The sequence below is a fragment of the Plectrocnemia conspersa genome, unplaced genomic scaffold, assembly GCF_051122295.1.
Source record: "Plectrocnemia conspersa isolate PC_06_02 unplaced genomic scaffold, ASM5112229v1 ptg000002l, whole genome shotgun sequence".
NCBI lineage: Eukaryota > Metazoa > Arthropoda > Insecta > Trichoptera > Polycentropodidae > Plectrocnemia > Plectrocnemia conspersa.
Genome location: NW_028277166.1, coordinates 8,930,048 through 9,074,226, shown reverse-complemented (window position 1 = coordinate 9,074,226; position 144,179 = coordinate 8,930,048). Strand labels below are relative to the sequence as shown.

The 144,179-nt window shown below is 30.6% G+C and overlaps 4 long non-coding RNA genes across 6 annotated transcripts; 2 read left to right on the top strand and 2 right to left on the bottom strand.

Moving 5' to 3' along the window:
- Positions 1 to 30,788: 30,788 nt before the first annotated feature.
- Positions 30,789 to 84,389, top strand: LOC148237548 (uncharacterized). Its single transcript, XR_015812661.1, has 2 exons — positions 30,789 to 30,820; positions 83,233 to 84,389. It is a non-coding gene; the product is annotated as an uncharacterized LOC148237548 (long non-coding RNA).
- LOC148237546 (uncharacterized) lies at positions 35,574 to 141,127 on the bottom strand. Of its 3 annotated transcripts, none has more exons than XR_015812660.1 (4): positions 137,224 to 141,127; positions 126,527 to 126,569; positions 116,253 to 116,322; positions 35,574 to 36,370 (listed from the first exon to the last, which is right to left on the bottom strand). It is a non-coding gene; the product is annotated as an uncharacterized LOC148237546 (long non-coding RNA). The 3 variants fall into 3 exon arrangements; XR_015812659.1 differs by lacking the exon at positions 35,574 to 36,370 and having other exon boundaries at positions 114,655 to 116,322; positions 137,224 to 137,797; positions 137,915 to 141,127; XR_015812658.1 differs by lacking the exon at positions 35,574 to 36,370 and having other exon boundaries at positions 114,655 to 116,322.
- Positions 59,395 to 66,223, bottom strand: LOC148237549 (uncharacterized). Its single transcript, XR_015812663.1, has 3 exons — positions 64,219 to 66,223; positions 63,043 to 63,942; positions 59,395 to 62,925 (listed from the first exon to the last, which is right to left on the bottom strand). It is a non-coding gene; the product is annotated as an uncharacterized LOC148237549 (long non-coding RNA).
- On the top strand, positions 116,235 to 126,412 carry LOC148237547 (uncharacterized). The gene is made up of 2 exons (XR_015812662.1): positions 116,235 to 122,770; positions 122,882 to 126,412. It is a non-coding gene; the product is annotated as an uncharacterized LOC148237547 (long non-coding RNA).
- Positions 141,128 to 144,179: the final 3,052 nt, after the last annotated feature.

Here is a 144,179-nt window from a genome sequence, read left to right as displayed (position 1 = left end):
AACTTTTCCTTGCCAAAAGCATTTAACGCAGAAACGTGTCATTGAAAATTATTGACAGCTTTTATTTTTTGCCAAGATAAAGAATAATATTGGAAATTTTCCTATGCTAAGAAAAAATATTCAGATTATAATTTCGATAGAGGAAATTGCTAGACGCTCATATAAAAATGAGTCAATGATCATTTATAGCTTTCAGAATTTCTGTTAATACTTGATCTGTGAAGGTTTCAAATACTTGCACAATTCATTATAATTTAAATGTCATTTTAATGAGCATTTTTAACAAATAAATAGAGAAACCAACACGTCTGGAAATTATAGTCTCAGACTAATTGTGTTAATAATTCCTAATATTTCATAGACCATTTATTAGGACATTCGTCCCGAAGCGTTATTCACTCGTAACTATCCTAAGTACCAAAAAACTACTCTTTATGTAAAAAGGATGGGCTATAGATAATGCGTTTTACTTTGTTTCCGATCACTTGAAAAATAAATACATTTCGTAGATGTATTCAAGAAGATATGCAATGGATCCACCAACATCCTCATCTGCGATTCGCCAAAACTGTGTCGAACCAGCAGTATTAAATATGTCTTAGTCACAATATCACAAGGATACAATTATCTTTGATAGATAAACGTGTATCAGGAAAAATATCGTGATTAGCAGCTATTTAGATATTTTAAATAAATCAAATTTATATTTAGGAAAGATATCTTTATAAATACAATTTTTACTGTTCAGCGTATTATCGATCTAATCGATTTTGATATTCAAACTATAATATTTATTGTGTCGAGCCGAGAAAGCCCACACAAAAGCGGTCACTTTGTCATCCGAGGCAAACTAATGAACCGATTTAGTATACAGCATAACCACGGACTTAGTTTTGGGCGATAAAGGGCCAAATATGTACTGGCGGTGATTAATAATATTTTTTTATATTATCGTTTATTAGGCTTCTCGGCTCTCCACAGGTGAAAACAATTTATTTTTATAATGGTGCCTGGCCGCAATAAACAGTTTAATTTTAGTTCCATGAATGCGCGACGCGTTTGATATTTTTAACCATCGCACGCTCACACACATACGCATAGTCCGACATTAAATACTAATTATTAAGGTTCGATCTGTTAAATCTGGAGCTTAATGTCCCCGACAAGTTTTACCGGTTTTCGGTGCCCACAAAAGTGTACGGTGTGTGTAGAATGCGTACGAAAGATACTCGTTCGATTGGAGGTATTTTGACGAGATCGCTTTCATTCAATTTGGATACGATGGTTATTTTTAATTGAATTTGTACCTTTTCCAAATCAAATAATTTGCATTTTAAGCATATATCGTTGCTTTTATAAAATACAACAATATTATGTAAATATAAAACTATAATTTTTATTGAATAGAAACATTGTGAATTTCAGTTATATTATAGAACTTCTGTATATACATATGTATTTTATATTAATTTTCCACGAGTTTTACGCTATTATTGAAATAAAACCCTATAATGTCAGATATCAGGCGGAATGCTGCTCTCTAAGAGCTGTGAGTTGATACTTTATTTTATTTTATTTTTTAATAATTTGATTATAAACTTTCACATTGTCAATATTTATTACAACGAATTAAAAATCTAGGGTAATAATGGAATATTCAAGGCATGTTTAGACATTCCGAATCTTCATATGTGATAAAATATTATTGTATAAAATATATAAAAAAAACATATATGAATTAAAAGCTCAAATATTAAATTGCTTTTGTGAGAATCTTAGTTTTGCCGAAACAGCCACAGTTCAAGCCATTATAATTTGGACAGATCACTTTATTTCAATTTTAATTTACATTATACATACATGGAACTCAATTTTGGGTGAATTATTCAGGAACACAGACCCTCGACGACACGCCATCTAGAGGCTGTTGTTGATAGGATGCGTTCTGGTGTCATCGTTCTCAGGAGAGCGATTTAGCACATTCTTTTAAGCAACTCCTCAATGAAGGCTTTAAAAAAGTAAATCAAAATCATTTCGGTGAATGGCATTGTGGAGGCTCTCTCCAGAAAATTCCTAAAATGAGACTGAGTCTTCAGTGGGGGTGATCGGTCGAAGAATGATCTGCTATGAAGCCTGCGGTGGCTGTATGACAAGCCGAGGGTTTATATAAATTTTAATACGAAGACCTAAGATCAAATTTCCGACGTGGATATTATTTATTAATTTATTAATTGCTATCCCTAGCACATGGAGAAAGAAGGAAATATTTCGGAAGCACACAGAAACGTCTGATAAGCCATTATGATAAGTATTATTATAATTGTTCGCTTTAAAATGGTTCTGTGAAATATCGTTATTGCCTTCAAATGATAGTTTATTTACTGTAATTTATAAAAAGAATATAGTAAAATATAGAGAAAATACTTAGAGTACGCTCGGGATAAGGATGCCGGTTTGTTATTGTGTGCGTGTACATGTATATGAGAGGGAGAAGCGATGTAGCGTGTACTTCGTTGTTTCGCTTTCTCTTTTAAGGACAGTCGCTGATTCGTCAACGCTGGTATTCGTCATTAAAGTGCAGTGTGGCACAGAAGTTCGATCTTCTCTAGTGATTTATTTTAAATAATTTTGTGTTAATATAAGTTTAACCCAAATATGCCCACTGTCCCATGGGGTAGGTCACTAAACTCGTACCACTGTTTTTATTTATAAATGAAATTTTAAGAGAACATGTTGTAAATTAAATTTTAAGAGAACAAAATTTCTTGGGCATATCTGAGTTAATTGATATCAAGGCTTCAAATATACACTGTAAGTTATTCGTTCTCTTATCCGTGGATTAAAATAGTTTAATTATTTCTCCATTAATCCGTACGTTGTTGGTTTTTTTTATACTATTCTCTGTAAGGCTTAAAAAAGTTATTCTTATCGTTGCGCCAGTGATAATTTTTTAATTTATTCAATGGATTTTAATGATTTAATTGAGTCGTCGAGCCATTAAACAATCTGCGAATAATTTCTTTCCCCATTTTATATCTTTTTGCTTTTGAAGAATAGCTAAAGACTTCATTATTTTTTTGACTAGTGAAAGATTTTGAATTTTGCAAATATTTAATTAATGACATCAATGTCTGGTTTCTTCGATTATATAATATATTTTTAATTGTCCGTTGAAATTTCCAACTTAGCTCAGATGTATGTATGTTAAATAAACATATATTTTCTTTTAAAATAAAAAAATTAAATATTCTGAGCGAAATTGTTTTGAGCCACACAGTTCACGCACACAATAACAAACCGGAATGCTTATCCCGAGCGTACTCTACGTTATTATGAATATTAATGATGTATTTTGTGTTATTCAAATTTTAATTTGTTACTTTATGAAACTCACTTGGGTCACAATTAAAAAATGTTGAGAAGCACTGTGTTATCCCCTACGCATTTATTATAAAATAAATAAAACATAAAAATGATTTTCAATACTTAATAATTTAAATAGTAAATTAAAATAATAATTCAATTTAAATTCGAATATTAGTAATAAATATTTCAATAGAGAAGCAATTTTATCCGTTTAGGAATATTCAACTTTTTCTATTTTGTTGTGCAAATGAATTATAGGCATATTTTTATGACGTATAGCATCTTAATCAGTAATTTATACACTTGCTTACATTAATAATGTGAAGATTGTTATTAATTCATATAAAGATTATCATCATATTCTTTAAACAACGGTGATTAATGCGATGCATCCATAAACGCCAATGATTCACTTCGCAGTAGGTGTTGCTGTATATGATTCATATGCACCTTGATAAATTTTAATTAGTTTTGATTATAATTCTAAATTCTTTACAAGTCTTCATTAATCGTCGCGTAGCACATAACCTATCCAGCACATTTATATACTGAATAAATCATCACGCCCGCTCGTATATTAGTAGCCAGTGGTACTTACACGCAGCATCTTGGTCGTCGTTACCGGTTCGTTAAAAAGGAATAACCTGAATTATTGGCTTAAATGAGATCTTCACCGGTCCTGTCCAAAGACCGACAACAATGCAACTGCTTGTACGCCCGGCACGTTGGTAATTAATGGACATTCCCCCTTACTTAGTTAAAGCTCTGTTATTTTTATTGTTCTCCGACTCGAGACTCGGCTCGGATTGGTGCTGAGAAAAAACGTCATGCTCCTCAAATGGACTCACTTTTCTCGTCTATCAGCATTTTATAACAATAAAATATGTAGAGAAACGCACACAATAGGACTTGTAATATTAAAGGGAAATAGCAAAAGATATGGCTCTCTTTTGATTAAGATATTTTAGATTTTGTACACAAAAAAATATGTGTGATTCATAATAAGATCATCGACGTTTATTTCTTATTGTTTTTACAGAAAAATAATATTATCTAAGAAGACTTTCCTTCTCGTTAGCATGTAACAAACAGCATTTGATGTATTTAAAACGCTAGATTACATACAGTAATCTTAATTATCTAGGTTCTTTTGACCTGGACTGAAAATTTACTATTTGGCAACACTGAGCAATAAAGAAAACACGACTAAAAATCAATATTATGAGTAGATATTTTAATAATTTTTAATGCCTAATTAAAATATTTCGCATAAAATATGATTTCAAAAAATATGGCGGTGGCTAATTTTCTATATTTATTTGTAACATAGAAAGGGAATATTGTCTTCCTCTTTATCATAGTCCAAAAAATCTAACTGTATATTTGATTAAGTACACCATTTTATATGTATTTCTTTTAATATACCTATTGAATTAGAATTTGTAATACACAGTGTGCCGTGAAATATATGAATAAATATCTATTTTTTTACAAGCTAGTTAATAACGATCTAAAATTTGCTTCAATTTAATTTGGACACTCAATCAATCTAGTCTGCCTTATATGCGCCATGTACACGCATAAATTATACCATACAGATGCGTATCCATTTTTTTCCATACCCGCATATTTAAGGGGCAAGTCATTAATTGCTGTTCTAATTTAATTCGGTGAAAATTTACGACATGAGTGAGATGATCTTTGGGCATTTTTGTTACGGGCAACAACCGAACTGACTAGTAACCGGTGGACATCGACAGATCTCTGTACATACATTGTACGGTGGTAAAAAAAATATTGCCTACAAAAACCTATAATCATCCGATACTTATCTTAAACTGGTTCACTTTTTTCACGTTATTATTTTACACTCGATCGCCGTAACGATAATTCGAGAGCTTAAACGGAAGATTGCGTCCAATATCGGCGCAATAACGTCAGATTTAGATTTTTTAGTTAGGATGTGGTCGTTTTATGGATATTTTTTGAGTGATATAATAATAAAAAAAAGCTATATTTTTACGGAAACAGTCTAAATAACTAAGATGTGAGTCTTCTTTTATGAGTCACGTGTAATTTTATTGCAAGTTGCATCATAATTAAAAACAACATAAACTACAGCAATTCAAGATAGGAAACCATATTTTTTCACTATGAAATATAAATATAAAAAATGCTGACTTTATCCATTAGATTTAGAATATGGATCCTAGTTAATGTTTGTTTTACAAAAATCATCAAATTTGATGATTAGTAAATCATTATTTTATTTTTGAACCACAGATTAAAATATTTATAAATTTAAAAATGCAAAAGTTTTGCCGTTTTTTTATAATGCTAAAAAATATCCTTTTCTCTGAATTGATAAATAACATCTGTTTTTAAACTCTTCTGTATATTTTATAAAGAACAGTTCTATGCTACTTTTTGCTTAGTTATGGCTTAGCACACGAGTAGAGAGCTAAAAGATTTTTTATAAATGTCTAGCAATAAAGTGAATTAACGACACTGTTTACTTTATAAATTCTGTAAAATTAATTCTGCGACTGTGGCAACTAAAAACATTTGCGACGTATACAAGAAATATGCCACTAAAATTTACTAATACTATGGTGGTTTAAATATATTTGATCCGGAGATTTTTTTACTGTTTAATAGATGACTGATGTCAAAGCATGCAAATTATTTCGCTATGAAGTTTTTACTTCTCCCAATTTGTCAATTAATTAAACCTTTTTATATATCGACTGGTAAATGTAGATTAAATACAACAATGTGACACAAAAAAATATATTGAGCTATACCTGGGCAAGTCCCATTAACCACTCCGAAAGCAGAAATCCACGCAAAAAAGTAATGCTTTGTGTGTGGTAGAATTATAAGGGTATTGTGTATTGTGAACTTTTGGAACGCAGCCACACAATTACAGAGCAATTAAAAAGATTAAAAATGTTAACCTCAATTGATAAACAGAAAAAGGGTAGTTTTTCACTATGATAATGCATGCCCTACTTTGGCGATGATGACCCAACACAAGCTAAAATAATTAAATTTAGATGTTTTTATGCATCCACCATACTCTCCAGACCTTGCTACTTCTGATAATAATTTGTTCAGGGCATTTAAAAGTTTTTTAGATAATAAAAAAGACAGGTAAAATCAGCTTTGAATTTATTTAGTACATCGAAGTCAAAGAAATTGTATTTTAATGGCATAAATAAGCTTTTTTTAACTAATAGATAATATTTATTAGTTTAATTGTAATAATAAATTTGAAAAAAAAATATTTTGTATGAAAAATACTTTTGCATTAACCCATAGATTTTATTTTTAATATTTTAATTTGCAAAGCTTGATATTTCAAAAGCTAAAGAGAAAAAATATTATTTTAAGAGCTTGATTTATCTGTAAATTCAGATCTTCCTTATTTTATTGTGTATATAATATAAAGATGAATTATCTATTCCTTGGAAATCTTCAGATCTAAATATTCATCATATTGTATTGCAATTTCAATTTATTTAATTAAAGGAAATTTTAAGAGAATATCTTTTGTATATAACAATTTTTTTAAGAAGTTTAAGTTTTCTAAGTCCAATAATTTTATCAATTTTTTTTTAAAGTAAAACACATTTATACAAGTGAAAATGTTAACTAAGTAATTCAAAAATTTTCAGTGCAATTACGATACTTTTCCTATTTTTCTATCTATATTTTATGAAAAATAAACTGCACGATTAATTATTTATTTATTTATTAAAATTATAACCATCGTGACCTGACAGGCAAACCTAATGCGTCACGATAGTCAAAAGTACTAATACATCATAATACATACAAATATAAACAAGACAAAACAACAGACACAAATCACCTCAACAGGTGTGCATTGTCCCATACGAATTGAACCAAAACTCCATAAGTGCAAGAGAAAATGTCAATATTACTATGGACAGAATTGAGCAGATAAATGGCCTTGGCCAGAGAAGAGTTGGCAAGTGCTCCAGTTCTACACTTAACAGGCAAGAATAGTGGACGCGACCGAGAACTATATCCACCTTCAGGAGCCCACATTTGAAGCTGCTCGAGCACTGAAGGATTGTCTACGATGCCCTTGAGCAATTTCCAGAAGTGTTTAATTACATAAACACTTCTGCGAGTCGACAAAGAAACGTATCCCAGGGCTCCCAAAATAAAAGCACTGGGAAACAAGAACGGATAATACCCGTATTCCTTCAAGTATAAATATCGAAGAAATTTACGTTGTACTTTTTCCAGCTTCAATTCATTACATTGATTCATTACGCCTGGGATCCAAATGATGGAGCTAGTTTCTAGTATGCTGTGGACTAGAGTATCATAAAGAGTGCGCAATACTAAAGTATTCCTGAAGTAACGCGCATTTCTCAAGATAAAACCGAGCATTTTTAAGGATTTGCTATGAGTCTCTGCAATGTGCTGGCTAAATTTCCAACGTTCTTCGAAAGTCACTCCTAAATCCTTAGTTGAAGAAAAACTTTCCAGAAAATATCCGCCTAGGTGGTATGAATATTTTGCCGGCGTTAACGACCTTGAAAATGGAATCAGAAATCGAATGCATTTTCTTGTAAATTTTCAAGTCATCTGCATATAATCAAAAATCTGAATGCTCTATTGCTGTTTCTATGTCATTATTGAACAATAAAAACAACAATGGACCCAAATTGGATCCTTGGGGTACTCCAGTAGGGGTCTTATATCGTTCTGAAAAAGAGTTATTATACTTGACGAATTGATATCTATTGGTTAATTAACTTAATTTAACACAATTAATACAAATGGCAGTATTCAAAACTACAGATTTTTAGTTATGATGTGCCATTTTTTTGTCATTGATACATCAAGAGTTATCGGCATATCTCATGATGTATTAATGCTATAAAATATTGCATAATTTGAGATTTGCTTTTAAATGCTTTAAATGTAGCATTATTATCATGCTTCTCTATAATTGTCATAGAAAGCGACCTTCAGGTTTTAAAATAGAATTATAAATTAATAAACGATTAATAATATATTTTTTAATTTATCTTCAGTTTAAATTGTACGTTGATTTTTATTAAATAAATATTTATATATATTATACAAGATTAAAAATAGAGGAAAATATATACATATATTAAAATTAAGTACAAAATTTTATAGTTTAGAAAAAAATAATTGAATATGTACATTAAATAGTATTAAAAAAAAACATAAAATAAATTTATAAAATAAAATAAAAAATACCTAAAATTATTAAGCTTAAGATAAATTTTAACTTTTGAGTTAAGCTAAATAAATAAATTTAAAACTGTCAAGCAAGATGTATAGACATTTTATATTTATATTTAAATACTCTTATAGGAATATCTAGATATTATGTTCCTAAAATTGTAAGCAACAATTTTAGCAACAAGTTGAAAAACTATTTTCTACACAAATCTCGACTTAAACTCGAATAAAGATTCACACTAGGCAGTAAGATATATATGTACGTATGTAACTTAAGATTCTAGAAGATTACACACCACATTCCACGACACATCAATTCGATTCCAAATCTGCCATTACAGCGACATACCACATTCGTTAACTGTCGATAGTTCAACATCAGTTAAGGCAATTAGCTTTAAAACCGCTGCGTAATTAAATCATACCGTGTGTTTGAACGACTCTGGGCCGACCCAGATCGATTGTAAATCTATAGGTAATATTTTTTACTAAGCAATAAAGAAATAGTTACAATTCGTAAATGTCAAGTTTAACGATTTACTGTCAGCCACTGCATTCCACAATGGTGAGGACGACCCAAGCAATTTATATCGATTACTTAATCGGAGTGTCACTTTAGAAGTATTGTAACCGTTAAAAAAATGAGTTACGATTATCGAAATACAATATAATTTTTTGAATGCGTATTTTTTTCATTCATGTGCCACTCGGTCTTAGATGTAATATTTCATAACCGGTTGATAATGGATAACATTGACCGTTAGATTTTCATGGCGAATATGGTCATTGGAATTTCATTGTCAAAGAAATGCTTTGGTCCGCCACTGGGTTTTATTAATACGATCATAAATCAAGAACAATGTAATATAATACAATGTATTCTCAGAAATATATTTCTTTGTTAATTATTACGTTTACGTCCCTGTCATTGGAATTTCTAATGATGACCAATCGACGCTTTTCCCTAATCAGTACGTTTCAATCATTTTGTAACGTATGACGAGGAGTTCTAAGATTGATTTAATTAACTACCAGTTTTTAACGCAATAGTGATAGATGGATTCAATTTGTGTTTAATTTGTGTAGAGTAAAATTCTCTGAATCGAGAAACTTATTTATTTATTTATTTTAATTTTTATAGTAATGTGATACTGGAAACAAATTGACTAACGAAAAAATATATAATTACAATATACTCTCGATTACGATATTTGATATTTGAAAATTATTGAGAGATTTTCAAAAGCAAACAAGAATCACATATTTGATTTTATGGTAAGCTAATTAAGGAATTTGACATACAGCTTGTTTGTGGTATCATTAAATGGAAAAATAAATCAGATAAATGTAAAAATTGTAATTGTAGGCTATAAGTTGTTTATGCAAGCAATTAACGCGACGGTAAATTGTTAGCGATTAAATGCTGGCAGTAAATTGCTGGTGTTAAATTTTCCCGACCTCAGGCATATTTGTAAGATGTGGGAAACAGTGTAAAATTTCGCAAATATTTATGCTTAGTTTTACTCAGTTTTTTTCTTATTTATTATATAAACTCTACATTATATTTTTCCTATTTGTTATATTGTAGTCCTAAGAAGAAGTTTCTGTCAATATTATTTAAATAATAATCTCTCTTGCATCATTAGTTACAATAACTATATTTTCTTATTGTTATGATAATAGTAAATTATTATAAAAATAAAAAATTTTAGATTTCTAATCGAATATTTAGATTAGGTCTAATCGAAATACACGTGCGTACTTATTATATTCATAAACAGCGGTGTTGAAATGTCAACGGTAGTGTGCATTTATTGCACATTTATTTTCAATGAATGTCTTCAAGGGAATGCTATTGTTCAAAGCGAAAAAAATCTATTCGGTAGCAATGCGACATAAATTAAACATCTATAATTCAATACTCACCATCAGAGTTGGTATTCGATGCATTATTCATAATATGAAGATTGACGGAAGACATGACTGCCTTCGTGCAATATAATACAGGGCCGAACTATTAAATTATTTAGGGAAACATATTTTACCATTAGCCCATAAAATATATGAAACTACAGCTTAAACTATATGTAATTATTTTAAATTAATTTTATTGGTATGTGTGTTCGTTGAGCATTCATAAATAAGATTTTTTGTAAAACACGTTGACACATACTGCGTTGAATATGTTTGACTATTTTTTATTTTCTTGGTTATTGCCATTCAAATTATACTGTTTTAAACTCCTGAAGATACACTTATATCTTTTTTAAATTAATTTTTCAGAAATATTTTCGTAACCCTTAAATATGCATTATATGTGTAAAACATCATTTAGTTTAAATCACGTGTTATAATTCAATAAATTCAATGCCAAAAGTCTGTTCCAAAATATATATGTTATAACTTAATAATGTAATATAAATATAAAAACAATCAAGGTTTTTTGTATAATTTATTTAAAACCTATATTACATATGCATACATATATTATAGCTGCAACCATTTAGCCTTAATTATAGCTGTGATCATTTATTGTATATAATTAATCAATGACTTACAAATAGATAGTTACAAATTTATTCAATATATCTACATTTTTCCACCGCTTAATTTAAGATTTTTAGTGGGATGGGCAATCTTGTACTTTCACAACTATTTTCCTATTAGACTTATAGTCTGACTACTGTGCAAACCAACAAAATATTTTTCTTAAATTCACTAAACATATTTTAGAACTCACGTCTGAAATAATTGCTGCTATTGCGGGTTTGAAATCAATATTTAATACTAAAAGCGCAGTATTAAAATTAAATATTATTTTATTATAGCAGCTAATAAAACGCTTGCTTGGTGTGGAGTAACCGAATTTCAAGTCATTCAATATAAAAGGATAACAATTATATAAAACAAATCTTTTTGTACTATATTTAAAGAAATTAATAGTAGATTTTTAATACCATAAAATAATAAACACTAATATTTAAAAAAATGTTATAAAAATATCACACCCATGAATTTCCAGAATCAGAGACTATGACAAAAAAGTATAAATTTTAATTATAACATATCATGATTTAGAGAAATGAATTTATTGATCTGTAACTCTTAAACTTAGACATATATATTTAAATTATTTTTTAAACTTTCCTTCTCACTTTGTAAAAGGTTTTAGTAATTTTTTTTAAATATCTTATTGAAACTATTAATTTTATTTTAAATTATAAACTAAATATAATATAAATTAATACCTTTTATTTAATTTTAAAGTATGTATTACATTTATTGGTTTCATTCTAAATATTCAAATACTAAATATATTCGCTATTTTTTTAAGCTATTCGTAAAATATTCTGTAAAAAATTTCATTAACGCCAAACTCAAAAAAAAAACTCTTTTTTATTGCCGAAATTACTTATACCTAGTATTAACAAGTTGATATTGTGCAACTGTGAACAATTGCTTTTTTATATTATTATTATTATTTTAAATACTAAGGGCAGTATTTTAGCAGCAGCTATAAATTAAACTATTCCTTGAATTGATTAAAAATTTGAAACACTTTTTTAAATTAAAATAAATAGTTTTGATTTTTTTACAGTTTTTATAACATATAATTATGTATTTATAAACCTGTATTCGTTATTCTTACTATATTTTTGATTCTACAACTTATAACACAACCTAACGAATCTGATATTTAAATGATTAAAAAGAATGAGCTATTATTCTATTGTATTTTTAAGTTCATAATAAACATTAATAAACAAATTATCTTCAACTTTTTCGGATTTTAAGACCGAATAGTATCACTTTGCACCTTTTGTTAATAGTTTATTTAATTTACCACATATACATAAATATAAATACTTTACCACACACCCTTAAAATGTTGATGAAAACAATGGCATTAGATTTATGGGTAAAGATATTGTCTTCGACGTATCTTAGTTATGTAAGTTTAACGGCTGCGGTAAAAGTGATTATGTGTGGTTATTGTGCAATACTGGTTGTCCAGCACAATTTATTTTTCGATTTATATTACCACGTCACGTCACGTCACGCCACTCCAATGGTGCGTCCCCGCCTTAAGTTTTGTGTATCACAATTAGTCAATAGAAACCAGTTAATTTTTATTTAGATATTATAAGAAATTATGTCAATATTTCCTTGGTGAATTTAATTGAGTCATTTACTGAAATCCGTGTCACGTAACTTAATTATTGTTCCATTATTATTATATCACGCGTTGAACTCTAAAATTACTTTTCATTTTTTCCTGAACGCCAAACTTAATGATATCATCGCGTTAGTTGTAAATATAATACGAAGTTACATATTGCGTTTTGTAAAATGACCCACATCCGGTCTAACCCTTTGAACGATAAACACGATCACTTTTGTCGTTTGCCCTTTTTTACCTTGTTAGCGCTTCACGAATCACTATCATTATTAAATAACCTGCGCACTCATCATTATAAATATATATTGTATTTTATATTAGTTAAATCGCTTGATGAGTAATATTTAATAATTAATAATAAAATCATGAAATGTATGTTTTTTTATTAAGTTGGAATTATTCTTGTTCCTCAAAATGCGCCTCAAAGAATTATGTTTGTCTAGAAACCGATCCATGTTCAAGCGTTATGCGAGAAAAACGACAAATGTCCGCGACGTGACGTTTTTTAAACGACAAGGTACTTCAAATGGTACACACAAATTATACCATTAAATAAACTAAAGCGCTGTATAATGGAGTACTATGATTACGTAGTCTAAATGCTTAAATCACGTTCAAGTAAATACAGAAGACAGCCATTGGATCTAAAAGAAAAATATGTCCTGGTTCAGGAACATTTGTTAATAGACCGACCAAAGCGCAAATATACAGAAAATTGATCAAAGAGGTCTGTAGATATTAAAAGATAGCTTTTTGCTATATATTTCGCACCTTCCACATTATTTACCTTGCCTTAAAGAGATTTTTTTCTGCATTTTTTCAACCATGTAAAAAAAATCATATTCACATTTACTTAATAATTTAATATTTTTATTTATGCGTCATTTCACTATCTATTTTTGACTGTAAAATATGTAGTACTCTTGTCAAATTATAATACACACAGTGGTCAGATATTAAAATCAGATATATTATTTCAATAATATTAATCAAATGTACTAATTATATATACTATACATGTTACTAGCTACAATTTGATAAAAATCAAGAATAGATAGTATAACGTTGGTAGATAAATTTTAAGGAAAAATACTAAAAAAATATTTTACAATTTAAACGAAAGAAAAAAACAAGAAATGAAGTGGTAATTTGAGTACATTGCGCTGAAGATTTGGAACCATTGATATGTTGTCTTTAGCCTCTAAAGCAATATGTGCTTTGGCGTTTTGTGCTTATATTTAAATTTCAGTTTGTTTTTATCGTAGTCACCGATACACGAGATTAGTGGGTTAGTGTGGTTTCGTATGTTAGTGTTATTTAATTGTTGGTATTTGGAGAATAATATACATTTTTTAAGATTAATATAAAAAGGTGTATTATATATTATTTTTATAACTTGTATATTAGAAAAAATACTATTGCTGGTGTTAATCCATCCTTTCTCTACTACTACTAACGGTTAAGTTATGTTACTTCCAATCGTTTTAAAATTAACGATTTTTCTTTTTCAACGTTCTTGTAGTAATTTTTCAAATAACATAAGAGACGACGACCCCTTGTTGGGTTTACGAGCCAAAGTTGAAAAACAACTTTTTTTCAAAGGTGCGTATTGGATTTAAATTTGTGTCCGTATTAAATTACAGCGTTTTGGTCTATGGTTCGTTGCGTTAACATACACACACACACACATTTCTCTACATTACATAATCACGTATGATAAATTCACCAAATTCCAAAATGTGAGTATCGTTGAAATGCGAGGCGAATCTCAGCATGGTTATAAACCTGTTTTGTACTTGAATAAGATAATATTTTGATGTCTAAAAGTCTTTTCTGTAATTTTTTCGTCGATATGCGAGACTTGATATGGTATTAGAAATGTCAACCAAAAATATGACATTCTACACCCATTCATGTATTAATAAGCAATAAATTAAATTGAAAAATGTTAATTTAATTCGACTACTACGACGATCACAAAAAAAGCCATTGAAAATGTATTATCACATTATTTTATTACTCATTTGCACATATTCTAAATTATATATAAAATACAGTATCAAATTTATTTTTTAATATTGTAATATAGATTTTCATTTATTAAACTGATACGTATTAAAAAAGTACTTTACGAATGCTCGTAGAAAATTGCGAGCAGCTATTGAAGTTCGGTGATTCATTTGAATTAAGTTCGTCATATGTTTTAAATTATATATGCAATATTTTTCATTAATTGGTTATAATAATGACCGAAAAAATAATGTACATTCATTTAAAGTAGAACTGAATTTGTGCTGTATATTATATATTGTTGAATGCTGATACATGCTTGCGAATTTTATGAAAAAATTTAAGGATTTAAGAGTTCTATTAACTTTTTTTTTTATTTTTTTTGTAATATAACAAACAAACAGATAATTTTTTTATTTAAGTTACCGACATTTATGACTAATTATACATATTTTGTGTTTCAAATAATAATACATTTTTGAACAATCTTCCTTACATTCAGGTACTTCTAAAAATACTTTATACTTTAATCCTTCATTGTACTATCTACGAGTATTAATAAAAATAAATTAGACGACTGTGTCCAGTTTATTCACCTTCACTTTGATTAATTTACTGTATTGTCGAAAAAATATTTTTTAAAATACGGAAATCATCGTTTTGGGTCGACTACTTCTGGATATCTCTCAATTTTTTATACCAGTGGCCAGAGCACCACTCGTCAATTTATTCCTAGAATATTACTGATTATTTTTTGTAAGTTACGATTTTCCGAAGGAACCTTACTTATGAGAAAAAAGTGCATATTAAATTGAAAAACAGATTTGTTTATATAATTTTATAATAATTAATGCACATTTAATATTTATTTTAGTATATCTCAATAATTTTTATTTTTGTTGGATATATCTCTCGCACACTTATATTTATTTATTTATTCAAATTAACTTCCGTTGTAACCTGAAGTTTTTCCATCAAAGACAGTTTTACTGCTCCATCGATGAAGTGGGTACCTTCCGTTCCAGAATATAAGAAGCACCCCCCCAATCATTTGGCTCTCTGGATTTCGCACAGTTACCAGGATATATTTATTGTTGTGTTTTTCGCTTCCATGAAAACATATGCTATGTGTAAATATATTTTATATGTCTAGTTTTAACTCTTCCTCAAATCAAAACAATCAAGTTTTGTGTCGATTGGCCAGTTTCATGCTAGTTAAACCCAATTCTTTGGTCAATAGCGGTTTTTCAGCAGGTGTACGACTGCATACACCGTCTTTTTTAAGCCACATCTAAAGGTAGTTCACATGTTGTAAATATTCACTGGTAGCACGTTTTTAGTAAGTGTAGGTTTTAGTTTTGACTAACTTGAAAACTGTAAAACCTAAATTAAATTTTGGCATTATAAATTTATAAATATTTTTATCACAAAAACTGGCGGTCTATTGGCTATATAAAGCAAAAACAATGTATTTGAGTGATACAAAGTTTCAAAAAATCTAAACAAGGATTATGGATATTAAATGTCTATGTTCTTTAGAAATTATGCTACTTTTATTCTGAGGCTTAACGTTTATTTTTTATTGTAGTGATTAACAAATAACTTAGGATATTTGTTTGACTTTGATCAATGTTATTAAAAGTATAGAGACGCATGTCAAATAGAACTGCGTGAATAGTTTGCAATTATTTTATTTATATATTTTTTTATTAAATCTTCCATTGTAACCTGACAGGCCCAATGCGTTACAACGGGGTAAATCTGTACCAACTGAGTAAGTCAATCAGATATAATAAATACTTACAAATAAGTATTAACCACCAGACTGAAAGTCTGGGAATCCGTGACATCTATATTAATAATTATAAATAATTATGTGTAATATAATATAATTTATAAGCGATAGATGTCACTGCAGCTGGGTTCGGTTTTTTAATAATAGCGTTTTTTGTATATTTAAATGTTAAAATTACCATAAATTAAATTTTAGCTTTAAATGTTTATATAAATATTAAAGAATACGTAAATACCGCATAATATATTTTTATATTGCTATCATCATGATATATGATGGAATATTTCTTCTCAAATGCAACAATTGTCATCGAATGCTCTCAAAAAATGCTATATAACCTTCATTATTTAAAAAAACACCTGTTAGTATTTCATCCTGGATTGGCAAACGAAGACACCGATTTCTTTAAGCAACAGGAATCTATTTTAACTAGGAATAATTTAAATATAAGTGAATCTCATATGATTAAACTATCATATATTCTTTCGAACAGAAAACTCTTTTATTTTACATTGAACATTAATTAATCGATTTATTGAAAGCAAGTCGATTATTTGCCCTTTAGAGTATGCCTAGGATTGACACAAAGGTTAAGAAATCCAATTACAACCCCAGTATTTGTAATTTGTTGTGGCAAAAAATAAGTCGAGCACTAAACCCCCCTCAAGTTGTGTATGTGTATAAAAACGAATACCGAGATTCTAATTAACTTAACTCTAAGAGAAGTTGATGAATATTGACAGGCGGAGAAGATCAAGTAAGCAATCGCTTTTTTCTTCTCATTATCCTGATCTTTCTTGACAACAGGAATTCAGAGTTGAACCTGCTTCGAAAACCACTATTTTTTTCGAATGTAGTTTAAAAATAAGCACCCTTGACATAACATTTTTGTGGACATATGGTATTTAACTTCATATTTATTTTCAGGGTATTTATATTTAGCAGACGACTGCAGTAGTAATTTATTCAATTTAATGAATGATAGTCATATTGTTTTTACAAATTATTTGAATGATCGACGGATGAGGTCCCGCCGTTCGTTACGCTCCAGCCATGGTCACCAGAGAAATAATGTTGCTCTGGCCGTTGTCACGTCAGTGCTGCTAGAGTGTCGCATAGTTTATGTCCAAATAAATCGGCACTCCAGATGCAAAACTGTTTTTACTGATTTTTGGGATATTATGATTGCGGTTTAAAATAATAAACCGTAAATAACTCAAAATTTATGAACGTTAGCTGAAAACTAGAATCATTGCTAAAATAATCATTGTTAAGAGAGCCTCTTTATTATTATTAATTTTATGGAATATGCTAAAATATGCGATCTTAATCTTCGATTGAGTTATTCTCTGATATCTAAACATAATCATTGCATAAATTTTGAATATCACTAGAAAAATATAACCCGCCTCTTAGTTACGGAGCCAATAAATTTAAGGGGACGTAGCCCTAGATTATTTATTCAATTTTAATTACAATTTTGACTATGGACGATTACGGCGTGACGTTTCTCGCGATGAATGTGTGCAGGTGATAATGTCTCAAGGCTCTGTGGCTGCGTGCGGCGAATGGTTCGGGAGTTCCAGGAGTGATTTTCTGGTCTGTTGGTAAGGGCGCGTGGCTGCTTCCTCTGGATGGCTGCTGGTAGATCTTGGCTCTCTGGTGACGTCTCTTGTCTCGTGCCTCAGCCGTCTCGTATCTCGGACCGTCTGCCTTGGGCCGTCTGCCCTCTCCTCGTCGGATTCCGGGCTTATATCCTTAAGAGGGATGCACGCTAACTGGTCAATCACGATTGTGCATCGATCTCCTAGCCAATCGCTGCAGTGGCTTCTTAGAATTCGAGAAATCGGATGTGTTTTAGAAAGCCAGTTTTGTGATTGGCTCCAGACTTTCGAATTCTTCGGAAAGGGTTTGCATTGTGGTGATTGATTGCGTCCATACCATTTTGTCACAAAAGGGATTCTCTTATCGACCCGTGTTGTGTGGTCAAAAGAAATCCTTCTTGTGCCATGATGTTTGTCTCAACGTTTTTGGTCACGGTCATTAACAATGAGACAATCGCCCTTCTAAATGTGCCTATATGTGTGGTCGCCACAAAATTGTTAGGCATATTTTCAATTAACAAATTGTGTGGGAATGTAATTTTTTGAGCTCTGTCGATAATAAAAATATTTCGCCTCTCAAAAACAAGCTACATCATGGTTATTAAATACTCAGTATAAAACTAATCAAAAATTATTTCTTAATAATCTTCACTAGTTAAAAATCATTGAAATAATGAAAGATTATTATATTATATTATCTGAAGTTAAATAAAAATTCGAAAAATTCATAGCTCTGACTATAAAATACCCACCATGAAAACAACGTATGTTTCCATTGCAAAACAATCTATTACTTCACAAATTTTACATGCGTGAAATGAGTTTCATGGGATTTCTCGCGTCTGTTAGCTTTAACCGCGCTAACTCGCCCGTTTAACGTCTCTCCCACAATAATAGACGTTTAGTGCGTGCGGTTTAAAAATTTTAAAATTCACAATCTGTAACGGCCGTAAAGCCTTCATTCATCGGCTCTAACGTCGATTTTTTTATACTCGCCCGGCTTTAGAGAGAGAAGAGAGCTAATCTAATTATACATTATACATGAGGGTCCGTCCTCTCTTCGTTTTATTATGTCGACAATTCGAAAGACAAATTTATGTGAATTTGTACGTTTACGGCCGAAACGTGCGTATGCGATTAGCACATGTGGAAAACACATTTATTTTTATTGTCGTCCGAAGAAAAGACAACCGCACTTTTATGATGTGAATCCCGTGGATGTGTCGTATATAGAGGCGAAAGGGTCACATGTTTATTGGGCGTGTAATGACCGTTCGAAAACGAGTATGCCGTGTACATGTTTAATACTAATATACTGTGAAATAATGTAAGAATGCGACACTATAATAAAATACGTTGAAATTAAATTGCTTTCATGTTGATACTAAATTAAATGTGACGCTGCGCTTGAATGTTTAAAGCTTGAATACATTGTGGTATGTATCAATTTTATTTGGTCAGTAAATAGTGAATAAATATATATAAAACATAAACATTTTTTAACGTAATGACTAGAGCAGGAGTCTCAAACATTTTATAAATGGACGGATCAAAAATGTTTAATCAAAAATCTTTCAAGTTTTCTGTTTTAATGTCTTGAAAGATCTATCATAGACGTCGTGTATGTAGAGAGAACCTCCACTTGCTCTCCAAAGTGATTCCGAGATCTAGTCAAAATGTTCTCACTGAGATCGTAGGAATAAACTGATGGCGAACGGAATCGAGAAAATGACACAGTATGGCACTTTCTGACATTAAAGGGCAGACAGCATATATTAAATTTTAAATCATTTGAAACTTGAATTTGTAACTGCCGTATTTATGTAATTAATAAATAGCATAAAGAGCAGAGAGCTCAGGTTGGACCCTTGAAGAACTCCCGAAGAGCTGAAATATTCTTTCGACAATCGGCCGCCATAGGTTACCAACTGTCTACGATCGCAATAACCGAGTTAAATCATCTGAGCAACCGAGATTCGATAATTTTTTTAAAATAACCCATGACAAATCTTGTCGAAAGTCTTCTCAAAATCAATATATTCAACGTCTACTTGAACTCCCGCATCGAGAGATTTTGTCACCGTTTTGATTAAAAGACAGAAGGTTAGTAACAGTGGAATGGGCAGGACGAATCTATGAATAATTATTTCAAACAATTTAGCAGGAGCTGACAACACTGCGACTGGTCTATAGTTCTTTATATACAATTTTTCACCCTTTTTATATGAATAGGGGTAACTTTTGTGCATCTCCATAGTCTTGAGAATTATGTAGAAACGAAGAATACGAAGAGCAGAGAGACTGACTTCGCAACTCTTTAAAATTAAATCAGAAATTAAATCAGGCTCAGAATAATGCATTAAATTATCTGTTATATTACAATTTATGACTATTTTTTTTATTGTGTATTTTTTATCTTACTTGTAACATATTTTTTTATATTGTAATAATAGTAAGTATTTTTTTACCACAAAGAGGAATTGGTGTAACCTGTTTTGATGGTCCTAATTAAATTTAAATAAATAAATTGCCTTAATATCAGTATTATATATAATTAAAATATGCCATTTTATTTACATAAATATTAGCAATAAAAAATATATTGATAATCGAAGAGAATCAACTATTTAATTATTTTCCACTTTTCAACGTTTAAAAATATTATGAATTACTTACCTAGTAAATAACTATACATATATTTAAGTATTGCTATATTTACTTAGACACGCATGATATAATTGCATCCCCATAATTATAAAATGTACATACCATCAATTAAAATGGCAGAGATAAGTGATTCAAATATTATAAGTTTCACATTAAAATTGTATATTATTTTTCTATGGTTTATGATTTTCAATACGTATTTTAGTAGCTTACTTAATTATAAATTGGTTACTAGCTTGTAATTAAGATAATCAAATTCAATCTATATAAGGTGAACGGCCATATATTATATATTTTTTGCTAAATAGATAATTTAAACGACCTTTATGGTACGAATCTTGAAAATATCTCAATAACGAGCTGTAAGATTTGACGTATGAATTATATAATAGTTATCGATGCGATTTCAATCATATTTTTTTAGTTGACAGTGTGTGTTCTTAGCGAGGGATATATCCCGATGTTTGATTGATTGACAGACAATTTAATGCAATATTACAAACGATAATAAAGAATGTAAAAACGTTGTCTCTCACGCGCACATCGATAGCACTCGGAACGTATGTAGTGTCCCTTTGACGAAGTGACATAACTCGAAAAGAAGAATGCCTCGATAAACACATCAGACGATATTTAAAGATTTCTATTGAGTTCTAGGAAGAGTTCGATTTTAATTGGCTGACTGATTCGGTGAAAGGAGTGCGATTAATCAATTATCGGTGACAGTTTTTTTCACACAAATGTGCACAAATACATAAAAAATATACTCCTCTATTAATAAACTTCTTTATAATATACATATGTCAATCGCTAGATAAATATATAATATATTATTTCATATGAAGTGACTGATTTTTTTGATAAGATATAAAACTACAATTTTATAAATTAAAATATGTTTCAAATACAAAACTGTTTTTTTACCAATGATTTAACAGTAAATGAATCCTTGCTTATTAAAAATTTTATTTTTAGAGGTTAGAAAGTCGTTCAAGTCTTTTATAATAACATATTAATATTGAAGTTCGTATTTTTTAGAAATCTGAACGTTTGAAAGGGTGATTATCTGCAATATATGGGATGAGGCAAAACTTGCAATCATAATTCGTTATATTTTAAGTATGCATATGCTTGCATTACATTCTCTGTAAGTTGGCCAAGGTTGGCCAAGGACGGACAATATAGGGGTTACTTCGGTCGAGTTCGGTTCTGTCCGTAAAGTGGAGGTAAAGTGGTGGTAATTCAGTCGACTTGGCCAGCTTCGAGCGCTTCCGAACATTGTCAGCATTATTTTCCGAGTCAAAGGGACCGAAGTCAGAGCTGCTCCTTTGAGTGCGAGCGGTGAGATACTTCTCCTTTCTCTCTCTCGCGTGTTATGTGACGAGAGTGAGAGAGATAATGATATGGTGTTTCGCAAACTGAGATAGAACGAGTAACTCGGTTCAATTTCAGTATGCGCGTATGCGTCCTATGGTTAACACGCATGTCGAGCGCTGCATCGTGGTTACGTGGTCAAGTTATAATACCGCATGCTTATCGGGGACTTCAACAGACTCTTACTGACATCTTTGAATATTTTAAGGCACCAAAAGGGATTAATTATATTTTTGATAGTATATTCTTCTAACAGATATCGTTATTATATTTTTTTTCATATAAAATTAAATAATTAAAAAATAATTAGTGGTACTTGATTTTGTTAATAAAATGGTTTCGAATTTCCTTATGTGTTTTCCTAGATCGGTTTATATAAATGTCACACCATAACGAATTCTTATTTAGAATCGATGGTGACAAATTCTAAGATAATCACAGATGTGGTGTTCGTATTCTGAAGTATTATTTTTATGCCTTATGGCATTTTGCAAAAGCCGACAAAGATTTTGCGTAAATTGAATATTTACGACCGAAAAGTTTTCACTGATATTGTATTGGTGAGTGCCCACACAAACTGTTATAATTATCAGTAGCGTAATTTTAATAATATGATAATTAAAAAATTGCGATTATTTGGCACATTTTTCGATAACGCGCAAATATGCCGCCGTCCGGACGGCATATGAAATTTGCGACAGTGTGGTCGCTTACTCGAAGTTGTAAGTCTCGGCCGACTTCAGTTGTTACTTTGGTTCGGACAACTTCCAAAGAGTGTAGTGCAGACATAAACGATTAGAATGGTTGGATATTTTTGTAGTTAAGTTAGCATGATCTTATCTTGTTTATTTTGTAGTAGTTAGAGTTGCGAAATGCATGTAACGCACGCCCTTATCTCTCACACACTCTCGTCACTTAACATGCAAGCGAGCGAGAAGGAATGTATCTCACGTACGCTCCTGATGAATACCTGTTAATCACCAGACTAAAAGTCTGTAAATTGGTGACATCAATATAATAAATTATTTTGTGTAATATAATTCAAAACCAATAGATGTCACATTGTAGCTGGGGCTGGTTTTTATTAAAAGCGATTTTTTTAAATAAAAATTGCAGTCTGCTACCGGCTCTGGAACTCAGGGCCTCTGATTTTACAGTCTATACTTTTTGAACTACGCTATTTCAACCTTACAATTTGAATTTCATTATTGTTAAATACTTTTTTACTTTTATGCCAACAATCTAATATGCAATTAAAAATTACGCGTCACACATAAAATTGACTATAACAAAAAAATATAAATGTAAATAAAAATCAAATACCATGCGTGATACGCAGCTATTTTTTAATTATTAATGTCTTATTAAATTATTTTTAAATTAAACCAGTTAAGAATATAAGCACACAATTGCGCAATTATGTCATATATATGTATGTATATAAAGCATGTAATGATAAAATATTGTATAGTGTAATTTTAATATCAAGTAGCAAACTATGTAATATTTCATCTAATGTTTGTTCTCAGCGCGGACGATACAAAAAGATAAAATTTTCGATCATTAGCACTTTTTCCAATGCACTTTTGGTGATGCAACAGCCGCTTGGCAACACCGTTATAAGTGAATTCCTGAGTAATTGCTTCTTCGGCCAGAGAATGAATGCATCGTTCGACGATGTTTGCGCACAAAACACCAGTAGCCAATTGTTTACTTTCGGCCAAAAGGAAGTTGTCATCTCAGTCACGATTTGCATAAAACGACTCGTGTGTTTGTTCCGATAACGAGAGTCCTTTTAACCGGGTTTTTATCTTTGTGTTTGAACAACTAATGACAGTCGACGATTGACAAACATTGTGATTTTTGAGCAAACACCGCCCGAGGTGCAATTCGACATTTGTTGGTGTTTAATAAATACAGACATACGCACGCATATTCTCCATTGTCGAATTCCTAAATTTTACCATAATGGAATCATAAACTAGACAAAAAACATACGACGAATCTAATACATATATTATACCAATGCACATGTAAATATGTGTTCTGTTAAATATACAACTACAGAATCTATGAGCCGGCACGATAGATCAAGAGTATCCAGTCATTGATTATTGTATTAATTACACATGAGCTCCGACTGCTTTCGAATGATAAGAAATATAGGAAAATAAACATAAAGTAGTATTAGCGCTTTAATTCACTAAATTATGTATAACAGTCCATCTAGGTACTGTCTCTGGCTTTTTAGAGATCTTTCTCGATGTCGGTTGAATATTTTTCATCTATTGCAACTATTTTGATATATTTATTATTTTTTAAAGGGCTCGTGAAAACCATAACTAATAAATTTTTCAATGTACATATATTAATATATAGTATTTACATATATAAATTCATACTTAAATATGTACAAGGTATGACTCAAAAAAAATAGTGACAATTTAAATTTTTAATAAAAAGTATTTATTTAATATAAATATTTAAGAAAAATATTTTCTAAAAAAAATTTATCTCATAGACAAACTTGCATAGTAAAAAAGTTTCTTTGAGGTCTATCATTATTCATAAGTGAAAAATAGATGACAACTTCAAGTGCACGCCCAACCAATTTTCTTTAAAGTGCAATATGCAGATATACGTTAGATATATATTTAGAGAAGTTAGAAATGATACTATATTTTTTTATGTTGAAATAGTGAAAGTTATAAACCGTCAAAATCAATAATTTATCAATCGTTATCATTTACGTATGTATAGAAATAATAATTTGAAGAAGTCTGTGGGCTGCGAGTGTCGTATTAACAATAAAGTAGTTGGAATGTATATGACAACTTTGCTTGGCACAAGCAGACCAATGAAATACCGTTGTGAAACATGAGATAAGCATCAAAGTGACTCTGTTAAATGAAACGAAGTATATATTATAGACCATGGTCTGATCTTCCATCCGACCAATCTCCAATAATCGTCACAATAGACAGTAAAGTTATAGAAAAACAGAAAACCACAACTTTTTATTATATTTTTTAGCAATTTGTGAAATTCACTTTTTTTTAGTCTTAAACTCACTAAGCGATTTTGCCTTTATCTCCTCTATGCTTGTAAAACTTTTTCCTTTTAATTTCTACTCGCAATCGCAAGAAGCCATATTTGGTGAATATGTATATATTGTTTGTTGCTTTAACTTCTAAAGACTTGTCGTATACTATTCTTTAATAATAGTCAATCAAGTTAAGCATTAAAACCTTTTTACGAGCTTCGTGCATACCGACTTAAAGGCAAAATCTCAACCGTTTATTACTATTTATATATTGTCCAGCGTCCTCGAATAGACTCGTATGGTTTTAAATTTACATAAAAAGCTCGATACAGCGTCACGTCTCCGTGGGGACATGAAAGTCTCGAACGGAAGGTCCTTCTAAGGCTTTAGCGCATTTGAAATTCGATCACGTACCCATCGTCAAGTGCTCGATGCTCACCGGCCTATCTAGCTGCCATCTTGACACAAGACCGAAGAATGTCCCTGAAAAAAGTACAGGACTAATTTGGTGCCTTACCCATACGACGTTGGTCGTACATGGGTGCTTTAATATCCGCCATTCACCATTTCTTGCATATAAGATAAAAAATGCATCGTATCACCAGTATCATTATGTCTTATATAGATTAAGCCTTATCTATTGACGTGTATCTATTATATGTGACGCTTACATTGATTTATGTATATGCACCAGCTTAAACAGATACATTGTTTTATAAAATTAGCTGAACAAATCGCATTATAAATGCATCTGGCAAATGGCATAAAATTGCATTAACGTGTTTTCTGCAAATGTCAAGGATTCGATTGATATCCATTATGCAAATTGTTCTAATTATATTATAAAAATATACATAATAAATAGTGTATTGAATACACAATTAATAGTATTACTTATATAATAAAGATATTAGATTTTTATAATTTTTTTCAAAGTCAGATTCTGATCAAAGCATATTAAAATATGATTAAAAGCAACATAAAATATGATTAAAAAACAATGTATGAACGACAACTAGTTTAACCAACAATTTACTTATTTAAATCGAAAAAATTGATGCTTCCTAGTAATCTTACTGTGCTACTGATATTTCTTGTATTTAGCAATTTTTTAGAGTAATATTACAATAAATATATACCTAACGCTCGTACAAGTAAATTAATTAATTGATCACACTACTTAAAATTCATTGAGCATAACCTTAGATGACGCGTCGCTGAGGATCTGCGCCCCTTAATAATGTGTTTCGTATATTTATATGTTTAATTTTTAACTTAGTAAATGATTTTTTGTTTAACTATAAAATCGACTTGATTTCCAATATGATATATTATTTTTTGTATTCACTATTCATTGGTAAAAGTAAAGAAAATGTTTTTCTAAGACGCATTAACCATTTTCTTTCTCTTCAGGCCTCTTCTTTAAATAATCTCTTTCTTTAAATAAATATAAAATACGTGGTTTACTGAATAATGAAGCTAGTACAATAATCTTTAATAATTAATAAAAAATATTTTTTAAATAATTCGTAAACTTGTTTTAAAAAAATAATCATCAAAGGACGCACAGGTGAGTCGCTGACGTTAACGATTAAATAATGCAAATGATAATAATTAGTATAGAACCAAAAAATTGACTATTTTGTTTGTTTTTCTATGTGGTTTTTATGAAGTTGTAAATGTTACCTTATATTCTCAATGTTCAGCATTTTATCAATATTATAAAAATTAGTTATATATGTGCTAGTAATACTGCTATTTTTATTATAAAAGGAAATATTATTAAATCGGTCAGGCGTTCCATTTCTAAAAAGTTTTGACTCTTAACTCAGTTTATTTGACCTTTTTAATAAAACAAATTAATAAAACTAAAAAAATATCTATTGCAAAATAAAACGAATACCTAATATTATTTTAATTTGGTATTTTTGTATTATTCAATATAAACAAAAATGCTTAAAAAAATAATAAATATCAATTAGTTCATTTATTTTTCTACATTGTCGATAGAGTAAAGAATATCATATGATATAGAGCGGCCTATTAGAAAAATTTAGCGTGTTTTAAAATATTATTTGCCTCGTCTCTAGATCATTCACCCCGAACAAATGATCGGTGGTGCCCATCTCCGCACATTCGACAAACTTATTAAAATATGGCTTCCTGTTCGATATTATCACTTAAAAACAGTGCAAAACAGCAGAGGAATTGCAATTTATCATTTCACAGGTTACATTTTGCAATTATTTGTGTTATTTTCAATTTTTTTATTAAAAGTGACGCGTGTAAAGCACGTCAATCTACACGTTCCATTCTTCGAGCTTATATTTAATTTATTTTTAAATTAAATATAAATAATAAAAATAATATATTTCATTATTAAATGTTTTTGTCACATATAAGAGTTAGTAATATTATACGCGTTTTTTAGATTTCCTTTAGAACCAAAATTGCAGAAAATATGGCTTGAACATATTTTACGTCCTTCATGGAAGTGTCATCTGTTCGGACCATTTTAACCCAGATTCCTCTTTTATCATAAACGATTAAAACCCAACTCAGTCCCTTTACAAAACCAACCATCATCACCACTCCCAATAACGTCAATTTCGAAAACTGATGCTTACAATTCTCCTATAAAAAAAAAAATTATTACGAAAATTAAATCGTGTTAGGTAAATTTAAAAAAAATGTGAAAAAATAATACACGCACTAAAGCAAAAACTAAGAAACCAAGAAATAGTTAATTTGGAAAATATATTTAAGTCAATAACAGACAAAGTGAGAAAAACGGCTTGTCACTATTAGCAAATTTTGATTCTGATTCAAAAGGGTTGTTAACTTTTCTAAAGAGAAAAAATAATTCAAACGTAGCCAAGTATTCAGCCCGAATTCGATTGTTCGCATTAGCTTAAAGTTTTTATTCTTTCAAAGCTTATAAATATCTTAAATGGTATCAGAACTTGAAAGGGTTTACGTTTGAAGCATTTGAAGCATTAAGAATAAAATCTCAATCGACATATTATAAACTAGTTTGCAATTTAGTTATAGATCGCGAGACTAGCAGTCGAGATTAAAACTTGGCATGATTTTGGCCTATATCGCCGTCTCTATTATATATATATTCTTTACTCTATGGTTGATACCAATAACAATACTTATGAATGATTCTTGACATATAACATTACAACATAAAAAACATTTTTAATTATTATCGCCACTCAATAAAAATCCTGCTATTTAAATACCGAGATGTTATATTAGTTATTGACTTTCCAAAATCATATTTATAAGTTCATTTTATCATTTTATAATTTACAGTAAAGCAAAGAGATATTTAATTGTAAATATTTAGAAAGCGCTGCAATGTATAAATTTTGTTTTCACTAGAATATATGATATTTAAACAAGTTATAAAATATATATTAGCCGAAATCTGAAGGTGTTAATGTACCTATGAATCCGATACTTTCTCTTCTCGTTTTTATTATCACTAGCTATCGTAAATACATAGCAGAGTTTAACTTATTTTCTATTTTTTATTATACGAATTACTATTAAATTAAATTGCAAATGTTTATCATTATTTTACTAAAGTCGTTCGATTGATAAAAATATATTATCTTAGATTACATTTTATCATAATATACACACATGCATACATCACACGTACACCGTTTGAAACGTGAAGTAAACGCTCCATTGTGAATAACCAGTAAAATTTACGAACACAATACAAGTTATGATAATACTTCCGAGAACTGAGTCGACAATATCAAATTGAATTTTTCGAATGAGTGCAACGCACTCTCTGGTATTATTATTAATATATTATGTAAATCTTACACTTCTTCAATCTCATAAAGATCTCTTCTGGCATCCTACGTTTATATTACGGACCAAAATAATTTATTAACAATTTAATAGAATTTCTTTTTTAACTGAAAATCGACAAGTAAATTATAATACAAATAAAAAAACAACTATAAAGCCGAGAGTAAGCAATCAGCATAAGTTGGACCAACTTTTGTTTTATTCTCAATCAGAACATAGCACCAATAATATACATATTTATATTCACGCGGTCTGTTTCAAAACTTTTCAGACTTTTGTTATTTTATATATTTAGCAGCTCATTTATTCAGTATGTTGTATTTGAGAATATCACTCTTTTATATATTATTTTTTAATGGTACTTCTCTTACATTGTTCGCAGCTAATCAATATCACTTTGACGCGTTAACTTGCAAGTTTGGTAACTTTTTGAACAGCCCATGTATAATATATACATATGTACAGGCAATATAGTGTCATATTTTTAGTGATTGAGATTGACAGGGCACAATCTTATCGTGACTGTGCTATTTCTGGTATGATAATCGCGTTGTCTCATATTGAAACGTGGTATCCGTCATCGCATTACGAAGAGACCAACCAGTGTTAACAATGAGTGCTGTTTTGCATATGTGTTTGTGTGTACATATGGAGATGGGTTCCATGCGGGGTCCAATACAATTTTATGGTCGTGGAGACAATTTTATGGCGATTTATGGTCCCATTAAGTAGCTTTCAGTGTTCATCTCGCATGTAGGCGCGGTTGGTCATCTAGGATATTGTTGCTTCTGAAACGCGTAAATTTTCCGGTTCATTAATTAATCAGATAATTCATAAATTATGAGAAAAGTTCGTGTGTACAACAAAAATATAGAACCCTAAAACAACATTCTTAAAACATTTTATATGCATTTAAACATAATATATCTTTCACTCTAAAAGATAATTTTGGTTATGCTAGTATGTTATTTTTAATAATTTAAAAATAAAATCAAGTAGCCGATTACATTTGACAGGTTATAAAACGCGAGTTAGATCTGAAAATCACTCGACGACAAACCAAGTTTTTCCATTTTATTTCAGCAATAAATCATTTCACATCAAAAAGATCAGAATCAACGTTTTTAAAATCAAAACCTGCTGGGGTTGCATTAACGGCGAACTGGTGATGCGAGTTTTATTATCTTTTTTCTATCTCTCTATGAGTATTTAAATTCAGAATAAGCAACGACATAAAACTATAAGCAACCAAAATATATCATTAATTGAAATTTTTACGACGGCAATAAAAGATACCGCTTAAACGTTACAAACAAAAATATATAGATAGTACTTAAAGTAAATTCATGTAAATCGTATATAATTTATGTATATCCGATGTATCAGTTGCACACAAAAGCAGCTATACATATATGTGGTTAGATAAAAAATTACTCATTTTACTAAAAATGTAATATAATGTATAATTTTAACAAGTAGATATTTTATTTTATTTAATATGTAAATAATCATACTTTTGTACGAAGTAATATGTTTGTATTGTTCTCTCGTTTATCTTAGATAATGTATGTATTTATAGTATGTAACAAAATTCTGCAATTGAGTAGAATTATGCTTTACGCTCCTGTAATAAATATTCCACTTCAATACAATATTTTTGCTATTTATTGTTTTTACCAATTTTTGACAATATAGTTAACGAAGACATTTATATTTTAATGTGTTTTTTTCTTCACACTCTGTTTTTTTTAAACTTAGCCCTTTGAGGAGTATCGCCGTACATGTACGGCGGTCGATCATTCACTGTTTTGAGGTACCCCAAATTATATATTTACATATTATATAATTGTTATAGGTTTACATATATAGCTGAATAACTAAAAAACATTATAACTATATTATATATTTTTTAATTAAAATTTTTGTGAATGAATGATTAACATAATAAAAAATATTTTATATTAATTTTATAAAAAATATTTAAATCCTCTGTATTAATTTAAAAAAAATCGACAAAAGCCGAATAATATTTAATAAATATGTAAAATAAATTAACAAAATTTAACAATAGCGGGTACTTGATGAAACTCGGTATTTAGGGGGTCAGACGATTGACCGTATGGTTTGAAGTAATTTGTAGGAATTCTGACGAACAAAGGACATTCCCTTATTTATATAATTATGCTAATTAGATGTAAGAAAAGGGGTGTCCGTCGTCTTAGTTTAAAAATAGACTTGCTAGATCAAAACTCGTATGAGGGGTCGTTGATCTTACGAAAACAAAGAGTTATAATATATAACAATATATAACAATAGAAAGTGTTAAAATAAATTATTAAGAAATACTTACACAAAAAAGTAGTAAAAGAAATCAAAGCAATAAAACTAATAGAATCACTGATTTTTTATTATTATTTACTATAAATACAATATTAAATAATAATAAATATATAACAATATAAATAATTATGGAAATATACGTAAAATTAACTCACTCCTAGATGAATACTAACAAATTATCTCACTACTCAATGGTTTAAAAAATAATTAATATTTATGTGGGGACCCATAAAGTTGGCACACTGGAGTTGTACTGGCAACACCGCGATGAAGCAGCGAATCGGCTAGCGATTTCAGTGATGAATGTTTGCCATTCTTTCTCGTTGGAAATGGACCTCTGTAGCATTGACAATGCTAGGTAAATCTTGAAGCGTTTGAGGACTTCTGTGTGGCATAGGTTCGTACCTCTTATAGTTAATTTTCATTATAGAAAAAATAAACTATTTCAGCATTATGTAGGTTTTAATCACTTCCACAATTTCTTATAATTTATAGGTCACTTTAAAGACCATTTGAACAAACAAAAATAAAGATAAATCCGTTCCGAAAGTGGCGCCTCACACAGTATAATTACAACAATAGAAGAAAGATCTCGTGACGGCAATAATTTTAAATATTGCACGGAATACTTAATAGCACATCCTTTAAAAAAATATTCTTTGTTTGAAAAGGGTTCTACCTGTGCACAATACTAGTGTTCTTCAACTCTATGGTTACGATCGCTGGAGTGACCATCTGGATTGTATTCAAGAAGTGATGCAATTGGTTCGCCAACATCTGTATCTGCGATTAGACAGAGTTGTTTCAAAGCAAAATTATAAAAGATGTGTCACAGAGAAAGAGAGACAGCAGCAGAATCGATCCAGGAAACTACGTAAACACGGGTTACATGTCAGCAAATCATCACGAGAATACATTATGATGAACCCAGCTGCTCCACTGAAATCACAGCCGGCAATAATACTAATAAAACTCATTAGATTTATGATGAACTTTAAAGAGCTTTGACTTTGGCAAAAATCGATATTATGTTTAACATAGGTTATATACTTAATGCTCCCAGAACAACAGATTCTCCCCTATTTATAACATTGTGTTAATTAAGATATTGAAATCAAGAAGACGGCATTGTCTTATATTCTTGTCTAAAATAACCATGTAACGTTTGTTGCTACGCAACACTAGCGAGCAATGACTTTTATATTTAACCCACATATATAACAATTTTTGTTGAATAGATTTAGATATAATATGCAACCCTTTTGAACCTGAAATGATACGGAAACAAAACTACTCTCAGATTTCATTGATATATTTTTTTTGCGATATATATTATATAAACATAAAACTATTATATTTAAAATCTCAGATTCTTCTCTAGTAACCAAATTGCTTACCTGGTATATAATCAAGAATTTATATGGCAATTCTTTCGATTTTCGCAGATGATTTTTATGTATCGAGATGAGTTATTATAAATTAGATTCACTTCAAAGTCTCTTTGTAATGGGACAAGGAAAAAAAAATTACTTTTGCACCCCTCATATTATAATATAGTTTGACTGTACTTTTGCCTATTGAGACGAAATTATTTAAATCGCGCCCGGTTCGTGTGTAACATTTATTTGCTTTCGGTAATGTGTGGGGAACGGCCATTTCCTTACAAATGTCTACCGTTAAGTCGATCGGTATCACAATTTCACCGGTTGCTAGATGCTTGTCTAAAGAGTATTTTCGTGTTTGATTTTATACACGAAGAAAAAGATTAACGAACGCGTAACAGTAGTGGCAAACGTGAGCTGCATTTACGACCACTCTACCTGCATAAGAAAAGTAAACTGTTTTTATTTACCTCATTCATACACGTTTTGCTAAAAAAAACGGAATAATTCTAAATAGAATACCAACGAGGATAAACAAGAATTTAGACACAGTTGCTTCTATGTTAGGCGATTAGCGATCGATAACTTTTATTGAAATAACTGATATAAATATGTATATATTTAGAACTATTGTACAAATACTATATATTATTTTATATCATACATAGCTTTAGTGGTCAAGTCTTCGATGAGGTCATTAGCAACCAAAGCCATGGTATTTTGATTTAACCAAACGGAGACAGGAAACTGATAAAGATCTGGTATTCGTTAACCTCAAGCGAATGTTATCGTATATAGATAGCGAAAGGCGAAAACGATCGCGTAATACCCGCTTATAAGATTAATTTTAACAAAGATTACTTATGTTATTATACGCAAAATTTCTTGGAAAAAAAATAATTATAACAATAATAGATTATACTTTATGTTAAGCGACAAAACCGGTGTTCAATAAACATTCGTGTACTGATGACATTTCTATTTATTTGATGGAATTTCATTATAAATTCAAATTAAAAACCGGTAACCAATACACAGGTATACTATTAATACTGGCATGTCATTATAATAAGTTAATTTAACTATTTTAATTATAGTTTTATTTAAATATTTAATTTTAGAATATGAGAATTAGGTATTTACAGATACTCAATAAAACATATTATAAAAGTCAATGAACTATATGCAAAAATTAAAACATAAAAATATATCCTTTATAGTCATTGGAATGTCCTAAATATTTTTAAAACCATGCTGATTGAATTTTTTTCCACATTGCCAATAAAAAATATTTTTTCCTCTTGTACTTGATGTCACTTTTACACTACATTTGTAGGTTTTTATTTAGTAGTGTATAAAGATTTAATTGTGAATAACTTTAACATGTAAGGTATTATGTTGATATAGTTTTGAAAGTATAAAAAAATAAAAGATTAAAGGCATTTAATTTCTTTAAAATCTGAGAAAATATGTGTTTTTCGTTTTTGTATATATCATTTTAATACGCGATTTATTTAGGTTTAAATTATAAAACTTAATATTTAATATCCCATCTGTACAGATTTCGAAAATTTAATTAACTTTTGGTGACTCAAAATGATGGCCTTGCTTAACCAAATCTGACGATCGAAGTGAAAAGGCGTTTTTTCTTCCGTATATTTTTTCCATGGCCGTGGGTGATTTGGATGCTACTGGAATCTCATTCTGATTTTATATGACTGTTGGTGCATTAAAATGAAAAATAAGTAGTGATGAGTCAGAAGTAGTATGACAAGTCGTGAGTGTCGTGAGTGTAACGTTATCTTTTTACGGTGGAGTTTGGGCTTATATTATGTCAAAAAACTGAGAGATTTTTTTTAAATACATAATGTACATATATGGTTGGAATAGTGTAGTCCGTAACGTCTCAGATTAGTATCTCTGAAGTTACAGTTATTTATTTTAATAAATCTTTCATTGTACCTGACAGGCCCAATGCGTTACAATGGAGTAATTCTGTACCAACTGAATAGGTCAATCAGATATAATGAATACCACTAGACTTTGTTATATAATTTATAATCAATAGATGTCACTGCAGCTGGGACCAATTTTTTTTAATAATAGCGCATTTTTTAAAATAAAAATTTGAGTGCCGCTGCCGGATCTCGAACCCGCAACCTCAGAGTTATTAGTTTGAGTCGATACGTACTACGCTATTCCGTCCTTAATATATAGTGTAATCATTTTTGTTCTAAGGACATTAATATAACGTATTCCCAACTATTATACATAGTCAAGCAGGATTTATCAGGACGTATCCACAGTCGCAACCAATAATAACGTGCCACTCAAGTTATCAATAAATCTAGGGGCTGAAAAGAGTTACTGCGAATTTGAACTGGAAGTTGACAATAGTCGCTGAGTCTTACATTGAAAATTTTATACCCTAATAAAATTATAGTGATAACCAACTCACCGTTACTTTACTACAATATTTTACATTTATTTATAATGCATTGATGAATATCGAGGTACATAAGTTTTATTGGAAAATAAATTGGCATAGTAGTTTTTCTTTGCTCAAAAACCGGATTTTTTAATAAATTCTGTGGGAAAAGATCGTTTTTTTATTTATGAGCACAGTTTTAATTCAATTATTAAATAGTATAATAATTATTAATGAAATACAATCATTAGAAAATATTTTTCTGTCATATTTCATTCAACCACTGCTCTATTTTCGCCCAAAATATACTCTTTATTACATAATAATCTACCCTAAATATTATTGATCAGTATTGTACTCGAAAATAAATCAGAGAAATACTAACCAAACAGACATTAAACATATTATTTTAGCTGGTTTAACCTAAACGAATATATATTGTAGTAATATTTGTTTTCTATAATTGCATATATCATGCAAATAAAATATTATCTGTTACAATGTTTATTTTAAAGATACTTATTCAGATACTTATTATTCTATAAAGTGTCTACAAAATAAATATAACATTATTTTTTTAACGTTAAAATTGTTCGATGTCAACGCCGAACATGTGCTCATCGCTGTCGAGAATCGAGAGACGAAAAAAATGTATATGCATATGAAAGAATAAAATGACGAAATAAAAAGTAAAAAAAAACACACAAATACATGTGCATGTAGTGAAAAGCCTTTGAAAAGCGATGCACACACGTGAGGCACAAAAAACTCACAGGGTGCCCACATGACGTATGCAAAATGCATATAAAACAATAAAACCAAGGGCAGGGCGCACAAAGGGTTAGCTAGGGTTGCCCGGGGGACTTCAATAATGTAAAGTAATAATTGTTTTTTAACTAAACAATGGAGAGTTCTAAAACAATGGCCGTCGAACGCCGTCTGCTGTCTGCGCGGGCCTCTCCAACCCCCAGATGCATTGTCTCAGCATCGCGTCGTTTCAGGGTTGAAGCTCAGGAAGGGTTGAAACAATCCGCTGGCTGCAATCAAACGGCGTTGACATAATAATATGATGACGACGATTGGCGAGCAAAATTCTGAAAACAAAAAATCAAGAATTAATTGGACTGATGAGACGTGCGATTATTTACACTTTTTGTTCTAGTGAATTTTTATTTTTAAATTCACAAAAGGTTAAGTAAAGGCATATTAAATTATTAAAACCACTTATATCTTAATTGACTCGGAAAGCATATGATATCGTTCTTTATTCACAGTATTATAGAAATAATATATACAAATTATATAACATAAATAAAACATATAAGTATGAAATATGTTATTATATATTTTTAAAGCTTTAATCTGTAACAGAATCACCAACTTTTATTATTCTTAAATTTATGTTATAAGGCGTTACGTAAAGAAGAACTCAGAATCTTTTCTTATCAAAATGATCCTAGATGCAACACGCTGCTAAATATGTGAACTGTAGAAATCACTCAACTGGAGTACCGCAGGGATGTATTATAAGCTCCTTGAATCTGACTTAATAATGATAGCTGAATGTTATGAATTAGTAAACTTATTAAGGGTTGTCATTTCTTAAGACAATGCGCAAAAATTTCTGGTAAATAGTTTGATTAATATGTTTTTGAGAATTTATTCAAATAATCACTATTTTTTTACATGAAAAACTTGTATTTAATTTCATGGTTGGTTAATTACACATTTTTATAATTAGTATTTTAAATTTTTAAGACTAACATAATCTTCATTAAGCTTTAATTCATTGATATTTCGTCTTAGTCTTTTCACATTTTCTTAGCATCCAGGAATTTAAAATCTTTTTCTGGGTTAAATAAAGTATTTTTTTTTAGTTTAACCATTAAACGTAGAATGATTGAGTACCTTGGACACATGATTCGAGGTCCAAAATTTGATAATGATGAGAAAGTATTGAGTAATATATCCCTATAGACGGGAATAACCACTGAAGAAATGTTTCGTGCAGCCAAGGGCCGGCAGGGATAACTAATCAAGAAGGTAGTTGCTAACGTCTGGAATCGGACATGACACCAGAATGAGAAAAAATAGCTGCGACGTCGATGCAGCAGAGTGCCCTAGAGAGTTGCGATCGTGTCCCTTGTTCTTGTAAAACAAAAAATGATAATGAATTGAAGCAATTTATGTTGGATGGTGCGCAACAATATTTTTTTAATATTGCTGTATATATTTAGATTCCATCATGGCGCATTGGGGAAACCTTTCAAGGCAAACTTGAATAAATAAGTATGTTCATGTTTTTATTTAAGACTAAAATTATTTGGTTCACATCAAAAAATTATATTTTTAGCTTATCTATACATAACTATCATATTCATTATTTTAAATTCATAAAAGTATCGGTTTCGGTTTTAGTCTAAACTGAAACACAATATTCGGTTTGATCTCGCTTTTAGATAAAAATAAAAAAAATTTGGTGAATCCTAATTTCAACAGTTATTCGATCTTTGTATTGTTTGTTGTAGTATATTTTTAAATTTCCAAAAAATAATAAAGTAAAACAATAATAAACGAAATAGTTTTTATTAAACCATGATAATTAAAACTATAATTATATAGTGTTATTTATGTTTTACAGTAACTAATTTATTTAGTTCTCAAAACAATGAGCTTGTTAAAATTTAATTGAAACATAAAACATAAATAAGTTACTCTCAGTAGTATTACAAAATAATATTTGCATAAAAAATACATTATGTATTATAAATACATATTACATAAACTTGGATTTAATTTATCGAAATCTAAATATAATTTATAGTTATGTTTTATTATTTAATGTATCGAATATATTTGTTAGCATACATATGCATTTTTTTTTATCAAAAAAGTAATTTTGTCTTGGAAAAAATAATATGAGTCAATAGTGATAATACTATTTATTTGTAATGACGTCAAACATGTTTAAAATAATTTATTGAAAGGCGATAAAACATAAATGATTACTTAACAATGTAATCATGCCTCTATTGAAACCACTATTATAAGCGATAATAATAAAATTATAAACAATTTATCCTGCCGATAAAAATAAATGCATATAAATAAACATTATTATATAAAAATTATATGCTCAATAATTGGAACCCAATCCAATGATTGAGCGCAACATTCAATGCCATTTTTTATAATAATTTAACCAATGCAGTGCGATTGTATAATATAAATTTGACCCTTGCTCGACTCAGTTCCTATTTTTTTCTCAGCATACAAAAACTTAAAAAAAGTTCACATTTGCATATGGACCCCCGCGAACTATAGTTTTTTTATAACGCTCTAGCGTTAATTAATAAAAAATGAAGCTGCAGCAGTATAGCTTATAGCTGCATTGAAATGAATTAAAAAATATATGAAAAAATGGCAGATGTAGTGCTAATTTTTTTGCGGCAAATCTCAACGGATGACAATAATGAGTGAACAAAAAGTTACACATGAAAATAATTTGCATATGCTATAAAGGGTTATTTTATTATCCAGTTTACATTTTTTTTCGCTTATTTTATTAAATCTGCAAATGATATGGTATAACTGTAATTAAATAATAATTTAGTTATGGAAAATCAATTATTGTATTTTTGTAAAAAAATCAGTAAATGACGTTTGAAGGTTAATTATTATGTAATATTATATTTTTCTTTATAGCACTAAGTTGCTTGTTACTAGGCAGAGAAAGAATGGGAGAGGCTAGGCGCTGGTGACTCAGAATGACTAAACATTGAAGCGACCTTGTCTCACTCATTTGATGATTAGAGCAGGGCATTTTAACTATTTAATATAATTTTTATTTTTAAACACGGTTATAAAAATATACCGTATCGAATGCTGATTCAAAAACATGTATTTATTACTATTTTTGTATTTGATGAAATCGCCGTTGCTATTTTATATATTGTGAAGATCGATAAAACTCAGCAATCTCTTATCAGCTTCCTTATTTATTTGTTGCGTAAGGGTTGCGGGAACAGTACACCATCGATCGACAATAAGAATTGTTTAGTAACATTTACTCTGTTGCAAAATTTGACCTTCGAAAGATATCCATTAAGCATTTTAGAGGCGTGTACATATTTTGTTGATCAAATAAACAACAATTGGCTGAATGGTCGCTGTATGATTATGATTCATCAGAGAGCTTTCCGAACCAATAATACTTAAGTCTCTAAGAAATGAATAGCAGAGAGGAACAGACATCGAGAGACATCGGCAGGCAGCAAAAGGAACGTGCGAGAGGAACATAGACAAACTATGGACACACGTCGACTACGAGACCTCAGAGGACCATCCACTGGACATCATCCCTCCGCCAGCTTCTCCATCAGCGCTCGGAGAAAAACAGTAGTTTGTTGCAATACATATATAATACAAATTATTACAAATTTCTGGCGTATTTTTGGCTACGAAATCACACCTCTTATTTTTTTGTTTAACCGCTTGTTTATTTCATTAGAAAATGTCTGTTCACGCGTTTTTGCGTGATAGTGAAACTTTGCGGTCAATCCGTTCAAGCGTTTTCGAAGATTGTAATAATGTAACTATAGTTTATAAATATGTTGTGTGAATATAATTAAGATTTAAACTATTTATCAAGAATTTTTTAATAATTTTGTTAGCTTAAAAAAAATCCACATTTTGTAAAAATAGAAATAGATACATTAAAAGTTTCGCGAAAATAGTGGATCGTTATGAAATATTTATATTTTTTTTGTAAATTGATAGTTTTTAATAAGTAAAGAGGTGCGTTCAACTGTGCAGCGAAAAGTTTTTGATTTTATTTAAATAAACCTTGATGTTTATCAATGTTTTTGCATATTTGACTTATATTATAAAATTTAATAAAGTGGCTAGAAAATGTATATTACCAGAAAAAATAAAAATACAATAATAAATCCTCTATATTAAGTCAAATATATAATACCAGAAAATGTTAAACATGTTAACTGCATTTTTAATAGAGGTTAAATAAAAGTTGATTTTCCGTTCATACAAATTTGTGCAAAAAATTAATATTTATTATGAATCGTTTGTACGTAGCTCTGCATTAACTCTTGAAGATTCAAAGTAATAATCAAAACTGAAAGTCTGATTTTTATGGTATTGGTCTAACAGTCTAGGGACTATAATGGTGCTGAATTTTCATGTATTAGGTGAAATGGTATGTGATTTTTTAACAGCGGTGTTTAACAATAAGCATGATTAGGGCGGTATAGAAATCACTTTTTATTTTACAATACTTTTTGCGAAAGAGTGGTTGTTGGGTTAGCTATGAGAGAGATTAACCGCTGCAGAAAATTTATTTACAGTTTAAATAAATACATGCTAAGATATTATAAACGCAAAATAAAAGCAACAACCAATCGAAAGCAAGTCAATCTCCGCGTCACAGTGTTGCCAAAGAACCGCGTTGCTCCAAGGTAGCCAATTTAAATCAGTCCTCATCGACTGTTCTAGCGCTGCAAAATCACAACGGTGAATAAAAAAAATTCCTTCTTTATTTGAATCGTCACAATTTAAAGCGATGTTTGTCCCCGAAGGGGAAATTTTAGAACCATATCGCTAGTGTATTGTCTCTGGTGGTCCATTCAAATACCGTTGTTTTTATGCACATTCGAATCAACGAATAATCTGTATGATGACTATTTGATTACAACGCAACGAATTATGTCTATTCAGAACACAACAGTCGATCATTTGACCGCGGTTGGCGTCTAGGCCACCTCTGCTATTTACGTATCGTTCAATTAGATGTTTGCTCTTGAACTTGTGATAATATTAAATAATGAAGAGCGTTGAATAATTGTACTTATTTAAACGATTATTCTTTCTATATTCTCTCAGCATTCATTAGTGTAAATTTCACGCGTTTATTGCACATTAATAAATAATAAAAAGTAAAATTTACGACCCGCGAAAAAGTTGAGTTGAGATTGTATTCGCGATTAGATCATCACCCAACTCATCCACGCCGCCATAATGACTCGGACTGAATGCATTTTCATGAGTGCATTCTACACACATACACACACATATCTGCGATGACAAAGGATCGCATTCGAATGCACCAGATGTAGTGGTAAAGTAGGCATGTTTGCATGTAGGCTCAAGTAGGCAGGCAGGCTAAGCAGATAGCATCTCAGATTCGATCGGTGGTGGTTCATATGCAAAACTGGCGAAGTATACATACACACACATACATACACTTATTACCATAATATTCCGTGAGAATGCTCCCCCATACGAATGTGTGTTTTCTTATGCCAATTCGCCGATTGATTATTGAAATGGTGCGATTCACAAACAAAATTATACACCGATTCTCCCCCTTTGTGCATAATTTAGTTTAGAGTTTGCCTTTTTCATTTGGATGGATTTTTATTACATATAAAGGTGCTACGTATTTCTCACGGTGTGTTGAAATTCTGATTTTTTAAGGTTGGATTATGCAGATTTGTATGATGTGATTTGGCACATGGATATTTTATTGAACCAATAGTTTTGTACTATTTTTTTAATATGTGCTTTGAAGTGACACAGAAGAAACAAATGTTATAAATTTATGAGTCTCGGTGAAGCTCAAGCTAATTTTATATCGTTGTTCACTATTTGTACTCAATGTCAAAGATCAATACGAGTTGCGTATTTTAAAGTAAAATTATATTTTCACTGACGTTTTAGTGAGATTATATCCGATTCATTTTCTCCGGAGAAACATATTTCTATTAGCGACAATATATTTTAACTGATTGCGAAGCGCCCATTTTCTGTGTTAACTTTGAATTCACCAAACCCATTTACCCTAATCAAAGTTATAAAAATAACCATAGTCTTTGAACTCTAATTAAGGTAATTTGTTAAGGTTGTATTTGGGTTTGGTTAAATTTATTTACATTATTGTAGTATTTTGTCGAACGATGTGACATCAATGTAAATCTCTGATCATGTACCAGATAAACCTTTTGTAAATAAGTACAGTTTTACTGATACTGAGTAATGCACTTTTAAATCAATTGTTTAATTGCTTTTACTTGTGAAAATATAACTTCACATAAATAATAAGTAACAAAATATTATGTAAAAAATAATAAAGCAATAATTGTATAATTTAGTAAATTTAAATCAGTATCATTAGATGAAATTCATAACATAATATGTAAATTTAAAAAAGGAACTAGTACTGATGAACTAGATATAAATATAATTAAAGAAACATGGGAAATAATAGGAACTAAATTAAATTATTTAATAAATAAAGCACTCTCCTTAGGAGAAATGCCTGAAAATTTAAAGATTGCTACTATTGTACCTATACCTAAAATAAAAAATAGTAAAAAAGTTGAAGAAATGAGACCAATCAACATGCTACCGTGTATAGAAAAAATAATAGAAGAAGTAGTAATCAAACAATTAAAGGAATTTATTACTTCTCAAAACATAATATGTGAACAACAATCGGGATTCAGAGAAAAACATTCCACTGAAACTGCATTACAAGTAGTGATAAATGATTGGTTGTTGGCTAAGGATACAAACAAAATCATTGGAGCAGTTTCCTTGGATTTCAAGAGAGCCTTCGAAACAATAGACAGAAAAATAATGTTAAAGAAATTGGAGAATATAGGTATAAGTGATATAGTTTTAAGATGGTTTAATAATTGCTTACATAAAAGAAAACAGAAATTTAAAATAAATTATGTATATTCTGAAGAGAAATTAGTGTCATATGGAGAACCATAAGGGTCTAAATTGGGACCATTGTTATTTGTATTGTATATAAATGATATAGTTAATAACGTGAAAAAGTGTAAAATTTATCTATTTGCGGATGACACATTAATGTATTGCATAAGTGATAATATTAAAGAAATTGTAAATAATTTAAATAATGAATTAAGTATATTACAAATATGGTTAAAGAATAATGTACTTAAATTAAATGAGAATAAAACTAAATGTATGTTTATTAATTATAAAAATGTGCTAGATAATAATATCAAAATAGTAATAAATAACTCTAGTATAGAAATAGTGGATAGTATAAAATATTTAGGAGTAATTGTTGATACAAAATTAAATTTTAAAGAACATTGTAATTACATATTAAAAAAAATTAGTAGAAAAATAGGTTTATTATCTAGAATAAGCAATATATTAAGTATAAATGCAAAAAAAAATTACAATAGTATAATATTGCCCCATTTTAATTATTGTGCAACAATATTAAATATGTTAAATAAATTAGACAAACAAATGTAGCAAAAATTACAAAATAGGGCAATGAGAGTAATCTTAAATAACAATAGATTAACTAGTTGTAAAAGTATGATTGATAGATTAGAATGGTTGAATGTTCAAGAAATATTGAGTATGAATGTTTTAGTATTTATATATAAGTTAGAAAATAATATGTTACCAGAATATTTTAATAAGTATTTAATAAGAAATAGAGATGTACATAAATATAATACTAGAAATAGAGAAAATTTAAAGATAGATAAGTATAAGAAAACGAGTACGGCTAGGGGAGTTATGTACGGAGGTTTTGATTTGTATAATAGTGTTCCAAGAATAATCCGAAAAAGCAAAAATATAATGGGTTTCCTAAATGGAAATAAAAAACACCTTCGTACATATAGAAATAAATTATAATATTAAGTCTTATTAGTTTATATTTTTATTTTCTGTTGTGTATTTTTTATATATTTTTTATATATGTTTATATACTTAAAGTTGTTTGATGTAAAGATTAGCTATTAAGCTAAATAAATTATTAAATAAATAAATAAATGCGGATAGACGGAAATAAATTTGTTTCATAAATGGCTATATTACAACACGTCCAGAAGTAATAACACCCCTTCGAGTTGTTCCCAGAGCAAGTTTAATATCGCAAAGTGGCAATATAGGGCAAAGACTTTTAACCCAATTACAAACCAAACGTTGCTATGGCACCCAGCGTGCGAATATGTGCATGTGAATATGATTTTGCATACGAGCTGGGCTGCTGGAGGTGTTTTCGAGTGTCAGAATTGCCACTCGAGAAATTGCTTTACAAGTTCTGCATTTTGAACGTTCAATGGCATGCAAATAAATTCTAGATCCAATTTGAACAATTGTCGTTCGTTGCCAAGTTATACACAATAACAATAACCGCTCTGGCTACAATGCTAGCGTGCAATACCCGTGTGGACCCTATGTTGTATTTATTTTTTTACAAATAAGGTTTATATACGAGGGGAATGGAAAAGAAAGTTAATATAAATATCAGACGCCTTGCTTACTTAGTTCGATATTACTTACTTTTTTTGTAAATGTTTATTTATCATTATCTACATAGTAATGAAAGCTCGAAAACCAATTATAGTTTTAGAGTAGTATAGATTAGGATTTAATTAAATCTCGATTTTTCAACGGATACGATAATAGGTTAAAGTTATTATTTATTATAACAATTATACATTGCCTTTACAAAAAAATGACAAAGCATCGTTTCGGCCCCAATGATCTGAATATTAAATATGATCACATATTGATAAATCATAATAACTTAAAAATGCAACTACTGTAGGTAATTGTCAAGTATGCAGATTTTAAGATAGGATTTCTTTTCTGTTACCCCATGTTCTCAAATGCACGGTTAATGTTTAGGGAGCATTCGAGTTAGCGTATGCAAATCGGTCACGATTGATTGGACCCACTCGGAGGTGATATTAAAAATTCGTGGGTATTTCTCGCATTGAAAGGAATTCTGGGATCGTGAGAAGGTATCCGCGAGGGTTGAACGAGTGCATATATTAAATTAATTCACCTCTCAATTTGCCTAAAACGCTACTTCTGATCGGTCCAACAATAATTGTGAACTTTCTCATTGCATATGCTGTTATAGTAAAATCTTAGTCGAGAACGAAAGACGTGTGTACAAGTAAACTTTGATGTTTCAAATAAGTTGAACAAACATCTAAGCGGTCAAAGTCAAAAGGAAACCACAAATATAGTTTGTTTTTTTTGGTACGACTTGTGTGTGTGGACCATCACCTAAAGCGTTATGTATTAACGGTTTTTTGCTTGTGTTCTTCTTCGACTGGAAAAATAAACTAAAATTAACATATATGAATAACAGTAGAATGTGTAAAATATAATATATAAATATATATAATTTAGATAATTGAGATGCAATAAACGAAACACTATGAGAGTATATTTATGAACCAAAAACTCATGAATTGGTAAATTTAAAAATGTATATAAAAAAGAGCTATTCAAGCTCATAAATCATATTTTTATATTTTTTAATAATCAATAAATACATCGGAATTATTAATAAAAATGTTGAAATAATATAAATATTTTTTTCATTCCCAAAAAAATGATTTCCAAAAGCAATTTACTGATTTTTTTAAATTGTTGATGTGAATATTTTTGAAACATAGGCAACCTATCTCTTTCTAAAACTTATCATTAGTTTGCTTTTTCAAAATAAATCCGTTATTTTTCTGATACTAACAACTACTGATTTTTTTAAAAGTTGTGTACCTGAGAATACTGTTTATTTTGAACAATCAATGTATTGTTTATAGTTTATTTAATTTTTTGGTCCTGCTTTAAAAAACAAGTTTAAATGCAATAAACGTGATTTCTCAGATCCTTGTTGTAATTTTGAAAAAATAATATGGTTATGTCAGTTTAAAAAATATTTAGGAGCACAATTTTATTCAGCAGGATTTTTGTGGTAAATGCACATATATCAACAATTGTTAATTAAAAAAAAAAAAAAAAGGAACAATTCAAGCACATAAATCATATTTTTATATAATTTTTAGATCAATAAATATCTATGAATTATTACAAAAAATGTTTAAATAAATTTTTTTTTTCACAACGTAAGAACATAAAAGATTTGGTTTTCCTAGACATATTTTCTGCATAGTGATATTGTTTATAAAATGAAATATTAGTTAAAAATTAATAAAATAAATGTCATTGATTTAGAGACTTTAGTTCTGGTGTCTCACTACTTACTTAATAGTTGTTGATTGTCTTTAAATCGGCTTACGACTGTGATGTTAAATCGGAAGATTTTCGTTATTAGAAAATCTCTAAAAATAGACTGAGAATTCATGCAATGTAAGGTATTGATGATACTACTTTATTCCCAGTATTCAGATGCATATGTTATAAAAATTTCATCTCAAGAAAATTTTATAACTCCATTATCACTGAAAGTAACACTGTGAAGTAAAATCTATTAATAATAATTAATTTAAACTACAGTTTTTACCTTTCTTATGATTTACAATAAATATCAAGTACTTCTGCCTATATTAAATATTTTATCCAAATGTAAAATTAAGCTCAGCTTTATATGTACAGTAAAAAAATTTTTATAAATAAATTCTGATAACTAATAACTTGACCATATTAACATTTTTTATGAAATGTTTAAGAATATTAAATAAAAGTAATAGGTATCGATTGTATTTATACACGTTTCTTGATTTGTGTGGTAATTTAGGGATGTAGCCTAATTATTGCTATATCGACAAAAAATATAGCACTCCACTGACTGTTATTTGCGAATCGAGTATAGGCAATTGGAGGATAATCACTATACAATTTAAACGCCTACTATGAATGCCTAGATTGAATATGTGTTTATATTTAATTTATTTTTTAACTGAAAATTATTATTTTATTTTTAAATATTTTTCCAGTAAATTTCCTATATATATATATATAATTTATAAAACTATTTAAGCTTTATTTTATAGTTATTTAATGGAACGTCTAAAGTTATTCGTCTAGGTGTCTAGGAAATACGGTATTATTTTTTATAAAAAACAGGTATCGTTTTTTTATTGCCCACCTGTATAGTGTGCTTATATATTTCTGGTATGAGAATTCGTCGTAAAAGCGCAGCAAATTCCAAGAACCATGACGCAATTGTGGATTTGGTGGCTCATAGTCAACATTGCCGTCTCATCTTGAATAATTACACAACGATTAATACAAGCGATAGAAAAAAATCACATCTACTTACATCTCTGAGAATTGAACGTCGATTTCTGCGTGAAAGGCACCATCATTCTCAGTATCGAAGTGGAACAGTTCAAGTGCTTGTATAGAAGTAAGCTTTATACAATTTGCGCGCTTATAATAATATTTTATTAAATGGCATTCTAGACGTTGACGAAGATGGAGAATCATGAGAAAACGCTAAACGGTCAGAGTGAAATGTGTAATATTTATTAAATATAAGTATGTACGTGTTACAATAGTAGATAAATATTTAAAACATGCGCGAACTGATCTTTTTTATTGCATAATAGTTATTGAGAGACCAATAGAATTAATATTATAAATACCAAAATATTATTCGTATATTTTTATTTCAGAATAACGTCAATTATCCAGAAGTATATTATTTAAAGATATTTTAGTTATCTTTCGGATCTCTGATCGTCACATACAAAATGCACCTATTGGGTTGTAAAGACTATTTTGTTTATTGTGCTTTTAACGCGTATTAAGACAATTAAACTGTTTTTTTTAGGTGGATGAAACATTTCATTTGTTATGTATCAAAATTTTATTAAAATTATTTACTAATTATACATTGTTTATGATCTATAGAAATAATAAAAGATTACAGTATTTAATTTTATACAGTATTTAAAATATGAGCAACGTAATATTTAAACGGTTTAGTCGTATTTATAAGAAATTCGAGTTGAGTTACATTAACTTATTTATTTCTTTTTACATGCTCTTGAGTTCTGGCGTATTTTCTTACGTTGTTAACCCTTTATGTTTCTATTTATAAATGTCTTAGTACGCTTGTTTGTTTTGTTTTGTACAGCAGAAGTTTGTTAAATATAAATATATAAATAAAACAACGGGCTTTAAGGATTTCGTATATTGTATTATAATACATTAAATTGTATTAGGTTAGATTTAAATAATGATACATTGACCTAGTTGCTAGTTCAACAACGAAGAACTGGTTAAAAATATTTGAAATAGATTAGTATGACAAGATGTTTTCGATGATTGTTCCTCTCACCCATTCGAGAGCGTCTTTCAGGCGCCCACAAAAAGGGGGTCGCGGAAACGTGAGAAAACAGCAAAACGCCTTGCGCAAACAACGATTTTTTTTCTCTCTTCGATATTTATTTATATATTTATTTTTACGCAACGCATTACTGAAAGCAAGCACATTGCAGAGAGTCAGTCGCCCGTGGCTCGAAGTGATAAGTCACACATTAGCCGATAGTAGGCGGCGTTAGAACACGTTCGCCCACGTAACAATGGCCCGACCGGCTCACGGAACGTGTCATTCGTTAAAATTTAACTACAAATTTTACGTGTTTAAACTACCACTTAAAACCGGCGAGGCGAGGGGCGGGGCGGGGTGGGGTGTTGGGGCGGATGCTTTGCGCGCCGACCTCATCTCGCGGACGACGGCGCCATTATTTTTCCTATTAGCGCTAGATCGCGAATCTGCAATCGAGGTGGGCGCCTCTCTAATTCGCGAATATTCGATAACACCTTAACGCTGGTGATTTCATAGCTCCTAGTTCCTTCATTGGTTCTATTTTTTTTACAAGAAACGCCAAACACCATTTTTAAGTTTGCTATTATAAGTCAATTTTATATTAATCAGTTTAACTCAATAATATATAAATATAGCGTTTGTGTCAAAATGACTTTGAATTGCTACTTGATACTCTACTGATGATTATGACTATTTTTTAACATGCAACATTGAATACGAGTATTTATTTCAAGGGCGAATCTGATGATATTGGGGCATATAACTCAAACGTCGAAAACCCTTGATTAAACTGACTAATCTATACGTTAAATTATGCCAGTAAACAAATACAATATTAATTTAATCATATCTGACAAAAAGTAATATGATTTGATATTTACAATATGAATATGTATGTGGATTTAAAAATTAAGAGCATATATAAATTTTAGTTAATTAAGGTATTAAAAAAATAGTAATATGACAGTAAATAAACATTTTGTCATTAAAAAAAAAACTATGAATTTTTTATTGACAATCTCGTTAAAATCATTAAAATATTATTTGTAATAAGCTTGTTTAAATAACTGTATAATATTTAAGCTGATATTTTTGTACGTTATTTCGCACTTTGCTGATATGTGGGGAGCATCTATATATGCCATAAGTTATTTACATATTATTTCAATAAATTAATGTATTTCTCAACCTTAAATTATACAAAAAAAATATTACAAGACGCAAAAGTTTATGACAACTTTAGTTGTCCAATACATACTGGCGATTTTCTTGATGATATCTATAGGTGTCACTCGCGGTTAAAGGGTTAAGTTAAGATTCAGTAACATTTATTCTGAAGTCTTTATAAATATCAAGAAGTTTCTACATACACAAAACTCTTTATGAAAGTGGTCGCCGATCGATGGTCATCAGAGAATTTTTAATGTATATACTATTTGTGTGTTAAAATGTTTAAATATATTCCTAGTCATTTTTTTCAATTTTTAATTAGCATGTTATTTGAAAGCCTATACTAATATTTGGTGTAAGTGATGCAATTAATAAGTCAAGTAATTCTTCCAGCTGCAAAATAATTTAAAGTTCAAAGATCTCTGATTACAAATTTGATAATTAATTATTATTATTTTTTTTAATAATTGTGTGGTCCACTATGTCTATCAATGTAAACAGCAAATTCAAAGCATACTAGTTTATAAAGCTGTTATAAAAATTGTAGGAACAAAACATTAGATGGAATTGATTAAAAACATCACAATAGTCATTTGAATTATTTGCGAGTGTTATTACCATTTTATTCGCTGAATAGTGAGTTAACAATACACCTCTCTTAGGCTGATCATGTGTATAAAATCGGATACACAGCGACCAAAATAACTATTGTTTGAGACATGCTTCTACACAACACATCAAAAACTTTCACTTCAGATTCTTAATTTGCCACACGGGTTTCCTTGAACTCGAACTAAGAGAACCTGCCGATCATTAAGAGACGAAATCGAAAGAGCAGCCGCTTCCCTTTTCACGTCAGCTCGGCGCCCAGAATTCAGATATAAGAAAATTTTGCGAATACATTAACATAATTATACAACTTTAAACCAAAATAAACTATTGTATCAAAAAAAATATTTTTGACACATAACTGCAAAAATATCAATAATAAAATAAAATAAAAATATTTTGTGTTTTTCATAATCAATGCATTTTTTATTTTTAAATTAAAATATAGTCATAAAATTATTAATCTATAAATGCGTGGAGTGGAAAAATAAATATTATTTTGTATTTAGAATGTTACTTCGTAATAGTCCGCGAGATACTACATTTTTTTAAGGACCGAAAGTTTTGGCGACAGTTGCTCTATAATATAATATAATATAATAAAGAATTTTTATAGCTTATATGTACTATATCGATTTTATTAAATGCTTACGATATTCATCTATGAAATTATCTAGAAAATCTAGAAAAACCTGTGATTTTCGATCGCAATTATAATTATATAATAATCAATAATATCATCTATCTCTCACATTCGATATAATTTAAAAAAACTCCTGTGTCGATATAGGGTTTAAACCCAGGTCTTTCGGGACTTAGTCACCACTGGTTTATCTTACTGGGACATATTTATTTATATTATGTTAGTGTTGTGACGTAACAGATTACCCCAATGCGTCACAATGGTCAAAAACAATACGTAGCATATATAACAATGCAGCACCCTTCAGTAGTTTGCAGAAATGCAAAGCAACATACAACTTTAACTGCCGTATTTATGTCAAAAATAAATAACGTGCCCAGGTTCGCCCTTATGTAATTTTAAGTGGAAAATGAAGACAATGTTTATCAGAAAATTAATTTTCTTTTAACGATATGTTTTTTGAAATATTATTTTTATATAAATAAGTAATTGAGCTGTTTAATTATTATGTATTATAACATAATTATAAGACTATGTATAACATCCTGCCTTTTTGCAGTGTTTGTATTGAAATAAGTACTATAATGAAATAAGGTAAAATATAATATTATAATAGGCTTACGTAGTTCAAATGCCAGTATTCAAAGGGCCTTACCTTATATCACTGTCACGCCACTAAATGGTCAATATCACGAAGCTTCATCTCAGCAATAAAATGGCACACTTGATGTACAATAGCATAGTACAATATATTCGGCCCTACGACACTGCAAACAGGCCCTGCGAATCTCGATAAGGCAATTGTTGAATGACCATATTCAGGTAACACTATCGGTTCGGTGATCTTCATCCGGGTGCGAACCCGGTTCTTTGGAACCTGTTGAACATTGGTACGATTCAATAGCAACGCGGCTCTGAACGGGTTGATAGCACGTACGCATTTTTTTCGAAAGAAAAAAAAAACTCATGTATTTCATGTTTACATTACACATTTGCAAATAAACCTGTGCTGGTTTTTAACGCTTCCCACACTTGAAAATTCACTATACGTAGTAAGTACATTCACTTACATCACGTGTGTATTATGTATATGCGTGTATAATGTGTGTATGATACGATAAAAAGTACAGCGCAGATTTACCTAGTGATTTAGAAGTAGTGTATGCATTATTATATAATATGTACATTAATATTTAAAAAATAAAAAATAAATAATAATACATACATTCATATAAAAAAAAAATAAGCGTAGTGGTTAAAAAACTGATAACAAGATATTGATATGAAATATGGCAAATGAAGATGGTAATGTCTTGGCGGGTTTGATAGACAAGTCCTGAGAATAATCTTAAAGGCTTTAATTAATTAATATGTATAAAAGTTTCTCTTATAGCATTCCATAGTTCAAAAGCTGGACTAGAAAATATATGTAGTTGGAATGGATAATAATCAATTGCCTAAGACATTACTAAAACGGAAAACGCGTTCTTTTATAATCTAATAAATATCTGAAAGTCGGAGCATTCAGAAAAAATGTATGTATGATATTAATACATATACATCGAGTTATACTATATTTATAAAAAAAGAAAAAGTTTTCTATTCAATGATATTATTAAAATAATGCAATGTAAAAATATGCACTAAAATAGGGACTACATAAAATATTTTCGCTTACACTTTTGGACCAACTCGTGTATATGTATATTATATTATACATATGTGTGAATACTCACAATATCCACGATCATACCCAATCCACACAAATCCCCGACCGAATGCGTTCAATTGATACACCCCCTCGAAATTTCACACATGATCAGAGCTCCGGTAGTTCGGATTGCAGCGTCCAATGATTTCGTTTCAGCCCTGAATGGGGGTGGCAACCACCCCCATGAAAACCAATACTGTCTCGATATGTACGCACGTCGAATCGAATCGAATCGACATCATCCCTTATCGATAGCGGCCCACCTACAAATGGCATATACGTAGAGCGCTCGAAACGAACCGGGGGGTCGAGCATATGTGAGGGGTGAAAAGTGTTCAAGGTGACTCTTTGCACCCCATTTGACTGCGGTGCACGGTGCTACCATTTTATGGTGATGTATCGTCACTCTTTCTAATTCTCGCATATGTAATCACATCCAAAATAAGTCTTATTTCTGACGAGATATAGATATTTTTCGGTAGAATGTTGAAGTATGTTCCTCTTAGGAGCATTTGGATACAATACACTGATGCATCGTTTAAAAAATTACACTGATTGCTTATTATTTATTTAGATAATAGCTAATTGGATTTATTTATTTTGTTTAGTTAATAGCAAATTGCATAACACTACTCTCTAGGTCATTAAGAGTGCGGGTTTCAGTGTTAGATGATTTTCTGTCATCGCGATTATTACAAAAGTTGCCAAAAACACTAAACGCGCTGCTTAGTTTACGCCGTAAGTGATGAACTTCGACGAAGAAATATTGGATAGGTAGTTCTTAAAATATTGCTGAGGGTTTCGCACAATATTTTCGTGCAAAAATACTTTAGTCTTCAGTACTGATCAGCAAGGAAAATGAGCGCTCGGATCCTTAATACGGATTTGAGAAGTTAAAGAAGTAAAGGAGCGTTCTTCTAGACCTGATTTGGTTTCTGATTTAATTTTGAAGGGTTACGAAGTTAGTCTCGCTGCTCCTCTAAAATTTATTTTTGAACTTATTCTCAAGAAGTCATCGTTTTTCCTGATCTTTAAAAATGCACTAAATTCTCCCCTATCCATAAAAAAGGTGACAAATTGTGTAAGCTGAGTCATATTTTAAGCAATCGTAGACAGTTTGTAACCTATGGTAGACGATCGCAAAATAATATTTTTCCCCTTCGGGGGTCCTCAAGGATCCAATCTGGGACCTCTGCTTTTTGTGCTATTTATTAATTACATAAATACAGCAATTAAAAATTCAAGTTTTCTTCTGTACGCAGATGATTTAAAATTATATAAATGCATTCGATCTGTTGTGGACTCCTTCTCTCTACAAAGTGACTTAGACTCTCTGTGGAGATGGGCTTCCATTAACCGTCTGCCCTTTAGTGTCGGAAAGTGCCATACTGTGTCATTTTCTCGATCCCGTTCGCCATCAGCTTATTTCTACCATCTCGGTGGTAACATTTTGACTAAAGAAACTTCCACTAAAGATCTAGGAATCACTTTCGAGAGCAAATGGAGGTCTCTCTACACATACACGACGTCTGTGATAAATCTTCCAAGATGCTCGGCTTTGTTATGAGGAATGCCTTTCACTTTGACGATCCATCAGTTATTCGCATCCTCTATGACACCTTAGTTCGTAGCATTCTTGAATCAGGATCTATAATTTAGAATCCCCTAATAGCCAAATATTCCCTTTTAGTGGAAAAAATTCAAAAAAGGTATTTAAGATACCTTTGCAAAAGGACATTTGGTTATTATCCGTACTTATATCCCAGCGCCTTTCTTTTAGGAGCGTTTGATACGCGAGCGTTTGATTCGCTGAGTTCTCGCAGAAAGCTGTATGTCGCTAAGCATTTTTTCAAATTACTAAAAGGTGCTGTCGACAATCCAGCTATTCTCTAGGAATTCCAGTTTTGGGTTCCGGAACATTTTCTAGAATCACGATCGCGACCTGTTTTGACGGCCGTTAGGGCTAGAACATCTGCACTTGCTGACTCGCCTATAGCTGTGGCCATCCGGCTCCTTAATACGCTGGCATTACATATTGACCTATTTAATGTTAGCTACGAAGATCTGATCCAGTTTGTATCATTTAAATTTAATATTTTATAACTTTTTGTTATGTTTAAGTATTGTTATATTTATGTATATATACGTTTTTATGTTTTATAAATTTAAAATTTGTTTTCGACCATCGTGGCGCATTGGGGTAACCTGTTAGGCAACGATGATCTTAATTTAATATAAAAAATAAAAATAAAAATATTCTCGATTCCGATGAGAACATTTTGGCTAGAGAAACTTTCTCTAAAGATCTCAGAATCAATTTTGAAAGTAAGTGGAGGTTCTCTCCACATGTAAACAACGCCTGTGATAAATCTTTCAAGATGCTCGGTTTTGTTATGAGGAACGCATTTCACTTTCACGATCCGTCAGTTATTGACACTTTAATTCGCAACATTCTTGAATCTGGATCTATTGTACAATTTAAAATACTCCCTTTTAATTTAAAAATTTCAGAAAATGTTCTTGAGATGCCTTTATAAGATGATATTTGGTTATTATCTGTACATGTATCCCAGCGCCTTTTTTTTAGAAGCATTAGGATATGATTCACTTCGAGTTCTATTATTATACTGTCCATCTTATAACCATATTTTTACTATACTAAATTCGATATTAAAATTATTGATCACTTTTTTAGCACTATCGTCAATAATATAAATCTGAAAATAGATGTCGTCTAAAAATATATGTAAGTATATTACAATTTTTTATATTAATAATTATATTGTATATTATAAACAATAATGGTTCTAATTTGTACCACTATGATACACCGTCAAATATTATTTTATCTTTGGAATAATCATTTATTTTAATTTTTTGAAGCTTTTACTAATTGTGACACAAAACAAGCTTGTGCTTTGTAACTTTGCATATTGTTTCGATCAATCTTAGAGAAATCAATCAAATTATTAAATTTGCCTTTAGCGAGATTAATCTGACTGAACAAAATATCTGCTTGGGCAGATATATTATATGTATTTAACAATTAAATTTATTTCATTGTTATGCTTTTAACATTTATTTACTGAGCTGTTAATAATTTAAAATAAATAAACAGTATTAAGAATTACAACATCTAGGTAAATCTAATATGTGATAGTCAATCGGAATTATAATTATATAATATTTTAGACAAGATAAAAAAAAACAAAGTTTCAGGTATTAGGTATTAATTACCGACTTATACTATTAGTATATCATGCTAATAATTATATTTTGCATAATACTTAAAAATATATTCGTATACAATCACTCGGTATTATTTACGGATGTGCATCTAAAATACGACTAAAAATAAGGTAACGTGATATTAATAACAATTACAATTTTTACGGTATATTTTTTTTAGGGTATGCTTAAATTAAACTAAATAATTAGCGACATTTAAAATAACCCCGCAAATTAACAAATAAATAATATGTGATAAATACTTAGCTAGGCCATAGTGATTTTTTCTCGAGATTTTTAGAAAAAATTCCAAATTGGAGATTCTCATTTTCATATAGCATTTTATTGTAAAAATATTACTTTTGAACTGCAATAGAAAGGGTGTGGCCGCGCCAGAAGTATTTGAATGGCAAAAAAATTATTACGATTCTCCAAATATTTATTTTGTTAATCTAAGAAATACATTAAAAATCAGATAATAAAAAACAGCCCTGCATGGGAATTGCCAGATTGGAAAAATGTATGATGGCTTTTCACTCACGGCGATTTTAAATCTAATTTTTTTAATAATTCGAAAAGTTTTTTTATGAAACATGAAAAATTTAATGTAGCAACAGCGGTTATTAAAAAAAATTATCTACGATTCACGTATAAATATGGTAGTTCGAATTTTTTTTGTAATTCAACGGACCAATCAATTAAAGTAGATCGATCTGTTCTGGTGCTTAGATTATTCGCGTCCATTACAACAAAACATGATCCTTTTAAAGTGCATTCTCTTTAACAATCATCCAGTATTTATGAATAATATAAATATATTTTTAATAATTATTTATAGTGTATTAATATAATCACATACTATAATATATATTTCATATATTTTTTTATTTATAATTATCGGGAAACTGTTTGTTGTCAGTAGGCACAAGGCGAGTTGGATGTCAGTTTGATATTATGCAGCTTAGCCCATGCTTAGTATATCTACTTTCACTGGATTATGTTATCTTTTCTTGTCACTCTTTATAAAATAATTACTTGCAGGCCGTATTAAGACAAGCAGCCTTTCGGTTTCAGTTCAGGGTCAGTGTCGAGACAATGGACGGAAAAGACAAGAGTAAAAGACCAAGACTAATTGATTGCAAATCATGCTGGGTATCAAAAATAAACCAGTTTCTCCATCATACGTGTACTATAAAATGTATTTTTAGCCGGCCGAGTTCTTAAGCGCCATTCGAACTCTGTAGGGATAACTGTTAAAAGCTATCATATTATATAACCCCAAAATTGTTTACCATAAGTTCACACACATCTGCGCGTATCCCTTTAGCCCCACGCCGAGAGCTGTTCGTTTAGCTATTTATTAATAGTTAAAATTTATTAAAATTTAGCTCCTACGCAGGGGACAATTTTTTGGAACTTTATTATTAAAACACACTTCCGCCGCGATGTGAATAAGCAACAAAAAAAGAACCGTTGAAGCGGCAACGATTACATCACCCGCCGATCTTTGTTTTTCTTCTCGTTTAATTTCTGAACAAATAAATGCTCCTTCTGCCGAGCTGCCAAATTATTAAGCAAATAAGGAGAAATTCGTATAGATAGAAGCAGAAGTTTCAATAACAGATTTCAATAACCGCTTGCTTAACGGTCTCCCAGTGACCAAATTTAGAATCGTTTCTATTTGCATTGTCTTTTGGATGTTATTGAGAATTAAGCATTTTCAGATTATTTATTTACACGTATGCTAATAGAGAGTAGATGCGTATGTCGTTAATGATCGATTACCTCTCAGTATACTGAGAGGTAATCGAGGAAGGTCTAACATTATTAAATAAATAAATATAAAAACATAACTATGCTTGTAGAGAGTAGAATATATCTTCAATCAAAATTTAAATATTAGGTTGCGATTTTCGATTTGTGTTGAGCAATTATAAATTGGCGGGTTTCAATAAAGCTCACAATGCCACCAATTTCATGTTATTTTGCGTTTTGCTTTACGTATGGTTTTGAGGAAGGTTTGCGGGTCTTTTAATTAAATTATCTAGCTTCAAGGTTTATTGATAAAATTATTGACACGATATAAATTAATTGTTATTGCTACGAGCTAGCTGTAAATCATGTGAAAATCAATAATATCAGTGTTCTGATGGACCGTATGGTGCCATATGATATTGCTTCTCATAAAAAAGAGACTCCTTTATGTATGATTTCATTTTAATTAAAAATGTTGAAACAAGTTGACGTCAATTATCTTAAAATAACTATGCAGCATTTTGATCGTCACCAGAACTACGAGCGAGTGACTCTAATGCCTGCACTACACTCTCTGGAAGTTGGCCAAGGTTGGCCAAGGACGGAGAATATAGTGAATTACTTCGGTAAAGTTCGGTTCTGCCCGCTCTAAAATCTCTCGGAAGTTGTCCGAGGCTACCGAGAACGGGAGATAAAGTGGGGGTAATTCAGTCAACTTGGCCAGCTTCGAGCGCTTCCGAACATTGTCGGCAAAAGGACCGAAGTCGGAGCTGCTTTTTCGAGCGCGGACGGTGAGATACTTCCCCTTTTGCTCTCTCGCGTGTTAGGTGATGAGAGTGAGAGAGATAATGATATGGTGTTTCACAAACTGAGATAGAACGAGTAACTCACTTTAATTTAAGTATGCGCGTATGCGTCCTATGGTTAACACGCATGTCGAACGCTGCATCGTAGTCACGTAGTCACTTTATAATACCACATGCTTATCGGGGACTTCAACAGACTCTTACTGACATCTTTGAATATTTTAGGGCACCAAAAGAGATTCATTATATTTTTGATAGTATATTCTTCTAACAGAAATAGTTATATTTTTTTTCATATAAAATTAAATAATTAAAAAATAATTAGTGGTACTTGATTTTGTTAAAAAATATGGTTTAGAATATCCTAATGTATTTTTCTAGATCGGTTTATATAAATGTCACACCATAACGAATTCTTATTTAGAATCGATGGCGACAAATTCTAGGATATTCACAGATGAAGTATAATTTTTATGCCTTATAGCAATTTGCAAAAGCCGACAAAGATTTTGCGTGAATTGAATATTTACGACCGAAAAGTTTTCACTGATATTGTATTGGTGAGTGCCCACACAAACTTTTATAATTATCAGTAGCGTAATTTTAATAATATGACAATTTCAAAATTGCGATTATTTGGCACATTTTTCAATCGTGCGCAAATATGCCGCCGTCCGGACGGCATATGAAATTTGCGACAGTGTGGTCGCTTACTCGAAGTCGTAGGTCTCGGCCGACTTCAGTTGTAACTTCGGTTCGGACAACTTCCAGAGAGTGTAGAGCAGACATAAGCCCATATAGGTGTATACATAACACAGTGAAGGCCAAACTTCTTAAGACCACGGTCTGCTTGATGTTTAAAAAATCGTGATGAAACTTCTCTATAAACATATGTATATTCTAGATGGTTTTAGTAACCAAACAAACTTTAGATAACATCTAGATCAGTGAGTAAATTTACATTATATAATCATTACTCAAGACATAAACACAGTCGATACATAGTCTACAAATCTATAAAGGACATTCCGAAAAAGGATAATTTTATTTTATAATTTTATATGTAATATTGTGAATAAATTCATGTATTTTTCTTTATTTTTTTAATGAGTTCCTCAGTGATAACATGTAGCCTTTCACTTTTATCTAACTTATTAACGTTACTTTTTTATCACCATTTTTTCTGTTTATAACTTAATTGCCATAAACAGAAAAAATAAATTAAAAAAGTGCCACCAAATAAAGTCATTATGTGGATCATAGTGCGAACGGCAGACGTTGTTTATTTTTTTGCTAGCCTTATATTTAAACTGTAAATAAATATAAAAAAAATTTACCGCATAATGCGATTTTTTGGTACTCACTTAAATTTAGACTGCTAAGTTCCAATTACTTACTACGTTTTGTGTGAAAGAAATTTCTCACATTATTTCTTAAAAAATCATTTAGTTATCCAACAAACGTATGACACTGAGCTATTTTACTAATAGTCTGTGGCGACCGTTCACCAAACAAGATAACGATGTTTCTAGGAACTTAATTTTAATTTATGACATCATCCAAAGAGCGTTCTCAACAGCGATCTCTATGGAGATTGTGGCATAAAGATCCTTCTTAAAGAGCAGACAGTATTCTGCATCACTTTGTACTTCTGAAGACGACGATCTGTGTCCCCGGATAATGTGCTCCGTAAACCGTTAATCAAGTGATTTTTTGTTTTTAACCTGTATTTTTTTGTGTGCTATATAAATTTTATTGTAATTCTTAAATGATAATTAATAAAATATGCTGTTGAAATTTAAAATGGATTTAATTACGTATCCACCAGCAACCCATACCTGCATTATTTTATAAATTTATATTAAAAAAAAAAATATTATTTAAATGGTCGCGCAGTGAAATAAAAATAGCAACATAAATAGCTGATTGTTGCTATTTATATGGTATTAGTTCTACGTCATATATCTTTTTCATTGCTTGTCCTCAAATGTTGTTTTAAAACATTTGCCAAAACATACATATTTTTATATATTTTAAATGAACGAGACTATTTATATTTCGATGAAAATGTTAAGTTCTAAGAGCGGATCCTGTTTTGGGCACTTGTGCTCTGTAAATATATTTAAAACCATGATCATGACGATTATTTAAATTACTTAAAAAATAATCTATCTTAATACAAAAATGTAAGTTTATGGCACCTAGCGCCTATATTATTTCCGATACTCTTATAATACATTCAAATTATTTTTAACCATATAAAGTATAGCTGAATTATTTACGCTTGTCAATTCAAACAATAGTAATCGAAAATTTGAATAAAACTGACACTGTATTATTTATGTTTGACCAAATAATTTCGGCCATTCTACCATTAAAATCCAATGATTTATATCGTTAGGTTTTTCATATATTACACAAATAGGTATCGTTTTTATTGGACATGCATGATACACTCGAGCAGATTTATTCATTGTGATAAATTACAATAAGAATGAATTACGATCGGATCGTAAATATACCAAAGAGCGATTTCTTCCCAACCAATTAGTCATGCCATGACAAAATGTGAGTATGGAATGATAATAATAAGACACAAAAGTTGATGGACTGTTCTAATCCTTTAGTGAAGCTATATTTATAAACAAATATTAATAACAGTTTTTAATTGTAATATATTATGAACCATTTATGCAATAGATAAAAAAATATAATTTTTGCATTACAGAATTCGTTATCTGTAAATATAGTTTAACGTTTCAATTGCGGTACAGTATGTGAAATGGTAATGTTTATATTACTATTAAGCTATTTAGAAGTCTTGAAACTTGTGTTGGGCAAACTTTAAATGAAACTCTTCAACTCCTTGCACTTGAACGAAAGTTTGAAGATTTACGAGCGCCAAGATTTCTTTCATCTCGATATTTTCACGCCGTTAAATTTACGACTATGTTCGTTCGTCGTAAATATTGATGCGCTATGGCCGATAAAGGCTCGGAGTCTCCCGCGGGGTGGATAATGAGCTCAGAAACGGCTCCTGCTCCGGATGCTGCATCTAGGAACAAGAAGAAGCACCTGTACACATATACAAGATCATGTCCGATGGCGGTCTTCGGACAGGTACTAATGAGCGCGAAACCCGGTGGCTACTCCCGATAATCTTTAAATGATTTATTCCCGTTGGGGACTTGGTCTTCATTGATCATAATCCGAAAGGTGCGTGATCTCTCTTTGGATTTGCATAGCTGATAAAGATGGTTTATTGCATGTATATTATTAGCTGAAGCAGTGGATTTTACGACCCAAGATTCAAAGTCCATTTTATAAAATATCATCAGTACATCAGCGGCTTTTGTAGTTGTAAAAAATGTCTTATATCAGTACTTTCATCAAATTGAATTTTTTTAAGTACATCCAAAATGTTCTCCTTTCAATGCGGTTGCTGCGGCATCACTATGGTGTTGTTTTTGCCCATGATTATCTACAAATTAGTTCTAAATTATGAACTGGCGTGATATCGTGGTGCAAAATCCAAAGAATGCCCACAATTTTCGTGTTTTCTTAGTATAATTAAAGACAGCAGTTTTACATTCGATCGAACTTTACGTACTTTTTTTGGTTTTGTGTTTTCAGAGTACTTTCATTAAAAAAATTCGTGTTTTGTTTTGATGTCATAGCCATATACTAATGACATTTTGTGCTGACAAATAAAATAAACACAGCTAGAAGGAATCAGATAATAAAATTTGTTATCCAAGAAAGAGACTGCTGATGTATTAGTTCCGAGAACAACCTTCCCTCTGCCAAATCGGCAGGTAGTGATCACCGAGGAAGGAGGGTCCTTCAATTTAAGTTTTTGCAATAATTGAGATTGTCACGTACAGTTTTTGTTTTCCGTGGGTACATCTGTAGACTGTAGGCGTTTCCAAAGTGGGTTAATTCTGGATTCCGGACGTCAATCTGGATCAGAGAATACAAAAAATGAAGTTGCAGCTTCTGCAATCTTTGATGATCTGAAATTTGGGTAATGCGTTCTGTTGTTTCGACCAATGAAAAATAAGCATTAAAATATAAAACAAGATGGCTAACAATACCATGACAACAGTTTTGAATAATTATTATTTAATAACAAAATTTTGCTACGCGACAATAATTTTCATTAATTCGTCATATAACAGAATATAAATAATCGGATTGCAAATTAACTAGGTGTATACATTTAATTTTCATGGTTATAACAACCATGAAAATTAAATGTATACATAATGTGTTGAGGATTAGAAGAATACATTGATTAAACTAGATAAACAATCATAAAACAATCTTCGTAATGAAATCTTCAAATTTTGAATTCCCGACAACGGGCTCCGAGACCGAAAAGTGAGTTTTTCCTTTTATATTACATAAACATTACCATTGCTTCCGATTTAATGCACATATTCGTTAGATTTTAAGAATTTCAAATAAACCAGGTATGTTTTAAACGTGCATGTGTAATATATCCTTATTATGTGTGAGGATTGAAAGTTAATGTCGATCAAATCGGCGCTGTCGCAGTGGGAACGTTATATATATCAGCCAACGGACAGCTTATATATGTGTAGTTTCTTGAATGTTATCTAATAAACGACATTTTACAATGATTATAAATATGTGATTGCATACCTGGAATAATCGATAGTCAAAATATCTAAGAGTGGGTTATTTTTAATTCCGATGTGGCAAAATATGTATACGTCATGGTTTTTATTCAATTTTTGTTCTGTGCCATCATTCTTCTTTCGGAATAGCCGAATTCAAGATATTTAGTTACATCAAACTTAAGTAGTATGTTCTTTATAAAAAGATAATACTTGCTGACAGTGACTTCAACATGAGAAGATTCACTCTTTGCTTATATATATGTACCAATTCTACGTTGTAGCCATATAAGTCATCAAATTGTTTTATTATTGCTTCTGAAAAATAATTGAAAACAATAAGATCTTATCAACACATTATTACTACTAATATAATTCATAAATTAAATTTAAACGATGACTGAAGAACAAAATTGTCGGAAATTACTGTAGAGGATTAAAAACGTAGATTGACAACTCTTCATCTTCGACAAAATTGTCGCAATATGTCATATATTAATTGTTTGCCATACGTAAATGTTATTAGATCTGAAAATTAACTGTAAATGATACTATATAGTGGGTAAAATGTAACTTTTTGTTTACACTAATACGAGATTTTTCATTATTACTAGCATTGTAATATGTTTAATTAACTTTGGTATGTATACCTTTAATTGCCCAATCGCTCTTGTTTGTTTTTTAATATTAGATCCTGGAAAGTCAATGGTAATTTTGTTAGAATAACCATGACCAAACACTTACACTCATAATTTATAGTTTTGATTATATTGTTTATAATTCTAAATGCTACATCACTTTAAATCATCTTCAATTGACACTTTGTAAGAAAAACGCCGTGATTATAACATATTTCACTGTTTATTTAATTGCTAAATGAGCGCAGCGAGCGCTTGCTAGATCACATGTAAGCAAATTTGAAAGAGAAATCCCCGATAAAAGGCGCGCTTAAGAACGAACTATGAAACTGATTTAAACAATTTAAATTTTAAAACACTTATAAAATTATGTATAAAACTTATCAAATTCTAAAAAAAATATTTTTTTGAAATATGTTTAGCTTATACGGGATTTAAAATATAATATAAATAATGTAGATTTGTATTAGCTTCTCTATACAGAAAAAACATGTACTTAAATTTTGGTGAACATTGGCAATTTAAAGTTATAGTTTTTAGAAAAATTTTAAAATTTCGCTTTAAAAAACATTTTCAACAAAAAGGGGAAAGTTTCAAAATAAGTACTATTCATTACCAACCAACTACTAAACACATAGTGTTTGTGTATGATACCTTTTAAAGACCTGAAGGGATAAGTTTTAACATATCATTTCTATAGACATATCTTTTTCTTAAACAAATATACAAGGACCATAACAAATTATAGCTAATACATTTACTATAATCTGGCATAGGCTATATATTAAGTGCCCATGTACTTAAGCGATGCTGTGATTAATATATTAGTGAGAAGCTCAAGCTTAAAATATAATAATTTATTGTAAAATATGCACGTTTAGTGATAGCGTCAAGAACGAATGTCTGTGAAAGATTTTTTCAATTGATTAACAATGACTTATTGCACTGTAGTTTAGTTATCCATTAAAACTAATTAAAATAATTATAATACACACCTCACCAGCATGTCAGCAAAGCAAAACCGCAAAATGATTTCACAAAAGCTCTGCACTTAACCCGTATCGCACGTAAAACATTTTACGACGTCCGTTTCGCGCTTCATTCAATTGCTTGCTGTTTCTTTTCTCATTGTTATGCCTTTGGATTTATGGCATTAGGCTTCGAATCCAACTGGGTGTGTACTTTACAAGAAGTTGCTTTGCAGAATCATACCTCATGATTAATCATAACATCACCTCCTACTGATCTGGCATGCCAATGGTGTCATGGATTACACACAACCAATAATATACATATGGATGTGTACGCTTATTATATAATATACAATAGTTTGGTACAGTATATGTAAATAAAAGACTAAAAGTACCCATTAATTCTTTAAAGAAATGCTTAATCACCTAAACGTTTTATTTGTATCATATTTAAGTACTTTCCTATAACTATAATTAAGGTGGCAGTACTTTAGAGAACAATTATTCTTAGATTGTTGGGAAATCTATCTATTTAGAAAATATAATGTGCTACTTACAAAATTGAAATGTTATCTATTTACTTAATCTCATTTTTTATTCGAATCTCCGCGTATAAAAAATCTAAGTGAACAATCGTTTTCTTTTTATTATTTATGAACAGAGCAAAAACAGCAGTGGACAAAGGTTTGACACATGTAGGACTCAAGATATAGTCTTTTCGCTTTAAGTAGTTTTTTTAAGTGTTTTAAATCATGAACAACAAATTGCTTAGTGACGATTCTTTAAATACTAACAAATGTAAAAATAGACAATAGATATTTCAATTGGTTTTTTATGAATGTGAGCCAAAAAAACTTGTATTTCCAAATATTTCTGAACACAGAATAACCATTGGCAGACCTAGTTTTATATAAGTAGATATTTACTTTTAATTAATCTTCCGTTGTAACCTGACAGGCGTAAGCCCAATGCGTTACAACGTGATGCGTTACAACGTGGTCAACGTGTCATGTATAATGAATACCTATAAGTGAGTATTAACCATCAGACTGAAAGTCTGGTAATCGGTGATATCTATATTAATAATTATAAATTATTATGTGTAATAGTGCATTTTTTATAAATAAGAATTCGAGTGCCGCTGCTGAGGCTCGAGCCCGCAACTTCAGAGTTACTAGTCTGAGATGTTACGGACTACGCTATTCCTAGTTTAAATTTACTAAATTCTTATTTTATATTAAAGAATTATTTTTTAATCGATATGGTTGAATACTAAGACACACAGATGAGTAGTATTGCGATCATTTTATAAAGCAATGTATCTGCAACTGTATCGTATGTTATTAACGATTTTCCGCCGATGTGTACTTTTTCTGATCGAGCTTCAAATGCTTCATTGAATACTAAAAACAATCATCCTTGAAGTAACCCTAAGCGAATTTCAATAAGAAAACGCTTTAGTAATCTTAAATATTTCACAGATTAAACAATGATTTGATTTAAATTCCTACTTCGATTTCGCTGTGAAGTCTGCAATCTTACACGCCATACATTCTCCTCAAAAAGAACTTCATATTCAGAGATGAAATTCATCCGACCGTATAAATCTTATTAAACGAGCAATAATTTCCATTTAACCCCCTCGATTCGACTTAATCCATTTTCATCTCGGCCGTTCATTTTCTCACACGTTTGCAAAGATCCGCGCGATTAAGACGCGTTATTATTTATGCATTAGCTGGTGAGAATAACTTTCAGGGCAATAGCGAATTTATCAAAATACGAAATCGTATAAATCTTGATCACAGATACCGTTTGTATGTATGTGATATATTTCTTCGCCGAGAGCTCACGGACGCGCAGATCTTTTTTTTTAGATGCATGGTGTCAATGATAAATTCATTAAGAGTGTTCATGTGACGATCGAGAACAGCGGCTCTCAAATATATGTTGAATCGTGTAAATAATAAGTAGCATTAGGTACTTTATTTATACCTTAAAAGGGTGTAATTGTTCTTCAAGCATCGGTTAAATTAATAAATGTCATGAGGAGGGATATCTAATAATGGTAATTGAGGAACAAGTGAGAAATATTGTTGAAGTTAATTGATAGGGCACTCGCAATACACTTAAAGGTCTCTACTGCATTTTTTTAAAGATATCTAGCTGCCACCCATAAAATGAAAAAATAAATGATACACGATGTATCTCAGTTTACTGTAATCGCTTTATGATTGCAAACTAAACTTCTTTATACATATTCCCATGATGTTCCCAAAAGAATCTAATATATTTAAACTATCAATAATACTGAAAATTTATTTTCAAATATTATTTAGAATTACCTATTCGTTACTGGACCTCAAGTATACATTTACTACCTGTTGGTTTTAATAGTCTGAATATCACTGTTTTAGTGCTATCCCATTATTTTACTACAAGAAAGTACTTACTATGTGGCTAAGTGTAAAAAATACGACTTGCGGCGATCGTGCCTTTTGATAGGATGAATCGTCGTAAACATTGAAAAAAATTAACCACACGGTTCAAGAGCACTAACGGTAAAAAGTGTGTACTAATCGAGTCAAAAAATTGTCGAATAAAAAAATCAGATCGAATTGCCAGTCATTGAACGCGTGTACAAATATCTAATCTTGTATTCAATGTACCAGAATATATACGCAAAAAATAAATAGTTTAATAAAAACGAGCCTGACAACGCTATTACTGTTTCGTTACGCTGAAGAGTATTGAAAATTTTTGGATTACGATAAATTGAGTTATAAAAGATGAATAGACTTTTTTAGTGCACAAAAAATCTATTGAAGATTCGATCACGTTTTCGGACGTTGAATTCGTAAAATACGTGGGTCTAAAAAATAATGTATCTTAACTAAAATTTCATTGCAGTTGTGCAAAAATATTTATGAATACCTGTGTCACATGTCAATGCGGTTTAATGCATTCGTGTCAGGTTTTTAGGCCAGGATTTATCGCGATTTAAAAGTCTACATGTTGAAATGCACATTATTTAGTGCATGCTTCAAATGCTGATAACTGTCTGTCAAACAACATTGTATTCGATTTACTTGATCGATGTAAATTGATATACATATGAAAGGTGATATAGATACTGAATATAATTAGTATAAAAATATTTGATGTTCATATATGTGTGTATGAATTGAAATATATATGTATGTATATGCGTATATATAATATTATGTAATATAAAATCAATTTACTACGTACAGTAATATTTTTTTTTAATTTGCTTGTTTTAAAAATATTAGTAATTGCTATAACAAAATTTTAATTCCTCAATCTAAAAAAAAACATAATTACTTCATCGAGTTTATATAATATATATGCAATATTATTATAGAATAAAAAATATTTTTTAGGTATTTTGGCATAAAATTACAAAAAAAATCGACTAAAATGCCTAAAAATTAATTATCATATCTTTGACATTAAAATATTAATTAAATGTTTAAATACTCTTATCCTCCCTAAGCAGTACTCGCAATAAATAATAGTATGTTTATTTGACATAATAATTTTTATTGTCTTTTAGTTATGTTGACACAATTTAATTTCTTATATATCCTATATTTATTATTTCAAGTTCTGATAACATCGATGCAAATACTTGTACTGCGTTTTTCTCGTATTTCCATTTTGATTTTATTTTTATTTTCTAAATGTAATTAATTATATTTAAAAATATATATATTTTTTGTAAATATAAAATCTATGTACAGGCGGCCCTCGACTTTCGCGCATAATTGGTTCCTGAAAATGTGTGCGAATGTTGAATGTACGAAAGTCGAGGGAAGTAAAAAAATTGAAATTGTGTGTATTTTAAAATATTTATTTATCAAGTAATTATAAGATGTTTAAGAGGCGTTTAAAAGACACGTTTAAGTGGGGTTTGCGGGTGTTTCCTTTGAAAAGTTATCAAGAGTTAACTGTTTTCCACTATACTTTTTCTTTTCTTCATATAGTATTTTATAACATGCTATGTTTTTATTGATCGCCCTACGCACTTGAGATATGCGTTTTCCATTGGGATCACAATCTTCCATAATATTTAAAAATTTGTCAAGGTGCGTGAAGGCTTCATTCATATTTTTCATTGTAAAGAGTTTTCCAAAATAAACCTGTCTCATCTACATTAAATATTTGTCTAGAGAAATATTCTCCATCTTCAATAATTTTGGATAATTAGGAAATAAATTCTTTTGAAGCACCTTTATCCGCATCAGCCGATTCTCCAGTAAATTTAATATTATGAAAAGAATACCTCATTTTAAAATTATAAAATCAACCGTTACTTGCTTGAAAAACCGTGTTAAAATCTTTTTTTAATCTATCCTTCCAATCTTTGTGCAAACTAAAAGCTTTTGCTTGAATAATTAAAATACTCAGAGGGACATCTTTTTGATGTTGGTCATCGATCCACGATGACAAAGATTTTCCATTTCATCCATGTTTTTTTGCTGTGTTTTTTTGGAAACATATCATTAAAGATTGCAGAAATATATCTTTAGTTTCCACAATTTTGAACGTATTTCTTAATTATATTTTTAATTTGCAAAATTGAACATATCGTAAACCTGTTTGTATCATACGAACGTCCGATTGAAAAAGATTCACCGCTATCAGAACGTCTAATAATTTCGATCTTTGAAGCTTATGAGTCCTTGATTTATTTTTGTTCGTATCAACACAAGTTTTTCAGTTTCTCACTCGTGTTTATATTTTATTTAATTAAAAAAAAAAAATTAAATTTAAAACAATTGTTTTTTTTTTAAATGTGCGGAATAGTGAATTGTGCGAAAGTCGAACGTCCGAAATTCGAGGGCCGCCTCTATGTAAATATATATATATATATATATATATATATATATATATATATATATATATATTTTATATGTATGTAATTTGTACTATATAAAAATATTTTATTAATTTTTTAAATGTTTTTAATTGCATTTTTTAAATAATATATCATACGTTTAATAATGTTATCGACTTCCGTTAAATTCGCCAAAGTATGCCGATACGCTACAGTTTCCCGATAAAAACCATTATTGCAGCGCAGGTAGAAACAAAAACAACACACAATCGTATTTTCGTGCAACGTATACGACTTTCTTCTTGTGACTCGGCTCTAGCAGGCGCGAATGTATGTATTTAAAAATTGGAAGCTGTGTCGTACACTGCTTTAGACCCTTTACAGAGCTTCTTTTGCACCTTTACAGAGCTTCATAGAGACCCGCCAATTTATAACACTATTTATAAAACGTTTTTTCGTTATAGATGTCTTATGAATTGTTTTAAGACTATTTTAGTGATAATGAAAATCGCAATTTTTAAATTATTTGATTATTACAAAATAACACTGGTGTGATGTTTTTATATTCAATAACAAGATATCGATCCTAGTCTTCGAAAATAGTGAAGCTTGGCTTAAAAGCAAAAGTTGAACGCACTATTTTTCGATGCGTTCAAAAGTGTTCGGAACACACAAGCTACTCTCTAGATTTGAACCTTCCAAGGTCGTCAGCGTTTAGTGTCAGTTTCCAGCCAGATGAATTCGAAAGTGGTCATTAGGAGATTGCGTGTCTCGGGAGTAGGAGGAGGAGGAGGAGGTTCCGCTCGGACGGTGCGCGTTTAGCGCATCTAAACGCCGATGTTATATAGAATGATAAATAAAGCCTTATGCACACTACACAATATTGACGTAGATGACAAGCCGGTCACGGTGGCTGACGCCGGAAACGGCGCACAAAGTTGACAAAGCGTCGGATAATTTATTCCTTTGTCCCGCGGGACAATTTAATATACCCTTGCGGAGAGAGAAAGAATACGCCCGCAATTAATGCGCGTACCTATCGGATACCGATCTGGCCGCATAATGCGGGGCCGCAATCTAAATTTTATATTACTAAATCACGGCCGGGGCCTAATTACTGGCGGACAGGGCCGAAAAAGCGCGGACACCGCCCGGTGTCGGACTAATTACGGTTCCGTCGTAAATCCGTTGCTAAATGTGCCGAGCTGTTCGGGGTAGTCTCGGAGGTATGGAAGTATGGAGCGAACGTTGCCAGGTCGCCGAAAGTCCGACGCCCTCGAGGCGCGTCGTAAAGACTAGGAACGTATGTGACAATATCGCCTTTTGGGGGAATTTTTGAGATAAGGACAAATTTTATTGGTTGCGATACGGCGATGTATGCACTGAGGTATGCTTTTTAAAACATACTATATAACATTTTAAACATCCAAACTATCAAAAATGGAAATAATAAGTTTGAACAGTCTCAATCTGGAATTTCTAAATTCACTATGCATAAGAGTAACGAATAATATTCAGAAACTTAAGACACGATTTTTGATCAAAAACTTACACAGAAAGAGTCAATTAATATATTTTTTCTATAGTCTTCAAAATAGTATCCATTTAAGTTTCTACGCTTGTTCCATCATGATCCTGGTCTAATAAACTGCTTCATCCTAGTCTGCAAAATAATCTTCAATGGTTGAAAATCGTTGCCCTAATGTGTTTTTAGGAGTTCAGAAATAGATGAAAGTCTAATAGTTATAGATCCGGTTAATAGGGGAGATAATGTAGCAATTCAAAACTGAACTGACCAAATTTAGCCACCGTAACTGTGATGTATGTGCTTGAGCGTTATCATGATAGAACACAACGCCTGTCATTATCGCATTCCAGGTCGTTTTTTTCATCCCTAAGTTAAAATAAAATTTCTAGTAGAATTGCCCGATAATGTTTTGACCATTTAAAAGTTAATACACTAGCAATATTCCCTTTGCGCCCCAAAACATATAAGCACAACAATTTAGATTTCTAAGCAACGACAATTATTTTGTTTTTTTTAAAACTAGTAGCAAAATTCGCTCATATGCTCATATCAATCAGTATATAGGACGTAAATGTGGCTGACATGAAAAAATATTTTTCAAAACACTTTTCAGTAGATTCCACTCTTGACAGTTGACGTTAATTGTCAGATATGTAGCACCCGAAGATAATTAACCTAATGATAGATTTTATACTTTGCTTAATCAAAAATATCACTCATGGGAAAGTTTGGCTGATTTAGTCTTTAACTATCTCACTATTGAGCTTGATATTGATTTTATAAAAACTCTAGTGCATTTTCAACATGGCTGGTAGGTACGAGAAAATGTAACAAAAAATCATTATGCAAGATTTATTTATTTATTGTCAATAATTTGTGGAAAATATATAGTATTTGTGAGAAAAACATGGGTACATATGTGTGTATATCAGGCGCGTACGGTGAGATACATTCTCTTTCGCTCGCTCGCGTGCTAAGTAACGAGAGTGAGTGAGAGATAAGGGCGTTCGTTACATGCGTTCCGCACGCCCACTTATTTTCACTCGCTCTCGTTACTTAACATGCAAGCGAGCGAAATGGAATGTATCTCACATTGTGCGCAAATAAAAAAATATTAATACATATTTAGAGCATATTTTAAAGATATTAAATCATTTAAAGATGAACCGGATAACCTATTTCTTATTTTGGTGTTGAATATTCCTACCATAGAAAATGTTTTATATAATATATTATTAAATTTAGAGATTTAGTTGATATCAAGATCGTAAATTCATTTTGAGAATTATATCTATTACTTTCCACTGTTAAAATATTTAAGTGGTACATTAATTATTAATTTAATTCTTCTTCAATCGACATTATGGCAATTTAATCAGTGCTTTCTTTTTCTCGATTACTTCTATATCCGAACTTGATAATTCTTAATCATATTTTATACATACTTTTTTGGGACAGTATAAAAATAGTTTTTATTGATAATAGTATTGGGGTTTTGCAAAAAATGGATAAATCCAATGAAGCACATATTTCGTCATTCAGGGTTGTAAGCATTTCTTGTGATAAAGTTGTATTGATTTCAAAAAAAATTAACAATAATTTGAGAAGAACTGTAATTTTTATGGAAGCGAGTACTTTAGAAATATTATTCAATGCGTGAATGTTCGATTCATTAGAAACAAGATTAATTAAATATTTCTTAATGGAATTCCGTAATTTTTAAAATCTTTCAACCATAAACATAAATTAAGTTCGATTTTAATTCACTCTTTATGTATTTTTCAATACTTTTTCGAAGTAATTTTATAATTTTACGAGTTACTTTTAAGGCGATATTAAAATTCGGTTTCAACCGTAGTTTTAATTGGAATTTCTGTATTTAAGTCTTTTTCCTGATTATTTTGTACATCATTGAGAGTTTCATCTTTTCGGTATATAGCGTTTATTACAGTTAGATGAATTGCATGATTTATGCATAGTTGATCTTCGACCGGACTCTTACGTCCATTTTATTATTACACTGGCTCAATCAGTTGTTGTTGCCACAATGTCGGTTTTAAAAACAATTCCAAAAAAGCATCACATCTTTCTGTTATGAAAATATTTTTTCACTGTGAACAACAATATTGGAGTATGTTATTTTTGCAAACTGATCCAAAATTAATCATTTTACAAATTCTTTTTGTTATCAAAAAAATGTATAAGCAATTTCATGGTATCCGATTGATTCCTTGGCAATGTATATATCTCTTTTATCTGATGGATTCTAGAATGAACTTACTATTTGTGATCATTTAAATTTATAATACAAACCGTCTTCAGCAGCTAGCCGAGCGACAATTTCATGACTGATTTTTTTCTACTAAATTTGATAGTGATGGCTGACTTAATTTTATTTTTTCTGCACTCTTCTGGATTTATGTTGTGAGATTTTTTTATGAATGTGTTTAATAATCCACTTGTATTCGATCAATTACTTGAAATTTTCTTCGGACAGAAGATGCATTGAGCTGCTCCGTTTCTATTTTTTTTAAATTCTTCCTAAACTATTGATTCACTTCTGAAATATTGCAATTTCTTTCGTATTTTACAAACAACGTTTAAAGGCAAAAAATCATTATCTGTTTTTTTCAGAATATTTTTTATCGATCGGTAAATCTAAATATGGAATAAAATTTTTTATCATTGCCGACGTGACGAGTTATCTTTAGCTGTCATAAAAGCAATAAAATGTTACAAATATGTTGAAATGCTTTTTGGTCGATTATTTTAGAATTAGATAAGAAGCGAAAACGGCTGAAATAATCATAAAGAAAATAGTTGCAAAATAAAAATGATACTAAACGTATTGTAAATAAGGTAAAAAAAATATTAACCATTAAAATTGTAGTCTGAAATCTGTGCTTACAATTATACATGAAGACCGTCTACGTATTTGTCTGAAAGCAGAAGACAAACTAATACTTTCAGGAAACGAATTCTTTTTCTAGAATATCTTCCTTCTGAATTATTCTAGGAATAACACGTACATCAGACTTTTTATTACTCGCTGAAAAGTATCGTGGGATCCAAAAATTAGCGGAACTCGAGACAGCGAAAAAATTTAAAATTCCCGAGAATAAATTTTAGGGTTGTTTTGACACAAAATCCCTACTGATTAAATTTGGTCACGAGTGGAATAGCCCCTCTTGATGAATTCTTATTGTTTTACTCTTTCGACTAGTGAAGGATCATCCATATAACTTATAAAAACAAACACTTTTCTGATCATCCGTTAAAGTGAGCGTGAGACTGGCTGATGAAATTCATCATCAGCTTGTTTCTATAAATTTAGAACAGAAAAAAGCGTAATTTTTGGTGAAATAGAGAGTAGGAGTTGAAAATAATAACAATTTTGTATTTTTTTAAAAATAAATGAGCGATTGCAAGATTTGTGTTTATGCCACGTGGGTTTATATAAGTGTTTTAAAATAAGTGATTGTGCTTAGGCTCCTTCCTACTTTCGAACATTTGTCCAATGCGATAATTTGGGTCGGAAGCAGACTATATTGTTGTTTGTTACTTTTCAAATAGTATATATTTTGCATCGCTATGACCTTTTTAAAAAAAATCCTTCTGAACACCTCCTAAACATATATTAAAAGAGTCCTCCAAAGTTTTAAATTGAAGCAAACAATCATCTGAATTCTGTATTATATTAGTTAGTTTAGCTATCCATGAATTTTTAAACTGCTGTAATGCTTAAAGTAATAAATTATAATTAGATGTTAATTTCGATATTTGAAGCAATATACTAGATTAACTGATACATTCTATTAACATAAATATATAGAATGTAATATTATTATTATAATTTATCTTATAATATAACTCTTCTTGCTAGAACACTTAAGTGTAATTATCTTATTCGCAATAAATAAATTTATTCCTATTTATGGCATCAATAAAATATTATGGTATTCTATTATTATTTACTCAACGTTCATGGTGCAATGTAAGAAGTGCATTATCAGATTGTTTAATGTGTTTGTCTATATAAATTGAATTATATAAATTACAAAAATTATTGCAATATCACTAGCAGATGTCGATTATACGATCAGTTTAACTAATTCATCCATCGTGACGAATCGATTAAAATTCACCGCTCTTTGGCGAAGAAACATTCTTTCAGCATATCTAACTTTTCTCACCAAACGTGACTAATTGTAAAGTAATATTTAATAAGCATAGAGAAAGAGAGCAGCGTTTTTCTTTGTTATCTCTATCTCTTATTCTCTCACGGCCGGCAGGAGATCACCGTGGGTGTCTTCGAAATTGCACGGATCTGTCGAGGGAGTACAATTTATTGACAATTAAAATCAAATTACAAAGATTGTATAAATAAAGATATACAGGATGATTGTATGAGATAATGATCGTGCAAGCACCGTCAAGAGTGTTACGTAAGATACATGAAAAAAAAAACAAACAACGGTAACCAATCTCGGATGACTCAAGCGCGCATTGCATATGTAATTATATAAATTGCTAATTGTTGTGTAAACGTGTGCTTAATTTGAGGATTATTGACAATTATCTGTGAAAATAACTAGCAAAATTGTACACACAGAATATATTAGAGATATGCTTTTTATGGTATTCAAGTTTTAGTGACATTGATTGATACATTTTGTAATAAAAAATAAAGTACATTATAAATAAAACTATTACCTATGTCAGTGCAATTTTAATTGAATTTAATTTGTATCACAAAAAAAGTAAATGCTCAGTAGTGAACGTATAGTTTCTGTTCCATTAAACGAACCGAACGAATTTTTTATTGAGAGTATATTTTTAATGATTATTGTTATTACTTAAAACGCTGTTGACGTCGTTTATATATTAGGTACATTATTTAAATTTAGATCTTACAACTCTAACTACTACAAAAAAACACGATAAGATCATGCTAACTTAACTACAAAAATATGCCGTCCGGACGGCGGCTGCTGTCACGTACAGCTGGCATATTTGCACGCTATCGAAAAATGTGCCAAATAATCGCAATTTTTAAATTGTCATATTATTAAAATTACGCTACTGATAATTTTAAAAGTTTGTGTGGGCACTCACCAATAAAATATCAGTAAAAACTTTTCGGTCGTAAATATTCAATTTACGCAAAATCTTTATCGGCTTTTGAAAAATGCCATAAGGCATAAAAATGATACTTCAGAATACGAACACCACATCTGTGACTATCCTAGAATTTGTCGCCATCGATTCTAAATAAGAATTCGTTATGGTGTGACATTTATATAAACCGATCTAGGAAAATACATAAAGATATTCGAAACGATTTTTTTAACAAAATCAAGTACCAATAATTATTTTTTAATTATTTAATTTTATACGAAAAAAATATAATAACGATATCTGTTAAAAGAATATACTATCAAATATATAATTAATCCTTTTTGGTGCCCTAAAATATTCAAAGATGTCAGTAAGAGTCTGTTGAAGTCCCAGATATGCACGTGGTATTATAACTTGACCACGTGAGCGTGTTAACCATAGGACGCCTACCCGCATACTGAAATTAAACCGAGTTACTCGTTCTATCTCAGTTTGCGAAACACCATATCATTATCTCTCCACGCGAGAGAGCGAAAGGAGAATTTCACAGCGCTCGAAAGAGCAGCTCCGACTTTGGTCCCTTTGACTCCGGTCCTTTTGCCGACAATTTTTAGAAGCGCCCCACTTTACCTCCCGTTCTCGGTAACCTCGGACAACTTCAGAGAGATTTTAGAGCCGAGAGAAGTAATCCACTATATTCTCCGTCCTTGGCTAACCTTGGCCAGCTTCCAGAGAGTGTAGTGCAGGCATTAAACATTCGTTCCTCAAATATATGTATATTACCATGCATAACTTGGTTTATTTTGTATGTAATAAATTAAATATATATTTGTTATCTGTAATGTTTCAAGTCACTACTCCCAGTTGAAATTAATGGACCACTGTAATTTTTTTATATCAAATGATTTTGCATATTTTATAGGTAAACTATGTGAAATTTGTTTGTAGATCATCACTCGTATTTTTTTGTAATATATTGTATAAAATATGTAATTCCACTCGCGTATTAATCGATGTCGTCGTCAACAGTATATTAATAATAGATAAACTACTTTTTTCCACAAATTATATATATTCTACGGTTTCATATAGTCAGTCCGGTTTGCCCTGGTGCTGCTGTCAACGTCGAAGGCGTTCTTAGAAACAAATATGACAGTACATAGACACATGGAGCAATTGACGAAAAAATCCACGCACATGCTTTCACCCGTTCGCTTACAGCTTACAAATTAGCGCATTATAGCTACCGAGAAATATGGCATACCTTCTAAGGACATGGCTATATCATAATTCCAAGCCTAGCCTCTCTAATCCCTTTATCGCGCATATCAATGAACGAATGGAAAAAAAAGTATAAAATAAAAAGCCATAGATATGAGGCAAAATAATATAAATCATATATGGCTGTAAAATAACAATATTAAAATAATGTTGATATGTACCATATTATGCACTTATATGGTTAATGATCCAATTGTGACGGTTGTGTGAGATGTGATCGACATTTGATAGCAGTATGCTTGTTTTTTGTTGATTGCTTCGACTGGATATTTCCATTAATAGGCATATTATATTGAGAGTATATTTTTGTATGCATTAACTTTACCGGCGTTAGCTGTGTTTCAGAATATATTAGACATTGTTTTTAAATTGTTTTTTAATCAGGGCTTTTTAAACAAAAGGTACCGAAACTCACTTCTTATCAAGCATTTTACTAAAGAAAATTATATTCAAATACCATTTAAATTAAATTTAAAGCAGCTTTTCCAATGCCACGAAGCGCATAAAAAATTAAACAATTTTTTTATGAGAGATTTGCTTAGAAAGTATTGGTCAAAGCGTATTCAAACTTAATTTTAGTCAATAGGAGAGCCCAAAAACAATTATCACTTCTCAGAAGTCAAAAATTCATGTCAAAAGCAATAAAATCGCGTTGGCGCCATCACACTGCGACGGTGTCAGGTTTCTTTTTTTTTAAATATTTATTAAGCCTTTAAACTATTTTTTTATTTTTAAACCGATATTCTCTAATTTCAAAACTACCTTAAAAACCATAAAACTACTGTGGTTATTTTATTCTTATCCTTAGCCAACAACCAATTATTTATCACTACTTGTTATGCAGTCTCTGTGGAATGTTTTTCTCCTAATCCCGATTGTTATTCACACAGAATTTTGTGTAAAATAATTAAATCAATAAAAAAAAAAATAAAAAATGATCAGATATTTCTCTTCCAGTGAGTGCTTTATTTACTAAATAATATAGTTTAATTTCTAGTATTTTTTACGTTTCTTTAATTATATTTATATCCAATAGTTTTTTCAATAAACAAATTTTATTTTGAATTTATTTTGAAGATTCTGATTTTAATTCTCCAAATTTTATATTAAATGTAGTATTATAATATTGTAGTAATTTATTTAACTGAGATATTGAATGCATAATCTCTTATGATCTTTTACTATATTTTTAATGTCGTTTTTTAAAAAGGACTAATTAATTGTTTTCCACGTTTTATTCCAGTGATTTTTTATTTCATCCATCGACTTTTCATAACATTTTTTTTAGATATTCTTAAAGCTTTTACTGCCATATTTCTAATTTTTTTGTATGTATCTCTTCTCTTTGAAACATTTTGAACATCAGCATTAAACCACGGTTTTGGATATATACATAATAAAATCTAATTTATTTTGGTGAATATTTAGCGAAGTTGCCTGACAAATATGTATATATTATATAAACCGAAGATTAAATTATAAAATTATATATATAGTTTTCGTATTTTTATAACTTGAGTTACACCATTCAGATAAAAAAATCTAACATATTAGTGTCCAAGCGCATATACTTAACCATTAATCAAGCTAATTATTGTCTATTTATAATTCAACCATTTTAACTCTTCGCCATAATGGAAATAGATTATAACCGAAAAATCCATATAAATAGACACATTAAACGTACACGCCGCCTTGCGCCTCAAAAACCAGTTTCAAGGCGCGCATTTTTTTCCATATAAATCGATAACAATTTTATTAAGTAAATTATGACCGTAGTGAGGCTGGTCGCAGATACGCAGCGTGATTTTTTTTATAAATAAAAAATCTTAGCGAGAACGAACCTCGCAGCTAATTCGCTATGACAAAAAACGGCATACATGGAATGAAAATTTAAAATCTATTAAATAATAAAAGCTTACTTGGTTCGATTGTTCTATGAGATATTTTTTTATTATTCAATTCTATTCCTTAAGCCTAATATCATACATATGTATAGGCATTCATACACCTGTTTCTCAAACGTAAGGGGGTCCGTGTGAAATGTTGACCACTAAATCATCAACAACGGATTGTATATTATGCGTGTGTATGGAGAGTTAGTAAAAACGTGGCCGACATGACCAGGTGGGCGTTTACTTGACCATAGTAAACTTATTTATAGCATCGTTGGAGGCTTCGCATATGATTTGGTCGAAAAGTCATTTTTTATTATTTTAAAAATATATGATTTGGGTATACCTTGAAAAATGTTCATTTTCTATAATTTATTACAAATCTGACAATCATGACTTAACAGGTATGACAATGCGGCATGATAGCTGTTATATGGTTCAATCAATAATTACGCCACACCTAAAATAGATAAACACCATCTCACATATTTTTATTCTTCTTGTGTTTGGCAAGCACGTCGAAAAGTTGAGAGTGTTCTCGAGTGCTGACGTCCTGGTCCTGACGGGTAAGAATAAGGGACGCGATTGTGACTAGGGAGTCGTAATGCTCACAGCCAAAAGTCACCAATCATTGACACCGCTACTTAGCAACTTCAAAAAGTGCTTCATTGAGTAGTTGCTACTAATGAATTGTATCCCAATGCGCATAGCAAAATAGCATTAGACCCGTACTTCCCTTTTTAAATTATCTTTAACAACAAAGAGTATTTCCCTCCATTTGAATTGCAGCGTTGCCAATTAATATATAATTAAATTAATGTTTTTTTGTAGGTACTTATATATACTTTTACTTATATATATTATTAGTAATTCTTTCACTATTCTAGTATCTACCATCATGTATCCATGTGTGTCTCTTCGTGTTTCATCTCCAATTTAGCAAATTATTGCAGTAGCTCCCTTTCTTTAAGGTAATACTGTCTTAAAATTATCGGTGTATGTTGAACGTCCTCACGAACTCTTGAGTCGCCTGATCATTTGTAAATGTGTGTGTGTTTTCCTGTTAAATTTAACCACTTCTCGGTACGCAATTACGTCGGCACCGTGTTACAATCAAATTACTAGTTCTGTGAAGAACTCGCGTTTATCTCGATGTTCTTTCTCTTAAACAAAAAAAATCTCGAGAATATCTCATTACGATACCGCAATGCGCTGCCGGTATTAATCTCTCGGCAAATTGGAAGATTACGCGTTAAGGGATATCCTGTGTTTGGAATTGGAGAGAGTGTACATTAAGAATTATACATAGATCATTGTTGATTGATGTACGTGTGTATACTGTAATTTTATATAATATTTACATAATTGAACGGCACGTAATGATTCGATAACATCTACCTACGCGCACGAAATTTCAACAGCAAGCTCGAGTACTGCGTACACATACGAATTTTTAATTGTATGAAAAATACACACACAAAGTAAATTACTCTAAAAATATAATTAGACTCTGGAGCATATTTAGATTTAAATGGCGTTCGCATGTACATTATCTAAGCGTATAATCCAGGCTAGTGACAGAGTGGCGCTAATCGTCAGAAATCGTTAATTTTAGTTCTGAATTCTTCACTAACTATTTCCGTATAGTTAATCCACATGTGATGACGGGAAACAATCTGCTTGTCATTTGAAAACGTATAAAATAAATAAGAAAGCTAATGCGTCCCATATACGAATATAGAAATCGTGTAGAAATTATTATCTTTTAATGAAAAACACATAAAAAATATTTTTCAAATACTTTACTGTATACCTAATATTAAATTATAATTATTTAAATAACAGTAGATTTACAATATTTGTTATCTACGGTTAACAGCTTTGCAGGCCTCTAATTGTCAATGTGGAATAAATCTCTGGTCCTTCAAAAGTGTTAAAAATTCAAGTTTTCTTCTGTACGCAGATGATTTAAAATTATATAAATGTATTCGATCTGTTGTGGACTCCTTCTCTCTACAAAGTGATTTAGATTCTCTGTGGAGATGGGCTTCCGTTAACCGTCTGCCATTTAGTGTCGGAAAGTGCCATACTGTGTCATTTTCTCGATCCCGTTGGCCATCAGCTTATTTCTACCATCTCGGTGGTAACATTTTGACTAGAGAAACTTCCACTAAAGATCTCAGAATCACTTTCGAGAGCAAATGGAGGTTCTCTCTACACATACACGACGTCTGTGATAAATTTTCCAAGATGCTCGGCTTTGTTATGAGGAATGCCTTTCACTTTGACGATCTGTCAGTTATTCGCATCCTCTATGACACCTTAGTTCGTAGCATTCTTGAATCGGGATCTATAATTTGGAATCCCCGAATAGCCAAATATTCCCTTTTAGTGGAAAAAATTCAAAAAAGGTATTTAAGATATCTTTACAAAAGGACATTTGGTTATTATCCATACTTATATCCCAGCGACTTTCTTTTAGGAGCGCTGGGATATGATTCGCTGAGTTCTCGCAGAAAGCTGTATGTCCCTAAGCATTTTTCAAATTATTAAAAGATGCTGTCGACAATCCAGCTATTCTCGAGGAATTCCAGTTTTGGGTTCCGGAACATTTTCGAGAATCACGATCGAGGCCTCTTCTGATGGCCGTTAGGGCTAGGACATCCGCACTTGCCGACTCCCCTATAGCTGTGGCCATCCGGCTCCTTAATACGCTGGCATTACATATTGACCTATTTAATGTTAGCTACGAGGATCTGATCCAGTTTGTATCATTTAATTTTGATATTTTATAACTTTTTGTTATGTTTAAGTATTGTTCTATTTATGTATATATACGTTTTTTATGTTTTATAAATTTAAAATTTGTTTTCGACCATCGTGGCGCATTGGGGTAACCTGTTAGGCCACGATGGTCTTAATTTAATCTAAAAAAAAATAAAAAAAATGTTAATAGTAGTGTCAGACTCTTGATACAATTTTTTTAAACGCCGCATAATATCATTCCCACAAAGCGATCCAAAAATATTTTTTATGAATTTTAGCTCAATCGTGTAGCTTCTTAGAGTCACCGGTGTTTAGTGTTTAATTTATTGTAACGCTAATAATTATCATAAAACATTACGAATATCCTTAGTTTATTATATTATTAAAGCTGTGTAAAATTTCATATCTTAAGTTTGTCGATAAAGATGCTGTGGCGAACCACAAAGATAGGCCCTCGTTTGTGCGGAATCTTATTCTTGAAACTCGCGTTGATTCATCAATAAGGATAAACTAGGCAAAAGTGGATTCACAAAGGCCCTCGTAACGACTAGAAGAAATATGGGTTTTCCATAAACAACACGCAAGGATTCTCCGGTTAATTAAATAAATAATTCTTTGTTGCTAAACCGTCATGGGAAACTATATATTACTGAAAGACAAATAGCACCGTAAGGCAACAACATTTACATTACGCAATTCGCCTTGGAAATATTCAACAAGCAAATGTCAAAATGCAGCTTTCCATACTTAAGATTTGTCACTAATGAGGAGAGGGCAGACACCTAGCAGACTCCGGCAGAGACTCGAAGAAACTAGCAGACGCCCATCCGCCCGCGGACAACATAAGATCATGGACGCTCGCAACCTGAGAAGAACTCCACCGTAGCAGAGAGGTATCAACCTCCGATATACTGTCGCTGCCACGCCACCTACAAGACCTCTGAAAATCTTTCACTGACATCATCCCTCCGCCAGTATCTCCACCACTGCTTAGAGAAAACATCTCGCCCGTCATAGTCTGTCGTAATATGTACTATAATCTAATTGAATTCTCACTAGTTTCCACCTGTGTCTTGCTGATTGCGAAGACACACACATGAAAATACGATTGAAGCAAAAATAAACACTAATTAAAAATCTTGGTAGCAAAAGACTAGATACTCTAAGGTCAAGCTAAAAAATTGATGTTTTGCTGTCGACGACCCAAAATCTACAGTCCGCCTGACAGCTCAAAATTGTTACTATCCCTGGCGCGGTTGCACGAAACTATTAAAAACGCGTGAATTAAACTGTGTTGTATAGTTGTAATATTAATTATAATGTTTGATATGAGTTTAATTTTTTTTATAATTATTGTAGCTTTACTATAATAATTAACAAGACATAACCTTTTATGTTTTTTAAATACACTCTTTAAAAAGGTTGTTTTGCTGTTTTTTTTATCAACATCATACAATACAAATTGTATGATGAAAAGTTTATTTATAAATCCATTCTGTTTTTTGTGCTAACGTGTATAGTTTAACCAAAATCTAATTAAGTAAAAATTGCTATTTAAGAATCAAACTGCTTTAATAAAATATCAGAAACCACTTGAAAACCTCTGATGGAGTATTTGTATATGTATTTAATTGCAGAAATAATATACCCAGTGTTGATGGCATTTTTATGTAAATAGTCGTATCTATGAATTCACAAAAAAATGTAAGATACTATGCGTATAATTTGCATTGCGCGCAATTCGCATAAACCAACAAAAAGCCAACATCTGCGAATGTAATCGTGTAACGTAATTATATATAACCAAATCTGATGGATTTAGCAGCGTAGGAGGAAAGATAACCATAATTCATCTCTCGAACATAAACGATTGGATATAATTAAAATGTAATAATTGTATTTCAGATTTTTTAATATAGATTTTAACGCATAAATCATTATGGTCATTTAATTGTTTAAAATACTGCTATATATTATGTGTGTGTGTATAAAATGTCTTGTAAAACACAAGTTTGGAAGAAGTATGGGTTCTGGTTGGAAAATAACTTACGCACAGTACGCATTGTGTAATAAATAGTATGGGTTTAAATCGAGAACGCTAACCACCCGCTGAGTTTAGTTTTAAAAGATACCGACGTGTAAACTCGGGCATTATAAAATAAAACCTGTCCAGAGAGATCTTCATGAGCTGGCCTAACGTTCTAGTTATTATGTGTTGGCTTTTTTTCTTCATTCTCCTTTTGCCCACTAACCACAATTTCAACAAGCCATATTTATACTAGGTGTTTGCGTCGATGCTCAAAATATCACATGCTGGTTATAATGTACCAAATCATATAAGTCATATAACAATCCAAACACAGTAGAACCTCGTTGATTCGACCCATATAATCCATATTTACAAATAAAATATTACTATATGTAAAAACACAATATTCAGAACTATATTTGATTGACAATATTACGGCTCTTTATTTATTATTAATTATTATAAAAACATTTAATTTACTACTTGATAGCACAAACAATTTAATTAAAGAAATTAGAGCATATTTTTACATGACAAATTAATCTCCAGTATAATATTTGAAATACTAATTCACAAGATTTGCTCCAAAATTGCTATTTAGAAGTATTACTAGTATTTATTACATGAAAATGTTGTTTGGCAAAAGGAATAATTATGATTAAATTTGCTGCTTTTGCAATTTCCGTGCTTTCTTATTGCCATTTATCTAAATTAATTTTATTATAAGATTTTATGTGATAATGTTATATTAAGTAATATTAAATATTTATAAAATAGTAATCCAAGTTATGGATTTAATTTAACTTTAGAAATATTTGTGAGTGATTTGCAAAATATAAAACTAAAATTAAATTCGAGAATAATATTTCATTTGGAGCATCTTAGGAGTATTTTTATAAATATTATTGGTTAACTTTTTAACCAGAAGAAATGTAGATCAACCTCCGCTATAACAAGACTTCTGAGGATCTTCCACCGACATCATCCCACCGCCAGCATCTCCACCATTGCTTGGAGAAAATATCTCGCCTATCATAGTCGGTCGCAATATGTAATATAATCTAATAAAATTCTCACTAGTTTTCATCTGCGTCTTACTGGCTGCGAAGTCACACCCTTTAAGGTTACCAACCCTTAAAGATGAATGTTAGTATCTTTGCTATTAAAACTTGTTCTTTACTAAAAAAATAACTATTATTATATGTTTTATAATTATTTTTAAAACATTTTCATAAGAAATTCATCGTACCTTGGACAAAATTAAATTAATATTATTCCAGTGCCTGCTCTTTTTCTCAGCATCTTACGCTCACTGTGTTTGTTAGGATATCCACATTTTTTTAAAAACAACATTGGTCATTTCATGATATTGTTATTGAAGTTCATCGATCTTTAAATACATATCAAACGATTTTGAACGAAAAAATATTCAATGCTTAAAAGCAACGCAATAATTATTAAATTGTTGTGTTAAGAGTAAAAGAATGAGACATGTTCCATTTTATGATATTCTGTTAAAAAAATAATATTACTATAAATGTATGGTAACGTTATTAAATTATTGAATTTTTATGGGGGGTAAAAAAAATAACTAAAGATAATGTTATAAGATTCATATTCAATTTTTCATAGCACAACTATTATGAAGAATTTTTAATGTAATCATTGAAGATAAAATAATTTTACATTTTTACATATTAATTGTTTACTCCTCTCCTTCTTTTTCATTGTAATGAATCATCCTTTTAACTTCTTGTAAATTATAAAATAGCTATAAAGCAGTAATTTGTACTAAAATTTAAATCTACGTATTTTCCTGTATTTTTATTCTTGAAATAAATGTTTATAAAATAAAATCCTGACACAAATTTGAGCGCTGCTGCTAATAATATATTATGGAAGATTTTTATCTTCCTTCTTTATGAAGACATTAATTATTCTTACTCGCCATAAAACGCCAAATCTTTCAGAAGATTTAAAAACTGTATTTCCTCCATCAGTAATAAATCCGTAAAAGTTCTGTAATTAAAACTGTTTTATTTATTTAATATCTGGACATAATGAACTGACTGATTCTGATAGAATTAAGGCAAATGATAAATTAATAAATAAATATCAAGAAAATCTAGTATCAGAACTTCGAATCTAAGTAAATTGTACGTAATTTACTTTCGTTGTTAATTCCTTCTTGACTAACACTTGTGTGTTATTTATTAAGTCTATGTTGAGTAGTTATTAATTATACGATGTACTGTTGCATTATCTACAGCTGAATTGTGTTAATTTTATGTTTTTAGAAATTCATACTTTTATCTCCATGTTATTTATAACAGCAACTGTCATAATAACTAATAGCCTAAAAATAAAATAATACTTTATTATTGTCGAAATTCCAGAGATTACTGATATATCCGAATAAATATTGTGCAGCTGTGAACTTTTTTAATTGCTGACATTGAATTTTTTTATCTCTTTTAAATACGAATAATGTTTAATTTTGTAAGTCCAACTAAAGTAATTTATTATGATATTTTTAGGCATACTGAGTTGCAGTCTTTTGGGGAGTATAAGCAATTAAAGTTTAAAGCACTCAATACTTTATTAATTTTGAAACTAAATTAGATAGTCTTGATTGTTTTAATTAATTTTTTTCTAACATAAAATTATATTATTCTGTGGTTTTTATGGATTCTTAATAACATTCCAATATATAAAATAAGCTAATCTCAATATTTTACTGTTACTAAAGGGAGTGCAACCCAATTATATTAAAAAATAATAGGGTTTCAAGCACGTAGTATATATATTTGAACGCATATCAAAAATTTTATGAAATTTTGATTAAAAAAATAATTTATTGAATTTTGAGTACGTAATAAAATAAATGGTCAATGGATTTTAAATAACGTGATTTTACTGTATCGCTTATGATATGATAATATCGTCGTGGCTGTCTAATTTTGTCCCAAAACGTGAATTTTGTGTTTGAACGATTTTTGCATAATTTTTACTGATGTGCGGCCCGATCGTAAATTCTAATTTTATGTTCTTGCATAATGTCTGCAAGCTTAGAACTGACTTTCGAGAATGTTTTTTTTCTTACTTCTTTTCGGAGTGGACTGGTTGAATTTCCATTTTATGATCTTGTCGGACGCGTTGCCAAAGATCAAGGCGAGTTTTTGCTAAGAGGAAGACTCGAATGTGATTCTATAGATATATTATTTGATACTTGAAAGTATACCTATGTGTGTATACTGAGCTCTAATAAACTTGATTTTAGGTTAGTTAGTTTTATTGAAGTTTTTTTTATTTTAATAAAATATACATATTTAAAAAAACTAAAACCGGCAGTAGCTCCTCGTGAAACACATCCATCATCGCCGGATACAGCGAATTGTTGATTAATGACGGTAGAAATGTTTATTTAGCACTCGCGTGAACTAAAAATTTGCATTCTTCAAAGTTGATTATATGGATTATAATAGCTTGGGTGTATATGTGAGACATTAACGAAAAATTGAGGTAAATAAAGTTTTTAAGATCCAATAAATAGGTATGGCATTAAATATACATTAAATTGGTATACCTAGTATAAACTAGTCGAATTAGAACCACGTGTTTTATAATGGCTTATTTAAGCGTTACTATTTAAGAAAAATCTTTATTTATTTTTTAAGGTCGAAAAAATATTTTTCTTAATTATTTATAAATAAATATTATATTGGAATCTCCTAATAATATAAAAAAAATAAAGTATAGACACAGTGGCGTGTGGTCCATACATGCGGTAGATGCGGCGCATGCCTTGGGATTGTAAAACGATTCTAAAAAATAAATATTTTTATCATTTTATTTATTTTTTAATTTACGTAACCATTGATGCGGTTGACGTTTTGAATCTGTTTATTTCTCTGGGCTTTCGACCATCATGTCTGGCAGGGGGAACTGCCGGCTTCCCATACCAATAGCCGGGCAGGTGCTAAATCTCTCGTACACTTTATATCCCAACGATCGTGTTCTAAATTTAAGGAATACGAAAAGAATTTTCCAGAACCGCTTTTTATATCACTTATTTTTTTATTTTTTTTATATATATTCGTCAGCAGAATACAGTATTATTTCAAGTGATTTATTATGGTAATATTTATTAGATTTGTAGTCTATCCTGCAGGTGGTATAATTGAAATTAAACTTCGTACTGATTCGAATAGTCTTGATTATATTTTCATAACCATATTTTTGCTGCTTCATAATTTCAAGGATATATTCGAATTTTTTATCTTTTATTATTTGATATTCGTATAGTTGCTAATAACGAATATTTGCAAACTTTATCTGAGAGCCAAACGATCATTCGATTCTTAATGTATCCTTTTCATTAAACGTGATGTCCTCTTCGAAGTCAAGATGAATAATAAAAAAAGCGATATATGCCATTGTACACGTGCTTTCAATTCGGAACGAACGTTGATTTGCCTCTTTCCGAGAATGACTCAACCATCTGCCTCTTGAGAGAGATTTATTCAACTGTGAGATGTTAGCACAAAAATACAGTGGCTGTTCAGATCGCGTCATTTTAATCAAGCGTCGATTGTGCGGAAACATTTGCGGAAATCTAAAGCAACAAAAAAATCCAAGATGATGCATCTACGATGGAATTCCAATAAAAAAGTTCGTTTTGTGTTTTCGTATAGACCTAAAATGTGACTCATTGCGCATTTTTTACTGTTCTTCTTTGTTCAAAAATTCTATATATTATATAAATATAAGTTGTGTTATCTCTCTCGACTTCTTGCGTGCTTTATCGCGCATGAAGCACATATTAATGTGGTAGTTATCAGTTAAGAAAAAATCACTTATCAAACAATGGGCGTATGCTCGCACACCGACGATTGACTATCCACTTTATCTTCGGACATAGTGTGTTTTAGCATTATCTGCACATAGCCGTTAAAAGATACGAGCAATATTTATGATGAACACTTTGAGGCTTGATATCGCGGCGTGTTATCGAATATACACTCTTATTGAGGGCAATTAATCGCTCGCATGTGTATAGGTATACATATCATATAATATACAAATATGTATACATAAAGATAACTAGGGTCATCAACTCATCACTTTATATATTACAATCAAAGAGAAAAATATATAAAAGAAACTGTATTTAAATAATAGTAATATAAACAATCATTAAAATAAAAATAAAATTAATACACGATACATAAAAGCGAAATAAAATGATTATAGTATAATGAAATTCAAGAAAGTAGTAGTCAAATTAATGTGGGTAAGATTAGAGAACAATATTTATTAACTACAATAATATGGGATTCTAAAGTAGCACTGTTCAAAGTATTAATTTATTGCAATATACAGCTATGTACATATTAAAGTCACTGTTGTTAAAATAAAATGGGTTTAAATTTTTTAATGAATATATAATATTAGCTTTGATATTAATATTCATGATATTTTAAAATATAGTTAAAAGGAAAAGACGGTAGTGGCTCTTATAATCAATTAGCTATCATTATTTGATGGCTTATTTACGAATGACTGATGTCAAAAAGGTACAGAGACATTAGTGACACAAACGGCGACTATAAATCTCAAAAGCATGAGAGCTTTCATAAGAAAAACCGCTAAAGTGGAAATTCGAAAGCGATAAAAACTAGTCCACGTCAAACACGAGTTACCAGTCCTTCGGTTCATTGTCAGAGCCGCGTTGGTCGTTTTTTTATACCACCATCTTTCTTTGTGTTGAATAATTGTGCATTGGACTAATGAACACCCAGTATCACTTTCAAAATTAAGCTAATAAAGTCCAATTGTCCATTTAACATGGCCATTAAAAAGGCGCCCGAGAATAAACTTGTTTTCATTTTTAAACTTTCAATTCGCGCTCAACGGCGGCTACCTAATTGGACTAATAAACGCTGCTCCTGAAATGTTGGTTACAAAAAAAATAACACTTGTATATGTGTATTGTACATGTGAACATGTATGATGAAATGCATATCATTCATAATTTGTATTAATGAAGATTAATTATAAGAACGGAGTGTTTTTAATGGTTGGAGAGATAAGCAATGTTGAGGGCACGGAATACAAGCAACTGGATAAGTAAACATTCATTTTGAAATCATTCATGATTAATTATAGGTTGTGTTATGCTGAAAATATTAAATTGAAAGCCGAGTATAATATTAATAATACACTGGTGGGCGTGCGAAATAAGTGTTGTTTTAATCGTCATGTGATTATATATGTATATATAAAAAAATGTGCTCTACTTTATTTTTTTATGTCTTGTTTATCAAATAAACCACTTTTTTAATTATAATTGGAGAGATTAACTCATGCTATTTAATCGTAAAAAGGCCAGTTCGGTACGTAATAAAGCGTTTTAACCGTCTAAGAAAAAAAGGATTTCTTTGTTAAAATAGGACACCACAGTGAGAAATCTTTTAGCAGCTTAAGTTACAAAGTACGCGTCATTAATCATAAAGACATACAATATCCGTCGTCTTTGGAATAGACTTACGTGAATTCGTACTAGCCTCTCAAATTTTTTTTTGTAATCTGTTTTAGACGACAATAGTTATTTATTTAAAAAAAAATTCGCTACCCTTCTTTAATTGTTGCCAATAATCATTTCTTTGTTTGAAAATATCCTCTCACTTTTTTAGAAACTTATTCTTTTAGCATTTACACTTAAACATACACCTTGGAATTCAAAACATCTGAATTACAGAAGCTCTTCCGCTTATACTACATCCAATACTTTACTTTAAACCAGCAAAGATCGTAGAAACCGACGCTTCTTTCTTCGCATCCCGTGGTTCAGCTCGACGTCAGGAATCCATAGAAAACTCACTTAGGGAACGCCTAGATTCTGCGGATAACATTTCTTAACAGTTTGCACAAACATTTAATAACAAACTTTATCATAACAAAATAATTCTTCTGATTTGAAGACCAGGACATTACTTTTGTTTATTAATTACATTTTATGACACTTTAATGACACAAGTTTAAGTCATGATGAAGCATATTCTAGGCTTTTAATAATAAGGCATAAAAATGCTATTATTTGTAATGCGGGTAAGAATGCCAATAAAATTCTTAAGATATTTCAATCTAAAGGAATATGGATATTTCACGTTTAAATATCTTAGATTAACGTGGTTTTATAAGTACTTAAATAAAATCTATGAAGCTCATGTATCATTCAAAATGTATAAATAGAGAAACATCAAGCTGTATTTTAATATTTTGCTTCAGAACACACTCTTGCGCTGCGACGATATTATTCATTAGAAGTTATGAAAACTTCGTAATCAGATATAAATTTTAATATTACTGCATATCTTCGATTTTTTATATAAAACAAACATTTTATATTTATTTATTACTATTCGACAAGAAATCCTACAGCATCAGATAAAAAAACTTTTTGTATAAAAAAATCATAGAAAAATAAATATTTGGCAGGTATTCGTTATTCAAAATATTAGTGACAAAAGTAGGTATTTGAGGAGCATCATCTGCATAATTATAATCATTTTAATGACCATTTGAAACAAATAAAAGGAGAGATCAATCCGTGGGGCCACACACAATCTATTCACACAACAATGGAAAAGAAATCTCGTGACCGAATTCGAAATATTGCAATAAAACGTAAATCATCCATAAGTACTGCTGAAAAACTACTCTTTATTTGAAGGGACGCGCGTAAGACAATATATTTTACCCTGCGCACATTACTATTGTTCTTTGTATTTTTGATTTCCAATCCCCTGAGTGCCAGTCTGGATTGTATCGGGGTGTGTCTAAATGGCGATGCAATTAGCTTGCGATTCATCTGTGATTCGCCAGAGCTGTCTCGAACTAACACCATAAAACATGTGACACTTGAATTAACACAACCGATCGTCCAGAGGGCATCACGAGAACACTTCACGGCGAATCTCAGCTGCTCCACAGATATCACAGCCGACAATAATACAACTCGACACTCCAGAAAGATTTCGACTTTCAAGACTTGTTAATTGAACTCCACCGCCTGATAGTGGTATCTTCATATGTTTATAAAATAAACTGTTACTAGCTTTTCCAGCGTCTATTTGGCTGCAAAGTCGTACTTTACTTGATTATGAATATATAAGATTTTATTAGAACTTTAGCAATATTATTCAAAAGGTTATTATCAAAGAACTGAGCTTAAATTTGTAGATATAATTTAAATGTAGTGTCATTGATTATACAATACATTCTCTTAGGTGAAATTTTTCTACAAAACTATTTTTAGATCGGGTCTAATTCGTTCCCAAATATGCTGTTTGGTTTTACACCTAGGCTCTTCCTGCGTTTTGGAACGTAAATATGAATTATGTTAGGCTTTTTCTTCAAAGGTGGTTGAACCTATCGATATTGCGTCATTTTTATTGCATTTTAATATTTTCAAAAATAATTTTGACTTCGCCTTTTCACGAAGGAACGTTAATTGGTGGCGTTCAGGTATAAGAGAGTTCCGTGGAAGTGATTCAGCGGAGAAAAATTCCGACCACTAACTAACCAGCGGGCCGGACGTCATAAAAATTTCCGAGAGGAACACTATCGGCTCAAAAATCGTACGTTAAAAACCATAGAACCTTTGGCTTTCGGTTAACGACCCTGAGTTAAAAAAATGCAAAAAATCACGAAGAATTGTTTGTTTTAGATTTTTGTGTTTCTAAATCGTTACCACTCTTCAGCTGCGCGAACGTTTCGCGCCTGCGAAAGGTTTACATGTTTATATCCTGATTAACATACGTTCAACGTTGAAAACACACATTAAATAGTTATTTTTTGTCAAAAATTCTCTCTCTCTTTCATCTGACGGTTAGAACCGGTTTTATCCGGTTTTCTTGACGTATAACTGATTTGCGGCATGATAGCGTCGACTCACCACCACCAATTAAGAAACTACGTGGGCCTTATCTTCTCTAACATTTTTTAACAGATTTAAAACCGATATGACTGAGATATTATAATATGTATTATTATGGTAAACTCCGTTGTGGATGAAAGCCGCATTCTATGATAAAAAAACACGTTCTAAATAGTAATAATATGAAAAAATTAGAAATAGTTTCAGTAAGATTCTGACTTAAAAATTGGTTTAAGAAACATTTTTTAATTTTATTAAAAATAAATAAATATCTTAAGCATATGATAAAAAAAAATATTTTAAGATCTACAACTTCAAAAAATAAAATTAAACATGTACATAAATATAATTCACAACTAATATTTATTTTTTAACAATTTCCGTACATTTTCAACTGTTACCATGCAAGAAATATAGTTTTTTATTATATAAGGTATAAATAGATTGCTGATACCATTTGTAACTAAATATAATATAAATAGTGCTATATTAGTCTATCCAATTAGCTTTAATAGAAAATAATATGTTGCGTCATTAAAATTGTATATGTTTCATATTGAGTGTCTGATTTTTACTAGCTTAAAATTTTTGTAATAAATAACTTAATTTTTAGGTTATTTTTATATAAAGTAATACTTTTTTTTTTATTTTTTTTGGCCTATGAATTATGTTGTCGAAAAAATATAGTCGGAAATTTTGGCTCTAATATTTTCCTTATCTTTTCCCTACAGATTATTGTATCTAAAAATATTTAGACTAATTTCTTCAGAACTGATATTATAAAGGTATTTGACAACTTCTAAAAATTAACAAATTTATCAACAAGAGCATTTTTTGTTAAATCGTTGGCAAAACAATATTTCAGTAAATGGATCATATTTTGATTAAAAAAATTAGAGTTAAAAATATGATGTTATATACTTCACTAAAACCTTATGCGAAACAATAGAGATTAAGTTATATAAAAAACTTTAAAATAAATTCCCTTTTTTTGTGTTTTGTACTATAATATGAGCATTTGTCATAACTTCATGCTGTATTTTAATATCGAAATTCTGTGATTCGACTGAGAAATGAATTATTTATGAACTATTCTAAAGTGTTAATCAAACTATTAAATTAAAATAATTTATATTCGTCTTTAAACTAATAAGGGTAAAAAGTGCGCTGCGTCATTAATGTTCCCTTTAATTATTATAGGGTTTATTTAGATATATTGGAGTATTAGAATCGATTTATAACTAACGAGCACCGGATGCACTAAAATATTATAGACATAATACCTTCGCTGGAATCCCATTTGAGATGATTTATGTATAATTTGAACGTCAAATATAATGTTAACACACTAATAGTAACTTAGGCAATTATCAAAATAAATTATCACTTTTCTTTAACAATTAATAATAAATCTTACTGAAGTAATAACATTCTTACATTTACATTAAATGTTTACTTACAGCATACTTAACGTCGGTCACTTTGATTTTTATATTCGTATAACCATTTAAAAGCAAACATCAATTACAAAACTACCATTGTGACGTAAATGCATTAATTAATGAGCACAGAGTATTTCATTTTTCTATGGTCAAACAGTTTAATCTTTCAATTAGCACTTAGCATTTCAACCAAAGTGTATTTTAATTAACTTTAAGAGTTATGAATAAAATATCGTCATTATAAGTGACGGATACGATTTTATTCTATAATATAATTATCATTAAGTCGCTCCTCTACTGCTGATGCTTTTCTAATATCCTTTAATTCTTTAATATTCAATCCTCCTGGAATTGAGACATTCGTGCGTCGTGTCATCCAGGTAAGGCGTCTAAACACCCGCCCAAATTAATTAACCGGTTTTCGGGTATTTTTTCATAAAAATACCGAATACGATTCTATATTTCGGCAATGATACTCCTGCCATGGTCACGAAAATTATTGATTTAAATAATATAAATACTAGTAAACCGTCAAAGAAATAAATATAATATATATTATTATATGTAGATATGCATATATTATATGTATGTGTATAATATATATTAATTGTATGTTCGTATAATTTTACAACACATGTTTCGATTAACCACTACTGATTAGCGATATGCACTCTTTGTTTAAGCAGCAATGTGCAATAATTAATTCGGCAAACAATTTCGTGCTTTGGTTTGAGCGCATTTTCCGCTGGAATTTTCTCTTGACTGCCCACTTGCACGGAAAGCTTCGTTTTGGATAAAAAAAATATACTTAAGCTCTTAAAATGGTTCTCAAATGTTCAAATAACCGTTTGGTCGACTTAATGCGGCTGTTAGGTAATCTGGGAAATTGTATTATAACATTATAAATAATAATATTAATAATAATAAAAGTAAATGTGAGAGGGTAATTGAACTACTTGAAAGATTCGGATCGGTTCTTGTGTTAAGAAATTTAGTTTGGTAGTATTTTTAATGAATATTAAAAATATGATAAACGTAATTTACTTTTCTATTCAACGCTGTTTTGTCGTATTTCTATAACTTTAATGAAACGATTTTTTTTGGTTAGAATCTTTGAATCTTGATAATTCTTTTATTATAATCAGTATATATTATATAATCAGTATATATTAGTTTATTTGAAAGAGAAGTTTGTTGAACTGGCGCTTTAATTCCAGCACGATATACGAGTGGTCTCGATTGATATTCAGCGTAGCTCCGCTTGGTCCGGATAAATGTATGTCCGAAGAGAAGTAGTTTTAGCCTGTGAATGTTTCATATGGAAGTATGTTCTGAAAATAAGTGTCGTATTTTTATGTTATTTCAATCTGCAAGATAAACGAGTGGTAGAAGTAGCTGATTAGTGACCTGAAAGACCTGTATTCGAATCTGGAAGATCGGAATTAGTGATTATTATATAATTATAATTCCGATCGATCATCACAGATTTGATATAGCTATTTTTTTGTAATCTCGCGGATGAATAATGTAATAAATAAAATATTTTTTTTAATAAATTTTAAGATTTTTAATAAATGTAAATAAATAAATTTTAATAAAAATAAACATGTTTGCTATGAATTTTTTTTATTAATTAACTACTACAGATCATAGAAAATATCTTGTATGTATTTAAAAAATCGTAGACTTCACTGCTATGGTTTGTGTGATACATGTCCTTCAGCTGGTGAAATCTGAGGCTCAACAAACGCTTAATTGATGAAGTGTGAAAAAGGATGTTGTTTATTAGGTAGTTAATAAGCAAATTAATATTTTTTCGAAATAGTAAAGTACCTGCGCTTTTTTAAAAATTATTTTTCTAAAACACTTGTTTGAATAAAATAACGCAATAAATGTAAAATGAGGTTTAAAATAAAAGAAATAATATATTTGCCAATAATAATGCAAATTGGTAAAATAATAAATATATGATGTTTTTTTGATTCGGTTTTGTTACTGTGCTAAAATTATTTAGTTTCGAAAAGTTAAAGAAAATATGCAGTTCTATATTTACTGGGTACCGAAATAATTTTATTTTATTATAAGAATATTGAAAATCCAATGAATATTTTTATTCTTTTATCATCAACAATTCTTGGGTGAGGAAATTATCGCGTGACCGGTTAACCTCAGCGTTGAATGAAAAATTAAGGAAAACTCATGCGAAAGAAAGTCTGAAAGAAATATATTGTGGTGCTTTTTGAGATAAGAAACTTTTAACAGTTGGCGGTATTCGACCACCCTTCCTGGCTCGTTTTTACTACCGACCCCCTGCAACAAATAAAAATAAAGAGAAAAAAACATTAGGATTTTCCCACAAGCATAACTTACCGACTTAACTACGTACTGCGCCGGAATAAAATAAAATAAAAGGCAAAACGATCCATCGCTGTTTATCTGGATCGTGGATCGTACACGATTTTCGCCGGCGATAAATCCACGTTTTACAACCTAATTAATTATGAAATACTTTAATAATTTCCGGATGTATTTATTAGAACATGTTATAATTCGGGCGACAGTATCGAAAAAAAAAACAGTTTACGGTAACGGTTACGATACGGTGTATTATACGAGCTTGAATAATATATATTATTATGCTTTTCCATGTTGGTTATATTGTATTGCATTCTCAGAAATGTTCAGTGTAGTAAAATATTATTATATTAATATGATTTATGAGATTTATGTTAAACGCATTGCATCAGATTTAACGTTGTGTATTTAGTATTTATGTGCAACATATTACTTCTCGCCTCTACGTTAAATACGTTATATATTTCATCATAAATCCCATTTTAATTTATATTTGTACTAAATATTATATATATTTAAATTGAATAAAACACAACGGTATATTTTTTAAACCTCCTGTGATTACAAAAACTAATTTACTATATTATATTACAATCTACTCTCGCCGCTGCTGTTGATAAGTGATAGGCATACTTCAATTTCCGACGAATTATGATAGTTCATTCATGTTCTCAAAAATGGATAGCAGAACACTGTTCCTCTTTGTCACATATATTGCTATAATAACACACGAGTTATCATCTCTTTGCTACTGGTTGCAAGATACTTAAGTCATTAACCATACTGCCAATTTACGAGATAGTGGCTTGGTGTTTAGGATGTTTATCATAATTTCTATAAATAAAGAATTTATACTACAATAATATGACGCAAAATATATTACCAATGTTTCAATCAAAACACTAATGCCTGCACTACACTCTCTGGAATTTGACCAAGGTTGGCCAAGGACAGAGAATATAGTGGGTTACTTCAGTCGAGTTCGGTCTAAAATCTCTCTAAAATCTGAGGTTACCGAGAACGGGAGATAAAGTGGGGGTAATTCAGTCGACTTGACCAGCTTCGAGCGCTTCCGAACATTGTCGGCAAAAGAACCGAAGTCAAAGGAACTAAAGTAGGAGCTGCTCTTTCGAGCGCGAGCGGTGAGATACTTCCCCTTTCGCTCTCTCGCAAGTTAAGTGACGTGAGTAAGAAAGATAATTATATGGTGTTTCGCAAACTGAGATAGAACGAGTAACGCGCTTCAATTTCAGTATGCGCGTAGGCGTCCTATGGTTAACACGCATGTCGAGCGCTGCATCGTGGTCGCCTGGTCAAGTTATAATACCACATGCTTATCATGGACTTCAATAGACTCTTACTGATATCTTTGAATATTTTAGGGCGCCAAAAAGGATTAATTATATTTTTGATAGTATATTTTTCTAACAGAAATCGTTATTATATTTTTTATCATGTAAAATTAAATAATTAAAAAATAATTAGTGGTACGTGATTTTGTTAAAAAAAATGTATTTTTCTAGATCGGTTTATATAAATGTCACACCATAACGAATTCTTATTAGGAATCGATGGCGACAAATTCTAGGATAGTGACAGATGTGGTGTTCGTATTCTGAAGTATCATTTTTATGCCTTATGGCATTTTGTAAAAGCTGGCAAAGATTTTGCGTAAATTGAATATTTACGACCGAAAAGTTTTCACTAATATTGTATTGGTTAGTGCCCACACAAACTTTTATAATTATCAGTAGCGTAATTTTAATAATATAATAATTTAAAAATTGCGATTATTTCGCACATTTTTCGATCGCGCGCAAATATGCCGGCTGTACGTGACAGAAGCCGCCATCTGAACGTCATTCACGGCCGCCGTCCGGATGACATATGAAATTTGCGACAGTGTGGTCGCTCACTCGAAGTCGTAGATCTCGGCCGACTTCAGTTGTAACTTCGGTTCGGACAACTTCCAGAGAGTGTAGTACAGGTTTTAAAATTTACAATGACATACTTTTATCAATTGAACAATTTATTCAAAATTATATATTATTTAAAATTTGTTTAAAAATAATTAAAAAATTTACAACTAAAGCCATTAAAAACATTTGTGAAGTGGTATGTTATTCATTATACATATATTAATAATTGTCGAAGATGGTTTAAAAAAATTCAAACGGGAAATTACGATATTAAGAATAAATAGTCCTGCATGTGGAAGACCATAACAAAATAGACGATGATATCCTGGCTGCAGAAATGGAAGCAAATCCTACTCAAACTATCCATTAGCAGCATTAGCTGGACGTGATACTTTACCAGTTCAACAGTGCATAGACATATTAAGCAGATTGGGAAGGCTTGGAGTCAAGGTTTATAGATTTTACACGAATTGAGCGGTGCAAAATATTTACTATTTTTTAAAAAAAATTTATTATTCGAATATTTGTCAAACTATTTTTAAAGTATTCGTACATATTTGTAGTGAAATATTTTTTATTTATAGATTAATATTGCACCAATTATGTATTTTAACAGCGCAGGTAGTCATTTTTTTTTTCGAAATGAATCGTGTTATTATTGTGTTAATTACAAAAGCTATTATCAAAATAGTCTAAAGCCATAAAACATACAGTTACTTACCAGGCAATAAAAAAATCACTTTGTAATTGCCGATATTTCAGAAATTACTCATATTTCCGAGTTAATATAAAGCAGCCGAGGTTTTTTTTCTCAGAGGCTGGTATTTTCATGTTATTTAATGTCTGTCTAAAATAATTTATAATGGTAATATTCTTTTTAGCTTATAGATTTGCAATAGCTGCAACGGATTGCTGACAACTAAATAAGCTGGAATGATAAAAAATGAAACTTCATAGTTTGAAGCACTTACTTTATGTACTATTTAATGTAACGCTACGGACAATGCTAATATATTATAGATTGTTGCGAAAGTATCATACAGTGAATGTATTAAAAACAAATATTTAACAATACATTGGATATAATAAGTATAATGGATTTTGATTTATTACCATTTAATAAGCTTCGAGGTCTCTATTGTGAAAGGTTCCACAACATTTGAATGTCAACGTGTATAAGGAATGAATTGAAAACTTCACCATTCGAAGGTCTTAATTCATAACTTATTAAAAAATATGTTTAATATTAAAAAGTCAAAATAACGATCCTCTTGTTTGGTGTTATTCGCCAAAAACATATAAATGCAGCAATCGCATTTTTTTCTTAATATGAATCATATTTAAAAAACCTATAATACAAATATTTTAAATTAAATTTAATAAGAATAAAGATGCTTAAAAAAATTATATTGCATCTAATAAATACAGTAATTTATTACTCTTTGTAACTTTACAACCCAATTAACATTATTTCACTATTCTTAAGTAACATCGTGTATCTGTCGATATCTTCTCTTATACAAATTCAATATCTACATCTTCCGCATATATATTTCTAAGCACGTCAATTAAAACTTTCATATAGACATGAAATAATAAAAAAATATTAAATGAACAAAATAAAATTCTAATTATGTGCCCTTTCCGCGTGAGCTACCACATATAGAAGTATAAATGCATTAAACGTTATCTGGTTAAATTAATTTCCATACTAATTCACCTGCATTCTTCTAAATGTGTGTATAACTTTTTTTAATGCTGCATTCATTATACAAAGCGATATAGATCGTTAGGAATCGTAATCTAGATTGCATAAATTTAATTAAACCCGTACGTGGAGTTGAATACGTGATAGGCGCTCGTAGAAAAATTTGCTTAATTGATCCATCACTTAATGAATATGAAATGTCAGTGTGAATATAATGTATGGAACAATAAGTCTTTGTGCGTGAAATTATGAGTCAGATTTTAAAAAAACACACAAAAGACGCGTGGAAGAAATTAACATTTTCATTGTTCGTGGTTATAATAAATTTGAGCGTTAAAATGATTCTATTTAATATTGTATAATATATTTTCTATGTTGTAAAGGTATGGATTAAATGAAAATTTAATATCTAGAATACACCACGCTTAGATAGCTTATCAGATAAATAATGATTGATTTTCAGTCTTATGTGTATTTTTTTAGCTTTTGAGGTCATGATTCCAATCCACAACCTTTTATATTTAAAAGGTAAACACTTTAACCGTTAAATAAATATATTGTACGTATATAATGTGATAAGACTTTTTTCAGATAGTCAATATCGGCAAGGTTATTTTTTTATATATTTTATACGTTAAAGTATTACATGCAAATATTTAAAACAAAAAAAATACCGTTTCTTTAGATAATTAAGATAAAATATATTACTAACCTAATTTAGATTAATACAAAGAATACGAACATCCTCTTGGAGTCAAATTTGAAAACTGCAATTTTAATGAGTCATAAATCAATAGGACACGTAAAAAAATCTGACCGGATGTCATGAAACAATGAGTCATTTATTTACCAGAACTAAAATTGAAGGTTTCCATTATTATTTAGCTACATTTTATTATATATTAGTTACTTTGTATATTATATTTTTATAAATCGTCTTTTGATTTTTTGTGTCATGAAACAGTATTTCAACAGATAACATAGTAAAATATATACACTACTAGTTAAAAAAGTAGGAATATAATTTTCCAGATAATATTATTTATTTATAATTTTAACTAGTTAATAAGTCAAATTTTGCTACATTTTACTCTGAATTACATTTAAAGGCATACTTACAATAATATGTAATAATTTGTATTTAAACAGAAAATATACATTTCGCAATTAGCAAATTATTGAGTATATAGACATTTTACAGCAGGATATAATTTTACTAGTGCCTATCAGCTAAATTATATTCTTGCTTGCAGAAATATATATTTGTGGGGTTTTATTCTTAAAGTCACGTTAATTTACTATAATCAAAATAATCATCTAGCAGCAAGGTAACAAGAAAATAGCGTTAAGGATAAGATCACACACAAAAGCCCTCGTTACGCCCAAAAAAAATCACATATGTATCACGCAAGTGTTCTTACCGTAAATATTCTTCGTCATTGAAAGAATATTTCTTTGTTTCAGGGATCACGGATATATTAAATCACCGGATTCACAAGATTCCCGTTGCAGTATACGAACTTGGACAATGCCCATCAAGCAAATGTTGCTATCTAACGCGGCGTATACTATTTCGCTGTTCTAAGAAACGAGTAAATATATTGGCTGAATGATCCCTGCATGATTGTGATTGGTCAGCAAGCAAGGTAGTTACAAGCAGCCACAAGCAGGACAACATACTGTCATGGGCGCTAATATTCTGAGAAGGATTTCTCCTTACGAGCACAACCGTAGCAGCGAAGGATCATCCTCCGATATTCTGCCACTTACACGCTACCTACAATACATTTGAGGACCTCCCACGTATATCATTCCTGCGCCAGCTTCTCCACCACCGCTCGGAGAAAACATCTCGCCATTTATCGTCTGTCACAATTGTAATATAATCTAATAAAACTCTAACTAGATTCCATCTTGCGTCTAGGGCTCTCATAAATTAAATATTTAAGGATAAACATGTATACTAATTTTTAAAAGCCTGAGTGATTGATACAAATTGAGTGAAAACAAGAGATTTATACATTTATGATAATCCACGCAGTTATACATTAAGGGTCTCCATTAATAGTTATTAAAGAAAATAAACGAAGATCGTTGGAACGCACTTTACTAGAAGTTGAAAAAATTAAATCGTTCGTTACTACGCCCATTACTTAATGGTATCTATATAAATTAGAAGGCTGTCGTACTTGAATCGCTTCCACTAAAACTTCAGTCAAGATTTCCTACGCAGTAGCGGAGCTATGTCAAATCGACCGAGACGATCCTTAAAAGCCCAAGAAAAGCAGCTTTTTTACTTGGAATCGAGTTGGAATCTGCAAGATTTTCAATCCAACACGATCTTCGATATGACTTCGGAAACTTGTACTATTGTTTAGCCTATTTAAGCAAACTTTTCTCTTGGTAATTTATTGCAAGTTGCTTCAATGATCATGACCAATCTTGAGTGTTGCCGTGTTCATCGAAACTTGTTTATATTTTTAAGAACGTCTCGTTCGCTAATTACAGTCCGTTCGTATGCGTGTTCCGCGTTTGCACACACCCTGTAGCGTATGGGCAAAGTGACAAGACAATGGTACTCAGGCGTATAAAACAATGCCGTGTTAACTCATCTCGCACATGTGTTACACTCCTCTCGAACAAGTGTTCTTTTATGGCTTTATCGCCGCATGGCATCCCTTAAAGATGGCGTTTTATAAACATGTCAGACAGACGGACGCACAATGCAATCGCGCAATGATCTCTCTCCGATTTGCGATATAGCGAATGCGGATTTTGCGTAACCGACGCTTTGGGCCACGATTTACTGGGATGCTGGAATTTTTATGACAAATGAGCATGAATTCCATCATCAGTAAATCCTTCCAAGATTTTGGAATTTGTTCATTGCTATTTTGAGCAATTTAGAAGCTCAAAGGCACTGTGTAAAAGTGAAAATTAATTTCTTATCTGATTCATTGGAGAAAAATAAAGTTATAAAGATACGAATACACTAGGTTTACAGTATTTAGGCCGTAAGTACAAATTGCTTAACTTCATTTTTTACTAAAAAAATAAACAACCAGTAAAAAACATTTTTTCAAGTATATTTTTTTGAGCGGTATTGCCGTACCTGTACGGCGGACGATCTTCCACTGTTTTGCGGTACCCCAAATAGTTATATATTTACATATATAACTGAAAAAATATTAAATAAATAACATTTATAAAAAAAAATTAATTTAATGTAATGATTTGTATAAAAAAATCATACGAGTACGATATAAATAAACATTAAAAATATTTTAAATTAATTTTATAAAAAATATTGAGAGGTTCTGGGTTGATATAAAAAAATCCAAAATCCGAACCATATATAAAAAAATATGTAAAATAAATTAACTAACTTTAATAATAGAAAAGTAGTAAATTGAATCAAGGCAATAAAACACTGAGAAATATTGTTTTTTTTTTATAATTTACAATAAACGCAATATAAAATAATAATAACAAAAATAATTATGGAAAATTACGTAAAATTAACTCACTACTCAATGGATCATACAATCAATAAAGGTATATACCTATATAATATTTTTTAAATACATTAAATATAGTAGCAGTGTAGCCATTTTATGTAAAAAAAATTAATTAATAGTTTTTCCCATCTATCTTAATAAAAAAAAATCTCCAGAATATTCTTTATATCAACGCATATTCTAAGTAAAATATATATTTTAATTTTAATAAAATATTATAGATTCGGTAACAGACTTATCAATAATTTTTAATATTTCGTTTTCAGATGATTAAGAATAAGAGACGATAAAATAAAAATGATACCAAATGTAGCACGTTCGTTTTAATCAATTGACATGACAATCAACGAAGAATCAGTTTCAGACTGAGTAAATTAATTCCCTGAATTACGACAGCAAAAGATTAGCATTTGAAGTTTGTAGTTCTATTATGCTGCTGAATAATTTGAATCCATCAGAATTTTGTAAGGAAAACGGTCTGTTATGAACGTATGTTTTTATTACCAAGATCAGATGATTTAACTGCCAATTCGCCTCAGGTCAATTTTACAAACGGAACATCAAAAACACATATGTGCCATAGTCCAATGTAGATACGAAACAATTAGATAAAAAAGATAGTATTTTTTATACGTAGTATATGTACAATATAATTTAAAAAACATATTACAATTTTACTATCTACATACTTTTTGTTACAGTGTTGTTTTTTAGTCATATAGAGGTTTAGTTATTAGGACTAAAACGTTATTTATAATAAATGGTTATAAGAGTAATAAAAATTATCTGTTTGTAAAACTCATAACTCATACCAAAATAGTACCATGTACAATATGATATGACTTGAATAAAAAAAATATATTTTATAGTGAAATTATATTTTCACTAGCGTTTCAGTAAAATCATATCCGAATACATGTTCATAATTTTTTGAAAAATACAAGTCAACTTTGAAAACTTCTATTGTAATAAGTCATACATTAAATATAATATAAATACATTCATGAATTTTGGTAATAAAATACTTACATTAATACAATTTTATTAATCAAAGTTATCTTATTGTATCCTACCACAAAAATTATTTTAATTCAACACACTAAAGTGTTGAATTAAAATAATTTGTTTATAGTGAAAATATAAACATGATATTTCTTCTAGCGAAAATATAATTTAGTGAAATTATATGTTACTCCAAATAGTCGATGAAACTCAATTCGAGCTACGAAATTTTCTATTCGATGTTCAAGCCCAAACCCAATCTAAATGAGTAAACCGAACCCAACTTGACCTAATGTAAGTTCTAAAACCAACTATTTTGGTTAGGTTTGGTTAAATATATTTTATTCAGTGAGTCTCTGCTCGTGTGTAAAAACGCGTACCGGATCTTCCGCTCGTGAAAAATACGGTTTTACTGATACCGAGCAGTGAAATTGTAATTTAAATTGTTTGATACATTTCACTTAGCCAGTTACTAAAATTATATTAATACCAGTGATAATATAAATTCACTGTTAACACATTCGCGTCGGGTTACTCATGGGTGCGTCTTTGAGTTCCCATCCGTGGTCGCGGGATACGCATCTGTGCGTCTTTTGCCATGTGACACTTCGGCACTAAAAAAACGGGTCAACCGCGATAAATATTTCAACTTCACCCAACAGATGTCATAACAAACCTTTAGTAGATTACTAAAATACTAAATTATATGTAAATATTTACGAACTTTTTAAAAAAAAAAGCGATTTTCATAGGATTTTTTTTCGAATTTTCTATTGAACATATAACACTAACTATTTTGTTTTTAGCCTTGCTCAGTTTTTAAACAATATATACTAACATAGAATATGAAAAGGTTTGCTTCTTAGACAAATTTCGTGGAATGTTTCTTATTGCGAACATCTGGTTGAAATTTCGAGAAATATGATACATCGTTCTTTCTTTCCGAACTTTAGTATTTCTCTGCGTTTTGCCGTGTTCGTTAGTGTTTATAGCCAACAAGTTCTTTGTGATCAGTGATAATTGTTGTTTCATAAATTGAGCGATTTTCAAACTCTTCAAAATGGAAGACGAGTCATTTTTGCCTGAAATATGTGAAGACGCTTTATCTGATATAGCAAGTGATCATGAAGAAGACAGTGAAGAAAGTTCGTCTGATATTGTAGGACAAAGAAGTCGAGTACGTGTAATGCATGTACCTACATCATCTTCATCCAGCAACACAGAACAAGAAGAAGATATAAATATTGATTGGACAGATTTTGATCCAGCGAGAAATAATGAAAATTTCGAAGGTGTTGCTGGAGTCAAAATTTTTCCGAATGATCCTGAAAGCCTTAGCGAAATAACATCGTTATTTATCGGCGATGACTTATTTGAAAAAATAGTTCGTGAAACGAATTCTTATCAACAAAGAAATAGTCATAGATACAAAACCCCAGCTCATGGTCTAAAGTGGTCGGATGTTACATTACCGGAAATAAAAAAAATGTTTGGACTAATCATAATTATGGGTTTGGTGAGGAAAAACTCGATCGATAGCTATTGGTCAACCAATCCTTTGATAGAAACGCCTATTTTTGCTAAAATGATGAGCAGAGATCGATTTAGGCAAATTATGTCTTTTCTGCATTTCTCTGACAATGCAAATATACCTCCAAATGCCAACAAACTGATAAAAGTGCAAGACATTATTGATTATTTTTTAAGTAAGTTCAAAACGGTGTATAAGCCAGAACAAAATTTATCCCTCGACGAAGGTATAATACCATTTAGAGGAAGGCTTGGCTTTCGGGTTTACAACCCAAGTAAAATAGTTAAATACGGAATTCTAAATAGAATAGTATGCGAAGCAAAAACTGGCTATATTTGCAATTTTATTATATATTCTGGAAAAGGCATGACTTTAGAAAATACCATTATGAAAATAATGGATCCATTTTTAAATAAATGGCATCACCTATACGCTGATAACTTTTACAATAGTGTAAAACTAGCGTCTACTCTACTAACGAAAAAAATTAGAGTTTGCGGTACAATTAGATCGAATCGTGGACTGCCAATTTCCCTAAAAAATGCCAGACTACGGCGTTCAGAAACCAGGTATAAGAGAAAAGGGGAAATCCTTTTACAAATATGGAAACACAAAAAAAACCGTAACATCCAAATGATTTCCACCATACATAACGCGAAAATGGTAAATACACATAAAATCGATAGAAACACACGCATTCCAATTCAAAAACCCCAATGTATAGTGGATTATAATAACTACATGAATGGTGTTGATCTTGCTGATCAATACCTAGCATATAATCCACTATTTAGAAAAACATTAAAATGGACGAAGAAAGTATTTTTCTATCTTATTCATTGTGCTTTATTCAATTCGTTTCGCGTGTTCCAAAAATTGAATACAACTTCAAAGATGAAATTTAACAACTTCATGTTGAATACGGCAAAAGCTTGGTTGGACACTCCTCCTACAACGACTGAAAGTGAAGAAATACCCACGACAAGCCAACCTTCAACTTCCGAACGAGCTCCCCGATTTGATCCACCAGGAAGGCTTTCTGGAGAATTTAAACAACACCAACCAGTAAAAATTATTCGTGACAATAAAAGTATTAGAAGAAAATGTCGAGTGTGTTCCTCACATAAAATACGCCGAGAAACATTTTTTATGTGTAAACAGTGCAACGTTCCTCTACATGTTGGCGAATGTTTCCATGCGTACCACTCAAAAAAGAAATATTGACCAATATACAATTGTTTTAGTTTTTACACAAGTTTTAATAATAATAATAGATTATGAACATTTTTAGAATGGAAAACACTATAAAGTGCCTATTTGAGAAGATGAAGAAATTTCGAATTGTAAGTGAAAAATTGACTTATTTTTGTTTTTGGATATAGTTTATTACGATTCGTTTTATTGACTTGAATTCCGCAAATTTCACCCTTCATATGGTCACATTGTGCAACTAGTCGAGTAAGTTTGGGGTTTTAGAAATGACGCGTATAAAATACAGCTAAACCATGAATTGAACATTTGCAAATAAAATCCTCGTAAAAAATGCAAACTGTGCGTAAAATTGCGTAGAAGTGAATATTCACATAAAAATGAGGACATGTTTTCAATTACGCAAAGATATTCGCTTTTTAAATGACTTCGAATTTAATAAATTAAATAAAGTTTGAGAACAGCCGATGAACTTTGTAATTTTTTTTAATAATCGTAAACATTCAATTACAATCAAATACATCTAATTAGTTTGAATAACAATATGATTCGCTTTTTAAATGACTTAAAATTTAAAAAAATGAAAAATGTTTGAGAACCACTAATGACTTTTTTTAAATTTATAGAATATATATACTTTCAAGTATATATGTACATAAACCAAATTCAAGTTGAATTATAAAATTATTTGCTATTCAAATGACTAAGTTTAAATAAAATTATATAAAATTGAGAGCCACTGGTGAATTATTTTATATTTTTTAAAAACGTATGGTTAAATATCACCGAAATTGTATAATACTATAAATTCAGCTAAAATATTTAAGTTTCATATATTTTTTGTAATTTATATTTTTAAATGTGAAAAATGTTCGGGAACCACTGATTATCGCATGTAAGAAAAGAAAATTATTGTAGAACAAAGTATTCTATTATCTTACTTAAAGTTTTTTTGAAATATAACTGTTAGTTAAAAAGTTTCAGCGTTTTTTCTGAAACATTTTTTTGCAACATAATCGAGATGAACAAAAAACAACCCGATGCGAATAAAAAAAGATTGAGAACCACCAATGAATTTTCTTTAAATTTATGGAATACATGTATACTTTCAAGTATGTATGTCTATATAAACCAAATTAAAGTTGAATTATAAAATTATTTGCTATTCAAATGACTAAGTTTAAATAAAATTATATAAAATTGAGAGCCACTGGTGAATTTTTTTATATTTTTTAAAAACGTATGGTTAAATATCACCGAAATTGTATAATACTATAAATTCAGCTAAAATATTTAAGTTTCATATATTTTTTGTAATTTATATTTTTAAATATGAAAAATGTTCGGGAACCACTGATTATCGCATGTAAGAAAAAAAAATTATTGTATAACAAAGTATTCTATTACCTTACTTAAAGTTTTTTTGAAATATAACTGTTAGTTAAAAAGTTTCAGCGTTTTTTCTGAAACATTTTTTTGCAACACAATCGAGATGAACAAAAAACAACCCGATGCGAATAAAAAAAGATTGAGAACCACCAATGAATTTTCTTTGAATTTATGGAATACATGTATACTTTCAAGTATGTATGTCTATATAAACCAAATTAAAGTTGAATTATAAAATTATTTGCTATTCAAATTACTTAATTTAAATAAAATTATATAAAATTGAGAACCACTGGTAAATGTTTTCATATTTTTCAAAAAAGTATGGTTAATATATCACAAAAATTCGATAATGCTATAAATTATTAAAATACTAAAGGTATAATATATATTTATGAATTTAAATTTTTAAATACAAAAATGTTTAAGAACCACTGATTCTCGCACGTAAAAAATAAATTATTGTAGAGCAAAATATTCTATCGCCTAACTTAATTTTTATTATAAAATATAACTCTTAGTTGAAAAGTTTCAGCGTTTTTTCTGAAACATATTTTTTTGCAACACAATAGAGATGGACATAAAAACGACCCGATACGAATATAAAAGGATTGAGAACCACTTATGAATTTTCTTTAATTTTTTGGAATATATGTATACTTTCAAATATATACTATGTCCATATATAAACCAAATTAAAGTTTAATTATAAAATTATTTGCTATGCAAATGACTTAGTTTAAGTAAAAATATATAAAATTGAGAACCACTGGTATTTTTTTTTCATATATTTCAAAAAAGTATGGTTAAATATCAATAAAATTGGATAATGCTATAAATATAGTTAAAATACTAAAGGTTCATATATTTTTTTGAATTTATATTTTTAAATATAAAAAATATATGAGAACCACTGATTATCACATGGAAATTTTTTTTTTTTATTGTAGAGCAAAGTATTCTATCACCTTACTTTAAGTTATTTTGAAATATAACTATTAGTTAAAAAGTTTCAGCGTTTTTTCTGAAATATATTTTTTTTGCAATATTCTAAGAATTCGACCCCGCTACACAATAGAGATCGACAAAAAAACGACCCGACGCGAATGTGTTAATAAACACTCACATATTATATTTATACTGGTAAAAATACATATATATTATACATACATAATTTAGTGTTTTGCACAAAATTTTCTGCTTACTTATTGAATCATCTTCTCTTATATGATTATAATAAAATAACACGCAATAGTATTCACATAAACAAACAAAAGGTCATCCGTTATAATAATCCGGTTATAACGTCTATCGGCAATAGTATCCAGATTTTTATTTTTTAATTAATTAAAAAAATAAAAACGGCGTCACATAAAAATATTCACAATAGACTTGATTCACTCGAGGGTTATCATCATGCGGGTCGTCAAAAGGTTAACAATTGATAAATTGTGGTTTACATTTATTAATTTGACGTCATCATACCATAATATAGTACATTTTTTCATCCTCTTATCACATTTAGCGGTTCACATACTTCAAACGAGCATGTGATATGTGATGTACAATACAATAAAGCAACTATAAATAAACACAGAATAATTCTTGATTTGGATTCTTCACGACGAATTCGGTATACCCAAGAGCACGGTATGAAGTTCCTACAAATGTAAAAATCACGTAGGAACTCTATACCTCGCTACTGGCTATTACCAATAAATAATGCAGATAGATCTTCGGCGATTTTTGATTGATCTTGAAAAACTGAAAGATAAATAATTATTAAGCAAAATATAACATAATCATATATCAAAGGAATCATATTTTTTTATTACAGACATCAAAGGATTTTCTCTCATATCGTAAGGATAAAATCCTCGCACATTTGCACGCAATAACAGGAGAAATTTTAATATTTTTCTGTGAACAAAAAAGAGGGTACTTTTTATGTGTGTGTTCTTCCGTTTTGCTATAGTTGTCTATTATTTGCTGGCGAGAGGGTAGGATAAACGAGAAGAGCCTTCATATTACGCATTTTCTAAAAGGGTGACTTTTATGCATATTACATGCATAAAGTATTTCTGATTTGAGTAAGTTTATATCTTGGGTTATAATAAAATAACTTAAGTATTTATATACGTATATACAGATCCGTTCGTAGTTTTATATAATATATATTATCATATATGTATATATATATGTTACAGTGAATGTGTATTATCAGTGAAGTTATACAATATTTTCACTAGCATTTGTACAATTTCACTGCTCAGTTACAGTTAAACTGAATTTGATATGTTTCTATATAATCGGACTCACAAAAATATGATGTTACATCGTTTAAAGAAATACTGAAATATTTAAAATAAATTAAAGCAAACCCAAACCTAACCTAATTAAAGTGAAAACTATCAATTTGAGAACTTTTATTGAGTCAATGGTTTGGATAGTTAGTTTAGGTTGGGTAGGTTTGGATTTTAACAGCAATTAAGTTTCAACGGAAATTTAAAACGCCAATAAGTCGAATTATATTTTCGCTATTATACATATTAAAATTTATTCGGATATTATTTTACTGAAACTCTGGTGAAAATATAACATCACTGGTAAGAAACATCTTCTTGATTTACTTGCTTTCTATTTAATAAATTTATATGTTTCATAAAATTAGTCATTCTGATTAGGAATAGTGATTTTCAATACTTATGTTGAAGAGGCGCGTACGGTGTGATACATTCCCTTTCGCTCGCTCGCGTGTTGAGTGACGAGAGTGAGTGAGAAGAAGTAAGCGTGCGAACGCATGTAACGCACGCCCTTATCTCCCACTCTTAATGCGTAAGTGAGCGAAAAAAAATCTCACCGTACGCGCATGATTTTTAATTACATTTTTAACATGTATACATAGAGAGCAAGTAAAACTGATGTTACAAACGTCTGTTTACGCATTGTGCGAGCTTTAAAAGTATCTCTATTTCAATATTGAAAAACATATACTTTTAATACAATAAAGGGGCGAATTGCCGATATCAATATATAAATAATAACAAGTTAATTTTATATTAGAGCGCTGCAAACCTTCCAATATGTTTGGAAATTGTTCATATATACAGAGCCAATGCCCGAGAGCAAATATATCGTTTTTAAAAAACAGTTTTCTAATAGTTATAAAACATTATACATATTTAAATTATATTTATTAAAACACAAAAATGTATATTATTCTAGTATACAAATAGTGACAATAAAAATATAAAAAAAGCAATGGAAATGTTTTTAATCGAACTGGTAATACATTTATATGGCTACTAGAAACAAGCAAAACATTTTAAACATTTTAAAACATTTAACAATGTTTAGTTGCATTATTTTAATTTAAATGAAACTGCGATTAAAAAAATGTAAGAAATACTAGTTTAATAATTAAATAACTTATCCTTATTGATGTAGAGCAAATATTATATAATTATTAACCACAATCATATATCAAAAACATTTTTCTCTTAAAAATATACATATGTACATATTAAAATAAATTGTAAATAATAAACAAAAACAGAGCATGTCTTTCCATGTTCTTAATTTGAAAGAATTTGGAAGGCTTGGAAGATATTGAGCTTTTAAAATTATATTAAGAATAATGTTTTTTATTTTATAAATGTAATTTTTAATCGAATACGTAAAAAAATACAATATATGTTACTTTGTATGCTTGCTTACGATTATCTTCAGATTTTTATAAGATTTTTTCTGTGTTTAAAGCAATTCTTGGAAAATATTTTCAAGTATAAACTGGTACGATACAACAATGAGTGATTAAAAAAAAACATTACGATATCAATTCGTATCTATGTCAGTCGGGAGGCAACGCTGGGTTTTTGTTTCTGTATATATATATATATTTATATATGTACAAAATGTATGCATATGCGGTTTTTAGGCATAGACCAACCCTCAAAACGATACACGGCGCATTCTGCATAAATTCAATCCCCCATGTGGATATTCCAATAATGACAGTGGCATCCCTTAAACCCGTTTTCGCCCCCACCGCCCAATTTATCCAAGCCCCAACTCCTGCGCCACTCGAAAACTCGCAAATAACGCCAAGTTTTATCTGCCAATTTGAGTACGCGGGTACAAATTACACGCGAAAGTTTTGATTGACGTCTCCTTCTTGTGTTGTGCGATCAAAAAGCACTGCGAGAGTCGCGTATCTTTATGATTTAACCATTTTTTACGTCAACGTGTAAGTGGGTCCTCGGTACGGTCGTTTTTCATTAACACATTCGTTGTAGTAATATTTTTAGTCGAATCGAAAGCATCCATAAGAATTTACACAGGTGAGTCAGTGGTACTTGACTCAGGTGATTTTATTAGCCAAGCGAGTAATTACTGTTGGTTTAAAAAAAATTAGAAAAAACAACCGTTAAATGACTAAACGATTTATCGAGATGTTTGATGTTATATTATGGAATGCAAAAATGCATCATTATATAAATGTCAGATAATAAATTGCTTTTTCGTATTTTGCAAAGCAGCAAAAAAACGTATTGCTAAATCTTATTATAATGTACCGGGAAGCACATTTTCATGGCTAGTAATCCGATCGATAGATCAGCTTAGAATTTATATTGAGATATGTCGACTCATCTCTATCTAAAGATATTACATATGAATAAAAAATAAAATGCATCTTATATTACTTTGTAAAGAAGTTCATTAGATATGATGAATATAAGTTTGTATACACGAGTGAGTTAAATTTTGATAAGCATAACCGAACCATTAGGTTATATAGATATTAAATTGGAAAATTGCGCTTTAAATGATGAGTCATAAAGTAAATTAATTAATGATACATACATGTATTGTTATGACTGGATAGTACTTTAGTACTAACATGAGCTCATTGTTATAGCACTTGATATCATTCTAAATGCGAAATTTTAATCAGTTAATCCACTTTCTATTTTGAATAGTCTAAAACAATTTTGCAGAGTTACATTCAGAGACAATGGATATTGTTTTAATTTTAACACTTTCTGCTGATATAAATTTAATCGTACTTCGCTAAAATATGTATTATGTCTTCAATATTTTATTTTGATTTACAATTTACTGTAGAATATGCAGATTGAATGATCTGCTCTGAAAATCACAATTTAGTAAAACCATTTTTTTTTTGTTTTGCGAGGAAATAAATATGTTTTTTAATTAATGGTATTTCTTAAAACAGATACATCTGTGGGGTGAAACGACACAGGCTACATTTATATCTGGTTTAAATGTTATAAACTATAAAATAATTTACAGCGAATTAAATTAGTCATGATAATTATATTAAATTAAGATTTAAATAAAATTATTTTCATGTGTGTTAGGACTTGAATTTAAACAAAATATAATATAAAATCATAGGTCATCTAACCCTCACGAGAGCGTCGACTCTCAATCCTAAAGTACATCCACAAAAAATGCCGCTGAGCGATAAATTTCGTTCAATTGGTCGGCGGATTTAGTGCAATTTAAAAACTACATCCATCCTCTTCTCACACATTGGAATATTCACGCGTCGAAAAGGGATAGAAGATGGCTCGCCGCGCATAATTTGTTTTGACATTTATAAACGCGCACCACTTTTCCCGCCCCTTCCTTTCATCGCATTTTTTTCGGTCCAAATCCGGACGGGGGAATCCCCTCACCCCAACGATTTTGGCCGAAACACGCGCGAATACGAGCATACGAACATATTTATCTCGTTAGCGATGATTCACGAGGCCTTTGCAAACTTTGATGCTCCCTATATGTATGTGTAGATAGGGACAGATATATTTAAAACCAAAAATTAAATTCGTGTTTATATATTTATTTAGGATTTAGTGGCCTTTATGCATGACATCATCTATGTGGGATCATGCGGCTTTATCTGCGCCGTTTATCTTGCGGCTTGGGTATGAACGAGGAAATAAGCAAATGGTACATCAAGCGTTAGCTTGAGCACTCATAAACATACAGATGATTTTTAGACAAATAATTTCAGATTGACAGATATGAAAAGACCCCAAGGCAAGAATATATTAACCGACTTTTTGGCTAAAATCCACTCGTGTTCCATTTATTAGCCAAATATATAATTTACAGCATGCTTAAGATGTTCTTGCCTTAAATGTGTTTTGACATTTAACTCTTGAGGTTCGCATGCATATTTTTATTATATGAATAATACATAAAAATCAATAACCGATCTAATATTTTAAATCGTTTATATATTTACAACATAATAACAACAAAATATAATATGATAGTTTATAAGAACGGATAATGAATAAAACACGTGTCGGTCCTTTATGAGAACACACAGGATAAATACCCTTCCCTTCCTTTCGAAAGTTCTTATTCAAACATCCATCAACCCTTTCTGGAACAGCGTCTGTCGCTGTGTAATAAAACATAGATATAATATAAGCCGGTTGTAAGGCGATTTTTTACGATAGCTTTAACCGAAACAACATGCTGCAAGTGTACCCAACGTAAACGGATGAGCTTTTTATATCCAAATTGTGGAGTGTACAAGCTCTCCCAACGATATCTTCGTGTGAGACTTGCCCGAAGCAGATGTTACCCAAATATACGTGGAAAAAATAGCCGATATGTATGTATATACAATATATGTATTATCTACTTAGAACGAAATTATTTTTAAATGTATTATGTATAAATTTAAAAGCAATTTGAGTCTGATGCTAAAATACATCATCAATTGATTATGTATAGTTCAAAGCTATCCATTGTCACTGATTAACGTATTGAAAAAAAAATGTTTAAAATAATTGTTCCCCGGCTCAGATGCATTGATATATTTTATAAAAAACAAGATACATAAAGAAGCAAATTAATAGCACTACTCGTACATACAACGAAGAATAATCTAATTAACTAATCGTTTATTTTTAATAGAACACATTAAATTTTAGGTTGTTGCTGTTGTATTATTTTTATTCAACTATCACAGTGTGTACATTGTAGCATGTAATACACGCACCAATTTTCAGTAGACAATAATAATTCTACTATTAGTACGGCCGTTAGGCGTGTACAAGAAGGCGGGCGTGTTCGTTATACTGAATCACCCATAAAGGCAATACGTGTTTTAATTTAGTAAATTACTGGTAACGATTCGGTTAATTTAAGTAAATTATATTTACCGGCCGCCGAGACGAAAAGAACCGGCTTCGTTTTCAGTAAACGAGACCGATTTTTGTAGCTAGCTCCCATCTGTAACAACGAAAAAATAATAATTAAATATTGGAGTAGAAATGAAGATGGTAAAATAATAATAATAATAATACTAGTACGGCATATGTCGAATAAAATAATTTGAATTGAAGTCGACGGCGAATTAAATAATAATAATAATAATGAGACGCATATGTTATACAAATAATGACATTTATGAAGATGGCAAATAATGATAGGACGGGTGTGTATAATTTCAAATGGCACATTTTTTTTTTGAAGCCCGAAAAGAAGACGTCTTTTGTGTCTTGCATCTCGCATGCCAATAATGACGATGCACGTCATTTTTCATCCGTCGATGCTTCAACAACGTGTGTTTAAATAATGCGTTTTCGTTGAAGAAGATTGCACGTTTTGATTTAAACAAGTGTGTTCGGCGAAGGCACGCAGCAGAATTTGCGGTTACGGCCAAGGTTATTTTGTGTCATTATTATAGCAATGGGTCTGATTTTTGCTCATTGTCGGATCGACTATTTCACCATGTTTGTTAATAAATTACCATTATTCATATACTTAATCCTGAAGTCAAACTGTCACATCGATTGACCACCCACAGAATGATCCTTTTTCAGATCCTCCAACTCCGGACGTTTACTAATCGCCCCGTGCAGCATCGTTGACCGTGATGAATGATACACCTGCACGAATGCAGTTTTGCAGATTCCCAACAACCCGAAATAGATATGCGAGAGATGATGGAGCACGTCCAGGACCCAGACAGAGAGGATCATATGCACGTTCATATATTAATAAGGGGATTAATTATATACACATTAATAACACGCGTACAAAATCATATTCTGCAGCACACACAGAGATGAATAATCTGGCATAATACAACTCCAAGATTCATGTGTTCATGACTTCAAAAAAACATGCACCCTTTTAGTATTCTATTCTACTATTTAATAGAAACGAATAAATGCATATACATTTTTGAAAGGGTCAAACTTTCTTTGTTATTCAAATGCGATATGCGTGCTTTTCCGCTTCCGTGATAAATTACCGGTGGTGCTTTTGTGCTTTGAAGAATATATTTATTTATATGTATAAAAAATGGTTAACTATCGCTGCTTATTGTAAGAGAAAAGATGAAATGCAGCGATACGGTCGTGTTTTAACGGCGTTAAAACGTCGTTGTCGTTAAATTCGTTTAATTATTTCATGCGTGAAACACGATATTATATAAACGCAATATAAATTAGCCTGAAAAGCGTTTCAATCGCATAAAGTGGTTGTATGCTTATTTTTGTATAAATATACATACAAACTTATAAATTATACTGAGGCGCAGCAGTTAAAATTATTGAAACAGTATAAAATATATTGTAGAATTTTATCATTATCTTTCAATATATATTTATTATACCCACTGCTTGCGAGCCATAAAACCGTAATAAAAATTTTGTTTTATTTGTTAACCCTTTCGCGCTACTGTTTTTTACGCTCTTGCATTGTTTGCTCGAAGCAGCGAAACTGCGGTACCCGAATCGAATTCCAAAGTTGCAACAGTGTGCAAAAGTAGCGCTTTTATCAGTTTAATTGTTTATACCATTTTTAATTAAAAAATACGGTATCGCAGATCTATGTTTTTATAGGAACATATTTAAAATAATATTTTTTCTGTTTGCATCGGTATTCTAAAGAGTAAAAGATGGTGTATTTTACATAATCAATGCCCATTATTTTTGCGAGACATTGACGGCCTGAAACTTTGACGTCGCATGCTCATTGGTGAAGCATCCAAACTGCAAATATTTATGTTTTGTATAATAAAAATAATATTTTTTGTGTTGGCATCGGTATTCTGAGAAGTAAAAGATGGTGCCTTTTACATAAACAATGTTTTTTGGGGAAGTGGTTGTATTTTTTAATTAGCCCCGACGGGTTGAGACTGTCGCATATGAGCAAGGAATCCATAACAGCATTATAAATGTTCTATTGCCAATTTCTGTAATATAATATATTACTGGGAACAAAGCTGAGTATAAATTATGAAATTATGAAGGAGCACGCTGCCTTGAATATTATTTAAATATGTTTTTTCCACATTTTTTCATGCGTAAGTCCACCTCGCGAGTTGTGCGAAGAAACCAGACGTAATTAAGGGGCGGCTACACCTTCATAAATAGCAAGATAAATGGAGCAATCGCTCGACGGAGGGGAAAAAAGGCAGCAGCATTAGATAATAAATTATCACATTCAATTTACATTCAAATCGGTCGATGAGGAAGAATACTAATAATAATAATAATAATAATAACGAAAGATAGAGAGTGGCAGCAGATGGAGAAGAGAAGAGAAGAGAAGCGAAGGCCGGCCGGATAAAATGGGAAACGAAGGTTTTTATGGGCGATAAATAACGGGTACGGGTTTTTGGTCATCTTTCGAGGTGGGTCGGTCTCTGAGGCCAGGTCGCCGACCCCAGGGTCTGGTCGATGTACCCGCTTCGGCCGAAGGTCCCCTTGGAATGGACGAACGACCACACGATGATGACACGACCGGCCCGTTTTCTACTATCAGAATGTAAACAAAGTCGTCGCGCTCACGTTTCGACGTAATTACAAACATTCTCCGTCTCGCTCTATCGCCGTTCAAAAAGTTCTCGTTTTTCTCTTTGCTATGTTATGTACACAACGCCCGTTTCAATATTCAAAACGAGCCGAAAAATCAAATACCATTGTTGTATGTATGTGTCCCAGCAAATAATCTGCATCTTAATGCAAGTTTAATGATTAGTGAGCGTTCTAGAAATGGTTCATTTTTATAAACAATGACCATGCTAATCTTTGGTATAATTTGTGACAATTCAAATTCTCGAGAATTTAATCAAAGTTAATAATTGTATCTAGAAAAAGAAATTTAATAACGCATAAAATATAGCATAATTAAGTCATCCACATTGTATTAATTCTTAGTTTCAGAAAATTATTTATGTATTGTAACATGAGTTTCAGCTAAATTCGTGACAACGAAGTAAACAACGCTAGACTGAAATCAGTGACATCAATAAGCTAAAAATTAATATGTGATTATGCACGACCTAGTTCTATTTTATTTTAATTATTCGTCCGTAAGATTGGGAAAATCTATGAATCGGAATTACACGATAAAATTTTAAAATACTCAATGTCGATATGTAAATTATTAAATTTGTCAAAAAAGACTAATCGTATATGAATAGCTATTCTTAGTTGCATATATATAATTCTTTTTTTTTAATATAAGAACGGCGAGGACATGGAGAGGCTATCAAATTGATTCGGGTATAATATTTATAATAAGAAACGTCTCATTACGCACACATAAATCAATTATGCATACGCACATAACGACATAATTCATAAGCAATCATCTGCATCCCCGACTATATGATATAATCAAGTTTATAGTGCATAATTATTAACTTCTCAGAAATATTTATGCATACATTATTGCAATGGCCTCATCTTAAGTATACGGCAAAAATATATTATATGTCACACGATATCATCATAGTGATATCTGTAAGTTTTTTTTTCATAACTTTTATCGATTTACGGCAATTATCTAATGACGAAACGGCGTATGAGTATTGCATCATGCGGCGCTTACGACCTTTCGCTTATTAATACATAAATACATTATTTTATTATTAAATTGGTTTATGTTCCGAGTGAAATACGTTATCGTTCACGTATGAATAGTTTCTCATATAATTTTATTTTACTTTCATGAGAGAAGGAACGCGCGCATATTTTCACGAATACCTCAACCGCAATTATCGCAAAGGCACATACGCACACGATAAGGCCGAATACCTTATATAAATCACACAGAACCGAAAAAATGTTAATTTTTATACATATGTGTGTAGGTTAAAAAATAAACGTTGACTGTGTGTGCGTAGTGGTCTGGACTAACCGGTGAAACTCGTTTTGTAATAACCAGAAAATATGAGGTCCCCTTGGACACGAATTCCCGTTTTGGGAAGAAATTCCAGTTGACTTAAACCCATTACCGGTCTCTTATCAATTCATGGTTATAGAAAGAAGCAGACCAGCATTTCAAAGAACTAAACATTATTGAGATTGTACCTTTTGTAATCTAGAATTGAACCTGAGACATTTAAGATGTAGGTTTTGATTTTAAAATATTAAAATAAGCTACAGTATCATTCAAAATATGACATAGAAATATATTTAAAGGTTATATGAATATATTTTATCGAAATTAAAAAATATCAATTACAATACAATTATTAAACTTGCAGTGATTTCTTCATAAAATAAACTTTGGTGCTAACTCAAAAAATAGCACAAGAAACTTCTGCAATATGTAGTTAAGGCAGTTTTGGACATTGCTTCATATGCGTCACTCAACAGGAATGCGCACTAATTGCAAACTGAAACTGTCGCAGTATTTATGTGTATACATATATATGTATACACACTTGTGCATACTGAGCGGCGAAAACACGTAAACGCGGTTGATTATTGAATGAATGTAAACGACCTGTTGAAGACTGTGACACAAGCATATATATACATATATACGTACATGACAACAGTAGGCGCAGCACGAGCGTTATTATCCGCATGAATCAGCCGTAATGTACACAATGGGGCGTGGGACGAGCCCACAATTGGTATTACCGAAATGGATTATGAACGAAACGACGCCATCTTCCAACAATTGCAATTGCGCGACGTGTGCGGAATTTCGGGAGGCGCGGAACGCGATTCCCGCGCATGTGGTACGTCGCTGCTGCTTCCCCCGCCGGTGCACCGCTCTTAGATAAGCACCCACGTGCTTTCGGCTTGATATAACCTAACAATTTTCATTGAATTGTTATATCACGCCTATCTTACAACAGCAAACACTGAATAATTCATGAAATCGCTCAATTATTAAAAACCACATGGCAGTTGGAGTTTGGTTTATAACAAAAAAAAATATGTTTATTTAAACATATACAAAGTAGCGATACATTATAACGATACACACACACGCGTATCTAATCTAATCGCAATTTTAAACACACATTCATACAATCGCGCTTCGAATGTGTCAACTAAACTCATTTCGGCGCATACGTTGAATTTGAATAAGAGCTGACATTTGAAAGTATAATCAACTTTAAAAATAGTCACATTTGAAGGACGTGCGTGTGAATGGCGCGCGGTGGGCATGTGATGCTGCTGCCAGTGATGCCACACGTGCGTTTTCACCTCTGAAATTCAATGTGAATAAGTATTTTTTGAATGATCTGAAACGATTCGTCGGAGAAAAACCGCAAAAATCTAGTTCACGCGTAACTCGTTCTTAAAACACGTGGTGTGCTGTGCGCACAGCGCCACATGTGGATTAATGAAGTGGAAAAAATGGTGAAAAAAACATGACCATGGCCTTTTCGGGCGTTGACATTTGGAGCCGGCTTTGAAGCAGCATCTCTTCGAGCTCTCGAAAATATATCCATCACACCATCGTATCGAGTGAATTAATTAATGCGACAATTACCGAAATTGAAGTGTGTCGTTTCGTGTGCAAAGCCATTATCACCTGTGTGGGGTATCCGTCACAAAATTACTCCGGAACACGTACGTACACGTCCGTCAGACTGTTGTCCGTGACTTGTCCAATTACGCAACCATCCAATAATTTAATTTGACTGTGAACACTTATAGCGCTGCGTTCGGAATGGAAAGACTGCTCCCTTTGTTGGAAAAAATTGAGTACATTGTTTCTGGCGGAGCGGTCGGTAAACTTTGGAGCGCGTGCCGACGAATCAGATCAGAAGGAGATAAGCGACATGTTGGTTCTATATAGACTTTATAAATTAATGTCGGTAATTGTTTGACGAGTTAGAAACGATAATATGATCGTGTCTTTTTAATTCAACATGAGACAAGCAAAAGAAGTATATAAAAACAAATCCGGATAATCAAAATTGGTCTAAATTATTAATATAAATCTTTCGTTGCAACAACGAAGTCAACACAATCAACAACCACTAAATAAATAGTGGTAAATCAGACTGAAATCAAATTTTGTAACTGAGTGAATTATTTAAATAATTCATACGTGAGACTATTATTTAATATTAATCTCACAGACACGATAGAAATTGAAAAATAATAGAACCCAGAACTTTCAGTTTATTGTGTTGGTGCAAAATTTGAATTTATATGTAGTATATGTATGTGAAATGCTTAAATAAAACTTTTTTACATATTTGACAATTATGACGCATTGTCAGATTTGTAATAATACATATAATTCAACAAAAATAAATGCTATAATACGTGATAAAACTGTCTTATTTTTGGATGAACTTATCCTAATATTCCCACCATTCTCATTATAAAAATATAAACTAATTCTAAAAAAACCATGACAACAAAATAAGCAAATCAACCCATTTTTAACACACCTATTAGAAAATATAGCAAAAAATTATCGAATTAGTGAAATGAGCAGAACTGATCCAAATAATGACAGATCAGAACCTAGAGTTTTTCAATTTCTATCGAACTACATTTCCGGTCGAACATCACAGATTCGATTTTGATAATCTTATAGATTGATATTGTTATATATATATATGTATATGTGTACATATATGTGAATTCCTGCATGTATATATGGTATACAAATTCTCTAATACTTTACTAATTCAGCTCAAAAGGAATATCTTATATGCAATACATAAACAAAAATAGACTATTATATTTCGAGCAATATTTATGTTCGATTTAGTGTAAATGCAATTTTTATACTAAGCAAAAAAATCTGCGCGCTCCGGATGTACACTTAGTGTACATGTCAAGTTGTGTAAAAAAAATAATGATTTAAAGTAAAAAAAAAACGATTATTTAACCCTTTCACCGCGGCTGATATTTTTGCGCGCCATTTTGAAATTTGTTAATATGTGGGGGAGTATCTTTTTATGCCATAAATTATTTCAATAAATGTGTTTTATACAAAAACATTACATATTACAAGGCTCAAATGTTCATGACACATTTAGGTGTCCAGTGTATACTGGCGATTTTCTTCATGACTTCTATAGGTGTCATCCGCGGTCAAAGGGTTAACGTACTAAATATTTATTGTCAAAAATTCGAACCTCACTGCCATGTGAAACAAAAATCTAGCTGGGAATACATTTGAATGTATTTGTGAATTGATACCCGATTTTCTTGACAGAATATTTATTTTTTATCATTTTTTTAATACAAATCTGAGCATTGTGACTTTTTGCAATGCAGCATTATACAAATAATAATTATATCGTAAAGTAGTTAAAAAAAAAGATGCTGCACATCTAAAATATATGAGCGCTATTTCATATAAATAAGCGTTTCGGCCGCAACGGGTAAGAATAATGGATGCGATCGCGACCCTTTAGGGCTAAAATCTATCGAGCATCGACGGATTATCATCATCATAACTTAGACGCTAACAAAAAATAATGCTCACGTATTATTTTATTCTGAATTAATTCACGGTTTTTTTTCAGAGACAAGCAAATGAAAAGTAGCAAAAGCAATTTGTTATATCTATTTCAAAACGAATCCATAAATCATTTAAAAAATCTTACACGAAAGAAAAAAACATGTTGAATTGCATGCATTTTCTACAACAACAAAAAATGCTGTACATCTTCGATTTAAAAAATACATGGACGTAAGCCAATTATTTTAGTGAATCTATATTAATCATCAACTCGATTCTAATTCGTAATTTATGACTTTTGACAGTATATAATTATTATTCTTTGCCAGCTCGGACGGCGCTCGGTTTACGATCAAAGTGCGACTTCATAATGATGTCATCTACAAATTGTTCATTTTTATTACCTTTCAAAAAAAAAAAAGTTGGCGACTGCTTCTTCGAATGTTTGCCGAGTGTCTTTCACGCCATCAAAACGCACTTTAATATTTCACACAGCTAGAAACAATATTACAATTTAGTGTGAATATTTAAAGCCCCATTCGTGCATACACGAAACATTGAGATATCATAATATCTAATCGACGAAATTACAACATTACTATATTTACGATCAACGCACACATTCTTGGTGCATATATACATATACTATATAAGCATACGCAACATAAATTATTGCTAACACAAGAAAAAACACAAGAGCCATAAATAAAACTGTTTGGAATTGAGACTTAATTACCGTCCCAGAACAAAACGCTAGATTTCCAAATTTCGGGGGAGAAAATGATTAATGTTCTTACATGCATAGTTTTACGCCTAAGTTCTGGCGCGTTATAATTAATGTCCATGTATGTAACAGTCGGATCGATTTAACAAAACGAGAGGTAGAAAAAAAGCGAGATTCAAATTCGGCACAGAAGGCAGTAGTGAGAGATGATTTATGTGTGAGACTATCCAGGTGAGAGATAAATGCGCAATCTTCAAAAACTCCCATGATCAGATATGCCATTTATCTAATGCAAATATTTCATCCGTAAAGTTATAAAATGCAAAACGGTAGTGCAGAACCCTATTTTTTTGTTGTCGCTGCTGCAGTAGCAGTAACTTATCTCGCATTATTATGATTAAATATCGTCTGTGAAAATATATACAAATATATTCATCCCATTGTTGCACGTGAGAAGTAACAAAACACAAAATACCATAGGCACAATGGGCGATAACCCTTTCACTTCGGCGGGACAAAGGGTTGCGTGTCTCCCCCTTGCGATGTCTTTCTAGCCACAAAACACCGGTGCGTTTGAGCGCTTCTCAAGGGTTACCCTTAGCTTGAAAGGGTCTTGGGGTACAAGGTCAAGGTTTAAGCTCGAAGCTTATATCATTTTGAAATCATAAGCATATCATCGACCCTCGTAGAATTTTATTTAAATTTTTGGTAGTTACATTATGCAGTTAACTTTAAAGAAAGAGATCTACGATATATAAAAACATTTCAACAGCTTGATATCAATAAGTCTATAACATTCCTAAAAGATTTTTTTCCTATATATTGTTGAACTTGTTTAGTTCGATAATAATCCATATTAATTAGCTAATTCAAGGACTTTTTCTCACAGACAAAATTCATCCATTCTGAATGTTTGTTGCATCAGCGCTTTCAGATGCTATTAGAAGTAAATAAATCATCAATTTCTAAGTAAATCCGATCTCTCACAACAAGGAGCATTAAATATTTAAATACGATTTTTTATAAATAAATACCAAAGACCCGCGAAAAGGAACGAGAGGCCCTTTTTTTACCTGCGAGCTACCTGTCCCATGCCCCAGATAAAACGTGAAACTCGGTCGACTTTCTATCCACACACGCATTTTTTACTTCATTAAAAAAATCGAAAGACGCGCACATGTCTTCCTCTTTTCACATCGCACACAACGATGACATAAAAAAGGTCCTCTCGCTCACAACATCCGATCCTTTCCATTGTGTCGACGATGATTTGCAATGTAAGCCAATAAAATTATGTACAGGATGTGCAGTTAAAAGGACGCGATTAAATCTGAATGTAGTATTATAGTTACCAAAGGCAATAATGTGAAAAGGGATAAGCGACATAAATATATTCAAGATCTATTAAGAAATTCGTAATTTAAAAATATTTATTTTAAATGGATACATATCTCATTCAGGTGTTGTATTATTAATATTATTTAATAATGCACATTTTCTACATTAGTTAATGCTCAATAAACTTAATGTGAAATAGCATACAATATGTAAAAAAATTATGGTGTATTAATTCCAAATAACATATTTAAAAAATATTATTATTTTCATTAGCTCCATATTGGACGAAAAATATTATTATTTAATAATAAATGCTGTAGAAAAATGATGATTTAAAATAAAAGAGAATGTCTTCCTCCTGTCATGCGAACTAAAGCAGTAGGCCAAAGATCATGTCACTGAAAGAAGTTACGATATTGGCCATGTTTTGAATGCGAAAGAACACTTTATTCAGACACACCTTCGACACGGCCACATATAAATAACAGAAGCAACCGATGAAATAACTGTTGGGATAGTTCAACGGGATTCGAACTCCCATTTTTCGGACATGACGCGCGAACGCTACCCAATGCGCCACGGACTATCCAACCTCACGGTGCAAATGTATGGCATTTGTATAGACTTAGCCAAGTTCTGAACCATTATATTATTTTATTAAATAAATTTAAAATAAATTCTCACCTTCAATTCGGTTTGTATGACGTCAAATTATTATGGTTCAATTCTGCAACAAAATAAAAATAAAAATTAGTTTATTTGCATTGTGTTAATAAAATGCATTATTTTGCATTGTATTAATAATACTTTAATAATAGCATCAGATTTCGGTGTATATGTAACAAGTATATAGTATGTAAAAGTGTATCGCAATATTAATATTTAAATAAAATTTAAATAAAAATTAAATAATTTTTTTAATATTTATAATTAAATTCTCACTCCATAATTATACATTTTAAAGGGTTGAAAAAGTGTAGACGAAGTCCATAGTTAGAACCAGAAATGAATTGTAGTATATCTAATTTTTCATCTTAATACTGAAATATTTATCAGATTGAGGATCTCAAACTTTTATTATAAAAAAATATTGTTATGTGCGTTTAAATATATTGCGAATTTTCTGTGTTTAAAAGTAATCAGATTTATTTATACTTTTTTTAAAAAATATATTTAAAAAAAATGATCTTATAGACGTTCACTAAAATTTTTGTCAGAACTGAACGAGTGTTTCTCGGCCTATTTTTTTTTTTTTTTATAATAAATTAATTTAAGAATCTGTTATATGTGCGTATAATTATGTACCCAAATAACGTAAATTTTCAACTCACGTCGCGGCGCCTTGGAATTATACGCAAATGTGTCGGTATGTCGATTTTTCAACACGAAAGGCCAAAATTTGCATTGGGTGATAATAAAAATGCACTTTCCTACACACAGCGGTAGTTGCGCATTAAAAATGCATCAGAGCATTTTCCCACTTTGTACGTGCAATGAAAAAAAAATTGCAAAAACTGCATAATTTAATTCTATGTGCCGCCAAGCCAAGCGATTTCTCAACGACCCCCCATTAATGGATTAAGCGTGATTTAATAGCGGGCCGCAGTTAAAGCGCATGCGAAAAGTGCATCAGCGGACGAGTTTTCAATTGAAAGAAAAAAATACATCCGATAACGTTAGCGACGTGCAAATTGCGATTTTTGATGTTGAAAAAGCATTGCAAAAGAATGGCGTGCTTAGAAAATGAATTTCCTCATACTATTATACATACATTTAGATTTTGAATCAGTCAAGATTCATATTTTTTTTATGAACTTTTGAAGTAAACGTCGCTTTCTTCATATGCACGTCGCAAATTTTCGGCGAAAGAATTCGTGCACTTCGTGATATTGCAATTCGTGAATCATTAGCGACCGTTGCGTGTCCCAATCATAATAAAAAAATATGTATTTTAACTGAGAATTTCGAAAAGTCTCATTAGCCGAGAAGAATGTCGATGCGTTTCGTTCATAGCGTATAATTTTCGATCCCGTTCGCACGTGAAAATGCAACAAGACAATTATAATCGCGTTTCGTCAGTTGCTAATAATTATTAGCAACTGATTTCATTGAACGGAACGTGTGGTGTATGATGGTTACATGTCGTGTGGCGTTGCGTGTCGATGGGCCCGAAACTCGGAAATTAACTCGGCCAACCCTCTGCTTCCTGCGCGGGGTTAAAAACACACATTACCGTTGATTATGCAACGGAATGAATAACATGTAATAAAGGAAGCACTCGATTGTATTTTGCATTCGATGCGCTAATTAACTATTTTTTTATTTTATAAAGACAAAAAAATAATCATGCGTCTTATGATTTTTATGCATAATAAAAAATAAATGCATATCTAAAATATGTGTTTTATTATTGCAGTCATTTGAGATGAATAAGCAAAAGCAGCGTTCATTGAATACTAAAATCAGAAGTGAGATATAAATCATTAAACTCGTTGTCATTCTATCTAAAAAATGCAAAATTATAGCTTTTTTTAACTATACGCGTAAGGATTGATACTTAAAAACCTTTTCCAAAAATACACTCAACATATAAAAAAAACTTTAAAATGATTGGATAATGCGTACTAGAGATAATCGTGCACAAACATACAAAAAAGAAGAACAGAAAATTTTGAGAAAAATTTTTATTTTAAAAACATCTATTTTAGAGATCATAAAACTGTAAGATAGCATGTTTATTATGTTTAAAATAGTATTATCACTATATGAATCGATCAAAAGTAATTTTAATCAACTTGTTTCGGTTTGGCAATGTCTTTATGTACAGGCAAAATGCGGCCAAGTGGTGACGTGAATAATACAAAAAAAAAGTGAAACGCAATACGTTATTCATTCAATAAACTAAGTAACAAATAGTTTTGATAAGCTTTTATTACGGATCGAAAAACTGTTTTTTTGTGGCTGCAATCAAGAAGCTTGTTCTTACGCTTAGCATTGACAAAATAATGAAAAGTTTAAATTGGTTTATTTCAAGAACTAAGGGTCATTGGACCGTTTCATTTCTGATCCTCCAAATTTAGGATCGTTCAAATTCCCAAAATTGGGTCCGAACTCGGCCGAATGCGTCCGCGTGCAAAGCGCGGAGGTAGCAAAAATGCGAATTTGTTGCAGAACCGGTCGTGATTCGGCGTCGTGTTGTTGTTGTTGTTGAAGTGCAGAGTGAGAGGAAACAATAACAACCGGTCGTGATTTTGATAACCTAACTATGATATTGTTTTGGGCCGATACTCCGGTGGCTCAGTTGGGACATTAACTCTCTCGGGCATTGTTCTCCATATGCTACGGTGTTAATATATATATTTTTTTCTCGGTTTACGGTCACGTATGAGACCAAGACGCTTTTTAAAGGCCAGCAAAAAATAAATACACACGTGTAAGCGGCGTACGTATGCATGAATACCTTTGAGCGCAACGAAAATCTCGCGTCAAATCGCTAATAAAATTTTATGGCTCATTGTTGGACTTGTGCTATGAGGCGTGCACGTCCGTTGGACTTATGTGACATTTGGTCGCTAGTTTTTCTCTGTAAAAATTTCGTGGAACAATAATATAATTGAACGTGGTACCAAAAGGGTTAAATGTACCAATGCAAACAGTGTTAATAGTCGCCGACAATTAACTGTTTAAATGTCGTTAAATCGCAAACCAGTCACGAGCGCTACGTAATAATTATAATTAAACGCCATTGCATTCACAATTATTCACAAGTAAAACGCGATGATGCAACTGACGATAATATAACTACCGAGCGTGCATGCTAGTCATCTGTGATCATTTTTTCCTTCATACCATTCAGCCAAGTCACTAAAAGCTTTTTTTAGCGTTCGCTGTGGTGTTTGTATTTCATATATGCAGATGGAGAAGGTGTAGTTGTGTGTGCATGTATATATATATATTTATTTACATATATATAATGTAGTAAGAACAAAGAAAACTTCAAAAGGAAACTAGTTGACATCGGAATGATTGATACTCGATTCATTTATCATATGCCTTAGAGCAAACAAACAGACGTTCGATAGTTGTAATAATGGTTATATCGCATGAATGCAAATATGATCATTGGAAGATAAATCTAATATATGTACTCTATATTATTTTACTTATACGGACTTTGTAAATTAATGAACAATATCACATTATTATAAAAGCGCCATTTTGATATTTTAGTGAAAGTAATTTCATAAAAAAAACGTCTAAAGATAAACATGATCTAAATAATTTATTGCATTCCAAGCTAGATGGAACATCCGAGCATTTCCTATAAAAAAGGGTGATCTGGGAATTTAAAAATTAATGAATTTGACATAAAAGCAATTTATTTTTACTTGTAGTGATTTGTTACAATAAAAAACGCGTTTGTCTAACGAAAAAATATTACAATTACACATTTGTTGATTTTTATAGCATATGTGTCGGAATAATGCGAGTATATTTGCATTTAAAGCCATTTAATCTAAAACTTAAAGAGTACTGATATTTATATTTAATTAGCTGCGGTACCTCACGACAGTGAGGAACCGACATAAATTAACATATTTTTATATATTATTGTAAATGCATGTTTAAATTGCATGCTTGCAAAATCGCAAAAACTATTTAAGAGTTTTTCTAGTTATAAAATTTGAATAAATAATAAAAAAGTGTAAAAGCGTTAAAAGCGGAATACATTAACGTCAAAGCGGCAAGGTATGTAATATCATATATTCGTTCTTTTTTAATTTTGTATTAACTATTTTATTAGTGATATATTTGTATAATAATATATGCTCAACTTGATTAATTACTGTAGTCAATATATGTAAATATTTTAACAAAAAACTAATTGGAGTTTCATTGTGGAACTTTTTGTCGCTCCGTTTGACACGTGACAAATTTGCTTGACTCTAAAAATCCCTTTACCTGGCCAACTATAAGCTACACTCCAAAGGGAATAACAACAACAACAGGTTTTTTATTTTGTGCTTTTTTGCTATTCATGTTATTTTTTTGTCATTGCACCACTTCTTTGCCTGTTGCTCACCCAAGCTTGGCCTTTACAAGTCATTGTCGAAGCACATCAAAGCGAACCGTTAACGAACGTGTGAATCGGTTCAATCGAACCAACGAACTCTCCTAACTGCTTCGAAACGGAATCTTTTACGAATCCAACCTGTTTCGTCGGCCGACAAAAAAAAGCAACACTTGCTTAAATATTGCAAAAAACTGCAGCAAGCACGCGGATCTGACAAAGGAACGCTTTTTTATACCTGTCTGCAATTGACTGTGCCATTTGTGCCTTTTTCCCCTTTTTTGCCCATTGTGCTCTGCAGCATGAAAGAACCGTATTTATAACGTTTTGTACAAAAAAAAAAAAAACAAACACACACACGATAATATAAAAATCACTTTATCATTTTTTATTATTATATCCTTATCATTGCGGTATTTGGGGGCAGGACATTGCGGTTTGAGTTCCAAGTAAATTTTCTTACAACATACTTCCATTATCGTTTTTTGTATGAATCATTTCCATATAAAATAAAAATAAAAAACACCAAAAGAATTTTTATAGGATATTCTCTGACCGGGCATACCTGTGACCATTTACCTGTTCTACGCCCGCTAGATAAATCAAGATTTAAGGACCGTACCTGGGGATCGAGATAACCTTTCGGTCCATACTAATAAATTTCGAGTGGGATCACTATAACGAATCGAGTATAAAAAATATTTTTTATGCCAAAAATCGTATAAGCGTTACCCATATTGAATTTCTCTAATAAGGGTTCGTATTAGGGGGTTAGCGAAGAGGGTTTAAAAATCAATTACAAGTATGTAGTGGGCAATTTTATTTTACTGAAAAAAAATGTTTTTAATAATTGAATTGAAAAGAACGTGGGTGTCTAGAGGTAAATAATGTTATTGATAATGTGTTTGTTTGTATTGGCAATTCGCAATAAAGGCAGTTTATGGATAGTTGGGTAAATCAACCGAATATGAAGGGTGTATTGTGTAATTTGAACCAATCAGCAGAAATCGTTGGGGTATGTATACGAGGGGGAGTTCATACTATATATTGGACGAATAGGAGAGAATCTCTATATGAAGAAAGATCAATAACTTTGTGTTTGAAATATGGATGGCATTTATGATTCGATTGATACTAAATTTTAATAAATATCAATAAAACACATTGTTATCATAATTGTTCATCTTATTTTCAGTTGCATTTTAGACGCAAATGACTTGATGGAGCATATCTAAACCGAATTTTGACCAATAGGAAAGCGCAAAAAACAATTATCCCTTCTCAGAAGGCAAAAATCCACGTCAAAAGCAATAAAATCGTAACGTCGCCATCGCAGTGAGAACGCTCGTTACCGAGCGTTCCCACTGCGACGGCGCCGACACGATTTTATTGCTTTTGACGTGAATTTTTGCCTTCTGAGAAGTGATAATTGTTTTTTGCGCTCTCCTATTGACCAAAATTCGGTTTGAATAACCTTTGACCAATACTTTCATATCAGAAGTCCGTAATAATATCGGTAAGGATAGCTATCAGCGCGACGTTAGATAGTGACGTCTCGAAAAATACGCATTAATCATCGCATGTAAATATATAACTATGTATGGAAAAGTTGAAATCATATACTTTAACTAGCACGTGCAAAATTATATTTTCACTAGTAAAAATATATATCTACCGGTGAAAATGTATTCTAATATGATTTGTTTTTTTAATATTTTTTAAAGGAATTTTTGGTTTAGAATCATTATAAATTTATCCAAGTGGGAGGGGGGGAGGGGGCAAAAGTTGGCCAGTCAGTGTTCGTTTTTTTAATATTTTGATTTCATTAAAATTCATAGTATTTCATTAAATTACATGCATGTGTCCACTTGCCCTCCTAAATTTCTGGCGAATACTAATAAGAATGATATAAAGTGACGACATTGTTATCAAAATAAATCATACATGTTTTGTGCTGATAAAAAGTGATTTAACGTACAAAAAAACGCTTGGACACACGTGTTTTTCGGAGTCGCTTCTATTTTCTCTATATTTTATGAGATTAAAACGCCAGAATGGCAGCCAAGCAACGTGCGCTTCGTTACGATGGTGGCTCAGTGCCAGAAATATGCTTGCCCCATAGAAAATATGTGAAAATAAAACGAACAGAGTTGCATACATACAAACACACATGCAACGTGGTGCGTTTCTACAACAGCGCGCGCACAATCTACAGAATTAGCTACAGGTGTCTTCGCCCCGGCAATTACCCGTGGCAGTTGTGAAAACGCCCCAACGACGACTGTGTGCTTTTTTCTGTATTTAATTAATCGCCCAGGGGTGAAATGAGGTGGAGATGGAACGACTGACCTAGTTAAACGCCGATTTGATACTTGCGGTCAGCTTTGTTTGAATCTTATCATGGGGCATGCATATTGTTCTGGATTAACATATCCCTGATGGGCAAATAACTGAGTCTGAATATTGCAAATATGGAATAGACAAATCATCTGATAATGGAGCAAATTATCTGACATACTAAATATGATTCGTCTCATGGAAATATTATAGATCCATGGGGTGAACCATGAATCATATTTGTGCAAGTCGGTCAAACAATATACAACTGATGACATAGAGTAGCGGTACAAAACTAATTTACATTGCGTTATTTCGTATTTATCCATAGGGTCATTATACTCGTAATAAATCACGCGCCGTCACTGTCAACTCTATCCGTGCCGCTTTAAAAATACACACATATCTATGCATGTATATACAAAGAAGAATTTCTTTTCGCCCATCGCTTTGTATTAGTGTCGACTAATTCGTTTGAATGAAAGTGAATGCGCTCGCGATCGCCAGGCGTCTATATAATTTGCATATTGTGCCATCGATGTGAATATGAATACATATAAATTTAGTAACTTTATGATTATTATTAATAACAACACAGCAATGTATTTAACGGTATCGCTTTTAAATTTATCAAATGAGAATTTTTTTTTAATTGAATTGTGTGAGACGTTCAAAAAGAGCCGCCTGCCGCAAAAAAAACAATTAAAAAACTGCTGTAATACGACATTGTTTTATTCGAGCTACTTAGTCAAAAGCGATTAAATGTCTCAAGTCTGCGACTTTGTAGTGAGATCTAATATCCGAGTAATAAGATATCGTGCGCTTTTGCCCGCTGCCCGACACGCCTGACCATTCGCAAATTTATCGCTGAAAAGTGTCGCGTTTCGACCATATGGTGCCAAGTTCACTTTTTAACATATATTAAATTATGGCTTTAACCACTTCCGGTCGAGCACCGCATATTATAAAGTCACTGAATCACACGACAAATTGCTGGATTACAGCTTAATTCAATTTTATATTTTTTCTCTACAATACAATAAAGCGAAAATTAAATCGAAAGATACACTTTCATCAGCGCGCGCTGCGCAATCCTGTATTTTATTGCCTGTAATAAAATAAAACACAATCATTTTCTTTGAGTGCTTTTATCTAACAAACACTGACACAAAACCGAGAGAAGAAAGCCGATTGATGCCACTCTATCGGACAAAGGTGACACTGTCGATAACCCGCGAAACACTCAAATAGAAAGTGGACAAAGCAGAATGAAAAAGAAAGAGCCAAGATAACCCTTGACCGACCGAAAAAATAATTAAAGAACGAATTAAATGAGACTTGCGATTGCGAACGCACTACTGCTTCAAGCGACGTTACAGCGACAGTGGCTGTTCGTGATCATTTTAATATTTTAAATAATGCAGTAATTTAATAATATTCTACTATATAATATCTGAAACATGATTCACTAATATAATCGATTTACAATCTATATTTATTTTATAGTAAATTAATTTACAATAAAAACAAATAAAATATGTTTGTTTTATTTAATCCGCTCGTCGAAGCAGTTGTGATTTTTGGATCGATTCCAAATTCAAAGTCTTTCGTGTCGCAAGACTTTAGCGACCATAAAATCTATATATCAGAGTGGCACCACATTTTTTTAAATAAATTTAATGATAAAATAGATGTGTGTGTATGTTATCATCATCAAATGTCACACAAACACGGGGAGAAGTTGAGCGGATTCTTATCAGCTCTCGGTGAACGGCCTATTGTGAGCATGCGGAGAAGAAAGCGTAATGAATGACACCGAGAGTCATAGTCCAGGAGATGAGAATGTCATTTCGACATTTAAAGTTTATCGGCTGTTGTGTGTGTAATAAAACGTCAATGTCAACCGAATCAATCGAACTCATTTGAGCGAGTCGAACGCGTTTAGTGATAGAAATTTAATTTAAAACAGTATTGCAGTACCAATACCAATTAACCCTTTACCCGTCACTTGCGAATATTACCATATTAAAAAAATGAAAATTTTAAATATGACTACACCACTAATATGAATTTTACATTAAAAATCAGTTTTCATTGTACACGGACTAATTTAATTTTTGGGTTTAAGTTACTTAATATTATAACTTTGCCTCCATTTTGATACTCAGAGAGTTATTTTAAAATTATGTAATCTTGCTTCTGAAAATTATTTTATTAAGTACATTAAAGAGGCATGGAAAATATATTTTTGTATTTCTAAATAATATTTATACACTGTATAGATAAATCTGAAATGGCTTCAAAAAGAAGTAATTAAGCTATTGTATATTGCTATGGATTCAAGTAAACTAACACATATTTTATACTTCATGTATATTGATTGACTATGGAGTAAGACAATAAACACTTAAGGTATTATTTTAATTAATCAGGTAAAACAGCTGGTACGATTTTAAAATTATTTTATTTTAATGATTTTATAAATGAGTCATATAATTTTTAGTAGTTTCTATAAAATTTGCAATGATGGAGCTTACATTTAATTAAGGCAATCAAATCGAAAAAGGCTTCAAAAAGAAGCAATAAAGTTGTTGTATATTGCAATGGGTTAAAGTGAAACATTTATTGTCTACGGAGCAAGACAATTAACACTTTATTTTAAATAATCAGTAAAAACAGTTGGTACAATTTTAAAATTACTTTATTTTAATGATTTAATAATTGATATTTCAGTAAAAATAGTAGATAAAAATTGCAGATTTTTACAATAACTTTATTTATAGTTTTTATAAAATTTTCAAATGTAGAGTTTACATATAATTTAGGCTATTATGAATATGTAATGTGTTTTGGGTATTATATTTATTTTCAATATAAATGTGAAAATATACTTTATAAAAACTATTGATATGTCTTTTGTATTATTCTCAAATATTACAATATAACATTATTTATTTTCAATGTTTTTTGTACAAATACTATAATATAAATATGTCACTAGTTTTTATTAGAGGATATGACAACTTATACATTGTAGTGTAATATTATTATTATATTTGATATTTTTAACGTATGTGTGAAAAGCAGGAGATTCTGTCAAGTTGACAAAAAAGACATTAGTAGATAATATATATACTTTATAATAGCACTTGATTTGTAATCTGTATTATATTATTAAATATATTTTCAGCGTATGAGTAAAAATAACAGAAGATAAATATATTTATACTATATAAGTTACTACAAGGTTTTATTGTCATTTATATCAAGTTTTCACTTTTAGAGTTGTTATAATATACTTTTTAATGTTATTTATAATTTATATATTATAAATTCAATACAACTATATTATATTATAAATTCACTCAAATATATTAAAAATTCTATAAAACTATACATTAACAACCTAATTTAACATGTTTTCAAAAAACTTATCCGATAAGAATATTTTCTCATTATATATTTTATTTCAGTCGTTTAATTTCCATATTGTTAATATTTTATATATAATATTCAGAAGTTAGATATCACCCAAAAAGTTGAGTCTAATAAGTTCCAAACTCAGGCTACTTTTAAGCGCGCTGATCACGTTTATCGTCAGTTTAAAAATGATTTATAGCAAAAATCATGCTTACTTGTTACACAAATTGCGTTACTAACTTTTAAGAAATGGAAAAGTTTTATTTCATAATAAATTATTTCGGCACTGAAAGGGTTAACTAACGCATATTCGAGCCGATCGTAAAATTGTAAAAAAAAATGCAAAAAAATACTATTTAATCGCGGCGTCACAGTTTGACAAGCGCTCGGACGCTGGACGAAAATTCGGGGTGTGGCCGCTCACGTATGCGTACGCGCGTATGTGTGTGTAGTGTATCACCGATGCGTACTACATACATGTACACGTGTCAATTTTTTTTTCTAATAAACTTTAAAAAAAAATTATATATAAAAATAAATTGTTGCAACTCACGTGTCGACTATGATGTCTTCGATTGAGTAGCGTTGATGTTGAGTGGTATTTTCCCGCGCCTCGCCGACGTATGGCCGACGTGGCCGCCGAGCGGAACAGGTGTGCGCACGGGAATCCGAAACACTGCACTGGCAACACCTATCCCCTCCCCGTGGCGCGATGCCGACGCCGCAGCGGCCAATACACGAAAGAGCGGTCCGCGGCACGCACACACGGGAAAAGCGCAAAGCGGTGGGGGGCGAGCCGGCCCGACAGCGGCCGAGCGGCGCCGACGCAGTCCGAGCCGACACCCGCGCGCCGTCTCGCTCGCTCCCTCAACGACCGAGCGGGACGGAGAGAGGAGGAGCGGTCTGTCCGGCGGCGCACTTGTCGCGCGATTAGAGAGGGACGAAGCGATGCGCGCGAGCGGTGCGCGCGCGACGCAAAGCGATGCGTGCATACGTCACGCGCCGCCACATTACGGCGGTGCCATTACGGTTGCGTTCCATAGTAAAGAGCACGTTTTTTTATTATAAATAAGAAAATAAAACTGCCATTAAATTTAATATTTGATATATTTTGAGATCCCTAATTCCTAAAGCAGAAAATGATTTAGCTGAAGCAGCATAAACTCGTATACAGTGAGCACTGGAGTCATGAAAACTAGTAATTTATCAGGATTAGCAATAAACATATCAAATACGAAACTCACGGTAGTCTTGGACAAATACGACTTCTTGTCATCGGATCTGGAGGTTGTAAATTAACTGATCTACCAATATATTTATATATCTATTGGAAACAAATAAATCCACCTGGCAAAAGCTGCAAGGATCGGGTAGATTTATGTGTGTAAAAATGTATACAGATATTGTTTTTAACGGAGTTAAAACTTTTTACTTTTGAAACAAAATAGTGGGTTACATCAGCTATTGAAGTTATCTGATATATTTATAAGCTCAATTTCTCAGAGAAGTTTATTTCTTTTCAAATTTTATTTCAAAGCTGATTATAGATTAATTTTGAACTATTTACATTCTTCTGTATGATTTTTAAACTTTTCTGAAAAATACATAAGTTCAATATCTCGAAACAAAGATAGTGGATTAGAAGATATTCGAGATATTTATAAGCTCAATTTCTTAGAAAAAAATTTTATTTTGTAATTTTATTAAAAAAAAATTTATAATCTCATGACTATATTCTCTATGATTTTTTGTAACGGAGTTGAATTCTTAAATTTTTGTAGCAATCTAGTTGATTTTTTAACTGGCAATTGAATTTACAGAGAAATATGAAAGTTCAATATCGCAAAAAACATATGTCAAGATGGTGGATTAGAAGTAATCCGAGATATTTATAAGTAAATTTTTCAGAAACGTTTTTTTTAATTTGATTTCAAAATTTGTTATATATTAGTTAATTTTAACCTCTTTATTTTCATTTCTACGATTCCCATCTTTTTGTAACAATTTAATGGTTCAAACTGACAATTGAACTTATCCGAGAAATATGTAAGTTTAATATCTCAAAAAATAAATAAAATTGAACAATAAAGTGGAATTAGTTAGCTATTGAAGCTAGCTAAAATATTTATAAGCTTAGTTTTTTTTATTTATAACTTTATTCTAAAATCAGTTAAAAAATATTTCACGGGTTAATTTTTTTCTCTAAGATTTTTAATAATGGATTTATATATTATTATTATTTTAAATAGCCGCCATTTTTAAATACCGGCTTAATAAACTTTGCTTAGATATGAATACTTGTGACTTTAGAAAAACTTTTAACTAATTAAAAATAGTGTTCACAAAGACATATTAAATAATGTTGATTTTTTGCTATTTTGCAACGAAACTGTATTGAATTTTTTGCTGCATCTTGAGCTATATAATACTGCATGATCTATCTAAAAATCTTCCCGGCACTGATCAAAAGAATTAAGCAGATTCATGTGTGCGAAAATTATTTGTTACTAATAAGGGGATTAGGAATTGCGATACGAGATATTTTGATCAAAATCTATTTAAAAAATCTTGATGGTCAAAATTTTTATATATGATTTAAATTGTGGTTATTATACTAGATTTGACTTGGGAACTAAATAAACTACCGTATAGTAAAAACACATAGTTTCATATTAATAATTACTGAAAATGTCTGAAAGGATATGTATGTATTATAATATATTTTACTATTAAAGTTTTAAGTTAAATTAAACTAATACTTTTTAAAATTATAAATAAGTTTTAGAATTATTATTAAACTTTAAATTTGCAATACATAAAAACGTCGAAGGATGTAGTGAAAGAAACATGAAAATAATCTATCAAAACACGTTTTTAAAATGGGACGATCTTAAAAACGGTAACATAGGATTAAATAATTTAAATAACATATTTGTTGTTTTAAAACGAAGTAAAAATGGCTATAAAATGACTCATCTACGCGAATTATCGTCAGTTTTTTTATTGTTATACAAAATAAAGATACATCGAAAAAAACATCATAAAAAACGCCGATCGCGTTTTTTATTTATGTTGTATTTCAATGCTTTAAAATATATTTTTGCAATCTGTGTTCAAAATATCTGACTAATAAATCGCAGTGCTTTATTAATTTTTATTTCGATTTTTAAGAAGCGGTTTTTTTGAAGAACTATAATTTTAAGCTAAACACGAAAATTAGGTTTTTTATCATCTATAAGAGTTTTATAATTTAAGAAGATTTATGTTTTCAAGTTATAATGTAAATATAAAAAAATTGATATTACATATAAGAACTGATTTTTACATACGTTATTTAAATAATTTGAACTTTGATCCTAAAACATAAATATTATTTTAATTAAAAATACAGTTCTATAAATAATTGTTTTTTTACACTAATGAGCCGTGATGTGATATATTTGAAGAACTACATATTTTAAATGATAGAAGAAAATTTTATGCAAACAAATAACTACGCATTTAAAAATAATCAGTTTCATTTAAAAAAAATTTGCAACAATAATTAACATGGCGCACTTACAATTTTAATCAACAAATAAATTTATTTTTATAATTAAAATCATTTATTTTCACTATTTTTAAATTGACTGAAACACATTTATTTTTACATTTTAGAAAATCATGAAAGCGTCACAATAATATTTAATAATCAAATTTACAAAAACAAATATTAGGCATTTTGAAATCACGTATTTTCATTATTGTTACAGCAAATTGATATAAAATAATGTGTCACGTTTTTTTAATCTTACGAATTAACGTTGACGTTTATTTTATTTTATAATAAAAAAGCGGTCCATTGTTGTGGTTCTTTTGTAACACAATACATTTATGTTATTATAACAATGACACAATGAAATCAAAGAACATTTAAATAGCATAATAAATGTTATTATTACAAAATATATTTGAGAACATTTGGGAATGCAATCGAGAGCATCCGCTGCAACTGCGTTTTTTTGAGAGCATAATAGAATAATGGAAGGATAAAACACAGGGGTCCTGCGAGATCCGCCGCATTTGAATATATAAAAAACTAATGTATGCAAGCTAACAACACCACGAGGTGATACGATTAGTTAACTATTTTTATCAATATAAATTCACTGGTATTGTTGTATGTATATAGTTCTAAATTAAAGTTTTATTGCACATATTTATGTATTGTTTTTTATGTGATTCACTATTCACTGCAAGTGTGTTTATATAGATATAAATAATCATTCTTTACACTGTCTTTGTGATTTTCTAAAAATAAAAAAACTTTTTTGGGGTAGCCTTATCGTCGTTCGTACCACGTGCGCAACCTCACGGTGCGCCGCGACGCCGCCGCACTACTGACTACTACTGGCCGACTGTACGCCATAGCTCGCGAGTACCGCGCGGCTCATGCGCGCCATAACCGCGCCTCTACTGACTCATTTTTTCCATTCGCTCCCTGGCGCACAGCGCGCGCTATAGCGTCATCTCGCTCTCACTCGCAGCGAACACCGCCCTTCTTTCGTTCCCCCTTTTTAAAAGAGAAGCTTCAAACCACGCCTTTGTGTTTTTTCAAGCCCCGAGGTTCGCTCTCCAAAACCGACGTTGCACGGTGTTCCCCTTGTTAGGAAACGACGGGGCCACAGTGGCTCTGGCGGCGAATAGCGGAACTAACAAAAAAGTAGAACGGCAAATAGCGTACCGTGAATGATTTGAAGCTTGGATAAATTATTTATTATATCGTAAGTTTTGCTATTTATCGCTAGGTGGCGTTATTATATATAAAAAACTTTTTTAACATAACATGTCAGAAAAATCATTTTTTTTTTATATTATAAAATAAATTAGGCAATTGTATTATTCTGTTTAATAAACAAAAGCTATTTTTAAACATATATTGTAAATCATATTTCTAGACTTTTGATTTTTGAAAATTTGTATCTATAAAATAGGATTTAAAAAAATATAAATCAACTATTTTGTTTCACTTTTGCCTTATTTTATATATACAAGCTATACTTTATTTTATTATTTATTGTTTCTATTTTTAAATATAGATTTAATTCGTTAAATAATTAAACAAATATGTGAAAATATGTGGGGCAAGAAATAAAAGAATAGTGAAGGGATTTTTATGGTACTGTTCTAAATAAATATTCTCTCACTTACAGATTAAACACGAGGTATTGAATTCTTATATCATATCAGATTTCAATGATTACGAATCACAGCGTTTCCCAATTTTATGTTTTTATATATATAATATTTTTATGATCATCTGGTCTAAAATAGACAATAAAATAAATTATTTTGGTATAACTTCCAGCGGTTGTTTTTTTTTATAAAAAAAATTTTCGCTACGTGGCTTATTTATTAGACATTAATTAATGGCTTAAAACAGGTGTTTTATAAGCTAAATGTTAAATTTAAAATTTATTATATTAACGTGGCGAATGCGTTTGATCGATTATTCTTAATTATTTAATCAATCATGATTGACCAGTGATTAATATCTAAAAGAAAAAAAGGGTTTGAATTATATATGGATTCTAGTGTGTTTCAATTTTTATCACACCTAGAAGATCGAAATCAGTGATTTTAATTTATTTTAATTCCGGTCGATCATCGCAGATAAGAGTTTCCTAGATTTTTCTAGTCTCATGAATACAAAAATAAAATAAAATTTAACTAGATCGTGCATAATAGCTTATAAATTTGTGAAATACTCACTGATGGCTCATTACTTAGTAGTTAGCTAGGTAATTTTTTGCTTCCATAATTTTAAAATTATATTTAAAATAAATATTGTGAAATTTGCTCTTTATTATATAGGATGCACATGGATTGTATTTTGATTATAAATAAAATTTAATAATTAAAAAAATATTAATGAATACTAATATATCTAAATCTGCGTCTTATAATTCAATTAACCTTATATAAAACCATACATTACCATAATATATTTTTATACAAATCCAACACAACATGAATATTAAACAGGACATAAAATCATCTTCGAGTTCGCAAATATTTGCTCATCGACGACATTTTTAATGTGGAATGTGCCGTATCTAATTTCTATTTCAACACAAACATACACACATGCGTTATTAAAACAGGGCCGACATTGTCGGAGATTATCCGATATAGTTAGGATTATTAGCGTTCGTCAGCGGGTGGGCAATAAAGGGCGCTTATTGAGAAAAAGCCCCAAAGTCCGACGTGACGTTATGCAAATGTCGAAGGGACCGGCCCTGTACTACACACGCCCGCCCCGCGGCGACCCTGAGGGATTTAGCCAGATTTACAATCAATTAGCCAATGGGCCGATGAATTTGGCCGAGTCGCCCGTGGGCTGACTAGACACAGCGGACGCTTCGAAGCAATCAAAGCGTCCGATTGACGTGTACATAGGCAATCAATTGGATGTCATGTATTGTCTGTATGGTAAACACAATCAGTTAGCTTCTATAATAATTAAAATTAATTCAGATATTCATCATTTTTATGGAAATATTTAAGACTAGCTGTAATATTATATTTTTTTATATTTAAATTAAAAAAGCTTGTAAGCGACTGTCATAAATTATATACAGTAGTATGGACAAATGGATTCGTGAAAAAATATATAATAATTAAATTAGTAATAAATTAAATAAAATCAAGCGTTTTATGTTTTTAATATCGCCAAAGTATAAAACCACACATATTTCATTCAGAATTGCAAATTAAACATAATATTAATTATATCTTTTCAACCTTTCACCTAACATTTATAATAACATTTCATGAATTAGGCATGAATAATATTTTTTGTGGAATACTATGTTTATTTTTTAATATTATAGATATTAATAATATCGTAAAAGTGTATTTTACTAAGATGATTTTGATTTTGCCTTATTTAAATTTATAATATATGTTCATTTGCATTGAATATTAGAATGAGATGTGATATTTCATTGAATGTTGTCAATTTTAATATTCAATGATTTTACATATTCAACATTTAATGTTCGATTAATAATTCTATAAAAATATAATGAAGCGTCTATAGCAGGGGTTTGAAAACTATTAAGCTTATTATTATTTTGAGCCATTTGCTAATATGACCTTTACAAAAAAGGTTAAAGAATAAGTCAATATTTTGTATTATAATACACTATTAAATATTATTATTTACGATTGGCATAATTAATCGATTCGATCATCTCTATTATCTGTATCACACATTTGTAACTTTTCTTGTAAGTCATGGGAAAATTATAATATATTCCTTTTATAAGCAATATTACATACACACATTTATGAATAAAATATACTTAATAAAAAAGTCGACATGTGACATAAAACATCCCGTGGTTACATCTGTCACGGCTAAGAGTTTCACCTGGACGCTCAATCCTCTTAATAAACACCTCAACCTTTAAATAATTGACTGGAATGAAACGTATAGCGTTTGGCGAGGAAGATTAAAGAAAAATA